General features: G+C 40.5%; 1 protein-coding gene and 2 long non-coding RNA genes across 9 annotated transcripts; 1 reads left to right on the forward strand and 2 right to left on the reverse strand.

The window, feature by feature from the left end:
* Positions 1–13,326: 13,326 nt before the first annotated feature.
* On the reverse strand, positions 13,327–84,208 carry LOC135263710 (uncharacterized). 7 transcript variants are annotated; one of them, XM_064352031.1, is made up of 10 exons: positions 83,661–84,208; positions 83,121–83,223; positions 82,581–82,689; positions 82,045–82,177; positions 73,314–73,422; positions 56,411–56,604; positions 30,675–30,757; positions 21,521–21,756; positions 14,969–14,996; positions 13,327–13,850 (listed from the first exon to the last, which is right to left on the reverse strand). In XM_064352031.1, exons 2-10 carry the CDS (start codon positions 83,138–83,140, stop codon positions 13,545–13,547), a joined length of 1,218 nt encoding a protein of 405 aa, XP_064208101.1. In that variant the 5' UTR covers positions 83,141–83,223; positions 83,661–84,208; the 3' UTR covers positions 13,327–13,544. The 7 variants fall into 7 exon arrangements, with proteins under 7 accessions (XP_064208101.1, XP_064208100.1, XP_064208104.1 ...); XM_064352030.1 differs by having other exon boundaries at positions 83,121–83,226; positions 83,661–84,207; XM_064352034.1 differs by having other exon boundaries at positions 14,907–14,996; positions 83,121–83,226; positions 83,661–84,202.
* Positions 44,283–45,928, forward strand: LOC135263711 (uncharacterized). The gene is made up of 3 exons (XR_010332525.1): positions 44,283–44,799; positions 44,879–44,971; positions 45,064–45,928. It is a non-coding gene; the product is annotated as an uncharacterized LOC135263711 (long non-coding RNA).
* Positions 84,209–94,877: 10,669 nt separating the features above from the next.
* Positions 94,878–98,393, reverse strand: LOC135262411 (uncharacterized). Its single transcript, XR_010332222.1, has 3 exons — positions 98,143–98,393; positions 97,234–97,347; positions 94,878–96,668 (listed from the first exon to the last, which is right to left on the reverse strand). It is a non-coding gene; the product is annotated as an uncharacterized LOC135262411 (long non-coding RNA).
* Positions 98,394–102,726: the final 4,333 nt, after the last annotated feature.

Raw genomic sequence — 102,726 nt, forward strand, 5'->3', positions numbered from 1 at the left:
TTTTGCATTATTTGTTAATCTGATAGCAATGTTCCATCTTAAAACTTCATTTATATGCTTTACAATGGACAAAAAGCATTTTGTTCATTTTTGGAGAGATTTTGGATATGTTTCTGGACCCCTAGATATTTTAGACCACTGTACTGACCGAAAGCTTGTAATTCCCACTTGAAAAAGATGCAACAGTGAGTTTCTTGAGTCAAAACAGTTGATTTGTAGTGAAATGCGTGAATATGTTGTGATTTACAAGCAATGCATAATTTAGACATTTTGGATAGATTTGGAGACCCTGGGTACACTGCTTAATTTTTGCTTCATAAATCTATAATAGTTCTACATATCTACCCTTAGATTTTATGAACTTGTGGTCAAGAAGTTTTTGATCCAGCACATGTATAGTTTAACCTGCTGTATATATGCAATCTCTCAGTATTTCATTGCAAACTAAAAAAGTGCAAATTCATTTTTGATTTTTTGACTAGACAATTGCATTTGTGGCACTTTATTTCTCCCAAAATTATAAATATAAACTAATCTGCATTAGTATTGTAAATTGTACAAATGTCTTGCTTCATTTAAGCCATTTTTCAAGTCGCTGTGGTGTTCACATTTGGAGTTATAAAGCTTTAAATAGGGTACCCCCTAAATGGGCAAGGATTGGCAAGATTTGGTATGTGCGCAAAGGGGTTAAAGATGGGAAGGGAAAAGAGAAATATGCTGTAATGTGTATTGTGATGAGCTATGAGGCTGTAATACAGCAGATCATGCAGCAGTGTCAGGAGAAGAAGGCAGTGCTGAATGTTTTTGGTTTTGGATGTGTCCAATGGTTTTTATCTGTTCTAGTCCACCTGGATAGCCAGTTTTGGTTTGCATCCACCATAGGTGACAAGCAATACACTTTTACAAAATGAAGTCAAGGATACCATAATTTACCCATGTTGTTTCATCGAGCAGTGGCTAATGTGTTGGCTTGATACCCAGGGCTAGAATCTGAAGTGATTCAATATGTTGATTATTTCCTTATCTCATCTCCTGACAATGAGACTCACATGCAGGACCTTGGGATACTCCTGCAGCATTTGGTTGGCAGTAGAGTATAATCCTCACAGAGCACAAATTGCACAGGAGGAAGTTGTATATTTGTATATTTGGGCTATGTTATTTCACAGGGGAATAAAAAACTGACTGCTGACTGTGCTAAGGTAATAAGCATGTGCACCTTTGTGTGAGCTCTGGTGACCTTTATATCACCTTTGGGGACATTTTTGTGTCCTCTGGTGATCTTTGGTGACCTCTGGTGACCTTTTAGCAACCTTTGGGGACCGCTGGTGACCTTTGTGTGACCTCTGGTGACCTTTATATCACCTTTGGGGACGTTTTTGTGTCCTCAGTAACCTCCGGTGACCTTTTGGTGACCTCTAGTGAACAACGGTGACCTTTTCCTAACCTTTGGTGACTATTTTGACCTCTGGTGACCGTTTAGTGACCTTTGGTAACCTCTGGTGACTTTTTTTTTTTTTTTACCTCTGGTGACCTCAGGGGAGCTCTGGTGACCTCCGCAGATCTTATTGTAACCTCTGGTGACTTTTTTGTCACCTCTGGTGACATCTGGTGACCTCTGCTGATTTTTTTTAGTGACCTTTGGTGACTCCTGGTGAGTTCTGGTGATCTTTTTGTGACCTCTGGTGACGTTTCTGTGACCTCTCATAATCTCTGGTAACCTGTGGTCAATTCTGGTGACCTTTGGTGACTTTTGGGGTCTTCAGATGACCTCTGGTGACTTTTGTTGACCTCTGTTTGATCTTTGAGAACCTTTGGTAACCTGTTTGTGACCTCTAGTTAGGCCTGGTGACCTTTCTGTGACCTCTGGTGACCTTTTTTAATTCTGGTGACCTCTGGTGACCTTTGGTGATCTCTGGTGATCTCTAGTGACTTTCTGCTGACCTCTGGTCACCTTTTTGTGACCTTCCCTGACCTTTTTGTGACCTCAAGTGACCTTTATATGTCCTCAATGGACTTCTGGTGACCTCTGGGGATGTTTTTTGACCTCTAGTGACCATTGTTGACACTTGCTGATCTATTGGTTACCTCTGGTGTCCAATGGTTATATTTTGGTAACCACTGGTGACAATTTCTGACCCCTGGAAACCTCTGGTGATCTTTTGGTGACCTCTGGTGACCTTTTGTTGACCTTTGGTAACCTATGGTGACCTTTTTGTGTCCCCTAGTGACCTTTTTGTGACTTTTGGTTACTTTTTTGTGACATCTGATGACCATTATTGACGTCTGGTGACCTCTGAACACCTTTTTGTGACCTTTGGTTACCTTTTTGTGGCCTCTATTGACCTCTGGTGACCTTTGGAGAGTTAAGGTGAGATCTGATGATTTCTGGTGACTTCAGGAGACCTTTTGGTGACCTTTTTGTGACATCTGTTGACCATTTTTGACCTCTGGTCACCTATGGTGATGACTGGTGCACCTTTGGGGAACTCTGAGAATATCTGGTGACCTTTTTTGTGACCTCTGGTCACCTTTTGGTGACCTCTGGTGACCGGTTTTCACTTCTGGTGACCGCTTTGACCATTTTGTGACTTTTGGTGACCTCTAGTGACTTTTCTGTTACCTCTGGTGACCATTTTGTGCCCTCAAGTGACTTCTGGGGACCTCTGGGGTCTTTTTTTGACCTCTAGTGACCACTGGTGACACTTTGTGACCTATTGGTGACCTCTGGTGTCCAATGGTGACATTTTGGAGACCTTTGGTTACGATTTGGTGACCACTGGTGACCATCTTTGACCTCTAGAAACCTCTGGTGATTTTTTGTTGACCTTTGGTGACAACTGGTGACTTTTATTGCACCTTTGGGGAACTCTGAGGATATCTGGTGACCTTTTTGCGAAATCTGGTGGCTTGTGGTGAATTTTTTGTGACCTCTGGAGACCATTTTGTGATCTCTGGTGACTTTTAGTGACCTTTTTGTGACCTCTGGTGACCTCTGTTGACCTTTTTATGACCTCTGGTGACTTTTTTGTTACATCTGATTACCTTTTTTGATATATGGTGACCTCTGGTGATCTTTTTGGGACATTTGGTTACCTTTTAGTTGCCTCTAATGGCCTCTGTTGAACACTGGTGACATTGTTGTGACTTCTGGTGACCTTTTGTGAGCTAAGGTGAGCTATTGTGATTTATGGTGACTTCTGGTGAACTCTGGTAACTTTCTGGAGACATCAGGAGAGCTTTTGTGACCTTTTGTTCCCTCTGCTGACCTCTGGTGATCTCTGGTGACCTATTTGTGGCCTCTAGGGAGCTCTGATGAACTTTGGTGACTTTTCTTTTACCTCTGGCAACGTTTGGTGACATCTGGTAACCTTCAGTGACTTCAGATGACTTCTGGTTACCTTTTGGTGAACTCTGGTAACCTTTTTGTGATGCTGAGTGACCTCAGTCGACCTTTGATGACCTTTTGGTAACCTCTGGTGACCATTTGGTGACCTTTTGTTAACCTATGGTGACCTTTTTGTGAGCACTGGTGCCCTTATTTCACCACCTCTGGTGACCTTTGTTGATCTCTGGTTACCTTTCTGTGGCCTCTAATAACCTGTGGGGACTTCTGGTGACCACTGGTGATCTTTTTGTGATCTCTGGGGACCAATGGCTACCTTTTGGTGACCTCTGGAGACTTCTTTTTACCTCTGGTGACCTCTAGTGAACAATTGTGACCTTTTTGTGACCTCTGGTGAACAATGGTGATCTTTTCCTGACCTTTGGTGACGTTTTTCACTTCTGGTGACCTCTGGTGACCGTTTGATGACCTCTAGTGACGTCTGGTGAACAATGGTGACCTTTTCCTGACTGTTGGTGACTTTTGCTGACTTTTTTGTATCCTCAGGTGACCTTTTTTGACCTCTGGCGACTTCTGGTGATTTCTGGTAACCTTTTTGTGATCTTTGGTGATCTCTGGTGACAAATGGCGACCTTTTTGTGATGCCCACTGCCCTACGGTGACTTTTTTTTGACTTCTGGTGATATTTTAGTGACCACTGGTGACCATTTGGTAACCTCCGGTGACCTATGGTGACCTTTTCTGACCTCTGGGGACCTCTGGAGACCAATGGTTCTATCTGGTGACCTTTTGGTGACTTTTGCTGACCTTTGATGTTGTCTGGTGACCTTTTTGGGACCTCCGTCAACCTCTGGTAATCAACGGATACTTTTTGGTGACCTTTGGTTACCTCTGCTGTCCTCTGGTAACCTTTTTGGGACTCCTGGTGACAAATTGTGACCTTTTGGTTACCTATGGTGACCTTTTTTGACCTCTGGCGACTTCTGGTAACTTTTTTGTGACCACTTTTTGATCTCTGGGAACTGCAGGTGACCTTTATTTTACTTCTGGGGACCTCTGGTGACCTCTTTACACTTCCGTTGACCTTTTGGTGACTTCTGGTGACCTTTTTTCTGACGTTGGGTGATCTCCTGTAAACATTTTGTGAACTCTGACGACCTTTGTTGACTACTGGTGACCTCTGGTGACCTTTTTGTGTCCTCTAGTGACCTGTGGTGACTAATGGTGACTGTTTTGGGATTCTAAGTGACCCCCGGTAAATTTTCTGTGACCTCTGGTGACCTTTGGTGACATTTTAGGTACCTCTGATTACCTTTTGTTGACCTCTGGTGCCCTATGGTGACCTTTTTGTGAACTCTTTGACCTCTGGTGACTTTTTGGTGACCTCTGGTGACTTATTTGTGATCTCTGGAGACCTTTGGTGACCATTTTTGACCTTGTAACCTTTGCTGACCATTAGGTGACCTCTCGTGACGTTTATGTGACCTCTGGTAAACTCTGGTGACTTTTTGGTGACCTCTGGTGACCTATAGCGACCTTTTGGTGACTTGTGGTGACCTTTTTTGAGCTTTGGGGACCTCTGGTGACCTTTCTGTGACCTCTGGTGACCAACCTCTGCTGTCCATTTGGTGACCTCTGGTGACGTTTATGTGACCTCTGGTGACCTTAGGTGAGCTTTATTTTACCTCTGGTGACCTATGGTGACATCTGGTGACATTCTTGTGACATCCTGACCTTCGGGACTTTTTTGACCTCTGGTGACCTTTTGGTGATCTCTGGTGACCTCTGGTGATCAATGGTTGCCTTCTGCTGATCTCTCCTTACCTTTTTTGATCTCTGGCTACCACTAGTGACGTTTTTTGACCTCTAGCAACTTCTGGTGATTTCTGGTAAACTTTTTGTAACCTTTGGTGATCATAGCGTGGCCTCTGGTGACCTTTTGATGACTTCTGGTAACCTCTGGTGACTATTGTTTTACCTCTGGTGACTTTTATTTGACTTTTGTGGCCTTCTGGTGACATCTGGTGACATTTTTTGACTTCTGTTGACCATTTGGTGATGGCTGGTGACCTCTGGTGACCTTTTTGTGACCTCTGGTGACTTTTGATAACCTTTTCTGTCCTCTGGTGACCTCTGGTGACAAATGGTGACTTTTTTGTGATGTTGGGTAAGGTTTGGTGACCTATTTGTGATCACTGGTGGTTTTTGGTGACCATTTATGATGTCAAGTGTCCTCTGGTGATATCTGATGACCTTTTGGTGACTTTTTCAGACCTTTCGTGTTGTCTGGTGACCTTTTTGGGACCTCTGGCGACATCTGGTAACTAATGGTTACCTTTTGGTGACCTCTGCTGGTGACCACTGGTGACCTTTGGTGATCTTCCTTCAATCAATCAACCAATTTTTATTTGTTTTGTGCTTTTAACAAAGGAGCTTTGTCCCAAAGCAGCTTTATGGAGAACCGGCCCCCACAGAGTAAGTCTAGGGCAACAGTGGCAAGGAAAAGCTCCCTGACTGATAGCAGGAAGAAACCTTGAGCAGAACCGGACTCAGAGGGGGAACCCATCTGCCGCGGGCAGGCACTGGTTTGTTATGGAAAGTCAATAAAAGTGACTTTCTTTGACCTCTGGTGACTAATGGGGATTTTTTGTTGACCTCTGGTCACATCTGGTGACCTCAGGTGGCCTTCTTGTGACCTCTGGTGACCAATAGTGACCTTTTCCTGACCAGTGGTGATTTTTTTTTTTTTTACCTTTGCAGACCTCTGGTGACCTTTTTTGTCCTCTGGTGACATTTGGTTAACTTTTCTTGTGTCCTCTGGTAACCTCTGCGGACCTTTTGTGAGCTCTGGTGACGTTTTAGTGACTTCTGATGACCTCAAGTGACTTTTCGTGACATCTGGGTGATTGTTGGTTACCTCTGGTTACCTTTAGTGACCTATTGGTGATCACTGTTGACCTCTGGTGATCTTTTTTATGACCCCTGCTTAGCTCTGGTAACCTTTTGTGACCACCTGTGAACCTTTTTGTGACCTCTGGTGACATTTTAAAAACTTTTTTTGTGACCTCTGGTAACCTCTGGTGAACTCTGGTGACATTTCTGTGACCTCTGGTAACCACTGGTGACCTCCAGTTACTTCTGGTAACTTCAGTTGACCTCTGCTGACCTTTTTGTGACTTCTGTTGACCTCAGGTGACTTCTGGTGACCGTTTGGTGAGCACTAGTTATTTCTGTTGACCTTTTTGTGGCATTGACCTACCTTTGGTGACCTTTTTTGTGACCTCTGATTAGCTCTGGTGAGCTATGGTGACTTTTTTGTGGACTCCGGCGAGGTCTGGTGATCTCAGGTGATCTCTGAATACCTGTTATGTGACCTCTGGTGTTCATTGGTGACCTCTGGTGATGTCTGGTGACCTCTGGTAACCTTTTTTATGTGACCGTTGGTTAGCTCTGGTGACCTCTGGTGACAATTACATGGACTCTTGTGACCTCTGGTGACCTTTTTGTGACCTCTGAACTTCTGGTGACCTCCGGTGACCTTTTTTTGACATTTGATGACCGCAGGAGACCTCCGATGATGTTTTTCTTATCTCTGCTGACCTCTGGTGACTTTTTTTTTTTTTTTTTTTACCTCTGGTGATATCTGGTGACATTTTGTGACTTTGTGGTCACCAGAGGTCCTCAGAGGTCACAAGAAGGTAACTGGAGGCCACCAGAGTTCACTAAAAGGTCACCAGAGGTCACCAAAGGTCATCAAAAGGGCACCAGAGGTCACTAGAAGTCTCCAGAGGTCACCAGAGATCACACAAATTCACCAGAGGTCACAGAATGATCACCAGAGGTCACTAGAGGTCACAAAAAGGTCACCAGATGTCACAAAACAGATAACCAGAGGTCATTAGAGGTAGCCAGAAGTCACCAGAGGTTACAAAAAGGTCACCAAAGGTTTCCAGAGGTCCCCAAATGGTCAGAAGTCACCAGAGGTCTCCAGAGGTTCCAATAAGGTCACCAGAAGTCAGCGGAGGTAACCAGAATCCACCAGATGTCAGCAGAGGTCACCAAAGGTCACATAAAAGGTCAGAGGTCAAAAGAAATCACCAGAAGCCACAAAAAGGTCACCTGAGCTGCTCACCAAAGGTAACCAGAGGTCACAAGAAGGTCACCAGAGGTCATCATTAGGTCACCAGAAGACACCAAAGGTCATTAGAGGTCACCAGAGGTCACAAAAAAGGTGACCAGAAACCATTAAAAGGTCACCAGAGGTCACCAGTTGTCTCAACAAAAGTCACCAGAGGGTCACCAGTGGTCACCAGAGGTCACATAAAGGTCACCAAAGGTCACCGTATGTCAACAGAAGTCAGCAGAGGTCACCAAAGGTCACAAGAAAGGTAGCTAGAGGTTAGCAAAAGTCACAAAAAGGTCACCAGAGGTCAAAAAAGGTCACCAGAGGTCACCAGTTGCCACAACAAAAGTCACCAGAGGGTCACCAGTGGTCACCAGAGGTCACATAAAGGTCACCAAAGGTCACCGTATGTCAACAGAGGTCAGCAGACATCACCAGTGGTCACAGGAAAGGTATCCAGAGGTCAGCAGAGCTCACAAAAAGGTCACCAGAGTCACCAAAGGTTAGCAAAGGTGACCTGAGGTCATCAAAGGTCACAAAAAGGTTACCAGATGTCACCAGAAGTCACAGAAAAGGTCACTATAGGTCACAAAAAAGATCACCAGAGGTCACCAGAAATCACCAGAGGTCCCAAAAAATGTCACCAGAGGTGACCAAATAGTCACCAGAGGTCCTCTTGTGTTTCCAATTCCACAACGTTTGTTTTAGAAGGACTGGTTAATTATTTCTGTCTGGCATTCTGAAATAAGCGATCGCTACACGTGTCACTAGAGGTAACTGGAAGTCACAAAAAAGGTCACCTGTGGTCAAAATAAGGTCACTAGAGGTCACCAGAACTCACAAAAAAGTCACCAGAGGTCACCAGATGTCTCCAGAGGTCCTCTGGTGTTTCCAATTCCACAAAGTTTGTTTTAGAAAGACTGGTTAATTATTTCCGTGTCGGGAATTCTCAAATCAGCGATCGCTACACGTGTAACAAACAGTTTTTCAAATGGATGACGCACCCACCTGCGGCCGACTGCAGGAGTGTCTTTGGTCACTGCCGGTCTTAATCGTCCCTGTTATTCGCCCCGGGCATTTGCAAAGTACAAAGCTGCGTGTCCACAATACACCTGCGAGACCGCCATAGCTCATAGAATGAATGCCGTTCTTTGGGGCGACATAGCTCAGGAGGTAAGAGCGGTTGTCTGGCAGTTGGAGAGTTGCCGGTTCGATCCCCCGCCCTGGGCGTGTCTAAGTGTCCCTGAGCAAGACACCGAGCCCCTAATTGCTCACAGCTAGATGATTGGTACCTTGCATGGCAGCCTTTCACCGTTGGTGTGTGAGTGTGTGTGTGTGAATGAGAGGCATCAATTGTAAAGCGCTTTGGATAAAAGCGCTATATAAATGCCGTATATAAACGCTATATAAATGTTCAAGCATGCAGCCCGCCTTTATAATATGTTTACCAGCGACTGTTTGCGGATGGGCAGGCCGGTTCCCATGCGATCTAATCGGAGGACGTGTCCCACGTGTAAATTGTTTACAATTCCGCAAAGTTTGTTTTAGAAGGATTGGTTAACTATTTTTGTGTCGAGAATTCTGAACTACGCGATTGCTAAGACTTTTTGTTACAACTTTGGAGGTTTGCTTAGGATCATTGTCCTGCTGGAAGACCCAGTTGCGACCAAGTTTTAACTTTATAGCTGATGTCTTCATATATATATGAAGCTGAGCAGCCTCCCTCTCCTCTGTCCTGATTCTTCTAGACCTCTCCGCTGCATTTGACACTGTGGAGCACTCTATCCTCCTGTCCTCCCTGGCAGCAACAGGGATCTGCGGCACAGTCCTTGACTGGATTGAGTCTTACCTCTCTGACCGTTCCTTCCAGGTTGCCTGGGCGGGTAAGGTATCACCACCCCGCCCCCTCGCCACCGGAGTTCCCCAGGGCTCAGTCCTCGGTCCCCTTCTCTTCTCCTTGTACACCAGATCCCTTGGCCCTGTAATATCTGCCCATGGCTTGTCCTATCACTCCTATGCCGACGACACGCAACTCTTTCTCTCCTTCTCCCTATTGGACACACAGGTCCCTGCCTGCATCTCCGCTTGCCTGAGGGACATACAGAGCTGGATGGACAATCACCACCTGAAGCTCAACCCGGGAAAGACGGAGCTAATCTTTATTCCTGCTCTATCCTCTCCCCTCCTCGACTTTTCCATCTCCCTAGGGGATACCTTAGTGACATCATCACCCTGTGCCAAGAATCTCGGAGTGGTGATGGACAACAGGCTGTCCCTCTCCAAGAACATTGCAGCAGTAAGCCGGGCATGCAGATTTTTCCTGTATAACATCCGCAGAATCCGCCCCTTTCTCACCACCTACTCAACCCAGCTCCTGGTCCAAGCAATGGTTCTATCCTGCCTGGACTACTGCAACTCTCTTCTGGCTGGACTACCGGCATCTGCCACCAGACCCCTGCAACTCATTCAGAATGCTGCGGCTCGTCTGGTCTTCAACATCCCCAGACACTCCCACGTCACTCCCCTGCTCACTACCCTCCACTGGCTGCCTGTTATAGCTCGCATCAAATTTAAAACATTGGTCCTAGCATACCAGGCAGTCAAGGGATCAGCCCCAGCATACCTCCACAAGATATTCAAACCCTACATGCCAGCCAGATCCCTCCGTTCTGCTACCTCAGGATGCCTAGCACCTCCCCCTCTTCGCACCTGCACTTCCAGAACACGTCTCCTGTCTGTTCTGGCCCCACGATGGTGGAATGACCTCCCTGTGGAGGTCAGAACAGCTGAGACACTGACCCATTTTCAAATGACTGTAAGCTTAGGGTTGTAACTAGGCAGCTGTTTCGTAGGTGACTTAGGTGCATTAACTGTCTTAACTACTACTTGTATTTTTTCCACAGACTGCGTTGTTGCCGTTCTCGTTGTTAGTGTTAATCAGTTTAACCTTCAGGGTCCAAGTTGAACTATGCGGTTGTTCCCTGCACTTGGACCGGTACTTCTCTCTAGGGGTTTTGTCATACTTGTTCCTGGTTATGGTTATACACTTTGTTGTACGTCGCTCTGGATAAGAGCGTCTGCCAAATGCCTGTAATGTAATGTCTTCAGGTGTTGTTTCAGTATTTCTAGATAATCCTCCTTCCTCGTGATGCCATTTTCTGAAGTGCGCCAGTCCCCTTTCCAGCAAAACACCCCCACAACATGATGCTGCCACCCACATGCTTCACAGCTGGGATGGTGTTCTTTGGATTGAAAGCCTCACCCTTTTCCCTCCATACATAGCGCAGATCATTATGGCCCATCATAGTTGTGGGGGTGTTTGCTGGAAAAGGGACTGGCGCACTTCAGAAAATAGATGGCATCATGTGGAAGGAGGATTATCTAGAAATACTGAAGCAACACCTCATGACATCAGCTAGAAAGTTAAAACTTGTTCGCAACTGGATCTTCCAGCAGGACTGGATCCTAAGCATACCGCCAAAGTTGTAACAAAAAGGCTTAAAGTGAAAGTATGGAAGTGGCCATCACAAAGCCCTGACCTGAATCCCATTTGTGGACTTAACTAAAAAAGCATGTCTGACAAGGAGGCCTACAAACCTGATTGAGTTACACCAGTTCTGTCAGGAGGAATGGGCAAAAATTCCGGTTAAGTATTGTGAGAAGCTTGTGGAAGGCTACCCCAAGCATTTGGAATCAAGTTAAGCAATTAAAAGGCAATGGCACCTAATACGAACAAAGTGTATGTAACCTTTTGACCCACTGAAAATCTGACATAAAAGCTGAAATAAAACTGTCTCTTCGTAATTATTTTTGAATGACCTTTTATGAAAATAAAGTAAATATCCTAATTGACTTAACACAGGAAAAGTATGGTAACATGAAATGTGTGGAGTTGTGAAAAATTGAGTTTGAATGTCTTTAGCCTAGGTGTATGTAAACGTTTGGCCTCAACGGTATCTATGTATTGTTGGGAATCTTCTCCCTTGTGGAACCAACTTGGGACCAGTGAAGTAACACACTGAGGACCACATTCCAATTGAAAAGGTTTTATTACGATAAGCAAAGGTAGACTCGCCACAGTGCCTCGACAATTGCTCCGTCCGAATCTCAGCGAGACAGCCACAAGTGAGGGTTTAAGTATTCTGTTGAGAGATATGATTGGCAAGTGTGAACGTTCCCAGGAAGGAATATACATTTTACCAGATTTCCTGGGGACACCAAAATGGTCTGCTGCCGCTGACACCCCTTTGATCTGTGGCTATTGTTTATCTTTACAAACAATGATTGAACTCGATATGTGACCATCTGTTTCTGACAATGGGAAGCTGTTACAGAGTTTGTGGGCATGTGTGTGGGAATGTGTATTGAGAACGAAGTTAAGACACAGAAAGCAACTTAAAGCTAACCTTAATTGTTCAAAAATATCAGTATGCATGTATGCACTGGCACCTGACTGTGAAAAAAATTCCTCAATAAGAGGACAATAAACAAACTATGAAGCTAACTATTGGGTATGGAATTAAACAACTTCTGTGCTCTGAAGTTTTTACTAATGAGACACGTTAACATTTACAGGTGATAGTGCCTATCCATTCTATCTTTGAATCCTGACACCTGTCCAAAATCTGACTTCACCAGATACTACAACGTTGTTTTTCTGCCATGGGCAAGGCACATCTTAAATACCAGATGTGCATTTAAATGAACTTACTGCAGCTGTGTCCATTTACATAACCAGTCTTAGTATATACCCCACAAAATTGAAAACATGCAGTGAATATTGTGCCACTGATGGTCATTTTCAGCATGCTTAATAAATATGGCCCCACGACACTCTTCCCAGGCTAAATAGAATACCTGCATATTAAATGTTGCAGTCACCACAAAGTCAATACTAATATACAGCCTTGTGTTTTGTAGTGGTATTTAAAGTTTTCACTGAATCACCTTTGGCAGGCATTAGTGTTCCTAGTTCTAAAATAATTGTATGCATCTTGATGTCAGATTGTGCACTGCATAGGAAAGTCCTGGGTTCGAATCTGGCCTGGGCCTTTCTGTGTGCATGTTCTCCCTGTGTCTGTGTGAGTTTACTCCCACAGTCCAAAGACATGCAGGTAGGCTAATTGGGGACTCTAAATTGCCCATTGGTATGAGTGTGTGAGTAAATGGCATGTGTGCCCTGCGATAGATTGGCGGCCTGTCCAGGGTGTATTCCTGCGTCTCGCCCAATGCACCCTGGGATAGGCTCCAGCACCCCCTGCAACCCTGCCCAGGATAAGCGGGTATAGATAATGGATGGATGGAATTGTTATCTGAACTGAACAGCTCTACAGCTATAAAAAACTCAATAACCCACTGCAGGACTAAAAGAAACACCATTTCAAAAATGTTTTTTTTATTATGGAAGAAGTGATAACAATAACTTCAAGAAACTGTGGAGACCTAACAACCTAGATCCAAATCTTAACCTTTCAAAAGAATCACAAAACTAAGAATACCCTACAAACTCCACATATCGCACATTGTATATTTAAACAAGAATGTTTTGTGGACAGATTTGAGATACTGTCATCATAAATAAGTCCAGTGTATAATATATAAAACAAAATCTATAATGAATCAGAACAGATGCATAAATATGGAAAGTACAAACTAAATTATTTGTAAAATGTCATCAGTGATGTTCAAAAATTACAGAAACCTTTAAAATATATATATTTAAAAAAAAGATTTCACACACTGTAAAAGTTTACAGTGTGTGACTAATACGAGAAACTGAGGTGACTATTTTGTGCTCAGGGTTGGTAATTTTGTGCTTCGGGTTAGACAAAATAATTATACAAAGAAAATCTCAAAATATTTTACACCATTAAAATTTATTTTGAAAGAAACAATTTTTCCAACAATCAAACTTTTTTCTTTCATTCATTGTACATGTTGAGTAGTTACTATTTTAAAACGGTTTCACTGAAAACTGCAAATTGTCTGCATATTTTACCTGCATCTAATAAGAACTTTTATATAATAATCTGTCATTGTAAATTAGTTAAATAGTATTTGAAATATGTATCTGACTCAAGTCTGACCAAGTGTCCAATAATTTAATGAACACAGGCACTTTTGCATTGTCCCCTGGATGTAGAAATATTGGTACATTTTGCAGAAAGCTCTGCGAGTTAGCATGTAGCATGTGTGCAGTGTGCATGTGATGTGCGTGTATTTTTGGGACAAGGGCGCCCCCTGGTGGCTGCAAACAGGTCCCTGTGCGCCAGCAGCATGTGCAGGGGGCTGGCCGCACCTTCCTCTCCCTCCCCTTCTCCCTCTGTCCCCAGGTTCCGCACATTCCTGTTCTGCTGCCGACTGAAACGCCGAGCCTTCACACTGAGACAGAGAGAGAGACCTTTCCACTGAGGTTTGTGCAGGTGATAGAAAAGCATAGTAAATCTTCATGATAAGAGACTGAGGATGTGTCAGAGATGGCAACAGAGAGAGTGCATGTGAAAAGAGGGAGTGGTAGAAAGAAAGAAAATGTGTGGCTGTGCTGGAATTATTGAAGATGTTTCCTTCCTTTCTTTGATTCCTTCTGAACATGTCACAAGGAAACATGAAAGGGAAGGAGGAGAGAGGACAAAGAAATAAGAACAGGAGTGATGCTGAACCAGTACTGTACATATGTTTTCTAATCCCCTCTGGACCTGACATAAATCATAAATAACATTTTGTAGCTATTTAATTATTTATATAACATAAATCTCCTGCCCATGCCTTGACGCAGCCTGGAGCTCCAGATCCATCACCCGGCTTCACTAAACTGCACTGTACTGAACTATACCGAACTTTGGTCTTCTATTATTCCTGTTAGTTATCACCTCAGCTGCAACCTGCTTAACCCATTTTATTTGCTATGAAAGATCCTTGTAGCATTTCTGCTACATTCCATTTTACTGCTACTTTACACCAAGCTGGCCAGTGGAGGATGTGCTCCCCTTCTATAGCCAGGTTCCTGTTGAGATTTCTTCCCATTGATGAGTTTTTATTGCCACCGTTTTAGGGTTTTCTCCTCAGTTTTTTTTAACCTCTTGTACTTGCTTTTTGGGGGTTCAGGCCTAGTGTTCTATGCTCTTCTGCTTTCTCCTGTTTCTTGCCTTGCTACTCTGTAAAGCGTTTTTGTGACAGTTCTCCATAAAAGCACTATACAAATAGAAATTTAATATATCAAAATTCTGATGAATTATGTTTTATTGTGATACTTTCCATTATCCTTTATCCTTCCATTATCCTTCCTCTGCTAATGCACATATTTTTTGTGACAAGTATTTGAATGCTGCCTGATTATGAGAAACAGCAAGGGGAAGGAAGAAATTGAAATAGAGAGCTTCACACTGATAAAGAGAAAGAGAGAGCTTCACACTGATAAAGAGAAAGAGAGAGACTGACCAGTACACACATCTGTCCTGTCTGGGCATAATGTGCCACAAATTGGCTAGCTCTTTAGTTACCAAAGTGGAGGGGGTTCCAGGGTGAGTCCTGCACAGAGAGAACCACACACAGTCATCCTGAAACCACAACCAGTATAACTGGTAAAATAGCCTATATAAATTCAATCCATCATCATTATCAGACTTGTGTCCCTCTGAAAAGGTATACAGTAGTTTCAAATGCAATTAAAAACATTCCTCAGGTAACAGAATATGAGGTAATAGTAGGTTTATGGTAACTTCTTTCCTTCAGATACACTGTTTCTTAACCCCTTCACACAGATACAAAATCTGGCCATTCCTACTTAACCTCTTAGTGCACAGCCCCTAGTGGTCGGCACGCCGGTGTGCTGAGATTGCTGGACTCAGACATTCAGTGCTACTGCAACCAAAGTATGAGTTAAAAACAGAAACGCTTTGTTTTAGTTTCATTAGTAGACAATATACGACAACTATGCCGAATACGGAGTTTCGCAGCGCCACCATTGTCACTCTGGTCGTTCATTTAACAAGCACCCCCTTCCCTGCAGTCTCATCTGCAACTACACCCCCCACCCATGACATAATGGACAATATTGTCTATCTGGGCATACATAAGAAAATTCTTTCACCACTCAAAGATTGTATTCTATCAAAGCAACAAGATAAACCCAACAATAGGCCTAAGATATGCCAATACAGCAGTGAAGACGCTGCTCGCTGAATGACAAAATAAGCAAGACAAAGTTTTCAAAAATTACACCATGTCATTCTACAGTCAATATCTGGGACTAAATATTGAATAAATATACAACCTTACCATTGGTCTTACACGTAGAGATGTCCCTTTTGAGACTGAGTGGTCATATATTGTCTTGGACAATCCGTTTGTGAAATATACGCACATTCGTGTTGCCTGGGTACCTTCCAAAATAGCTGTGTGTTATACGACATGTTGTTTACGGCATTGTCGCCCTTTTTAGTACAGTCTGGCTTGAATGACAATTCATTTATTCAGTAGGTGAGAGTATAAGCTAATTTTATGTCTAATTTTGTCTATGTCTAATTTTGCTTTTGGAATAGCATTTTGTATCTCAACGTAACCAAATGTTTTCTCATCATCGCACTCACTTACGCATTCACTCTGTGGTAGCAGTAAAAGACACTGCACCTGACATTGTGAACGATTTTTTGTAATTTCTTGGAAAGTACTATTATTATTGAGGAATTCTGAGCATAGCTAAGCCATATGTTTGCCGATAGACCTAGCTGACATCGTTTTCTGGAACAAGACAGAAGTGGATAGAACTGCATCATTTATTTACTCTCTCTGTCTCTATCTACTGAACACAGATAAGATTTCATCATTGCTATGTAAGTATTACTGCTCAAATTATCGGTTATATACGTTATTTCTGAAATTGTGTGTCTTTAAATTAGTTAGTGGTATTTTATAATGAGGATATTTCACACTGTAATGTAAGCGTTCATTGGTAATTTAGTAGTTTTTGTGATGCATGCAACAGTGATGACGTGAGAGTTCCAAAATGTGGTGGAAGGTCGAAAATAGTTTCCGTCGTCCCATCGCCATACAAGAAAACATAGGACAGTACAGAGTATAGAGGGTATGCACATGATGTCACAGTAAGTGGAAGTCAATGGGGCGACATAGCTCAGGAGGTAAGACCGATTGTCTGGCAGTCGGAGGGTTGCCGGTTCAAACCCCGCCCTGGGCGTGTCGAAGTGTCCTTGAGCAAGACACCTAACCCCTAACCTCTAACTGCTCTGGCGAATGAGAGGCATCAATTGTAAAGCGCTTTGGATAAAAGCGCTATATAAATGCAGTCCATTTACCAGTCCATTCAATGCGGTTACACCCAGTGAGTGGCAGAAAGACTACTGGCAGCGTTAGCGTTCAGCTTGAATTCCGCGAAAACACAAAAAACACATCTAAAATGGGAAAGTTGTTGTGCGATTGACTGTACAAATAGATTCATCAAGCAATCGGAGCTATCTTTTTATAGACTGCTGAAAGCTAAAGAAAAGAGAAGCAAATGGATCGCTGCAATTCGCAGAAACAACTGGAATCCAGGCACCGAAACATGGATTTGCGGTTGTCATTTTGTGTCAGGTATGTTGGATTTTTGGGTAAAATCATACCTTAAGTTATGTACTGTATTGACTACTCATCAATTAAATATTTAACATTTGTGTAACTGTAAAGTTTTTGTCAGCATTTATTAAAAAAACATCCATGATGATGAACCTTGTGTTCTACAAATGAAGGGGGGATGGTTAGATAGTGTTAGCTAGCCAAGCATATAAATGATGTGATTTTACCCAAAAATCCAACATACCTGACAAAATAACAACCGCAAATCCACGTTTCAGTGCCTGGATTCGAGTTGCTTCTGCGAATTTCAGCGACGCATTTGCTTCTCTTTTCTTTAGCTTTCGGCAGTCTGTAAAAAGGTAGCTCCGATTTCTTGTTGAATGTCCATGGACTGACCACTGGTTCTTGTTGTAAGGATCACTGTCAAGTCCAACTGCCTTTAATTTAAGCAGATAATCGTTTGTTATACTCCCGGTTTTGCAGTTTTCTCTACTAAAAGCAGCCATGTCGCAGCATGTTTTGCCACTCAGTCCGACTGAGGGGGCGTATTCCGGTGGGAAAGTGACGTCATTGCATACCCTCTATAGAAATACATACAAGAGTTAAGTATTACACATTTAGGTACTGTACTGCATTGTGTGACAATATTTTTGCATTTTTTAACCTGATATCAATGTTTCAGCTTAAACCTTCATAAGGGGCTCATTTATATTCTTTATAGTGGACAAAAAGGATTTTATTCATTTTTGGAGAGATTTTGGATATGTTTCTGGCCACTGTACCCACTTGAAAATGATGCAACAGTTAGTTTCTTGAGTCAAAACAGTTGATTTGTAGTGAAATACGTGAATATGTTGTGATTTAAAGCAATGCATAATTTAGACATTTTGGATAGATTTGGAGATGCTGGGTACACTGCTTAGTTTTTGCTTCGTAGATCTATAGTAGTTCCACATATCCTCCCTTATATATTATGAACTTGTGGTCAAGAAGTTTTTGATCCAGGACATGTATAGTTTAACCTGCTGTATATATGCAATCTCTCAGTATTTCATTGCAAACTAAAAAAGAGCAAATTCATTTTTGATTTTTTGCCTAGACAATTGCATTTGTGGCACTTTATTTCTTCCAAAGTTATGAATATAATCTAATCTAAGTAGTTAGTATTGTAAATGGTACAAATGTCTTGCTTCATTTAAGACATTTTTCAAGTCGCTGTGCTGTTCACATCTGGAGTTATAAAGCTTTAAATAGGGTACCCCCTAAATGGGCAAGGATCGGCCAGATTTGGCATGTGTGCTAAGGGGTTAAAGGTGTTCTACTGATAGGTGCAGTATGTAAGTTTGTTGTAAGAACACTTTTATTCAAATTTGGTTAAATTTCCTTCACATCCTGACAGATATCAATAAATTAAAAGGTAAATAAAGATCCCTGACTGCCCTAGGCTCTGAAATCAGCCACTCCAAATTACACTGCAGTTGAATCTTAACAACCAATCAGACAACTGCCTGCCCTGTCTCCGGTTGTGCATTCAAAGTGGGTAATGTCCCACTATTTTTCACTCCTCACTTCTTTGCCTTCACTTCCCCACTACCATTTGTATCCTACTCAGAAGCATGTAGAGGGGAGGAGACAAGTTTGAACCCACTTCAGCAGTACAGGTCTGTGCCATCCACTCGTGTCCTCCGATTTTGGGACGCTGGAGGGAGGGAGTGTTCGAAGATCGGTTTCCGGGGCACGGAGGAGGTGAGGTGGTAGTGGAAGAAAAGAGGACACATAGTAGAGTATTGGGACGCACCCAGAGCTGCCAGAGCACACAAGGCAGGTGAGGCTAGGGCTACACAGATAAGAGCAGAGTATAGGTCACGTTAGCTAGATGTCCAAATGATGTGTCATCTTACTTTTAAAACTTTTAAAACTATATTTTTACTCTGAATTTGGCATTAAGGCATGAAGATAATCAAAGCAAAAACACTTCAAGTAAAATAAGATGAAACCCAATACATCAGTTTGTAGCTGCGAAAAGGCAGCTGATGTGATGTGACTGGTGGCAAGCTGGCTAGCCTCAAAAAAACGTGAATCTCCAGTACTACCTTGTCATCTTATGTTTAAAAGCTTCAAAACTATATTTCACACTGAATTTGACATTGAGAGATACAGATCACGAAAACCTAGACATAAAGTAGTCACTACGTGTGACTGGTGACAAATGGCAGCTATGGTTGATGGATTGATTGATTGAAATTCTTTATTGATCATTAAAATACAAGAGGCCCCTCTAGCCAGAGATGCCCCAGATATAAAAATCATCAAAAGGATATAAACACAACAAAGCCCAAAGGCTTATTTCCATTGTGATCCTTATGGTCTCGGTAACGTTAATCTTAACATAACTCTGGTGCTAGCTTGTCATCTTACGTTTAAAACCTTTATAACTACATGTGACCCATTCTATAAAAATCAGTCCTAAGTCACTATTGGCTAATTTCAACTAAATCAATGTTTATGTCTTATTTTAGCAGGACAATATCTTGACGTTGTATAATTGCACAATAACTCCTCTTTCTTATTTAGCTATTCAGTGAGCTGCATTTTTCACCACTGTATTTGCATATCTTCAACTCTGTTGTGGGCTTCATCTTGTTGCTATGACGGAATACAAATTTTTGGTGCTGAAAGAATATTTTTCTCCCAGATAGATGCTATTGTCCAGTGTTCCATGCTTTGGGGTGTATTTGCAGTTGAGACTGCAGGGATAGGATGCTTGTTAAATGGATGACCTACGTGACAATGGTGGCACTTAAAAACATTAATTTGCATAACTTTTGTGTATTGTGTACTAATAAAGCTAAAACACAGAGCTTGTTGTTTGTTTGCAGGCATACTGAATGTCTGAGGGGTGCATCCCACTACTTGAAAAACGTATCACTCTTTTCTCCATTACCACCTCATCTCCTCTGTACCCTAGAAACCGATCTTTGTGTTCTCCCTCCTGTCAATATCCCAATATTGGAGATGAGCAAAGCACACTGAAGCAGCTTCAAAAGTCTCCTCTTCGCCTTTCTTCCACACACTTCCAGGTAGGAGATGAGTGGTATTGGGGGATGGGAGGAAAGGAGGTGAGGAATTAAAAGTATTGGGATGCACCCTGAGTTGAGCAATCTCAGGAGGCTGGCATCCTGGCCACTAGGGGGCTTGCCCAATAGGGTTAATAGAAGAGTGACCTTCACAAAAGCAGGCTAGGATCATATTTTCACGGGTAATCGTAGACTAAAGGCCTAAAATTGTCGTAAGTGAAGATTGCTATATGGATATATGAGTGACAGTTGTAAAACCACTCTACCAATTGATTTCTCATTGCTGTTCCTTGCTGTAGTGGAGCATATAACACATTAATAGTATTTTATTAACTACAATATACTGTAAATTACAGTAGTAACTAATCATAGATATCTTAGCTAGTGCTTCCCCCAGCAACTAATTCGGACTTTGGCAACAAGGTGTGTGGACTTTAAACAATCAATAAGGACAGTTAGCTCAGCCTCAAGTGTCAAACTGGCCTTTACAGAGCTGACACACTAGGTAGCTCAGCTTAAGTGTCAAGCTCTCATTACGGAGCAGACACGCAAGCTAGCTTAGCCTCAAGTGCCAAGTCAAGCTGGCCCTACAGAGCTGGCATACTAGGTAGCTTAGCATCAAGTGTCATGCTGGCCTTAATCTTATCTTCTCTGTTTCTCTTTCCATGGGACTCCCGCCCCTTATCTCGCCCTGAGGTCAAAGACCGCTCCAGCCTGTTTCCTTCACCTGAATCCACGGGATTGCTCCAGTCATGTCCTTTGCTCCATGGTCATGGGCTGCTTTGATTCTGTCTGGAGCTCCAGATCCATCATTCGGCTCCTCTAAACCGCACTATTCGGAACTGTGCCATTTGGTCTTCCATTATTCCTGCTGGCTTTCACCTCAGCTGTAACCTGCTTAACCCATTTTATTTGCTGTCTGCTACTTTACACCAAGCTGGCCAGTGGAGGATGGGCTCCCCATCTATAGCCGGGTTCCTCTCAAGATTTCTTCCCATAGATTTTTCTTGCAGCCGTTTGAAGGTTTTCTCCCCACTGGGAGTTTTTTCTGTTGTCTCTTGCCTTGCTACTCTGTAAAATGTCTTTGTGACTGTTCTCTGTAAAAGCGCTATGCAAATAAAATTGAATTGAACTGAATGACTTAAAGCAAGCACTTCAGTGCTAAAACACACCAAAAACCTGAAAACACTGTGGCCCACCAGGACTGGAGCTAAACCTGCAGAAACTGTGGTCCACCAGGACTGGGACTGAATCTGCAGACACTGAAGCCCACTAATCCCAACTGTATCCTTGCTGTATTTCTAAGCTCACAAAATGTCCCAGTGAACTGAATACATCTCACTGCATGTAGAATTGTATATGTGAACAACTGTGCATACACACTTGTGTGTGTATGCCTTTTACCTTAAGTACATCTTGCGGTTGATACGGCAGAACATGATGAAGCCATTCACACATTTCTTCTTCAGGTTGGAGCGAGACCGCAGGGCCTTTTTGCACTGGTGGATGTGGCTTCCCCTCCTGGGTGAGGCCCCCTGGGTGGGGGTCCAAGTGATGTCGCTCCCCTTGCAGTTCTCCCCCTCACTCAGGGAAGAGACTCGCCCGCCCCTGTTTCTCAGAGCATCGTCCAACTCTGACACCTGAGGATATGACAGGTACAACTACCAAATATATACTTAATGCAGTATTCTATTCAATTTAACATACATATTCACATACATACATATAAGCATACATATAGGCAAACACGAAAAAATATTTACATAGGACTTAGTTAGACATCTTCTCTGCTTAGATCCCTAATAACAATACTACTACTACTACTACTACTAATAATAATAATAATAATAATAATAATAATAATAATAATAAATAGAGGCTGACACGAACTTTACATGTGGGCCTGTTTCCGACAACAGTGATTTTTATGACAAAGTTTTTGTAACTTTATGCAAAATGGTTTTGGACTTATTAGCATTTTGTGAGAGGCCACACCCACTGAAAATTAATTAGCTTATCATTCCCCCACGTTTTGCTATAACCACTGAAAAAGTAATAGCAGCCTAAAGATTTGTGAGCTGAGGCAAAGCGCATTTCAGAAAATTGTAAATAGCTAAATATCTAGCCATACACAATCTAATGGTCCAAGAGACCTTTTTGTTCAGCAAAAGGAATCCAGTGACACTACCTTCAAAACTTATGACCATTTATATATAGAATATTATATTGATCACTATAGCGCCACAGATTGGGCAATGGGTGTCATTTTAATATCAATCATAGGGGACCTCAAGCATAACAGTCCTACCACTTTTCATTAAGCCTGGGAGAAAATAATAATAACAATAATAATCAGAACAAAACAGTAGGGTTCCAGCAGCTGCAAATAATGGGGTCCAAGCAGCATGCGGAAATTACAAATTATAAGCTGTTGGGACACATATTGGATTTATGGTAAAAACAACTTTTCAGTGTCTGTCCCAAATTTTGACAAAGTATTCCCAAGTTTGAGACCAACATACAAACAAGTTTCATGATGATCAGCCATTGCTAAGCCTATCACATGCCCACCGACATCTGATTGGCTGATGGCGACCATATTTTTTTCCAGATATGACTTTATTATTGTACATTCAATGGCAGACTGACACAAAGACATAGCAGGCAAAGATTCACCTTGACTGCTCAAACAATTGAGTTAAATTTTTATTTATTTTCTTACTGCCACCTATTGGCTAAGCACCACCAAAATTATCATGCTGCCTCTGAGTCAACCATTGTACATGTGTTCCAGGTTTAATGATGCATACACAAGTTGCAGTTTTTTTTAGTAAAAATGGCTATGTCCTCAACTATTTATTTGCATATGACAGCCATATTGTTTTTAAAGTTCAACATTCTTTTGATAATTATTCAATTTCAGACTCCACCGATTCTTTCCAGCCTAGTTTGCAAAAGTTAGTTTTGTTAAAAATTCTAAATGGCAGAAAAACTAAATGGTTGCCAATGTTGTTTCTTGAGGCAAAGTTGTTCACTGGTGGGGGCTTTGACAAAGATATCCTTTACAACATTGCTGCCTGATTTGTCAAACAGTTGAAGAGTTAAACTTATTTGGTTTTTGTAGTGCCATCTATTGGCAAACGTGTTGAAACTTGCGTGCTTCCTCAGACTTTACTTATATACAAAATGTTGTTGGGATCAAACATGGTGTTCATGAGTTACAGCTGTTTAAAGTTACAATCTCGAAGATCTCCGTTTTGTTCTCTTTGGCGGTACCAATGGCGAGAAGTGGCAATTGCAGGTGTGTTTTTGGACCTCACTTCCCAGAGATCCAACCGGATCCAACCAGTGTCGCCTGTGTAACGTCAGTCAGTTGGCACCTGGGCCAGGCCTCCATAACAATTCGAGGTCACCAGTATACATGAAAGCGAAAAAGGGAATGATGTCTTCTGAGACTGTAACTATAACACTTACTATTTACTGAGTGAAAAATGGTTGTTATAAAAGTAACGTTATGTACATACTCATTCATTGTCTAACATTAGGCTAACTTAAGCCGTCTTTACACAGCCGAGTCGGGTTAAAATGCTGTAGCAGACCTGGGGTAGAATTAGTGATGATCAATTTCCACAGACCTTCTTTATCCACCTTTTGCCCGGTATGAACATCTTTACACGGCAGAGAAGAATCCGTGGGATTCGCTGTGGCACATGCAATTATGTATCTCGTGCACAATAAACATTGTCTTTCTCGTGAATGATTGTTCTGTGATATTTTTGAAACAACTGCTTTGCAAAATATTACCCCTGGTGTTTCTGGTTTTGCTAGCTAAACTGTTGAAGAATAAAGCTGAGCTGGGTGTTAAATTAGCAGTCAGAACAAGAGGAATAAAACAAAGGAGATTTCATCAAAAAATGGCATCAAGGCTGAAGGAACATATGAGGAAGCGTAATAAAATAATAACAACGCTAATCCATACTGCCATATTTTTTTATTTAGTTTTCTCTGGCTTGACATCTTTACACAGAAATCAGACCTGGCTCTGCTCCACCTATACCCCGGGGTTAATGCTCTGTGTAAAGACGGCTTTATTCCGATCATTATAATATATTGATGAACTTGATGGCAATGTAACGGTAAAGTTAAGGCCAGTTCAGATCAATGATTCGCAATGAGACAAAGCGGTTTTAGAATGTTGCAGAGAAAATTGCAGCGGTGTGAACTGGTTAGTTGCAGAGCGTCTGAAGCCGTTGCCTGGGGTCTCAAAAGACCCACCTTGTCAAATTGCCAAGTGCAGTTTTAGAACGTTTACAATCAGACGTCTTGGAATTTAGCAAGTTGCATCCAATCTCATTGTGAATCATTGATCTGAACTGGCCTTTAGTTAGCTACACTGCAACGTTGCAACAAGGTAGCATGCATTTGAGAGGTTTGCGAGGTCGGTACCGGTCGGTAGCGTTAGCTAGCGTTTTTTCTAATTGTTAGCTGACATTAGATTATGTTCATTACATTAGCTAGCTAGCTAACGCAACGTTACCTGATATGAGAGATGGCTACAGTGCAATGTTGTCTAAACTAATGTTGCCTTTCTTGACATGGTGGGGCGACATAGCTCAGGAGGTAAGACCGATTGTCTGGCAGTCGGAGGGTTGCCAGTTCAAACCCCGCCCTGGGCGTGTCGAAGTGTCCTTGAGCAAGACACCTAACCCCTAACTGCTCTGGCGAATGAGAGGCATCAATTGTAAAGCGCTTTGGATAAAAGCGCTATATAAATGCAGTCCATTTACCATTTACCATTTACATGGTCCGGTAGCTAGCGTTAGCTGTGCAAATATCTATGTAATTTAGTAACGTTACATTGTCATCAAATGTAATACGAAATCTACATCAACAAATAATATGACCTCTCATGTTACACAAAAACTTTTTAGGGTTCCATATAGGGTTGCAAAAGGTCTGAATAATTCCGGTAAATTTCCGGAAATTTTGGAAGGGAAGTTAAGCTCGGGAATTTTGCACAATTTCAATATAAAAATCTTACCTTTTAATAGTGAACTTATTTGAGGGGAATATGCATAAAAAAGCAATACTAGGTCTTATGGCATGTTTTGGATTCCCATTTAATTGAATTGTAACCATGCACTGCATTCAGCAGCGCACTCTCCCATCACATGTGCTGATAATTTGCCAGCATCCCTTTAAAGGTGCAGTGTGTAGCATTTAGTGGCATCTAGCGGAACAGACTTGGCAGAAATGGAATATAATATTCATACGTATGTTTTAATTAGTGTATAATCCTATGAAAATAATAATCGTTGTGTTTTTGTTACCTTAGAATGAGCCCTTTATATCTACATAGGGAGTGGGTCCTCTTCCACGGAGGCTGCCATGTTGCACCGCCATGTTTCTACAGTAGCCCAGAATGGACTAACTCTAGAGGGAGCGCATTTGCCTGGGTACCTTCCAAAATAGCTGTGCGTAATACCACACGTGTTGTTTATGGCATTGTCGCCCTTTTTAGTACAGTCTGGCTTGATTGACAATCCATTTATTCAGTAGGTGAGAGTATAAGCTTTCTAACGATGTATAACATGTCTAATTTTGCTTTTGGAATAGCGTTTCATTGGTCAGCGTAGTCAAAGGTTTGTTATCATCGCATTCACTTACGAATTCACTCTGTGGTAGCAGTAAAATACGCTGCACCTAATGAAACATTGTTCACGATTTTTCGTAATTTCTTGAAAAATACTATTACTATTGAGGACTTCTGGGCATAGCTAAGGCATATGTTTGCTGATAGACCTAGCTGACATCGTTTTCTGGTGTAAGACCGAAGCGGATAGAAATATATCATTGATTTACTCTGTCTCTATTAAAAACAGATAAGATTTCATCATTGATATGTAAGTATTACTGCTCAAAATATTTCGGTTATATACGTTATTTTTGAAATTGAGTGTCTTTAAATAGGTTAGTGGTATTTTATAATGAGGATATTTCACACTGTAATGTAAGAATTAGAAGTGTAATAGTTTTTCTATGATTTACCATGCAAAGCAGCTAACGTTACCTAATGTTAGCAATGAAATGCTACCACAATGCGGAACAATTAACAATCATAATCGCTGCCTTACTGGTAAGCTATGACCTATAGTTTTACAGACTAAATAACTAAATACAATTTATAAATCTATCAAGGAACCTCATGACTTGACACTTGGCTACTCGATGCTGTCATAGACGATGACATCATTTTTGGAAATTACAGGCCACCGTAGCTTCTCCTATGTCGTTGGAAAGGGAGGGGTGAGGCGAGGTGAGGAAGGGGGGTATTCAGTTGGTTGCAATCTGCAACCTCACCGCTAGATGCCACTAAATTCTACATTAAACACTGCACCTTTAAATAGGAATTCAGTAAAATTACAACCCTCTGCATGCACAGTGCATTCTCCCATCACGTGTGCAGCCCACATTACTGCTAACACTACCACACTGTCTGAGCCAAAGGACTACATGCTTTCAGGTAAGGTTTGATTATATTACTGGAGTGAATATATTTTATATTTTTTATGATATTTCAGTTAACTGGCAGATAGTAGCCTAATGCAAAGTACACAGTTTACACCTTGTTAACACCTTCTGCTAGCTAGCTGTTACCATGTGATGTAGCTTGATTGAGCATGCTAATTGAGGAGATTTAATTAATCAATTTCCATTTATTCTTTATTGTAAAACATTTATTTTATAAATGAGTTGTTCACTTTAAACCCTAAGGCCTATTCTGAATTGTTATTTCGTTATGTTTTCAGACCTGCCAACCTTAGGAAAATATTTTGAGTACCACAATAGTTAGTTCACATGCTTTCGCACATACCACTTCGCTTTGCACGCACACACGCACACGCAAGCCTTTCTTCATAATTCAAGTTTTGACTGTTGAAGTGATCAGGCAAAATTGTATAATTTGACCTAATTCTAAAATATCACTTGCACTGCACTGGGCTATATTATGATATACTTGCAAGTAAAAAGTTTGAGTACACCTGCTTAAAACAATTTTTTTTCATGATTGATATTTCATTATGTGATATGTGTGCTTATACAAACAGATAACCATAAGTGAATTGCATTCAATTATTAAATAAAAATGGAAACAATTTATTTTGTATATTTTAACATATGTTTTCATTTTCAAGTATTTACAGAAACTTACGTTGTAATGTAAAAAAAAAAACAAAAAACTTATGTTGCGATGTAAAAAAGTCAATTATGAATAAAACAAAGTTTCTGTTCACGATTTCCATTTTTATTTAATAATTAAATAATTGAATCAGCTTATATAGGCACACATCATATAGGCCTAATGAAAAAAACAGTATTCAATTGAAAAATTATCTAGGAATGTAGGCCTTTGTAACTAGAGGTTTAGCTAAATTATTACCCGAAGCTCCTTGGTGGCTAATGTCAAAATCATAATTGGACAATGTGCAAAATGAATGGTGCGAAGTTTTGAGGGGCGGAGGCATGGCCATTGCTTCTGATATTTTGCGAGGAACTTCTGGGGGGATGGACTCGCTTCTTTTTAGTAGGTCTGCTGCTCTCTCTCTTATGCCATATTATGGAAGGCTCTCTTTGTTAGTATCCTTGTCATCTGACGTCATGATTATTTTCTAACTGCAAGGCTGGTCGGGTGACTGGCTGCAATAATAGGAATTATTTGCAACGTTAGCAGTCTGTAGTCAAACACCTTTGCAATGGTCACTTTGCTCCAACGGAGCGTGCGCGATTCAAAGTTTGAACAGGGAGTTTCCGTAGCGTTTGAGTTACTGCAGCTAAATTACTCCATCAGTTATTCACACGTCTCATAACGAGGCTAAATCGTATGCGAGCTACTACTACGGCTAACTATATACACAAATTTATCTCATTAGGATATACCCCTTGAAATGCATCATCTCGTAAAGTTACCGAACATGTTTTAATGTTTTATATGTTACATTACGGTCACATTTTTGTGCTTGATTAGTACTCCCCACTTCCCATTTTACCTCAGCAACGCTGCGTTACGCCTCGGTGGATAATAAAGTACCGCTGCGTATCAGTGGATGTTGAGTGGGTCGGGGAGGGGTTACAGAACCACAAGTACAAGGTTGTAGCATCTTGTTCAATCCGAGGGATGTAGTTTAAATACCGAATAAATGTACGGTATTGTTTTGTATTAATTGATTGTTTTCCGTAATTCAATTACAATAATATATATATTTTTTTGCGTAGTTTCAGCTGGCATTTCGTTACCTGCGTATTTTGACCAAGAATTGCGTGGTTGGTACACAAATTGCGTGCAGGTTGGCAGGTCTGTGTTTTGTTTTCGTCAGGGAAAAAGGGGTCGTAATGAATATTTTTCGTTGACGAAATTAACGCCGTCTGATAAGTAGGACATTTTTATCGCTGTGAAGTGGCATGGAGACGTTGTATAAATGTTGGTAATTTTGGACAAGAAGTTAGCTTCTCTTCAAAACTTTCTTTGGTCTTCTGGTCACGTAGTGTGCTGCCGACGTCACTTGGCACTACCCACAGTATACTGCTCATCACTAGAAACGCGGGGTCAGCTGACCCCTTGCGCAGTAAAATGGGATGTATTTTGTTAATGTTTATTTCACGTCTGTCATTCCTTGACTTTTTCTAAAAACTCACGCTTCAACTATCTATGTAAATAGAATTCTAAAACAACACCCGGAAGACTGTTTTTACGGTTTTTATTTTAGGTGTTAAGAGAAAAGTCTTTTTTTTTGGTCATAGAGAATTTTTGCAATTATGTCTGCTTATGATATGGTAAAAAGTTTGTTTCTCTCTGCATATGACATGGTAAATGCAGCCTGAGCAAATAGGGCTATATTACCATTTTATTCCTGTTATTTCCTGTTAATTCCCATAAATTCCTGTTAATTCCCATGGAAAGTTTCCATCCTTGAATATTCCCGGAATTTTGCAACCCTAGTCTTGACAGTATTCCCATTCATTTTTTGAAAGATGCAACTGCCTTGATAGCTCCCTCTGTCACCCATATTATATATCTATCTATTGATCTAGGAGTAGTGCCATCTGATCCGGGTTATGCCCGATATAAGAAGAAAAAAAGCTCAGTTGAACACAATAATTATAGGCTGATATCAATACTGTGTTGAAGGTGATGGACAGAATAATTTATAATCAAATTATGATTACATTTATTTATTTATATATTTATATATTTACATATTAACTTATCCACTCCATTTTATTGCTTTTTGTTTGAGAACCACAGTGGAATTCTTTGAATTTTCTGTGTTTTTATCTCCAAATGGAATTTGTCTTAAAATTTGTATTCAAATAAAATGAAGCAACAACACACAGTTGGCCAAGAAACAGCTGAGCAGCAATTTTCCAATTACTTTTGGTCCCCCAAGGGCTGCAATTCCAACATGGTTCAGCCGATATGGCTGAAATATGGATGTAAATATCTTAAAATTAAAGCAAACAGTCAGCACTTCAACCTCATATCCACTGTCTCATTTCAAATCCAATGTGCTGGAGTACAGAGCTAGGACAACAAAAAACGTGTCACTGTCCAAACACTTACGGACTGTACATCATAATCAGTAGACACACTAGCACGAACTACTAAAACTGGCTCCATGCCACCTGTCCTAATACCCAAGCTCCATCCAGCATGGTAATGGCAGCATCATGATATGACGAACTAGAAGCAGTCATATGGACTGGAAAGCTTTTTGCCTTTGAAGGTACAATGAACGGAGCTAAATACATGCAAATCCTTCAGAACATATTTTAGTCCACAACAGGCAACACAATATTTAGGGCAGAAATTCGTCTTCCAACAGGACAATAAGCCAAAACACATGGCAAAAACTTCTAAGGGAAGGCTTAAAACAAGACGGACAGTATTCTGTACTGGCCCAGCCAAAGCCAAGATTTAAATCCCACTGAAAATATGTGGTATAACCTGAAAATGACTGTCCACCAACATTATCCATCTTACTTGGCAGAGTTGGAGCAGATTTGCATGGGGGAACAGCCAAAAACATACAAAATCTTCATCCGAGAAGACTCAGAGCTGTAGGCCTAACTGCTGCAACAACAGTCATCAACAAAGCATTTACTTGGGGAAGGGAGTGAATAGTTTTGTAAATGAGAAATGTAAGTCTTTCATTTTTGAAAAAAGAAATGTTGAATAAAAATATTTCACCATTATATTAAAAAATGTTGAATAAAAATTCAGAAGGCTGAATGGCCTGTTCTCATAATCACTTATGTTCTTATAAATGTGTTGAATATATTGTGTTGAAGGGAAGGAATTGAAGGTACTGTAATAAAACGGGACAAAATGTGAAAAAGTTCAAGGAGGGTGAATACTTTTTGATGTGTATTAATTAACATGTATTAATTGTTTGTTTAAAATGTGTTTTTCAAAAATCAGGTTTGTATGTATCAGTACAAAGGTGTGTTTTTCAGAGACAGGTCTGTGTGTGTGTGTGTATGTGTCTGTGTGTTTTTTTACCTTTTCTGCTGAGGAAATGCACGGCAGGCTGGGAACTTTGGGGGAGCTGGATTTGGGGGTAACCCAAACATCTTCAAACAGTGCTGCAAAAAGGAAGAAACTCAGATGTGTTTGTATGTGTGTGAATGCTGCACATGTACATGTGGGTGTGTGTGTGTGTATTATTGTGCAGCTCCTGAGTGGTGTACTACATATGGAGGTATTTTTGTAGCAAAAGTCACAAATACGTAAATGGTACCACAAATCTGGTAACATAAAGACAAGAACAGGCAATTCAGCCCAACAGTGCTCACCAGTTTCCTGACTAAATTGTACCTAGTGCTCTGATTACCTACAGACTAGACAGTACCTAACACCATATCAAGCCTAGTCTTGAGAAATTTCTGCCTCTACTATGTGACCTGGCAGACTGTTCCACACATTGACTACCCTCTACATGAAAAACTTCTTGCCAATATCTATACGGAATTTACCTTTTGCTAATTTCCATTTATCCCCCTCGTTCTGCTAACATAACTCAACCTGTAGTGTAGGCTACACCTGCTCCTTAGCTAGAAAGAGCGCCATGGCTGAAGAGAAGTAAGCACAAGCCCCATCACGGGTAATCTTTAGTCACCATCACATTGAGTCATGCACATAAGATTGACAACAAATTAACAATGTTAGTTTATCATAATTTGCTTGCTAGCTAGCTGTCAGTAGCCTCCCAGTGAACAGTAGTCATCCATGGACAGCTAAATTGTGTAGGAATCGCGTCAGCAATGCCTTTATTTCAACTGATTTCAGCCTGTTGCTTTATCGCTTTCCCAGCACTAAAACTCAACAATGTTGTAACCCAAAAACATGAATCAATTTACCCAATTTAAACTTGTGAAATATAGATATCCAAAATATTCATATTTGTGAATTTTATCTAAATTAATAAGTACTTTAAAAACCCTTCTAAAACAGAAACGGTCAGACGAACTGCGCCATGGCTGCGAGCACTGTTGACAATTCACATTCAAATGGGAGTGGACTATGGTTCTTTTTTCCCCACCATCCTTCGCAAAGTCACTGCCGCAATTTTGTAGAAGACAAGATGAAGAATGATATGTGGTAATTACATTATCTAGCCTGTTCAGAGAAATAGCTAATGTTATATTCATTGTTGAATTAAGTTACTTAAGTGTATGTATATTATTTGCTCAATAAAGTTAAAACCCTTAGACCTACCAACATTATGCCAGCCAAGAACCAAGGTCGCTTGCTAAAATAGTAACTAGCTAGACTAGCTTAGCCAACAAGTCTAGCAAGCTAGTAGCAAACGTCTTCATTTTTTATTCTGAGATAAATTATGGGAATAACCAACGTTAGCTAGTTAATGTTCAAAGAACAGCAACAATGAATCCAGTGAGGGATATTTTACCAAACATAGTGAGCGCGAGAACCACAGGACCAGAGGTATCCATAGCTAACGTTACCTAGACTAACATTGACTCATGTTGGTTAACGTTAGCTGGCTAGGGAGAATTTGGTGACCTGCCTGGCTAGACCCCCACTAACGTTAGTCAGTCTATTACGTGTTATTGCAAACTTAGCTACATAGCTAGCTAGCCTTATCCGTGGCTTGAGACTAACGGTGCCCCCAACATCCTGGGAACAATGAAAAATGTGGTAAGTTAGGGCTGTGCCAGTAACAGATTTTGCATACTCACTTAACCATGCTTAAAGTTACCATGGGAGAACGTGCATTTTCCTTTGCCGTTTCACTGCTTCAAATTTCTTTGAAAAATGTATGTTTTACAATCAGTGTAAACAATGTTGTGTATACTTGCCATACAAGTCGATTACAGAAGAGCAGCAGAACAGCAGCCTCAAATAAATGGTTCTGAGCATCCAAAAAACTTGCCATACAGGGATTTAGACTCCTAAGAAGCACAAAGTTTTTTGGGGGACGGGAACCGCCAAAGACCACGCCAGTGCCCAGCCCTCAACAAACCATAGGTAGGCTAAAATGCTATAGATCAAACAAACTATATATTTTCAGAAAAATATTTCTGAAGTAAAGGTTTAACATTCCTGTTATTAGTAGTATATAATTTATAAGCCATTATCACAAGAGTGTATTATTTATTTGTATAAAATGTTTAAAATGAATAACAGATCCTGGGGAAGAAATTACCTAAAAGTAACGACTAAAGGCTGTGGTATACTTCTGCGTAGTCTGCATAGTTTGCGTTGTGTGCGGCACTCGCGAACGGGCAGATCATTTATACTTGTGCGGCATGTTGCACAGGTTGCGCAGGCCACGTAATTAGATTTTGTTACTGACCATCATAGTTCGAAAGAAAATACCTCCATTCATATTTCCAAACATACTAGATATTGCACCAATGACCACAAAAATGCTCAGCTAGATGTAACTTGTAGCAACGAAGACATTCCCCTGACAAAAGCGCTTTTATCCGCATATATAACTTTGCCTATCGGTTTTGTGAATCAACTGTTATAACCTGTTAGCCAGAGCCGTATGCCAGTGACCTCATGTCAGCAGTCAACCAATCATCTTCTTTACGGCGTATGCGGGCACTGGTTGCTAACTACGCGCTTTTAAATTCTTGAGGAGGTACGCGGCCTCAACGCGGCCGTGGTCTGCAACCGTCGCACATGCCACACATTCTGCACAACCCCTACGCAGACCCATTTTTACGTGTATTACGCAGAAGTATAAAACAGCCTTAAGTGCCATCACCATTGCAAGTTAATTGATGCTAATTCTGGGAGTGTGGGGCTACTCTGGCAAAATAATGTCCAGGTGCTTAGAGTTTCGGTTAGAGTTAGGATTAGGGTTTGGCACATGGCCATCGACTAATCAGAGCGCTAGACATCTGAATAGTGTTTCCTTTGCCAATGCTGTCTGAAGGTTGAGTAAACACTGCCTTAATAAAACTATATCTACACCAATTACCGAATTCCTTAAAACATCCTTAGATACATGAAGTAAAGTTTAAGTACTCTTAAATGTGTATGTAGATTGGAAAGTGCCTTCATCGAACATAATATCTGATCATTTCAATATTTGCAACAAGCTTTGAAATTTCCAATAATGTCCTGTGACAGCACATAATACTCGACTATTGTAGATCGTAAATTTGGCATTCTTGTTCCTTGTCTTGTCGCCATCTCTGCAACCACCATCCTCTCCATTGACTGCATGTCTGATTGGGGTATATAAAGTCAGCTGGCTTCATTGGCAAACTAACAACAGGTGTGAAGCAGGGTCATTATTTTTGTAATCTAAACATTTTACATGTTATAATCGCAAATCTTTCAGCTAAATATTTCTGACAGTATATTATTCTGCATAGGCTACTGACTGTATAGAATTCTGAGATAAATAAATCCTGGTTAGACAACGATAATAATAATTTCAATATTATTAGGGGTCCAAGCAGCGAAGCTGGTGGAACCCTATTGTATCTGTTAGGATTATTATTATTATTATTATTAGGGGTCCAAGCAGCGAAGCTGGTGGAACCCTATTGTATCTGTTAGGATTATTCTTATTATTATTTTTCTCCGCTAAAAGTGTCTGAGGCTCAGCAACCATAAGTCAGTCCTGGAGCAACCAAATTTGGCAGGTGGGTTCCTATGGCCCCCCACTACTCAGGCACTAAAAATCACCTATGTAGGCCAGATGGTGGCGCTATAACAAAGGGTAACGCATAAAAGGCCATAACTCCCACACCATAAGTCCGATCAACACAAAACTTCATCAACATATGCATGTGAACGTACCTTTGCCATTGGGACCACCTGTGTCCGCCATATTGTTTGCCCGCCGTTTTGACTTTTTAGTTGGGGCGTGGCAGTTTTCTCCGCTAAAATGTCTGAGGCTCAGCAACCATAAGTTGTAGACCAACCAAATTTGGTAGGTGCGTTCCTGTGGCCCCCCACTACTCAGGCACTAAAAATCACCTATGTCCGCCATATGGTTTGCCCGCCATTTGGACTTTTTCATTACGTGGGGTGCGGAAAAGCTGGAGCTCCAAATCTAAGTGCTACGACATCGAATAAACTTCTTTACGGCAAGCGACATCCATGGCGACGCGAGTAATCCGACACCGTAGGGTCTAGTTTTTATCAGTGAAAGGACGGTCTGACAGCGCCACCCAGAGTGCATGCTAGGATAGGCTACCAAAAGTTTTTCAGTAAAAGCTTTCTGAGAGCATGAATAATTACTTTTATTTGGCATGGATCCATTTGAAGACAGTATCGGGTGAGTTGGTTTCTCATTATGCTGAGAAACAGCTAAACCATTTTATTTATAGGTTCTGAGTTTCTGTGCAAACGCGCGAAAACACGCTGGTCTAATGAAACAATGACGGTAGCCTAATACATATATTGTCCGCTTCGTTCCGTTGCTACCATAACATAATGACCTACAGCTGCAGTTTCTCGCGGCATTTACTAATATTGAATATAAACAAAAGATGCAATTTATGCTGTAAATCGTACTCTCAATTTAATCTCTAAATCGACTGTAAGTTTAGGGTTGTAACTACGTAGTTGTTTCGTAGGTGACTTAACTTGTCTTAACTATTGCCGTAGGGTCTAGTTTTTATCAGTGAGGGGACGGTCTGACCGTCGGGAAGCATTGGAAGACAGTGTCGGGTGAGTTCGTTTAATTTATGCTGTAGTCTGCCAATGTCTAAATAAATAATACGGCCCATTTGAAGACAATATCGGGTGAGTTCGTTTAGTCTTTACATCCGTCATTATGCTGAGAGAAATCGTATTCTCAATTTAATCTCTACATTGACTGTAAGCTTAGGGTTGTAACTAGGTAGTTGTTTCGTACGTGACTTAGTCTTAACTCGTTCCTTAACTCGTTCCTCAAACTATTCCTTCTATTTCTGCATAGACTGCGTTGCTGCTGTTCTTGTTCGTGTTAGTGTTAATCAGTTTAACCTACAGGGTCCAAGTTGAACTATGCGGTTGTTCCCTGCACTTAGAACGGTAGGCTACTGCCCTCTAGGGTTTTCAACACACTTGTTCCTCGTTATGGTAATACATTTTGTTGTACGTCGTTCTGGATAAGAGCGTCTGCCAAATGCCTGTAATGTAATGTAATGCAATATTCCGTAGCAACAAGATAAACCCGACATTAGCCCTAAAATATGCCAATACAGCAGTGAAAACGCTGCTCACTGAATAACGAAATAAACGAGACAATTTTGTTTTTTTCCTTATACCATGTCATTCTACAGTCAATATCTGGAACTAAACATTTAATAAATATACAATCTCACCATCGGTTTTACGCGTAGAGATGTCCCTTTTGCGAATGAGTGGTCATATATTGTCTTGGACAATCCGTTGGCGAAATATACGCGCATTTTTGATCACTGGGTAGGCTACGTTCAAAAATAGCTGTGCGTAATACCACACCTGTTGCTTTGGCTTGATTGACAATTCATTTATTCAGTAGGTGAGAGTATAAGCTTTCTATCGATGTAAAACATGTCTGATTTTGCTTTTGGAATAGCGTTTTATAGGTCAGCGTAACCGAAAATGTTCTCATCTGCCAATGTCTAAATAAATAAAACGGTAGGCTGCTCTGCGCGTAGGTCGCGACTTGATATCTCGTCTTTTGTTTCGTTTTTTCTCAATGTCGTCTTTATTATTTGAAATGCGTATTTATGCGTTATTATTCTATCTGTCTCTGAGGCGTTCTGAAATGTGCATTCTCTGCTAAGCTGAGCTATGGATTGGAATATGTGCCTGACGTAGTGTTGCACCGTATACCGAAACTTCAGCACTTTCTCGGTACTTAAAAAAAAAAAACGGTTCCGTATTAGAATTTTCCGACGTTCGGTAGTTTTGCGTCAAATGTAAAAGCCAGGGAAATGTGTCTCCCGCATTACTGATTTAGAGGATGAAGAGTGTAGTTTGTCAGAATCTTCGCTAGACGGCAGTAGCAACTAAGGTTGCCAAGTGAGGTGACCTGCGGTTGTGCATTCACTTCCCTGATACAGCGCAAGCTTCCACTCAGTTGACTTCAGTAGCAATAGGTGTTCTAATTTGTAAATATTTTATTATAGGAAGATGCTGTATTGTTATTAGAATATGCTCTTTTTAGATCTATTTAAAAGTGAAAGACATGTTTAAAGATTATTTAGTTTACAATAGTTACATTTCTGAAATGTATTTAATATATTTTTCTATTGTTTAGTGTTGTAACACGATAGGCCTATGCTTATTAATATGTTGAACAGGCTTCAACTTAAAGGTTGTTCATAAACCAGGTTTTTAATAAACTGTGAATTCGAAAATGGACATTAGGTTTCTGATCTATGAAGGTATTTTCAGTATTGTTAGGTACCGAATATTGAATCAATATTGTTTCAGTATTGAGTATCGTAATACTAAACCTGGTATCGGTATGACAGTCAAAATTTTGGAATCGTGACAACGCTAGTGTAACGCCTTTTTTAGTTACAGCATGGAAGCGCTGCAGCTGTACATACACGCCGGGCCATATATGTGTTACGACATCCCATCTAAGTGTTACGACATCCCATCTAAGCCTTTACGGGAAGCAGCCAGGACACATCTATGGCGAAGCAACTAAGTCATCCGACAGCGTCGGATCAATATTTTATACGATCATCGTGATATTCAGTAGATATGTTGGGTGAAGGCATATGATCATGAGTACAAAGCCATTTTAAAATCGCTCCATAGGGGGTGCGATGGTGCCAATGCTTGGACCCCTCCCAACGCCGCTTGCGGCTTTAATTATACTTAATTTTTATAATGAATTATAATTAATTTTATCAAATGTTTTGGTACGTATTTGAAAAATTTCAAAAATTATATTTGTATTTTAATGTATTTTTAAAAGGCTCTAAATACTAAAAGTATTTGGTTTCCCAGATAAGTATTTATTTAAAGGAATGTATTTTTAAAATACTATTTGTGAAGGTATTTGGTTTCCCATTCATATAATTTAAATAAATCAAACACAAAGTATTTAATGTGTGAATGTATTTGAAAATACTTCAAATATGTATTTAAGTACATTTTCAAATACAAATACAAATACGTATTTGTATTTGACCCAGGTCTGTTGTCACCGAACGTTTGTTGCTGAATTTTGCTAGCTAAAATGGCCAAAAAAATAATGGATTTAATGATTTACTTTTATCCCTTCTTTAACTATAAGTTGAAGGTGTCATTACTGAAAGACACTTCTTTACAAGTGAATTTGACTCTGACCATGTGCAAGCGTATCATGGCTAATAAGGAACAGTACTGTCATTTCACAATGTTTTGGGTTTTTTGAAAATTGTGATTAAATGAAAAAACAAACTTTTAGGAATAAGAAGGCATATGTATTATGTACTGTGTATGTTCTAAACTGTGCCTCAGTGTATGTGATTGTCTGCTTGTATTTTGAATGTATAATCTGTTGCAGCCACTTTTTAATGTTTCTCTTGTAAGCCCCCGCCCGCTCCCCTTAGGGAGGAGGCAGTACATCCTGCTCCTCTTTATTGGCAAGGTCAAACTTCATGCCAGCAGACTAGAGTCTGTGTGACCCATGCAGCCTAGGCTAACAACATGTGAGTGGAAAATTACTGGTGTGAAGGAACAAAGGAGTGTTAGAAAGTGTATAAATCAAACAGACAGAAACTTTTTGAGATTCGCTTCCTGAGCTCCTGCGAGAGCTTTTGAACTGTGTCTCCTATTTGCAAATATAATAATAGGCTTGAAGCTTGAAGCAGTGTCCCAGTCTCTCTTCCTTAGATCAATAAACCGTGTTGATTTTCCACAACATTTTCTGACATCATAATTCTAGTGATGAGGACAACATTGGATCTGTACTACTACACAGTATGTGCAGCTCATAATGAGAAATGTTTGTACTGTGATGTAAAGTTTCACTTTAACATTATATTTGGAGACATTAGCTAGTAAAACTTCTGGAATAACTGGTCCAGAACGTGTGTGTTTAAGTAGATAAAAGTCAAAATTCAATTGTGAAAAGCCTAATTGTAATTAGGCTTACTATGCACTGGTTTAAGCACCCAATGTTGCCAATCTTGCATTGCAGAAAACCTGTGAGGGAAACCTCAAAGTGTTACTGTACGTCCTGTAGACAGAAGTCACGCGAACCAGTAATGCGCTGTTATAAGGTACATTCTGTGCATGTTGTGCATTCTCCTACGATAAACGCATATACTGCATCTTTGTTTTTGGAGAAATTAAAGAGAAACGTGGAACATCTTGTGTATGCTACTTATTCTAATCACTATAAATGTCCACATCTGGTGACGTGATAACAAAGTTGGTAACACTGCATAGTCCAGTTGCAGTTAAGAATAATGTCACAGGTATATTTTGAGACCAAGACTGCATGTAAGTAAAATATTGCAATGAATGAAGAATAAAAAGCATGTTTGCCGCTTGAATGCGATTCTTCCTCTACTCAGATTTATCCCTGTCAGGGGCTCCCTGGCCTTGACACTGTTTGTGCAATGGATAACTGGGACTGTGAGTTGATTTATATGGAGCCTGCACATATAACAACCCCTCCTCCGAAAGCCAAATATCCTAGTAAACCTAAAGCAGAAGAATCTGTAAAGAAAACGATTGATATTTTGGAGGAATGTGGCATAGTGAAATAAACTACTTCTCCCTGTTCGTCACTCTTACTCCCTGTATGTAAACCGGATTGTTCTTATAGATTGGTTATTGATTATTCAGAGGTTAAAAAGCATGCAAGAAAGTTAGCTCTCCGAGGATTTTTCAAATTTTCTTTAATTTTGATTTGTAGTTCTGTGCAATTTTTTTTTTTTTTTTCAGAAATGGTGTTGGACTTGAACTTGTTAGGCCCAGGGTTTTCATAATTCCCAAACACAGATTTATTTATCTTTAACTAAAATATATAGAGGATTGCCTCAGTTAAAGTCACACATAATACAATATGTTAAGATTGTAGATTCACAGAAGTGAGATCAAGTTAGTTCCACCTTCACAACCTGCGCTGATTGAACATTGGCCTCCATACGAACATAAAATTGACATCTTGTCTGGTCAGGGCACCAGGGAAGGAATTTTAGATGCCTTTTTGAATATTTTATTAAATATCTTTTTCGATTCCTTTTAAGGGGCCTTTTTCTGCAACTTTTTTATTTTCATTTAAGTGTAGACACAGCTTTTGTTTTAATTTTGCATGGTTATTTATTTATTTGTAATACTTTTACTATTTACGACTGCGGGCACAATTGGCCATGTGAGTGCTTACTGATGCCGTTATGCCCTTTTGGGAACATGGAGCATTCACAGTATCTGCTTCTCAGCAGGAAAGCATGGGCCCCACTATCTCTAACTGAAATGTTTATATGTACCACACAAATTGTGTGGAGGTACCTTGACTTTCTTTATTCGCAAAAGGAGGGAAACCTCAAGTTTGCGAAGTTCGAAAACCAAGAAAATGGAAATTGTTAAGAGGATTGGGAACTATCCTCTTGTTAGGGACGTTTAATCTAACACAAATTTACTAAACAAAGGGAGGCAAACCCAAAGTGGGAAACAATATTGTATCATATATATTATAGTTATTTACCAAGGAAATGTTATACGGAAGGACCTTCTGGGATAATATCTAAGGAAATTAATAACCATACTAGGGTTAATATGACTAATTCTGATTGGGTTGAGTTTTGTCCAGAAGTTAAGTCTATTGTAGCCACTGGTTTAGTCAAACACTCTAGATGGTATACAATAGGTAAAATTAGATATGGGCCTTTTGCTCAGGATAGAAATGTGTGAGGTATTTTGTTGTTTAGTTGATGAGATTAGTGACCTATTGTTACGTCCCCTGCCCTGCTGGTCTGCGTAGTGCAGGTGGAGGTAATTACCTAATTGCCTGATTGCCTCCACCCCACCTGCCTGTGGCCCAATATAAGCCCTCTAATATGAGGCTGAAGAGGGATCTTCTTTGGGGCTGTGTGTGGTTTGTGTTTTGTGGAGATCTTTTTGTTTTGTGTACTTGTGTATGGTTTTCATTTGTTGTAGTTTGCGTGTTAGTGTAAATTAATAAATGTTGGGGTTTTGTTTTTAAATCAGTTTCTGGTTTGTTTTTTGGTTAATCTGGACTTGTTTGTTGCGGCCCTTCGAGCCAGCCGTAACACCCATATAAAAAAAATGTTCGCCCATCTTCCTTCCTCCCGTCCAGGGAAGGAAAGGAGATCAGTTGAGGGTTGGTTACGTCTAGGTCTAGGAATACGTAACACGTTAACCCAAGCTATATTTCAATACAACCATAATTGAGTGCTAAACAAACTAGTAACTGCCGGTGAGTGGGTGAATCAAGCAGCCACTAATGCTAACGATGCCTCAAGTTTGGCTAATTGGACACAACACAGCCTAGGCATACTTTGTGAGAATGTAAAAACTACCAGCAGGAGTGTCAATGTTATAAAATTTGCATTTAGTAGGATGGTGGTGAGGGCGGAGCGAGAGCAGCAGTGTTGCAGAGCGTGACAAGCCACTGTGGCCAAGTGGAGCACTGATTACAGATCGTCGGAAATAGCAGGCCAGTTTCTCGCTGCAATAACACTTCTAGCTCCATGGCACATTGTAGGCAATGTTCTACCTGTATCGGTGGGGAAGGCGAGGGTGGGGGTCGATGTTGACTCAGCCTGCAGGCCTGAATGTTCTATAATTGAAGACTATTATCAACACTGATATAGATGGTTTATAGAGACTTATATATGAGAAGAATAAACAGTTGAGCCAACAATGTCAACAAGTAGGCCTAAATGTGTTTGTAATGTCGCTTATGTTTCTAAAATTAATATTTCAGATTTTTTCCACCAGTTTTGAAGTCACCAAAACACTCCCAAATGTCCAGCTGGTTAAATTATCACACACTCAGTGGCGCGGGACAGGTAAAGTGATTATTAGTAAAACTTATTGCTCTAGGGGACCCGTCTGTTTTACCCTAAACCTTTGCTCTTTGACCTATATGAGACAAGTCCTTTTACAGAACCTGCAAGAGAGAAATATGATGTACCTCCTGTCAAAATGATTGATTTATGCCCTGCCCCCTTGACCTTTTGACCTCTGATATGGTCCGGTTTTCTATGATGTACATATTTTCAAGTTTTGATTGATCGGTTTGACCTTTTGACCTCTGATATGGTTTGGTTGGTGAGGGATAAGGGGAGGGGAAAGGGGGGTTGTGGTTGCCAGATCGTGAGGACAAAAAATAGGGAAAAAAACTAAAATAAATAATAAAATAAAAAATAATTAAAATGTTAAGAATGCTAGGTGTAACTAAACTCCTTGTGGGGCAATTGCTTGTGCAACTTGAAACATTTATTTATTCTTTACCAGTAAATCAAGCAATATGTGAGAACATGTAAGTAACTAAGTTTCAAAGCAGTGGTTTGTACGTTAGAGCGATGAACATATGCCCAGGCAAGTATGCAGAGTCTTAACAAGCCGATAGGGTGCCGATATAAGTGTGTGAAAAAAGCAAGGAATGAAACAACGTAAGCGGAATAAATAGCAATATTGTTGAAAAGCATGGATTAGCAAAAGTGGGGAAAACAGGGTAAAAGTCATGTTAAGCTGCGAAGAGAAATGGATGAAAAAGCAAGCAAGTGTGCAAAAAGCGGTGTTATTGCGAAACTAATCTGGAGTGTTAAAGCGTTATAAGAGAGGTTTATAAGAGAGGATTTTGGGGTAGCTGAAGTGACACAAAGTGTAGATGGGTAGGATACATCTGGTAATTGCATTTACGTCAGGAGATGCGTGCAGAAGGCGGGGTTGAGGGAGGACACAGGCACCCCCGTGACATTTCGAGAGATATATTGGAACAGCTGGGGCCCCCTGGAGAATGCAATTTTTTTAAAATTTTTATTTTTTAAGTAAATACAGATACAAACCTAAACTAAGTTTTTCAGCACCCATGTTGGACAGAAAACATTTGTTTGTAAGCAACTTCATAATGTAAAAAAGTAAATAGAATATTACTTATAAAGCCTTAAAAGCCTTTAAAATAAAAATTTTTTAAAGAAAGAAGGTTTTCATATTACTCATATTTTTAAGCCTTTAAAAAGGGGGTTTAAGTGAACACGTTCAACGCAATATAGGCATGTTTGGTATCTATAGACAGCAAAATTTTTGAATGGTTTTTCAAACTTAATGGATAATTACACTGGTCTTAGTAAAATTGTGTATTTAAAAGGAATAGTTATGGCCCTGCAAAACTTGTGGATTTCACACATGTTGGTGATAGGGCTCCTGCGGTTAAAAGCAGGTGAACCCAGGGTTTTTGGGCCCCATGAAAAGATATCACACAGGGCCCCACCGCCACAGGCCACGTAATAATTTTTAGGGCCCCGGTCAGTCACAGGTCCTTAGAATCGTATGGCGCCCCTGGGTGAACCCCCTGTGAAGCAGGGACCATATAGTAAACATCAATTCAAATTTCCTGTGGGAAGAATGCATTGGAATGTTTTTTTTTTCTTTTCTTTTCTGAATACAGCTACAGACCTAACCTAAGTTTTTTCAACAACCATGTAATAAAGAAAACATTGGTTACAAGCAACTTCATTAGAGTCAAAAGAAAAATGGTTTTTATAATATTACATTTTTAAACCTTTAAAAAAGTATCTTTGTAAAATGTTGTATTAAAAATACTTTTAGCTAAAGACTACATTGACAACACCTGTTGGTACAAATGTATGTTTATGCTCTAGCCTCTGTGAATCCAAGCACATGGCAAAGGCCTTCCTGCTTTTCCATAGGGAAGAGTGCGTTGAGGGTTTTATAAATGAATACAGATGATAGGAAAGAACTAAGTTTTTAACAGCCCATGTAGGAAAGAAAACACGAGATACATGCAACTTCATTATTATGTCTTTAAAAAGGGTTTAATGTTAAAATTGTGCACGTTAGGAGCCACATAGATGTGTTTGTGTTGAATAATTATTTTAATTTAATTACATTACATTACAGGCATTTAGGAGCGACTTACACAACTTTTTTTTTTTTTTTTTTTTTTTTACATAGCATTTTACATTGTATCCATTTATACAGCTGGATATATACTGAAGCAATTTCGGTTAAGTACCTTGCTCAAGGGTACAACGGCAGTGTCCTACCCGGGAATCGAACCTGCGACCTTTCGGTTACAAGTCTAGTTCCTTACCCACTGTGCTACACTCCGTCCTTACCCTCTTCAAAAGTTTTTTCTGGTTCTTCTTGACCTGTATAATAAAGAGTATCTGTAAATAACTGTAAATCCTTCAAACAGCATACTAAACAGTTTAAAGAATGGATTCTTACAAATAAGTGTAGGTGTCAATAAGCTTGCGTTCTCCTTGGCAGGGTTGATCCGCCCTTGCTCCGATGTTTGCGGATTTGTTGGTAGACTTGGCCCCAGCTCTTCATTAGTTGTCAAGATCTCTAGAACTGGTAAAAAGTTATCCTGTTTTATAAGCAAACTCAAAAGGCGGTCCCATGAGCAATGTCGTTAATGCATATGCAAATTGCTAACCCACCTTCGTTCAGAACTTGAGTGCTGGGCATATCACCTTTTACGATGAATCCTGTAAGTATATACATTTATTTGAGTTTCTTTTTCTAATGCTCTGAAATAAATACACTTAAAGCAAAAGTCTGTTAAAGCTAAAGTGTTTTTATTTTTATTTTTTAACAGATATGCCCAGCACTCAAGTTCTGAACGAAGGTGGGTTAGCAATTTGCATATGCATTAACGACATTGCTCATGGGACCGCCTTTTGAGTTTGCTTATAAAACAGGATAACTTTTTACCAGTTCTAGAGATCTTGACAACTAATGAAGAGCTGGGGCCAAGTCTACCAACAAATCCACAAACATCGGAGCAAGGGCGGATCAACCCTGCCAAGGAGAACGCAAGCTTATTGACACCTACACTTATTTGTAAGAATCCATTCTTTAAACTGTTTAGTATGCTGTTTGAAGGATTTACAGTTATTTACAGATACTCTTTATTATACAGGTCAAGAAGAACCAGAAAAAACTTTTGAAGAGGGTAAAAAATCCCATCTAAAGCTCCGCAAAAAAAGGAAATGTTTTAGCGGTGAGAGTTATTTAAAGTATGTTTGTTACCAGACTGTTGTTTTGTATGCATTTTAGATAAAATGAAACTATTTCTACAGAATCAGGTCCTGAGAACCACGTGGCGGAGAGGGTCGTGGGAGAAATGGTGGTGAAACAGACCACAACACAAAAGCCTAAACTGCTTGAAGAGTGTGGTAAGTTTATTAACAACTTGTGATACTTGTAAGTTTTGATGAAAAGTATGGTTTGAAACTAGAACAGCTAAATATTGGTTTTTCTGCAGTAACAGCTGAGGAAGCCCCTGGACACCGAGAGGACTACAGTGCTGAGGAAAGCAACCAACAAGCTCGGATATCACACCTCCAGGAGCAACCAGCTGAGGAAGCCCCTGGACATCGAGAGGACTGCAGTGCTGAGGAAAGCAACCAACAAGCCCGGATATCACACCTCCAGGAGCAACCAGCTGCTGAAGCAATTATCCAGAAGCCAGAGGACGCAGAAAGGCGATCCTTTAAGGAACAAGTGCATTTGTAAGCTCTGAAAATCTTCAGTCGTGAGTTACGTCTGAACAACGTCTCACAGTTTTGAAGGAGTCTGAGTTTCGTTTGGCTGAACAACGTCTCGCAGTGTTTCAGAAATTCTTCGAAAAATATTAGAAATGGCACAGAGGCAACAACCAGATCAGTTACGCTGGGCACACAGCACAGAGAGTATTAACTCACAAATTTTACAAGCAATTAATGTTAGAAATCAAGGCAACTCCCACAAGCTGCTGAAAACATTCAACATGCTTTCATAAACCCAGATCTGCTACATCTTGTTAATAATATTAACCAGGATACTAACGTCATGCATGAAATGGCTGGAGACTACTTTGATCGGTTGAACGAGGCTTTGGCAAACCTTACCGCTGGTGATGGTGAACTAACCCCTGCAGCAGACTATATTGGTTTTCTGAATGAGGCTTTAAATCAACTAAACCAGGACGGGGGGCATCTTAATGAATTACCACTAACACCTACAGCTGCTAACAGCCCACAAGGTTCTGGTGATGTGCATGATGCTAACAGTAATGATGATGCTGGTGAGCCAACATGTCTGGGGTGAGGACCCAAACGAACATGATCCAATTGACCCCTACTATGGTGAACAATTACAATGCTAAGTTTACCCTGCCCGGAATAGGGTTACCGGGACCCATCCCTGGAGCCAGGCCTGGGGTGGTGTCTGCAGGCGAGCGCCTGGTGGCCGGGCAGCCCATGTCTCTCGGCCGGGCCTAGCCCGAAAAGACTACGTGGGAAAACCGTGTGGGCCCACCACCTGCAAGGTTCAGGGTAGGGGTCGGGTGCAATGTCCGACGAGCAGGGTGAAAGAACAGGGTAGATCCGTGCGTCATCTGCCCAGACAACGGAAACTGATTCTCGGCATGAGGAACGTTACCTCTCTGGTACCAACAAGATATAGTTGGACTCACATCTACACACAAACTCCTGGATAGGGGGTGGTGGGGATGCTTACAAGTCCCCGGCAGGTGGCCACTCAGTTGGAGTTTACTGCAGTGGACGAGATGGTCGCCTCGATGTGACTGGGTGTGGCGGAGAGGAAAACTTTGACTGTTATTTGCGCTTATGCGCCTAATAGCAGTTCAGAGAATTCGGCCTTCTTGGAGAAGGTGGGAAGGGTGCTGGAAAAGGCCCCACCTACTGACTCCACTGTCCTAATGGGAGACTTCAGTGCTCATGTTGGCAATGACTGGGAAACTTGGAGGGGCGTGATTGGGAGGAACGACCTCTCTGATCTGAACCCAAGCGGTGTTATGTTATTGGACTTCTGTGCTAGTCATGGTTTGTCCATAATGAACACCATGTTCAAACACAAGGATGTTCATAAGTGTACATGGTACCAGAACACTTTGGGCCAAAGGTCGATGATCGACTTTGTAGTTGTTTCATCAGACCTGCGGCCATTTGTTTTGGACACTCGGGTGAAGAGAAGAGCAGAGCTGTCAACTGATCACCAACTGATCTGGTGGTAAGTTGGATCTGATGGCAGGGGAAGCTGCCAGACAGACCAGGATCTGATGGCAGGGGAAGCTGCAGGGGAAGCTGCCAGACAGACCAGGTAGGCCTACACGTGTAGTGAGGGTCTGCTGGGAACGCCTAGCAGAAGACTCAGTCCTCTGATTCAGCAGATAGGTACCGGCAGGTGAATATTTGACAGTTTTTTTTTTTTTTACCTAATTGTTATAAAAGCCTGTTATGGTTTGTTAAACACAGCTTTAATAGCAGTGACAGTGATTAGAATGGTAAAAATATGGAATTGTTGGCATTTTATGCAGCTTTGTGTTAAACTCCACACGTGTCCGGTTTTAGCCACACCCACTTCGTTTTTATCCGAATACAAATACAAATGTTTTTTGTATTTACAAATAATTTACACTTACAAATAATTTTTTGGTTGAAAAAATACAGATACAAATTCAAAGAGTGGCATCTCCCTCCATCCCTAATACCTACGAAAATGCCGGAAACTGAGGGCTGATGTATACGCTCTTGCCCACTCTCACGATACTGACTGCGACATATTAAATAATAAATTTGAAGATGGACTTGGAAATGGGATTGCAAATAATGATCAGGTTAATAACGGACTTGAGCTTGAAAATGGGCTCTCGGATAAAGATCAGGAAAATTCACCCGACTATGGATACTCTGAACACGAACTCTCAACTCTGAGCCAGAAATCCTATATTCAGCCTCTGATTCAGATACTGGTATATCGGACTTGGTACTGGCTAATGACTTACAGTAAAAAGTTGAACAATAAAACACAATTCCACACAGAGGTCTTTGAATGAGATATTAGGAATTCTTTAAAAACAGGGGTACTAGCTGCCAAAGGATGCTCACACCCTCATGGAAACCCCTCAAACTGCGAAATGTAGAACTAAATGTAATAGGCAGTATCTTTATTATGGTTCAGAACCAGTCATCCAATGTAACATTGCACAGTGCAAATCATTTTCTCAAAATCATAACTCTGTTGACTTGTGTGTGAATGTCGTTTGAGTTCGACTTTTTAAATTGAACAATATTCAGTTTTGGCCTATATTGTCAAAGTTCCATAAGTTTGATCCTTTTGTTGTTGTGTTATTCTGTGGCAATGCAAAACCATATCCTTTAGAAGAATATGTAGAAGACTTTATGGAAGAGCTTCAGAATCTTAGAGCAAGAGGTATTGTGCATGTGATAAAATTTACAATCAAAGCCTTCATATGCAATGCATCAGCAAGAGCATTATAAAAGTGTATTAAAAACCATAATGCTTACTACAGCTATGAGAGGTGTGTGGTTAAACGCACCTGGAAGGAAAGGGTTGTATTTAACAGTCATTAAATATTTACTGCCCAAACAGATTACAAATTCAGTCAAGTAACATTTAAAAATCACCATATTACAGCAAGCCCACTAATCAATACAGGTATCCTTTGTGTAAGCTTGTTTATTTTGGATTACATGCATTTGTAGGGGAACTCATGAAACATTTTGTCACAAAGTGTGCTGATCTTTATGGAAAAACATTCAATGTGTACAATGTACACAGTCTGATACATTTGTAAGAAGATGTCTCAAGGTTTGACTGCTCATTAAATGAGTTTTTGAGGTTTCCCTTTGAATACTATTTGCAAGTCTTCAAAAACCGTGTCAAGAACAGCCATAATCCAATGGCACAGGTGAGCAAGCGAATTAGTGAAATGCAACATGCAAAAAGAGGTAGCGACAGGCACCCTGATACAAGGCCATTGTATATTTCCACAAAAAGCAAAGACTGTTGCTTCATGGGGAAAACTTTATATGTGTCAAGGAGAAAAGATTGGATGGAACATGAGCATGTAATATAATTAACCAAAGTCACTCATCAAACTTCTTTGACAAGCCCTGTCAGTCTAAGATATTGAACATAGCCTATGCCCAAAGTTTAAGTGACAGGACAAGAAGGCAATTGCTTGAACTCAAAGATCTTGTCAGAAAAGCTGTTTATCTACCCAGTGACAATGGATTTGTCTTCTTTCCCCTGGGATCGGACAGCAGTAATGGAGAAAATGGTACTTGGCATCCCTTAAAATTCCATTTATTAGCAGTTTTCCATAGAATGCTTAAACTTGAAGTTACCAACTCATCTCATGTGTCTCAATATCATTTAGTAGCAGTGACTTCATGAATTTCTTTGATGACAAAATTATAAAATTCAGGGACAAGATTCAAAGTTCTCCTTCCAATCCTCATATAGGGTCTGCCCTTCCATCCGCTCAACGCATGGATGCAGAATCTTCAGAAGAATCTTCATAAAGATGGGCGGCCTATCTAAACTCTTTTGCTCCAACAGACCTCGTGGAGTTTAATGCCATAGTTAATTCCTCGAAATCTTCTACTTGTCTTCTAGACCCTATCCCTACGAAACTTTTCAAGGAGCTACTACCAGTGATTAGAACACCAATGTTATATACTGTCAATGAGTCTTTAGCATCTGGACACATACCACAAATTCTTAAACTTGCAGTCATCAAACCCCTTCTTAAGAAGCCAAACTTGAATGTGAATGACCTGTCTAACTACAGGCCTATCTCGAACCTCCTGTTCCTTTCTAAAATACTAGAAAAGGCCATTTCAAAACAACTTGGTTCACTTTTGCACTCCAATCATAAATTGGAAGTTTTTCAATCTGGTTTTAGACCCTCTCACAGCACTGAAACAGCCCTGGTCAAAGTACTCAATGACCTACCCCTCGCTTCAGACAATGGCTGCATCTCTGTACTTGTGCTTTTAGACTTAAGTGCAGCATTTGACACAGTTGATCACCTCATCCTTCTGGATAGGCTTGAAAATCTTGTAGGCCTCTGTGGACAGACACTCTCTTGGTTCAGATCTTACCTATCAGACCAATATCAATTAGTGCATTTTAATAATGATCCTCTTATAAATCCAGCGTTAGATATGGAGTACCACAAGGATCTGTGCTTGGGCCTTTGCTCTTCTCTCTTTATATGCTCCCCCTGGGACAAGTTATTCGCAAACATGGCACTAATTTCCACTGCTATGCAGATGACACCCAGTTGTATCTATCAGTTAAACCTGATGAAGTTGTCTAGCTGTCAGAGATCAAAGCCTGTCTTACAGACATAAAGGAATGGATGACCCAAAATTTTCTCTTGCTTAACTGCGATAAGACCGAGATAATGGTAGTGGGGCCCAAGTCCCTCAGATGCAAACTATCTGACTATATGCTTAACATTGCTTCAAGTGCTGTAATCAAAGATCGTGGTGTTACCTTTGATCCAGATCTTGCATTTGATATACATATTAAAACCATCTCTAGGGTTGCTTTTTATCGCTTGAGAAATATCTCAAAAATGACATGATGCAGAAAAGCTAGGTCATGCTTTTGTTACTTCAAGATTAGATTACTGCAATGCTCTTTTGTCTGGATGTGCAAATTCCTCTCTGAAAGGGCTCCAGCTAATTCAAAATGCAGCAGCTCGTATTCTCACTAGAACAAGGAGATTCGAACACATCAGCCCAGTGCTAGCATCGCTTCACTAGCTGCCAATTAAATTCCGAATAGACTATAAGATACTACTTCTTACTTTTAAAGCCTTACATGGGCTTGCCCCTCTGTACTTAAATGATTTACTCATTCCTTATATTCCCTCACGAACGCTCCGTTCGCAGGGTGCAGGCCTCCTTGTTATTCCTAGAATAGCTAAAAGTACCATAGGTGGTAGAGCCTTCTCCTATCGTGCTCCCCTCCTGCGGAACAAGTTGCCTGCCCGTGTTCGGGGCGCAGACACTATAACCTTATTTAAAGCTAGGCTCAAAACATCTTTTTAGTCTCTCCTATATTTGAGGGGCAGGAGTGGGTGGCGGGCATAGCTATAGAGTCTCTGGTGGACTGAGCGGTTAGTGCTGTCACTGGATCATCATTGGTAGTGCTGTGTTAAGCTGAACCGGTCATGGTCTGGTGATGACTGTCTCAAGCCTGCCCACATGGCTGCGCTGGCCCCTGCCTCCGTTTCCCTTAGCTATGCTGCTATAGCCTTATTCTGCTGGGGTTTTCCGTATTGCACCCAGGCACCTCTGTCTCTTCTGCTCTGCTTGCTAATATACCTTTTGAACCCCCTAACACCTGCCCGGAGCTCTAGCCCAAACTTGCTGAGCACCCCCCCCTGGCCCGGAGCTCCAGCCCTAGACCAGCTAGACCAGCTGGGTACCCTTGCCTCCTGCCACTATTGACTTTCCATAACAAACCAGTGCCTGCCCGCGGTAGATGGGTTCCCCCTCTGAGTCCGGTTCAGCTCAAGGTTTCTTCCTGTTATCAGTCAGGGAGTTTTTCCTTGCCACTTTTGCCCTAGGCTTACTCTTTGGGGGCTGGTTCTCTGTAAAGCTGCTTTGTGACAAAGCGCTATACAAATAAAATTGATTGATTGATTGATTGATTGATTATTTGGCAGATGCTTTTATCCAAAGCGACATACAATAAGTGCATACCGAAGGTAACTGAAACGACTACAAACACAGGTCCGATAAGGTACAATACTAATTTTGTAACAGTTATTCATAGCCTTGAAAACAGTCCAGTTCACCCAGTAAACATTACTCTCTGTCCAAATCTATGCTAAGTCAAACTAGGAGGCATGACAAACTACAACATCAAGATAATGATACAAAGTACAATGCTGGATGGAGGTACATGTAACATGAAAGTGGACCAGGAGGTACATGTGTACCATGAAAGAGGGGATTTAAGTGATAAAAACTCCCAGATTGTGAGTGCCCTGCAAAGTGGTGATTTAGTCCAGGTATAGTCTGAAGAGATGAGTCTTCAGACCACGGCAGAAAATGGGCAATAACTGAGTAGTTCGTAGGGGAACAGGGAGTTTGTTCCACCACTGTGGAGCTAGGCTGGAGAAGCTCTGTGGTAGGGACAAGCTTTACACAAGGTGTTGGCGCATTGCTGAAGAGATTCGCTTCCATTCATCCAAAAGAGCATTAGTGAGGTTGGGCACTGATTTGGCGATTAGGCCCGGCTTGCAGTTGGCTCTCCAATTAATCCCAAAGGTGTTGGATGGGGTTGAGCTCAGGGCTCTGTGCAGGCCAGTCAAGTTCTTCGACAACGTTCTCGAAAAAACCATTTCTATATGGACCTTGCCGTATGCCCAGGGGCACTATCAAGCATGAAACAGGAAAGGGCCTTCACTAGAATGCTGGGGAAGCACAGAACAGTCTAGAATGTGATTGTATGCTGTAGCATTAAGATTTGCCTGCACTGGAACTAAGGGGCCTAGCCCAAATCAAGAAAAACAGCCTCAGACTAAGGGGTGTCCAGGAAAAGATGAACTCATCAGGAAACTGAGATAAACATTGTATATTAGGAGTTGTATCTCCTGGCTCAGTACATTCAGAGTGAGTCCAAAGTTCAAGAAGCAATCCACACTATTTGCTTTACAAATAGTCAAACTGATGTTGATGACAAATTAATAATTTCAAAATAAATTCATGTCCTATTTGAGTTATTTAATATTTTATATATTTCATTTTCCCAATCAGACCCATCATCCAGGGAAAACAAGGTGATATAGGCTAAACGGCAAAATTAATTGAGAAATTGAACTATATGTGTCACAAGTTGAAGTTTGGTGAACCCAAATGCAGACTCAGACAGCGGAGTGGCGAAACTCCCGTAGGAGATGTTTAATGCAACAGCACACAATACAGCAGGCAGTCTCATAGTCAGTTTGTGCAAAAGATCAAAACCAGAAAAATCCACCGGGGCAAAAGTACAAGACAGTAGGCAAAATCAAAGTCGAAAAACAGGCGAAAGTCAAAAACAGGAAATCAACAAAGCAAAGACGGCAGGCAGAAAACGGGGGTCGGGAAATATGCAAGATCAAGCACGAGACAAACTGACAGGAGTAAACGCTGGAAAGGCACTGTAAACAGAGGCACAATCTGACACTGAAGAGCAGGGGAACATAGAATATATACTATGTGAACCAGGTGAGTGAATTGAGAAATAACTGAACAGAGCGTGAGAATGCAAACAGGGAACAGGTTAATGAAATGTGAGTGATTGACCAGTGCGTGAGAATGCGACCAGAACAGGTGAGAATGGTCAGCTGAGGGGAGAGAGAGTTAGAGGAAACCACACCCATACTACGAACTGAAGCAAAGATCGCGCAGGAAAGAAACAGATAACCAACTAGAAAGTGAAGTGACAGTAGGAACATAACAGTATGGGTTTTTTTCCCCTCAGGTTCGGGATGTCCTCCATCACAGCGTCACAGCCAGTCAATGACAGAGTGTCCAAACAGAGAGTCTATTCACGCATTTTCAGCCAGTAAGTTCATAATCAGTCATACTGTTTGCATTTTTTAAAATTCTTATTCCACACTGCAGACTGTCTGACACCAAAAGTTCCACTTCAAATAGTGGAATCTGCACACTTTAAAAAAAAAAAAAACCTTTTCTATGGCTTCTTCAGATTACTTTGTGAAAACTTGAACTGTCCTTTTTTAAATCAAGTTCAGGATGTTCTCCAACAAAGAATCACAGTTGGTCCATGATGGAGTCTCCAGATAGTGTTTATTCACACGTCTTCAGCAAGTAAGTTCACCATTAGTCGCAGTGTTTGTTTACAGTTCCCTGGAAATACATGCAGTGCTTTGAGTTGATCTTTTCTTTTGTGATTTAGGTAATCTAGAATTAGTTTTACAACATAATTGATTGGATTATAGTTGTTTTACCCGTAAATGTCTTGTTGTGCAAACATCTTTTGAGAGGTTATATTTTGAAAGTGATTCATAATGCACAAGTGCATTTAGGCGACATAACTCCTGGGTAATTTGCCAATAATATTAAAAAATGTATGCAGTACTTGATGGTGTTGCTCGTAAAAATAAAAAAACATTAATTTAAAAAAACTGTTGTTACCTGGTCATCTTGAATCATTGGCAATTGCCATTGGCAACATGTCACATGATGTGATGTCATTTGATACATTGGGTGAGTTCTTTTAAGATGGAGAGCACCTGATGGTTCCACGATGTCACCAGCTCGCTAGCTCACTCTTTAAAACATCAGTGTTGCTGTCCCTCTCCAGTGTGCACTTATTAAAATTCTTTAGTCTGTACTTATTTTTTTATTTTTTTTGCCTTCAGGTTCTGAACGTTCTGGAAGACCAGATTGACATCAGTCCATGAGATCCCAGTCCCCAGAGAGAGAGTTTATGCCAACACTTTTAGTTAGTAAGTACTGTTTCAGTGGCTTCACCTGGGAAAGATTAGTAAAATACTGAGTGTTTTTTTTCAGGTTCTTGGCATTCTTGAACCCTGCATTACAGCCAGTCAATGACATCCCAGTCCCCAGACAGACAGCTGTTCCATATATCTACGGAGAGCAAGTTATTTATACCCAACTACCTGGCATGGGAAGGGTAGAGAAAGATGCACACTCTTTAAGACTTGTTTTATGAGTAAATTCCAATGTTTCTACACAGTGCATTTATGTCTTTTTTTAAAAGTGTGCAGATGCAGGGCCTTTGGGTGGTGCACTGTTCACTGCATTCATGCATCTCATGACTGGGAGGTTCAAATTCCAGTTGGGCTGTGTTCCCCAGCCACAGCAAGGTATGAATTAGCACTGGATGTGCATTGATACCATTTTTTTCCTGAGGCTGATGCCAACTATAGTCTAAGGCTTTGATGCTAGAGGCACTGTCATGTACACCAGTTGTGGATAGCATTCAGTCAACGGCATGTGCATTATGTACTGATACTCTATCCCCAATTCTGATACTCCAGTATTGGATAATTTATGCTGTAACTGGACCCATTTTCAGCATTGAATGTCCAAACAATGGCCAAATTTGACGTCTTTTCAATTTTCATTTTCAACCCTCCAAGTAAATCGTAAGCCAAAAAGGTCTGGACACCCCTGGTTTAGATATTTGTGAAACCCATTTACTGATTTGTGGAACCATATACATATTTTTGAAACCGTTTAGATATTTGTGAAACCACTTTCATATGTGTGACTTTTACTACAAAAATACCTCCATAAGTACAAAGTGAGATTATGAGGTTAGTGAGCTAATTTAAACTTTAACCCTGAGTTTTCATATCACAAAGCTGACTCACTATAAATTGGGGTAATATTTTCATGGTAACTTATGCTGCACTGCCAACCTGGCAGGTTATTTTCATATACACTCACCGGCCACTTCATTAGGTGAGTGGCACCCGGTGTGGTCTTCTGCTGCTGTAGCCCATCTGCTTCAAAGTTTAACGTGGTGTGCATTCAGAGATTCTCTTCTGCATACTTTGGTTGTAACAAGTGGTTATTTGAGTTACTGTTGACTTTATATCAGCTCGAACCAGTTTGGTCATTCTCCTATGACCTCTGCCATCAACAAGGCATTTTCACCCAGAGAACTGCCGCTCACTGGATATTTTTTATTTTTCGGACCATTCTCTGTAAACCCTAGAGATGGTTGTGCGTGAAAATTCCAGTAGATCAGCAGTTTCTGAAATACTCAAACCAGCCTGTCTGGCACCAACAACCATGCCATGTTCAAAGTCACTTAAATCACCTTTCTTCCCCATTCTGATGCTTGGTTTGAACTTCAGCAGATCGTCTTGACCATGTCTACATGCCTAAATGCATTGAGCTGCTGCCACGTGATTGGCTGATTAGCTATTTGCATTAACGGGTGCAGTTTGCAGTTGAACAGGTGTACCTAATGAAGTGGTTGGTGAGTGTATAAGCACCACCCTTTGACTAAATAACTCCTTAGAAAAGGTGTCCATTTCTCAAGGATCCCATAGATTTTGGGGGTGTTTTTGCAGGGTGAATATTATTTACAGACTGAATTAATCCGCCAGCTTTCTCCGAGGATACACTGTATGAAATATATAGATTCTCAACTGAGGGAATACAGTACATAGGGTTGAAGAAGCTTGCCTAGACTATGTGTCCATATTTACTTCCCTTAACTATGGGACAATGCTGGAGTCATATAATTGAGTTTATAAATAAACTTTGCTGTGATTGCTTCAGGGAATAGGCCATTTTAAATATCCTGTAGGCTATCAAGTTTAAGGTTTAGAAGCTGTAGAATGAGCAGTTGTCACATTAGAAATAGACCGCAGGACAATTAGTGAGTGTACATTTATTCGTTAGTAGTGGCCAGGCAAACAAGGCATAACAAACAAATTTATGCTGTTAGCATAATTTTTTTTCGTCAAGCTTGTCCTTGGCTTTGTTGGTGGCAACAACTTTGTTGGTGTTACATTTTGACATTGATTGTTTTATGTTCTTCGTATCTGTCCAAATCAGTCGTTTTTTCATGTTCTACTGCTATAGGCTCATTTTTTGACACACCACCACTTTTACTGTAATGCGCACAGAGCTTGAGTAATAAAGCCAATGTTCACTAAGCATGTTGATAACCACCTTTTTAAGGTTGTTAGGTTTTTGTGAAGCCAGTTAACGCAAAGAACCCTAGGGTAAGTTAAGCTTTCATCATAGTATACCCCCCTGGTCCTGGGACAGCAGGTGTGTGTGTGACTATATTACCCTGCAGCTCCTGGCCCTGGGGCAGAAGATGTGTGAGTCCATGGGCGGGGGAGGAGAGAAGGGAGGGGCTGAGGTTCAGGCCTTCTTCAGTATCACAAACAGCCTGAAGGGGCAGAGAGCCATATCTCGGTGGTGAGCCCAGGCCAACAGGTGAGTCCAGCAGGTGGTCTCTTAGCAACAGCGACCATGATGACCTGCAAGAACAAGGCAGGTGCAGTCAAGCTCCACATGCCCCCAAATGTGAGGAGCTATCACGTCAGAACTTTTGTGCAATTCTTTTAATTGATCCTCGACACCCATTAATCGGTTAATAATGATTAACCAAGAGACTTAAAATCTACAATATGGCCTATAAATATGACTCAAAGTAGGCCAACCAATTAATTAGTTGTATATATCAGAAAGATTTAAGATGTTTCAACAATCATTAGAACAGGATTTTGAATTGCGCATTAAAGCCACAATGGCAAAAAAAAAAACGAAATTATGAACACGGATTCATGGAATGAGAAATCTGCGCAGGAAAGGACCGCTGACATTTTTTTATAACAGGCTGGCAGAACTCCCACTGGGATGGAGACAAAAGGTATTGCTTATTAATCCTGCTTAGTTGTCAAAATGTCTAAACAATTGAGAAAAACAAGACCTGTAAAAAGGACTAATAATTTATTTTAAAAGCATCAGCAGTAGAAATGTTAGTAGTGGCTCACCTTCCCTCTCTCCTGTCCCTACTGACAGCCACTTAAATAAGCTGAGCCAATCAAATGCACCTTGGTTACAATTACAATTAAATACAATCAATGAAACAATTAAGCTAGTAAAGGGCCACTCCTTCACATTTCCTCCCCCCTCTCCAGTCTTGCATACCACGTTTGCAAGACAAGGGGCAGGTGCTTCCGAAGCAGTCAATTTAGAACATCGCATTCCATAAAGAAAATCACATTGGGTAGCTCCTCTCCCAGATTGTTGAGGCCAGCCCCCCGATTAGGGACACCAGGTAGTTCCTCCCTCTGGCCTCAACAACTCTACAGGGCCAGGACACCACCTCCCAATAGGCTCCTCCTACTGGCTTTCAGAGTTGCTGTCCCACAGCCTCTGGACCATTACCCCTTCAAACAGAGCTAGCTACAGCTCCCCAGCCAATCAAGGGGTATTCCAGCTGCTCCCACTTCTGGGCCCTGGTGCTCTGTCTGGTCCCAATGGTCCACCTTCAGCCCCACCTGGATCTTTCTTAGGACCTCTGACCAGAAATGCAACTCTTTGCCTCATTGGCTTGTCCAAAAACATCTTCCAAGTCCAATAAAAACTCAGTGTAAAATCCCTTTAAAAGCCTTTCAAAAGTGAGTCGCCCCACAGGGAAAGGGGCCACATTCCACTTGACTCCAAATGAAAAAAGGCTTAAAAACAACTGAGAAAAACAAGACTTGTAAAAAGGACTAATCGTTTATTTTAATAGCCCCAGTAGTACAAATGTTAGTAGTGGCTCACCTTCCCTCTCTCCCGTCCCTACTGACAGCCACTTAAATAGGCTTAGCCAATCAATTGCACCTGGGTTACAATCACAAATTAAATCAATGAAACAATTAAATTGAATCAATTAAAATTCAATACAATCAATTAAACAATTAAGCTAGTGAAGGGCCACTCCTTCACATTAGTTAAGCTTAACTTTTTAAAAAACAAATGAACCACTTTAGTCTTTATTTTTGTCTTTCTGAAAACACTTTGTAGCTGCTAAAGCAGTCTTATAAAAGGAACACATCGATCTCTTCAACAGTGCAATTCATATTCTATAGTGCAAGTGGTAGGCTATTCGTTCAGCAAAATAGTAGCAAGTTCACAACTCTGTAAAATAGGCCTCTTTATGTGCAGTAACAAAAAATACCTAAAATACAATTAAGTGCCATGAGACCCCCAACAAAAGAACGTTAATAGGCAATACTCCTGAAGGAGCATCAGCATGTCTGCTCTGTGACGTACAGGTAATCTGTGATGCAAATTACCTGGTGACACAGGAGGAAAGTATTGAGATAGTCAGATCCTGACCCTGTTATACCTGCAGCATCAGCTATGCACATATGTTCAATTATAGACCTATCAAAAGCTGATTTCAAAACATTTACTCACAAATCTGGCTGCAAACAAATGTTAAAACAAAAATCATTTACTAGTTTGAACTATTTGTAAATTATGCATGGAAAGTGAAGCGTTTTTCATCACATAAAAACATACAATCATTTACTAGTTTAAAGTATTTGCAACTTAAGAACAGAAAGTGAAGCTTGTTTCATTGCATGAAAAGAGCCTCACTGCAGGCTACATGGCTAAACAGTAGGCTAATCTATGCCTTCCATGGTACTAATTATGATTGTCAATATTCTGCAGTTCAACTGATTGTGTTGTACTGTTAGTGATCGATGATGTTTATGAATAAAGACAACCCCAGTAAATGGATAAAACTTGTATGACTGAATGTTTGATTAGTAAAAATGTTTGAGCACAATATCAATACATAATGTGGCAAGGTGAAATCAGTTTGTTTATTTGGTCATATACAAATAAGCTAGTTTCTGTATGGGCTTTTCATCAAATGGTGGACTTAGTTTCTTTATAATATCAGTCTGGGAAGTAGGGATGTATCCGAATCCGAATACCGTATTTGGGACATATAAAATATATTTATTTGATTTAATTTGATAATTGTCATCAAAGACATCAATTGTCAATTAAACCACTGAATTTGTTAATAGGCAGAACAACTAGTTTGATGAATATTTATCAAAATGCATGACTAACAACCAGATTAAAATGAAGAAATTTATTACGTCAAAAAAAATTATTCAAGGTCTAATCTAAAGATGAAAAATGTACAAATGTTACAGACATGGACAGGTTACAGTCGCAAAAGGAATGAAGGTCACAGGGCAGGGCACACACACCATTCACTCTCACACACATACCTATGGGCAATTTAGAGTCTCCAGTGAGCCTTCCTGCATGTCTTTGGAGTACCCAGAGGAAACCCACATGGACACGGGGAGAACATGCAAACTCCACACAGAAGATTCAAGATTCAAGATTCAAAAAACTTTATTGTCTATCACAGTGTTAGAAAATTGTCTTAGGTTAGGGGCTCACAAACAACATAAAAACATACACCCATGAAAGGCTCACATAAAATTACATTAAACCACAAACAATTCCATAAATAACAGGCAAAGCTGCATTATAAAGTAGTGACAGTCTATTTGTCCTTGTTTAAAATGTATATTGCAGTGGGAATGACAGAGTTTTTGTGAGGCCCAAAGCCGAGATTCGAACCCAGCTTCTTGCTGGGGGGCAACAGTGCTACCCACTGCACCACCGTATTGAATGTCTAATTTTACTTTTGGAATGGCATTCAACGTTTCCGCTGGTAAGGTTTTGCTGCCACACCATACATTAAAATTTAAAAATAAATAATAAAATAAAAAATTATATATATATATATATATATATATATATATATATATATATATAGCCTATATATTAAATTCTTAAATTAAAAATGTAAATATTTGTGCCTAAGTGTGCTTTCAAAACCATACTGTCACGTCCACATATTTATTTTCAATAAGAGCCAAGGCTGCGCGCTCCATGCTTGCTCCTTTCTCGCTATTTTCTGAGGTGGTCGGAAGACTTGCAGCGAGCACAGGTCGCACTGCCTGTTAAAGTGGCACTTTTTTTTCTTCAGCGAGACAACGGAAAGGTAGGTATTGACGCTTCAAATATTACAAAAATACCATAGTGTTAACCAGTGTCTGAATTGGACCAAAATAAGTGCCGGTAGCTATTCCTCAAAATACATACTGATTAAAATAAATTAATATTGGTAATCAAAAGAAGTGTCGGCACAAGTCCCGACAGCTCCTGCCCATCTCAAGCACTGGCATTAACTATCATTCAGTGACGACAACTGGCGGATCCAGTCAATTAAATTTTCCAGATGGACATCCGAAAATATTTGAAGAGGAAGAGAAAGGAGAATCAGAATGATGTTGAGTGCAGTCAGGTAGGCTAATGCCGGCTAGCCATGATTAACACAGGGGGGATTAGCATGCAGCAAGTAACAGTTTCTCCGGGCTCGACATTAACGCTTGCCGGCTTCCCCGGGACCAGTAAACTCTGTTCGGGCAAGTGGAATGCTCCATGCAGTTGTCTGATCGGACAAGTAAAAAATAAACGTGATAAATATGTAACGTTATCTGAAAATAAACAGTGTTTGATTGAGCCAAAGCGGAGCCTGTTCCAGTTGAGCTACGTAGGTGCCTACCCTTTTTATCTAGAGCTGCTGTTATAATGGTACAATACATCTGATTAAAATGGTGGCCTGGAGAAACCCGTCGGATGTCGCGGATGGAAATTGTTGGCAAATCGCCAAAACAGCGCAAATTTTTTTTAGGGCATTTAAAATGTTTGAGTGATTCAACTAATTTAATTTCCATTCTTACAACATGGTGATTTTTCCCCCATGAAAACGAAAGGGAAAGTGTTTATTTTTAAGGTTTTGTGAATGTAGTGACAAGGCTCCAGAGTGCGACCATTTTGGTTGCACATGCGACCAAAAATCTGTCAAGTGCGACTAAACATTTTCATTGGTCGCACCGGTGCACCTGACATTTAGCAGGTCTGTCTCTGTGTGTTACGACAGAGTATTAGGGCCACATCGAGGGGAAAAAAAATCGGAGATTTCGAGAATAAGGTCGTAATATTACGAGAATAAAGTCGTAATATTATGAGAATAAAGTCGTAATATTATGAGAATAAAGTCGTAATTTTACATGAAAAAAGTCATAATATTACGAGAATAAAGTCGTAATTTTAGACTATAGCCGCGTTTCCACCAAAATTACCCGGAACTTTCAGTCCCAGGAACTACTTTACCAGGAACTAAAAGGTTCCTTCAGCCAATGGTTGTCTGCGTTTCCACCAGGGTCTAAAGTACCGCGAAGATTAGGCAAATTAGCCCACTTACATATGAAAAAGCGACGTTGTCGTCGGTCCATCTGTCATATGATTTCTTCTGTAACCCCATACTACCACCGAAGTAGCCTACATTATTTTCTAATAACCGGGACAGCCCGGAGGGGTTTATTCCACGTATATACAACGGGTTACCAACAATGACTATATATGGTTACTTTTGTATTTATTGATTTTCATATATCCTCTCAAACACATTCATTATGTTTTTATGCGAACATTCGCTTTCATGTCTTGACATCCAAAGCGACAGAATGCATTCACATTTATATGTATAACTGGCAACAACAGCAGAAAACATGCACACGTTGTAAACAATTTGCTGTTTGATTACTTTCTCGTCGTCAATTCCATATAGGCTAATCGCAAAATGACAAGAATAGAACGAAAACTCGGACTTGCGTGAAAATGTAAATTAGTAGTGGTACAGCCACCGTTTGCTTTCCTTCGAAGTTACTGCTAGCCGAGCAGCGAAGTGTGCCCTCCAGATGCGAACCATGCACCATAAATTAGTCCATAGTCTTCCTGGTCTTTTCGTGGAATTGAAAAATGGCAGTAAAATTGAGTAAAATTACGGCAGTCTGAAAAAGCTAAAGGGACGATTACTAGAATTAACCTGTTATTTTACCCTGACAAAAAGTGCGGAAGGTGATTTCCAGTTTGCTTGTACTGTATCACCAATGTTAATTACGCAGAACTACCGCATACCTCACATAACTGTATCAAACGTTTTGAGTCAATTACAACGGGCTAACAAAGAAAATCCGGAAGAAAATATTCAGCAACCGAATTAATCCGTTTGAATGTTTTAGTACGTAATATGCTGTCCCAGCACGAATGCTTAGCATTTTATAAAACGAATACTAAAGCAAGAAAAGAGCAGAAGAGCACACGTTATAATTCCAAGACGTTGGCAGGCTATAACCAAAAGTAGGCTACTGCGCCGCATAACATACAAGTTTGATTTGAAGTTATTATGAAAATAAATCGGTTTGCGCCTGCATATTTTTAAACATGGCGCCTGAAAACAAAAAAACACAAAAAAATGCTGCGAGTACTCGACCAATCAGAAATGTTCAGCGCTGCAAGCGCCACCCAAAAGGTTCCTGTACTTTCGGAAAGTACTACCCCCCGAGCAGGAACCTTTTGGGGGGTAAAATAAAGCCCCAGGAACTAAATTTAGACCCTAGTTCCTGCGGTGGAAACGCACTGAGTTCCTCAAAAGGTTCCTAGTTCCGGGGGTATAGTTCCTGCGGTGGAAACGCGGCTTATGTGTTATTTTAGACGGGAAATATCAGAAGAGCAGCCTGCCGTCTGAGGAAGGTGGAGCATCTTGTATACTTTAGTATAGGTTTCACAAATAACTAAATACTTAATCTTTTGGCACATCAGCACCACAATATCATAAGTATCAGGACATTTAAAAGATTGTGCAAGAAACTGTGTCTATTCCGAAGAAAGAACCACACGGACTTGGAGGAAATTGCAGGCTCAGGCTGCCATTAGACTGTCCTCTTGGTTTCGTTGGCTGCTGATTTTCCTAAAAATTATTTTTTTCTCAAAATTTTATGATTTTATTCTCATAATATCATGATTTTTTTTCTCGTAAAATTACGACTTATATTATTCTTTATACTATTATGTGTATATGTGTAGCGTTATTTATTTTTTCCACCCGCATTCTGCGAAGACATGCCCCTACTCTGTCTCTGATTGGCTCTGACCCTGATATTCTTCTTTGCTGAATGTGGGTGGGAAAAAAAAAAAAAGGCATGTATGTGTGAAACCGTGCCCTGTCTCCTCCGGGAGCAGCGCACACTTTTGTCTGAGTTATTTGAGTTTGATTTATTTATTTGAGTTTGTCAATTGATGTTATTGCGATTTCTTGTTTGTGCTGTGTTTTAAATTTGAAAAAACATTTATCTGCACCTTTATTCCTGATTACAATCATTTACATAATGTGTTAAGAAATTACCAATGTGTATGGGAGCGCTTAAAATGTATTATTGTGGCGCCAAAAGGCGCAGTGAAAAAATTTGGGTGCCTAAATTATGTGCTGGTGCACCTAAATGAGAAAGTTAGGTGCACCAGTGCAACCAATGTAAAAAGTTAGTCTGGAGCCCTGAGTGAGCTAGCAAAACTGAGAGTTAGGCTACAGTTGCTACAGCTGACAAAGAGGGCTGCATTCTAATGACGATTATGATCATAACGAGAGGAGCAGTCTTTACAAGCTGCTGCAGTGTCCAGAAATTAATAGAGATAACACTAGCTAATAAAAAATAATCAAGCATCTAAGTTAGTTAGGAAAGTTTGTCTCATGCTCCTCAGTGGAATTATAATGTAACAGAACAGAATCTTTAAAGCCATTTTTATCACTTTTTACTTTTAGACACATGAAGAAGTAAAAAGCTCATAACTCTGGATCTGAGAGAGATATCGCCATCATTCAAAAATATATGAATAGGGGAGTGTTTCTAGTTTTCAGAAATATAAAAAAATGACCCAGTTCAAATTATATTATTGTTAAACAAAAAGATAAAACATTCTAACTAAGTAGGCCTACTATTTTGTCATGGTAATTAAGTTAATTTAGCAGAAGAATGTCCCTTTTAAAGGTGCAATATGTAACTTATCTTAAGAATGAATTTTGGTTATATAGTCCTATATTCTTGAAGAGTAGAACTTCTAGATGGACAGTGTGCTCTTTTAATTGTTCTCACCCCACCATAACTCAAAATACAGGCCTATTTTGCTTCAATGTTTACAAACAATACAAAGGTAAACAAACCTTTAAGAAGTCACTAGAGGTTATGTTTTCGTAGTCATAAACTTTTTTGCTTTTTCTAGACTGCAAACCCCCCCCCCCGAGCATAGCTACGCCATATGTTTGCTGATAGACCTAGCTGATATTGTTTTCTGGAGTAAGTCAGAAGAGGATAACGACATTGATTCTCTGCAGAAGGACAACGCTATTGTCCTTCTGAACACAGATAAGATTTAATCCTTGATATGTAAGCATTACTGCTCAAAATATTTAGGTTATATATGTTATTTTTTAAATTGAGTGACTTTAAATAGGTTGGTATTTTATAATGAGGATATTTCACACTGTAACGTAAGCGTTCATTGGTAGCTTCAGCAGGGTTTGTGGTTCAAGCACCAGATATGATGTGAGCTGGAACATTGCCAAAACGTGGTGGACGGTTGAATATTGCTTTAAAGTCATCCCATCCCCATACAAGAAAACATTACATACTGTAGAGTACAGAAAAATATGAAAGTTGATGATTATACAGTATGTGGGTCTCTGCAATAAAAGCAGTATGTCACAGGGTGGGAACATTAGTGACAACATATAGCTCACTGGGGACTGGCAATGTGATAACTCACTGACAAGAAGGCTCCATCATCCTCTTGCTGAGAGATGGCTGAATCCGAGATGTGAGAGTTTTTAAACAAGTGACTATAGTAAATTGTATTCCTGGTGCTAGAGCGACTCACATAAAGGACAATCTGACAGTGTTGGCTAAGGGAAAACATAAACATAAATTTCCCAAAACGCGAGTCATGCCGGTACTAACAACGTCCTTTTGAGGCAATCGGAGGTCAAAAAAAGTCGTTTCGAAATTGTGTGTTTGATGGCCGGTCAGTAACCTGCTCTGGTCCCTACCCTATTCGGTGCAGCGACAAAATATATAGCTGACTGTTGTCATTAAATCGCTAGTTAGCCAGGTGGTGTGCCACTCTTCTATCTAGACCTCTAATTTGAATTCTCAAAATGGACTATTCAGAGCCAAGGCCAGCTCTCGGACACTCTGCCCTACACAGATGTCTGCTAGCTCCCCAAAACTTCAGAGTAGACTTCACCCTATTGAGACTGTGTCTGTCCCCCATATTCTAAATAATTAATGTTTTTTAAATTTTGCCACAAAAATTTGATCAATACTGAGACAATCCATGCTGTCATTAATTGCAGAAATAATAATATTTTGAAACTTGGATTACTAAACATAAGATCCCTTAAAGGAGTAACATGGTGGTTGAATGTGACACTTGCCAGTTGTCTTTAGGTAAAAATAAAACAAATGTGCATAATTTTTTTATTATTCAGTCATTAAAATGTATTTTAAAATGCATTTTTCTAAGCCTAAATTTCCCACTATAAAAGTTAACCCGAACTGTTCGGGCGCGATAATGAGAACTGTCAGTTAGCTATGATTGATAGACACTGCCCCGTTACCATAGCTACCTCCATGATATGCGCTCATCTTGGGAGACTGAATTTTCACAAGCTAGCTAACTTAGTATATCAAGTATCGATAGCTAAGGACGTTGACTTATATCCAATAATAATTTTTGCTAGCTAGCTAGCCAACTTAAGATAAAACCACAACTATAATGTCCTTATGAAAGCAAACTAGCTAATGTTATCGATAACATTACATTATGAAAGCAAACTACATAGCTAGCTAACGTTAGCTAGCTAGCTATAAATGAATATAACCAACCAGAGATAGTCTAATAGTCCTTAAAAGGCACTCTAATAAGTGAACCTAACGTTAGTCAAATATTTGCATTGTCTTGCCTGTAAGCCAGCGGCACAAACTATGGGTCATGAATTATCTATGGGTTCCCAAATATGATTTAGAATGAGCTATCACAGCAATCTGACTGACAGTAGGGAGGGCAAAACGGAGCTTTAGAATGTCGCCAGCAGTGTATGCATGTGAGCTCGACAATACACTTCTCACAGAAAAAGGTAGTTTGTCGCCTTTTTTAGTTCATTACAGTGGTGATAGAAGTGACAATAATTAAGTGGTGCTGTGCTGTTAGCCTTTACTGATCGCTGTACAGGGTTAATGTGAAGTAGCTAGCACAATCGGACAGCACTAACCCATAAAAATGTACTTAAAATGAACGGTAAATCTGAAAAACATTTGATTATAGTCAGCGGCACCGAAATTTTCTGTCACACCCTCAATAAACGGCAAAATTCCCAGTAGAAGATTGAATTAAACCTTTTAAAGTTATATATTTTCTGAAACGTTATCGATTCTCCTTGGCGACAGTGAGTGAAACTAGGCGATCTGAGCGTATAGTTTCTATGTAAATTACATCAGAAGGATTCAGCCTTGTTGTTTGCTACCTAAACTTCACAGCACACTTGTAGCAGGACGGTGTGGCCAGTCAGATTTCTTTACGGGGTGTGGAAAGGGGAGTGGTTACTGTACTTGTGACGCACTAAGTCGATAACATTCTCAACCGGTTGAAAATAGGACGATAAATTTAAAATGCATATTTCTCCAAAAATAAAGAATGGACATATTTAATACTTTACTCATTGTGTTTCTTTAATGCCTCTTGTGCAAATAGCACATAAAACCAAGAAAGTGTGAAAACCACCATGTTACTCCTTTAATTCTAAGGCAAATAATCACTGATTATTGTCTTAATGTATTATGTCTCACTGAAACATGGCTGAAAGTGGATGAGAACTTCTCTTTAAATGAGTCATCTCTGCCTGGTTTCATATACGAGTGTCAAATCCCCCCGCGGTGTTGCTACTATTTACAATGACCTTACTCATGCAATTCCAAAACCAGATTATAAATTAGATTCCTCTGAAGTGTTATTAATGAACCTTTCTCAGCCCAATGACGGCAGGCACTACCTTTTTCAGACAATTGTCAGTGACTGTCTGCAGACCTCTTGGCCCATGCTCTAGCTTTGTTCATAACTTTACAGAATTCTTCTCTCACTTAGGTATAAACTATGTCAAAGTGGTAATGTTAGGTGACTTCAACCTGCACTATGAAAATTCAGATGATCCTCTTACATCTGCATTTGTTAATATCTTTGAATCCATCAACTTCACTCAAAATGTTGTCGGTCCCACACATTGTGGTCATACTTTAGATCTGGTCTTACGTTTTGGTGGTGATGTCAGTGATGTTGTAATCTATCCATATAACCTATTTTCTCATAACACTACACCTACAGTTAGCTCACCCCAGAACATCTGAACCTAAAATGTACTTAGGTCGCACTATTACAACACTGCTACAAACTTGATACAATTCTGGAATACTTTGATTTAGATGTTTCAGCTTACTCCTTGTCTATAGAGCTTGTAAGTGAAAACGTCACCAAGCCACTCCCCTCGTTTTCCCGCAAATTTGTCAATGAGAAAATGAATGGGGCAATTTTCAATAAGCGATATTTTTAGTTACAAGTCGGGAACCAGTTAGCCGTTGGTATGCAGTACTCATGACATATATGACTCATAAAATATAATATCAGCAGCACAACTGATCCATGACAAGTACCAGGTACAACGTTGTGTACGTTTAGTACGCTTAGGAACTACACATACCGGTACTGTGCTCATGACGCACGCTTATATTGTCACGGCTCAGCTGGAACACGCTTGCGCCCTTCTACTTCTAATGTCACTTTGATATCGTATTTCAATTTAAAATTACTGGAAATAACAGATTTATTACTATTAAGTTATATTGTTTATTTCACATCATAATTGTACGGTCGTGATGACAACAGGATTTCCTTTCAGGGATCTATAAAGTACAACCATAGACCGTATAAAAGAGTACAACCTAACCTAACTAACTTAAGACGTGATTTAAAATGGAGTCATATATATTTTTATCACAACACAACAACAATACAGCATGGTTTTCGATAAATTACCGACAATATGTCTACTACTTACTATGTTTTAATAAAACAGTTTATTAGAAATTGTCTATCTCTTGCCTACTGCAACTGCTGCACCTGTCTTGTCTAAGTGCAACTGCAGTCATTCTAATTTTCACAATGTGTGTATTCCTTCAGTGCTGTGAGCAGACTGAAAGTCTATGTTACACCCCTATACGGTCTACGGTTACACCGAAGCCTTGCGAAACAAAGTTTCGTTACATCGTGTACTGTACAGCATATGGTTTGTAATGACAAATAAACCTGACTTTGACAGCTAGCTAGCTACCTGCTGATCCAGCCCTTCCTAACGTTAACGTTAGCTAACCCAAACTTTATAAACCATATCTTTCCCCTACTAATGGTTAAAGTTAGGACCTGGGAAGGGAAATCTGATCCCAGACAAGCAGTTGGCAGGTAGACTTACAAGCACACGTGGTTGTGACGTATATCCATGCGACTTTGATTTAGTGTAGTTCAGGACCACCAACAGATCGTAAATCGACATAAATCCATTTTTTTCCCCTCCAGAGATTGAAATAAATATAAACAAGCACATGCTACGGCAGAGAATGACGGTCCCAAAAAAACGTGAGAAATCCTTTATTTTTAATCGCTATAAATATTTTACAATCAATGATTTTTAAAAAGTCAATAGGATTTTAACATTGGGCTGTGACATCACGAACCAGACGCCCCCTGGAGGCAATTTGACTTACAAGCTCAATTGATGATCTGGCAGAGGGATTGGCTATTGCCAATATGTAATAATATATGTGAAACACTTGATGTCGTTGCTCCATTGAAAAGTAAAAAAGTTATTGAGAAGAGACTTGGACCTTGGTATACTGACCATACACAGGCTCTTAAACAGAAGTCTCGCCAACTGGAATGCAAGTGGCATTCCACTAAACAGCAGGTATATCGCCTAGCATGGAAAGAGAGTCTTGGTGCCTATAAGCATTCTCTCTCCAATGCAAGGCTTACTTAGTTTTCAAAGCTTATACAAAAAAATAAGAATAATCCGCAGTTCCAATTCAAAACAGTTGCTGATCTAACTAATAATCATGCAGAAACTAAACCTCAAATTCCAGCTTCTGGTAGCAGTAACGATTTCTCGACTTTCTTTTGCAGTAAAATATTAGGAATTAAGAGAAAAAATATCTGTTTTCACACTAGTCAACAACAGCTTTATTGATATCACTATAAAACTGACTGACATGTTGGTCACCAGTCAGCACCCTGAGCCGACCAGAGGAGGATGGGTTGCCCCCTTGAGCCTTCCAATGTTTCTTCCCATCTGCCACAGGGAGTTTTTCCTTGCCTCTGTTGCCTTACGCTTGCTGCTGTGGGGGTTTAGGTCAGGGTTGTCTGTAAAGCGTATTGTGACAACTGCTGTAAAATACGCTACACAAATAAAATTTTATTGATTGATTAATCACAGACCTGCCTCCTAGAGACATAGAATGACTGGAATCGTTTACTCCCATATTTATGAGTGAACTAGTCAGTAGGGCAGCTGTAAGTTGTTTCTCTGCAGTCCTCTCTTTGAGGGCACAAAATGCTTTATTTCTGCATAAGCTCCCAAATGAGCCTGTGTCTGATACTCATAATTCTAAAATCAAAGCTATAGATGAAACTGGGGGGGGGATTAACAACCTGCTTGAATGTAGTGGAGGCATAGTAATGAATGTTAATTCGTTGTTAACCACACTCGTGGTATGAACCCCCCACGGTGTGGTAGCTTCGGACTGAAAAAACTCGGCACCTAGACAATTGGTGCATACCCCTATAGAGAACCACCGAGAGACTAGCGGGCACCCTCAGTATTTCAAGGCCGCTCCATTCACACCAGCGAATGGAGAAAATTCTAATTGTATTAAGCATAATTAGCAAATACCATTCCAATATCCAACAGGTCTGAAAAACTCAAAGTGAGAATCTTACAGCATCGCCTTTCTGAGTTCCCTAGCCTGCACAACTAAAGCGGACAGCATACTTCAAAAGAAGTCAAATTTTTTTCGGCTTGCCAAAACCAAAGAAGTTCTCTACGGACAAAATTGTTTTATACTCGATGCAGTTTCGCTGAACGTTCCATTAGTTAAGACTCCGCCCATTCAGTATTCTCACCAATCACATGTTACCCAAATGGAATCATTCTATCTGTAGCAACTGCACGTAGCAACAAAAGTATCAATAGGCTACGGCTACTCGCTGGGAAACAAAACAGCAATGGCAGCGAATGGATTGTAAATGTATTATTGGATTGAATTGCCAATGTATTATTATGTATTATGTTTATATGTTATTGTTGTAACGTTCCCGGCAGTGTGGTCTCCATGGAGATGGGGAATCAGCTTGCGAAAATAAAACAACATAAATCACGCCCACCTTGAATTTCTGACCAATCACACACGATGTTCACATTGGTGTCATCTGCGGTGATTTCGGCTAGTTAGAAAATCTTGAAGGTGCAAGAAGTGCTGAAAAGAACTTCGGCAAGGGAATGCGTTTGTTTGTTTTCTCTGCAATCACGTCATTTTGTTCTTACAACCTCGCCGAACTTCGTTTCCGCAAGAAGTATGCTGCCCGCTTAAGAAATAATTCTTTATCTTCCCGTAACCTGAACCGAAAGTAATCATGTTTGGTATGGTTATCTTTTAATACTCGCAACGAAAGTCGAGGTACAAAGTATATTCACCTTTCTTGCATTGCTAAATAATTATCCAACTACTTCAAAATTGAATAAATATTCACCAAAGTTATTGAAACCTGATGAAATATTCTTTTTAGTGGGAAATTTAGGCTTTCCCCCAATGGGAAAGGTGGATGTGATATAAAGGTTTGCCCTCCAAACAGCCAATGACAGCTCAGATCGCTCTTTCACCCGGCCAGGTTTTCAAGTCAATGACCACCGAGGCCACGTCGTCTTCTTTTTCCTTTTTCAAATTTTTCCTTTATCCTCCGTACCTGAGCCGTAGCTGACCTGTCCCAAGCTGCATTTTCCAGCTTTGAACCTAGCATGTGTTGCCTCAGCCGGGTCTCGGGGATCACTTTCTCCTCCATCTTTCCTCTCTTCCTCTTCTCTCCACACTCTGACTCGTAAGTAACGCCATAATTCGAAGTTTAACCTACCGTTAGCTATTTATGTGTGCATCTGTATAAGACCAGCAATAGCAAGATAGCTGCTGGACTATAAATCTAATTGTATTGTTAAAGACCTTTGTGTTATGAGTTGAGTGTAACTGATTGTTGTCTGTCTCATACTAATCATAGGCTATGTGCGTAGAATTGTACTAGTTCATAATAAGTTTCTGTGTAGCGGTACCCAGAAACCTTGTTGAGATAGCATATCACTTATGAACCACAATACTAATAATGTAATGTCTGACTCGTCACTACATGCTACATTATATGTACAGAGTTGTATTGTGCTATACTGTGCCAGTATCCTATCCCATATTACAACCAAACTGCTTAATTTTTGGAATTATTTGTCATTAAAGCTTATATTTTTGTATATGTGTGATTGTGTTTCCTTTCTCATGCCGATGGAATGATCCACCAACGAAGTCAAATAGAGACACCTGAATTTATAAGTGCCAAGGGTCAATTCCCTCTAAATAATTTTAAGTGTTGAGGTTGATAAAGGGTGATCTCCAGTTGTTCTGGGTTCAGTATTCAGAGTGCTGTGTCACTTACAGGGTAGCTGAGGGTGACTCCCTAAACAGTGATTCTTGAATACTGAGCTGCAATTAAATTTGAAATAAGCCAATAATTTAATTTAAATGTAATAACTGAACTATCAACCTTATGACAAGTCAAACTAGTTCTTTCTTCCAAATCAACCACCTGCACTCTTGACCCCAAACTCAAAGCTACTGGAGGTGTTATTGCCTGTTCTTAGCAAACCAATTCTTAATATAATTAACTCTTCACTGCTATCCGGCTATGTTCCCATATCTTTCAAGAAGGCACAAATCAGGCCACTGCTCAAGAGATCAAATTTGGACCAGACCTAGCTAACTATAGACCTTTTTAAATTTTCCATTTCTATCAAAGGTTCTTGAGAAATGTGTAGCACAACAACTCTCTTCTTCCCTATAGGATAAAAATGTGTATGAGAGGTTTCAGTCTGGTTTTAGGAAGCATCATAGTACTGAGACAGCCCTCGTCCGAGTATTGAACCTGAGTGCTGCCTTTGATACCACAGACCACCATATCCTCCTCCATAGGCTATAAAAATCAGTTGGTGTCACTGGGCAAGCCCTTATGTAGTTTAAATCCTAACTCACTGACAGACTTCAGGCTGTTAGGGTAAATAATTCCTCTGAGTATTCCAGGGTAAACTTTGGAGTTCCCCAAGGATCTGTGTTGGGTCCTTTGCTTTTTTCCTTGTACATGCTTCCTCTTCAGGGCATCATAAGCAGTGATGGTGTTAACTACTACTGCTATGCAGACGGGGCTCCCTCACCCTACCTCGCCATGAGTCCAAAGTCCACTGCAGCCTGTTTCCTCGGCCTGAATCCAATCCTGGAGTGTCAATAGCTCCAGTCCTGTCCTTCGCTCCATGGTCATGGACTGCTTCAGCTGTGTTCCTCCACTGCCTATGCCTTGATGCTGTCTGGAGCTCCAGATCCATCATCCGGCTCCTCTAAACTGCCCACTATATCATTTGGTCTATTACTATTCCTGTTAGCATTCACCTCAGCTGTAACCTCTTCAACCCATTTTATTTGCTGTCTACTACTTTACACTAGGCTGGCCAGTGGAGGATGGGCTCCCCCTCTATAGCCGGGTTCCTCTCAAGATTTTTTCCCATTGGGGAGTTTTTTCCCGCCACCGTTTGAGGGTTCTCTCCCCACAGGGAGAAGGCCTTATGCCTTATGTACCTGCTATTTGGGGGTTCATGTCTGGTGTTTGCTCCGTTTGCTCGTTTTGCTTTGTCTCTTGTTTTGCTACTCTGTAAAGTGTCTTTGTGACAGTTATCTGTAAAAAGCTTTATACAAATAAACTTGAATTGAACCTTATCTTCTCTGTTTCTCTTTCCATGGGGCTCCCGCCCCTTACCTCGCCCTGATTCCAAAGTATGGACTATTTTTATACCCAGGTCTGGGTTTCGAGGTGCTGTGGAGGCCCTGGCATTCTCGTGCAGTGGTGTACCCACCTTGGGGGGGAGTCCAGCATCCCACTGCCACTGTCATCACTGGCTGTCCAATCCCAAAAGTCAGAGCAGAGATCCCCTGGAGTACGTACACCCAGATACCCACCAGTCCCTAGGTAAGGAAGAGAACCGCATGTTTCATCACTTTAAAGGAATAGTTCAATTTGTTGACTTAGTGGATGTTTTCAATTAGTCCAGGCAGTTTTTGTGTGTCATTAAGGGTATTTTAGATACAGTACTTGGAAATGTTTCTCATGACCAGCCTTGGCTGCTGTAGTGGCATCAATGGGTTCGTCATTTAAAGCAACAAAATACATTTCAAGTAACTCTAAAGCAGCTTGTACAGTGACGTCATGTCTCCAGAGGTTGTATGTGTGTATACATTATATTGATATTTATTCTACTGTTATTATATATGTATATATATATATATGTGTGTGTGTGTGTGTATATATATATATATATACACATACATACTAGGGATGTATCCGAATCCGAATATTGTATTTGGGAAGGCACGAATAATGCGATGGAAACAGATATTTCTTCTACCCGAAGTTTCTCGTTATTATTCAGATTCGGGAAAAAAAAAAAAAAATTAGCTCCATGTCAAGTTCTCATAGCCTCTATCTAATGTTACACGGACGGGGGGGGCAGTTACACACACCACTGCGCTGCAAAACGTTTAATAAATACGTTCTATGCGTCAGCCATTATATTTCTTCAAATCGATTCATATCATTGTGGATGGCCACTAGATAAAAATGCCCATTCTGTTTGCAACATAGGACTTTGATTTCACTAACTAGTCATTTCATTTACTACACATTATTGAAAAGTGATCGCTATATTTTGTAGTCGGCCCCACCGAGTCAGCACACAGCATGCAGCGGGCTGAGAGCTGATCGTTCCCGTCTATCACTCAGGGAAACTCTCGCATCGAGGAGGAGGTGCGGGAGCTAGCGAGACACAAGCCTTGTGTGGCAGCTGGATTTCTTTCTAACGCCCGCAACCAATACATCAAAATCAAGCTTAGAACCTGTAGTTTTTAGCTGTATGTGCTAATTTGCGCCATAATCAGCCAATTGCAAGCCAGGCTTAATAGCCCAATCAGTGCCTGACCTCACAAATATTCTTCTGGCTGAATGGAAGCATATCCCTGCAGCAATGCTCCAACATCTAGTATAAAGCCTTCCCAAAAGAGTAGAGGTTTTTATAGCAGCAAATGGTGGACCAACTCCGTTTTAATTAGAGCCCGACCGATACCAGATTTTTGGGTCCGATGCCGATCCCGATTTTGGAGAGTCCTAGCCCACCGATTACCGATGTTTTGACCAATATTTTGTCAAAAAGTGCAACATTTTCAAATCAATTTGAAAAACTTATATTTTATTAAAGTTTCTATATTTAAGAACATTTAACTTATAAGCAAACAAATAAAAATAAAAATAAACACAAAGAACTTTTTAGATAAAAAAAGTAAAAGATATTAAATTAAATATATTAACATCATCTTTAAGTGTGTGAAATCAAAATAACTCCACACCTTGCTTTTACTCCTTTCTCTTCCAGCCATCTATAAAAAATTAATTTTAAAAAATCAGTTTTCCAGTTTCAAACATGTATTTTTATGAATATTATTATTATTGTTGTTGTTATTAATTTGTTATAATTATGTCTTAGTATCTATTCTCAGTACATTAATTATATTTTCTTATTTTATTCCTACTACACGATCTCAAAGAGTAAGACTTTATCTACCGAGCTTCCCTGCCCATAAGAATTAGGCGGTGAAAATAACTACAATGCGCTCTGAGGCGTGACTAGATGACACACTCGCTCACAATAACGCATTAGCTATTGACACAGTCTTATTATTTCTGATTATATATTCTCAGTAAGTTAAATGAATTATATTTTCTTATTTTATTTCTACTACATGATCTCAAAGAGTAAGACATTGTTTAGCGGAGCTAAAGAGTGAATCAAGTGTAACGTTAGATGAAATTAAATTGACTGGATGAAATACGTGAAAAAAACTACAATGCGCTTTCGTGCAGGTTACCCGCGCTAACTGTTGGTTGATTCACTTCTCCAGCAGCAATCCTTCTCTCATGTTATCACGACAAAGTTAGATAACATGGCTTAAAATGATTCATGTTAGAAGTGTTTTATCTGCGTCTGGTTAGCTTGCTACGATGACGCGTGACTAGATGACACACTCGCTTGCAATCACGTGTTGGCTATTTACACAGCATCATATAGTAGCTAATATCATTATCTCAGATTTAAAAAAAACAAATGTGTGATACATTCAATCACCATTTTATTTTACCTGGTTATTTATTTGAGAATACAGCGATGTCCTCTGGAAATGTAGATCCTACGCTGCTTATGTGCTCACTGCCACTTCATAAAGGCTTGCTAGCCAGCTAGCTTGCTAAAGTGAACCAAATATGTTAGCTAGCTCGCTCGCTTGATAATGAGGATTGATAAACATAGTGGTCGTATAAACGCATTTAATTAAAAACTTTCACTAAATATACATACCTTTATTGCGGCAATCGAATCTGTGCAGACAAGTCTTGCAGTGGAGAATATTGGATGAGGCACGAGTGACAAACGTCTTATTAGAGAAGTAGCGCGTCAGCTGCTGCAGTTCACACTTGTATTAGAGCTCCCTCTACTGGATAATTCTAGTAAATAGCAATTACAACGTTCGAACAGACAAGTACAGATAAATAATCATTGTTTTTTTATTATACTTATTAAAAAATCAGGGCACATCGGCGGCATAACTGCCGATCCCGATGTCGTCAAAAAAGTCAAATAATGACCGATATATCGGCCATACCGATATATCGGTCGGGCTCTAGTATTAATGCACAGAATTTTAGATGAGATGTTGGAGGTCAGGTGTCCACATACTTCTGTCCATGTAGTGTATTAAACCCTACTGGTGCCCATATAGTTCATCCAATTGAAACCATTCAAGTTTTGCCTTATTCTGAAGAATGTGCCCTTCGATTCAGAACACTTCTCAAGGCCATAGACCAAGCCTGAAATTGATCAATCCAAGAATTAATGTTGTCACTTAGCATCATATGCTATTTTCATATACTGAAATATGATTGGCTCTCTTTCCACCATCTTTGAACATCGAAACTTTTCCTTCGCAATTTATTTAGGCAGTTGAACAAAGTTTTCTGATTCAAAATGGCATCTTGATCAGACTTATGCTTCATGAGAAGAAGATTTTTTTAGGTACTATTTTTTCAGATGGAACAATGGCTATGAATGCTACTGTAGATATACTTTTATTTATAGTGGCCATATTTCTCAAGCTATGAACACCATTCAAGTTTTGTCTTGTTCAGAATGACCCGCCCTTCGTTTCTGACCAAGTTTAAAGGCCAAAGACCAAGTCTGGAATCAGATCAAGAATGAGTATGGTTACTTAGCATCATATGCTATTTTCATATACTGAAATATGATTGGCTCTCCTTTCACCAAAACTTCTCCTTCGCAATTTAGTTAGACAGCTGAACAAAGTGTACTTGTTCCAAATGGCATCTTCATGAGATGCATGGTTAATGAGTAGAAGATTTGTAGGTATTATGTTTCAGATGGCAAATAATGCTAAATAGCCTCTTAGTTTATAACAGTCATGTTTTTCAAGCTAGTGACACCATTCAAGTTTCATTTTGCACAGAAAGACTTGCACTTCAATTCAGAATGTTTCAAGGCCAATGACCATGCCTGGAATTAATTACAGTGATTTTAATAGACACGCCCAATATGGGGTAATTTGATTGGCTCACAATTAAGTCATATGTTGATGCATGGACTATTTAGCTAGGGACTGGTACAATGATGGATCACACCAAATCCAAAACATGGACCGGATGGATGGTTCATGAGAAGATTTTTTTTGTGTTTTTCAAAGAATTTGAAATAGCAGGAATGTAACCTGCACATTGTATTGGCCCAATAATATTATTTTTTTCCTTTTGAAAAGGGGCTTCTAATAGTTTTGCATGTATGTAGGTCAAACTGTTCAAAAGTTATGAATCTTCAAAGTTATGTTTGAACATGCTCTATAGTGCCACTATCAGGTCAATAGCTGCCATGTTGTAATATATCACAATTTCACACATCCCTAACATGCCTACCAAGTTTCAAGAGTTTTCACCACACTGTCTGAGAAATAAAAGCGTTTTCCCTGGAGAAAAAAAAAAATTTAAATTAAAACCGCAAGCGACGTTGGGATGGGTCCAAGCATTGGCACTATTACGCCCCCTACGGAGCGATTTTAAAATGGTTTTGTCCTCATGATCATATACCTTCACCCAACATATCTATTGAATATCATGATGATGGTATAAAATATTGATAACTTACGGCCAATTTTGTGCTAAGAGACGCTGTCGGATTACTTAGTTGCGTTGTGATGGATGTGTCCTAGCTGCTTGCCGTAAAGGCCTTTACTATGTCATAACACTTAGATGGCATGTCGTAACACTTAGATGGCTGGCCTGTATGCAGAGCTGCAGTGCTTCCGCTAGGGATGTATCTGAATCCAAATACCGTATTCGGGAAAGCATGAATAATGCGATGGAAACAGATATTTCTTCTACCCGAAGTTGCTCGTTATTATTCAAATTCGGGGGAAAAAGAAAAAAAAATTCAGCTCCATGACGAGTTCTCATAGCCTCTATCTAACGTTACACAGGCAGAGAGAGAGAGAGGCGGCACCAGTTATACACACCAACAAACTTTGAGCCACTGCGTTGCAAAACGTTTAATAAATAAGTTCTATGCGTCAGCCATTATGTTTCTTCTAATGGATTCATATCATTGTAGATGGCCACTAGATAAAAATGCCCATTCTGTTTGCAACAGGACTTTGCTTTCACTAAGTAGTCGTTTCATTTACTACACATTATTGAAAAGTAATCGCTATATTCTGTAGTCGCCCCCACCGAGTCAGCACACAGCAGGCAGCGGGCTGAGAGCTGACCGTTCCCGGCTATCACTCAGGGAAACTCTCACATCGAGGAGGAGGTGCGGGAGCTAGTGAGACACAAGCCTTGTGTGGCAGCTGGATTTTTTAAAAACCCCTGCAACCTATACATCAAAATCAAGCGTAGAACCTGCCGTTTTTATCTGTATGTGTGAATTTCCTCCATTAAAAAACCCCAGTCGAAATATTGAAAAAAACGACGTTTTACCTTGTTTTTCAGTCAATATTCATCCGTTTAAGATGTAGCATGCTGTATGTATCAGTCATAGGTCTTGGCTATAATGAATATGAAATCCATTCATGGTAACAGTTGCCACCAAGGGAAAATATGAGGACATCAGATGGTTTGCAGTCTATCCAAACTTAGTTCAGTAGGGGAAGACAAATAAATAAATAAAAATAAAACAGGCAAAAAAAGTTAATGTAGGCTACTACTGTTATGTAATTACTGTTGTAAAGTAGTAATTCGCGTTTCCCTAGCAAACTGCAGTAATGTTAACACATCAAGAAACGCGAACGCAGCATCATAGGAAATTTAAGATTATTCCCTTCAACTGAAGGATAGCCTATGTTTCTATATATCTTTACTGAAAATAGTTTCTAGTTTAGTTATAGTTTCCAAAATCAAAGTCAAAATGGCGGGCAAACAATATGGCGGACATAGGTGATGCCAATGGCAAAGTTGTAGAGCGCATTCAGATGCATCAGTCAATGAAGTTTTGTGTTGATCTGACTTATGGTGTGGGGGTTATGGCCTTTTACGCATGACCCTTTGTAATAGCGCCACCATCTGGCCGACATATGTGATTTTTAGTGCCTGAGTAGTGGGGGGCAATAGGAACCCACCTTCCAAATTTGGTTGCTCTAGGACTTATGGTTGCTGAGCCTCAGACACTTTTAGCAGAGAAAAATAATAAGAATAATCCTAACAAAAACAATAGGGTTCCAGCAGTTTTGCAGCTTGGACCTCTAATAATAATTTTTAAAAACTGCACAAAAACAATAGGGTTCCAGTAGCTTCTGCCTGACCTTGGCTGGTGTTATCCATCACTTGGGCGTTGGGATGTACCTAATCAATCGCGCCTATGGTTGCAGGTTGTCTTCGATAGGCTACTGATAACAGAATTTCTGTCAAAGGAAGTTTATTTGGGAAATTGTGAGTGCCTTATGGTTAAATGATGTTTTTAAATCGAGCGAGTTGGGACGACAGATCACTACACACACTCCTGCGAGTGGCATTACAGCGGGCCAATTGAGACAATTTAGTCAATATGAAAATGAAAGCATTATGGAAGACAGAGGTTTAGACTATTTTGGCAAATTAAAAACACAAAACAGGGCGTTCTAATCATTGAAATTACCTTGTATTTGACATATAGTACTATATTTAATCCCTGAAACACATACTTTGAACCCATACTTTTAAGCTACGTAGTTTGCTTATATTTAGCTTTTAGGCTACTATTCAATTTATATACAGGAAGTATCTTTCCAAAAACTCCCACTTCACCTCCTAAATCTAATAACTTTATAAGATAACTGGCAAGGGGATACAGTTGTATAGTGACAGTTATTTAAATGACTATCTTTTTTGTTTTTAAATCATGTTTTTATTGGATTGCCTTGCTAGACTGGACTACTTTTTACTGATTATTAATTATAATGCTAATGATAATTTCACTTTTTAAAAAATAGAATTACTGACAGAAACATAGAAAATCATACAGAAATTAAATATTGATTGTTCATTAATTCTATTGTTAGTCACTGATTACTTGGAATATTCATATTCATACTGCATATTGATTATTTTCCCTTAGTATTATCTATGTAAACTGAATACAGACACCCCATAATTTAGGGGAAGATTGTTATTTACTTGAGAAAATTGATATTGAAAAGAGATTTAATTAAAGAACTGGTTATGCGAGAGGATTGAATTGAGAGAACTGACAGAATTTGACTATACTGATACTAAAAGATTTAATGGGAAACAAACTAATTTCTGTCAAAAGTGCCATGAAATTGAGTTTATCATTTGCTTACAATTCACAAAAATAAGCTGCTCATTGTCGGGCGCAATATGCACGTGACGCTCCCTCCAAACTGGCCTACCCGTTATTTTCCACAAGCGGGCAGTAGAATAGAGGACATCGGTGAACTTTCATACTAGGTTACTACATCTGGGGGCCTCATTTATAGAACGTATTTTAGATCAACTACGTAGCGCGTAGCCTACGTAGAAAATCACGTCAAAGTAGTGATTTATAAAATTTCAACATGACTTGAGGTAGAGACAAGTGTTGACGTGCACGCAGTTCATTTTATAAATGAGCCCCCTGCAGTTTCTATAGCCTAATGCGCAAATGAATAAAGAACTTTCTCGTGGATGTAATTTGCCACAACTCAGCATTTATTAATCACAATAATAGGGAAATGATTGTTTATAGGAAATCCCTGTTTATTTCTTAACACAAAAACTATTCAAACGGCTAATACCTGTACTAAAACAACATAAATTACTTACTCTGTTTAGTTTGTTTAACTTCTTTCATCATCCAATTTTATCAAAATCTTCAGAACAGAAAGGAAACACAGCCTGCCATATGGGAACATTATTTAGCCTAAATTGTTAGCTGACCAGTAACGTTAGGTGTCCATGGAGCTGAAAGTATCACCGGAGGTTATTGGCACTAATTTCTGAAAGCGAGGATCAAGATAGCTTGCTACATTTAAAAGCAGGATGGTTGTGGCGAATCATGTTCATGCACGCAAAGTTCATTTCCTGTGTTAACGTTACTTCCCAAACAGGGCTTCTACTACCAGCTAGTGGGACCAACTCCTCCGATGCTGCTGCCATTTTCACCGTTAGTTTTCAATATTTTTGATGTGACAGACGAAGTAACGTTAGCACAGGAAATGAACTTTGAGTGCATGAACATGATTCGCCGCAATAAATTAAAGCCTGTATATTTATGTTAATTACAAAACGCGGAATCAAAAACTTTTTGACAGCCCTAAAACAAACTACACAAATGTATCCAGCCAAATGTCTGAACCAATTGGAAGAAGCAGGGTGTCATGCTAATAGGTTTTCTATGTGCTCCCAATTTAGCAATACACTAATGCATCCCAATTAGATGTGTTCCAAAATTATTTTTCCAGTTAGCACACATTACAGGCATTTAGCAGACGCTCTTATCCAGAGTGACTTATGCTGTATCCAATTATACAGCTGGATATATACTGGAGCAATGCAAATTAAGTACCTTGCTCAAGGGTACAACGGCAGTGTTCTACCGGGAATCGAACCTGTGACCTTTAGGTTACAAGATCAAATCCTTAGCCATTTTACTACACTGCCACCCCCATCAGTTTCAAATGGGAGCACTGTCGAGCCGTGAGAAGGGATTACTGCCAGCCCTGATGTGAATAGTAATTAAACTGTCAAAATGTTAAAAGCGGGTCAGCTCATATTTTCACTACAGCATAAACCAGCTGCACAAAGGTGGGCCCAGCTAGTCATGTGCCAGGGTTGAAAATGGGCTGGCCCCTTTTTACCCACTTTTTTTTTTTTTTTTAACCACTACAGCACTGGCCATGATATAACTATAGTAATTTAAGAGAGATACATTGTGGTAAGTTATTTCTCTTCATCAAAAATTTACACATCACTAGAATCACATGATTGCTGATGTTGCTCAGTGGTACCTGTGCAAAGGGACAGTCTCTTCTGTGGACAGCTGCAGAGACGTTTGTGATTGGCCTTGAGAAAGCATACTGGAGTTTCTAGTTCCAGCAGGGGCTCTGGCTGGCTGTTCTCCTTTCTCGTAGACCAACCCCACTGCAATGACAGCAGCAGTGAAATATGCAGTGCAATGCTATCCACAGAAAACACCTTAGACTACCATAAAAATAGAATCCATGATGATGAGAACACGCAGTTCAGCTCCTCTAGGCTTGTCGCCTTGTCCACTGTCTAAAGCAGCAATATTTCATCTTTCCCCTGGAAAGCCGTTGGATCTACTGGGCTTTGTAGCTACTTGCCACTTAATTGATCAGTTACCAGCAGTTACTCACCTGGTTTCTCATGTCTGAGAAATGTGCTTCCAATTCTAAGGTGAAAACAAAAAACAGGCCACACCTTGTGTCTCTCTAGTTAGAGACTCCTCGTTTAGTGGATGGTTGAATTTTTGGTGTGAAACAGCTGAATGTAAATGTAACATACTGCAAGCAACTTGTCCCACCTCTCTCTTGAATCTGTGGGAGGCAGTGAGGAGGCAGCCTTCTATGCAGGCTCTGGATGTGGCTCTGGAGGAAGTCCAGATACTGCAGCATGTGGACCAGGGTCTCCTTCTGCAGGGCATTACAGGAAATGTGTTACACAAACCAGAAGCACACATGAGACCTGGGCAAGAAAAGCCACCGCAGCAGGATCCCCGAGAATTTACACAGAAAAACATATGAGTACTAACAAATCAATAAAGGTACAATCATAGAAATTCAGTTTAATTTAATGTTAATTGTATAGTCCGTTTCACAAAGGGCATTGTCACAAATCACTTTTAGACGTTTCTTTTCTAAATTAGCAGGGATATGTTTTACTTTTGTCTGCAGGCCTGCTGTATATCAAATGACTGTATATCACTTGACTCGGTTCTGATATGATATACCCACATACTGTGCTCTGCCAGTACAGGGATGTGGTATGAGGGCAGAGAGTGCAAGGAACACCAAGAAAGGAGAAAGTGAGAGAGCAGAGCAGAGGGAGAAATTAAGAGAGGAACCTTAGTGAGCACATGTCCATTGGCTGGCAGAGAGATAGGCAGGAAGCCAACAATCTCTTTCAGTCTGGTATTCCAGCTGGAGTTCCATTCTCGCTTTACCTTCCTACTAAAAACACACACACATTCATAGCAGCTACTTAATCTACAACATCATTGTCATTGTTATATGCATAGAATTACTTTCAGCATTTAGCAGATACCCCTCTCCAGGGCCACTGAAGGTTATATATATATATATATAGGTTATATATTAACATACAATCCATTTATCACTTACAGCTGGACATTTGATACAGGTTAAGTACCTTACTCAAGGATACAACAGCAAAGCTACAGCTGAGAATTGAACCTGCCATCTCAAGTTACAAGAACAGTCTATCGTCATTTAGTTCAAGATCACTGACCGATAACTACGAGTCTGTTTTGAAAACTGCAATTATATTCAGCAGCTATTGCCAGATATGCGCAATGTGTAAATTCCATGTATTGTTTTCTCCAGGGAAAGTTTGAATTGACGTTTTAGAGGTAACAGTGCTTTACCTTTTCCTGCATAAAACGTCTCTCCCCGTTGGCTGCGGTGCCATTTCTTCCTTAATATCGCTATGGAGGTATCATCTGTTGCAACACGCCTGTTCAGTAACGGAAATCTCTCAGGAAATTCCAGGGATTAATCAGGTTCGCGAGGTATCTAAACTCTAGTTAAAATAAATCTACGATAGCTAAATTCTGTCCCGAATTGAAAACTACAATTTAGCTAATACAGCTAGTAGCTAGCAATATGGAGGCAGACAGGTAATTTTCCACAATCAGTTATCTAATGTTTTGACCATAGCAGTTTCTTTGTTGATATTATTATTTTACTTATTACGTTTTTATTAATTTTGTCCGACCTGTATCCTATTTTCAGGATTTACCAGTACACCAGAGAAATTAGTTACAAATGTCGACTGCAAAGTGATCGGTTGGTTGGTAGAATGTTCGTATTGGCTCAAGTCTTGAAAATGAGTACCCAAAGAATTTGATTTGCCCATCATTGATGACGTATTTATCGGGAAATTTTCTGTGCTGTCTAGAGGGGAAGTACTAGCAGCGATTGGTTCTGAACGTTGCTGTACGGTTGCTGTGCGTAGCGAGCGACTGAACATCTACATTAGTCTGACGTAACGCAAGCAAACACCTTGCCCATATATGGAATTCCGGTTCAAAGGGAAATTTCTCTATGGAAAAAATGAATGGATTTTCACATAACCGTCCCTGTCACCGTCTGTGATTTAAGATGGCGTTTAAAACTTGGACGTTTTTATCCGGTCACATTTCTCTCTTAAATGGCACGGGATCCGCTGAATTCCGATGTCGTTTTTCAACCGAAACAATTATTTTGCTAACAAAAAACTAACACTGCTGCTCATGTTATTTACGTCACAGCTCTTGAGGTTCCCTGGCAACGCTTGTGAAGCGCAAGTAGCCTATTTATATTAAGATGTTTTCAACGATATATACAACTGTAAAAAACAGAAGAATGTATAATTTATTACACTAACGGAAACAACAAGAAGAAAACGGTTTTCGCGTGTGTATCGAAACAGCTCTATGTGTGATGATGTAATTGTGCGACGGGTCATCTCAGGTGGCTAACCACTTAGCCGTTAGCAATTGACTTTTTAAAATGACACAGAATTTTTTTATATACAAAAAAAAACGTCCAAATGTCATGTCAATTTATTTTAAAGGAATTCGGAAATCGCCATTCATTTGTCCCATAGGGGCGTTGTCGCAACAATTTCATCCCCCTACAAAGTTTATCCCCCCATTCACTTCCGGGGTTACGTTTCCGGTTACGTCAATCTCTGCAACAACGTCAATGATATTTATTTATTCCTGTATGTGTCAGCTAGCTAGCGATGCTTTTGTGAATATATCATATCTTGATTTGTATATATACATTGAACCATGATATAGCCTACATATAGCTAGCGAGACAGCTAGATAGAAAATCCCTAGCTAGCTAGGAAGATAAAAATATGGTTTATCTTCCTAGTTAGCGCGCGATCGATCTAGCTGTCTCGCTAGCTAATAATGTTATCTAACTTTATTTGTCTTGCTAGCTAGCGACCTGTAGTTATGTCTGTCTAGCTAGCTAACATTATCTAGATTTCTTGCTTGCTAACTAGCTATTAGCTATCTATTTCTCTAGATTTCTTGCTGGATATTTAGCTATCTGCTTTGCTAACTCTCTAGCTAGCGATCTATCAGTCTACCTAGCTCTGACGCGAGCTTAGACTGTAGGAAAAATATCAAGCTAAGCTATTGTGGCGACCCTGGGGTAGCTAGCTAGGCAATTAGCTACGATTGGCAGCTAGCTACAATTGCCATTGCTGGCACCATGTAAATACTTGCTTGTATATAGCTGTGTGTAGCTAGGTGTAGTTAGCGTACTTTTGTGTGTTAAAAGTGTAGATATTCGTGTTACGTGTGCTTGTACAGTTTTGTTGTGTATCGCGTCTCTTGTAGTAGTTATTGAGTTCCCCCCCTATTCCCTGCCGACTTGTGTATGTGTGGCAGCTTGGAGCTGGGTAGAGGCAGGAGTGTCGGCGATTGGCTGAACAGTTAGAGATAGGCAGCCAATCAGCGGCTGCTCCGGCAAGTAAAGTTATTTGCATAGCCCAGGCAATATAAGGGGAGACTCCGAGCAGGGCGGGTCAGTGTGTGTTATGCTTATGAGCTGTAACTTTCTGAGAAGCAAACCCATAATCCTTGTTAGGACTGCTGGTGTAGGACGTGTGCTCGGGTTTCTCTTCATCGCGCACAAATCTTTAACCTCACGCTTAACAGGTGTGAGACGGGGGGTTTGTGGGTGTGTGGAGTGTAATTGGAGCAGGTGTCTCTCCTTTCTTTTCTCCTTTTCTCTCTCTGTCTCTCTCTCCTCTGAAGGTCTGGCGGACCTTTGGGCTACGCTAGCCTTGCTGGGCCTTCGCCCTTGCTCCTTTCTCCCCTCTCTTGCTCTCCAGGCCGAGGAGCAGGTAGATAGAGGGACCAGTGGACCTCCTCAGACTCAACAGGGGAACAACGTCCAGCGCCCCCGCTGGAAAGGAGGTCCCCAGGCATAGAGGGTGCCGTGTCTGGGCCCTAAAGCCTACCTATCTCTGGTTCCTCTGGGACAGACCATCAATTCCTGAGCGTGGTCCTCTTTTCTCTTCTTCAACTGCTACAGCCCGGGTCCTAGCCTGAGGGAGAGGGAGGATGACCACTGCAGTGTCAGGGATGCGCCGCCACAACGCCGTCCGGCTGTGCTACAAGGCGAACAGAGAAGATGGGAGCAGCAGCATCAGTCAGAGCCCCCCGGTGGTACAAGGGGCGAATGGCGCAGCCGAGAGGGGCGCCGTGGAGGCAGCAACCACCGGGGGGAGAGTCAACGCTGCTGAATTTTCTAGGGTGGTGCTTCAGAGGGCAATGGGCTTCTCACAGAGTGACCTGAATTGCTTGGTGAAGGTTCCAGGCCCCTCAGACATTTTTGAGGTGAGCTTTAAGAATTCCAATGTTCTGGAGAGGTTCTGGAACCTCTTTAGAGGTTCCAGGGTACCCCTTAGTAATTTTTCCATCAAGCCGCTGTCCGACACAAAAAACAAAGTGGTCACTGTGCAGTTTTATAATGAAGCTGTGCAGGACCACGATGTGAGTACGTGGTTGGGCAGATATGGTGAAGTAAAATCTGAAGCCAGGAAAGTGCTTGATGAGGATGGAGTCTGGACAGGGGCCAGGAAATGGCTGGTCCAACTCAAGCCTGACCCCTCTGCAGTTGGGGGGGTGTGTCACATCCCCAGCACAATTACACTGGGGAGGAATCAGGGTGTGGTGTTTTACAACGGCATGCCCAAACTGTGCAGGAACTGCGGCGAGTTAGGCCACTTAGCCACAGCCTGCACAGTGGTCAAGTGCAAGACCTGTGGAGGTGAGCACTAGACCAGGGCGTGCCGTGACCTGAAGCCCTGCAATCTCTGCGGAGCGAGGGGGCATCTTTTCCGGGATTGCCCCCTCTCGTACGCGAACAGGGCTCGAAACACCACGCCCCCTCAACCATCTGCCATCACCCCCACCACCCCCCATTCCCAAACCCAGGAATAGGTCAGATCCCACGACATGTCCCCAGGCTGAGTCACTCACAGTCACACAGAGCACCTCATCGGCGTCACCCAGTAACACCGTTTTCAGTCTCCCCCAAAGCATAGTACCCTCTGTTTCCCATGTACCCACCACAATCGGCACAAAACCAGTTAAAGAGGAGCGTGACTCCGACACCCCCATCATGGTGGAGGAGTCGGACTCCTCCAACACAGACATGGACTTCTCTCACAATTGGCAGTTGGCAAGGAAAAAGAGGAGGGCAAAAAGAACCATTACCAAAACAACAGAACAGAATAGAGAACCCCGCAAATCCAGCAATAACTTGCCATATTCTACCAAAACCACAACTAAAACAAAAACCCACATACAGACAGGACATTAATATCCACCCCCAAAATAGGCCTCAGCTTCCCCCTCGAAAATCACCACCGCAATAATTGGTTAATAAAACTTTGTCACAGCCCTGCACCACACCACTCATTGGGCCTCATTCACCAACCGTTCTTAAGAAGAATTTTCTTCTTAAAACCCACTTACGCAGTTTTCACGAAGATTCTGACATTCACTAATGTTTTCTTATTTGGGATTTGTTCTTAGGTAAGAACAGAAGCTACGCACACTCAAGAGCACACTTATGCACACATGTTTGTGCAAAATAATTGGTTATTGTGTTTTCTTCAATTCTACAGTTGTATAATATTATAGGTTTAAATTACAATAATATTTTTATCATTTATTATATTTTTAAATAATTATTTCCATTATTTTACAAAGCATTAAGGTGCCAGGTTCCACCTCAGATGGTGGTTGCCTCAGTGGGAGTTCATCTGTAAATAAAAGATAAAAATCAAACCATTGTAGTGACCTTTTATTTTTGGGGGTTTCAATTATGCAATGTTTAGTCTATACTGCAAAAGCAAATGTTTAAATTTTGAATACAAACTAAGCACTTAGGACATGTTGGAGAAGAGAACACTTATTTGTCACTAGGCGTCACTAAGGGGGTGCAGACCACACCGGGTGACACTATCGGGGGGGTGACTCAACTTTTCTTTTCAATTTCTGTGTGCACACGGCCCTGCGGTCTCATGCCCTTTTATGGGGATTGGCGGGGCATTTACCTATGCTAATTAGGAACAACTGGCATGCACTTTCAGTTTACGAGGACAATGGGATTCATCATTATAAGAACACGGTTGTGAACAATTCTGCGGTTTAAGAACACGTCATGAATCTGACGTAGACTTTTCTTAGGACCTTTCTCAAAAACAAATGTAAGAAAAAATTTAGGAAGATATTGGTGAATGAGGCCCATTGTCATCAGGGACCAGCCGGCTCCTGTTCCAGACCCAGTTGCAGCAGGGAGTACTCAGCTGCACCCCTCTCGAGCACCTCCTGAGGCTGAAGGGAACCTGGGGACAATTCCACACTGTCCCACCTCTCCAGGGCGGAGCCTGCCAGGCAATCAGGAAGGGGGACCTATGTGCGGACAAGGATCGGGGGTGAGTAGGCGCCTAAATAACTCGATCACTGTTATGGACACAATTAATAAAATCTACCTTGAAATGTCAAAACAGTAATACTGGTACACACGACACCTTAAAACAATATAATTCATCATGACACATAAGCTTACCATTTCTACAATCAACACCCGATCAATCAAAAGCCCAGACAAATGGCACTCAGTTTTCTCCATTCTACAGCAGGCCCCCTCGGACATCGTCCTACTACAGGAATGTGGTATCCCTTTTCGGGAGATGGACGGTGTCCTGAGTGGGGAATGGAAAATGGGAGACTCTCTCTGGTCCAGCTTGAATGTCGCTCGGGCCGACGGGGTCAGCACATTGATCAAAAACCTGTATTAAAATAGTCACATCTGAAGATGTAGAGTGTGGGCAAATCCTCATCACTGACATCGAGGTCGGGGGTTCCCCACTCAGGGTGATCAATGTGTACGGCCCCACAGGCGTGGCAGAGAGGGTCTCCCTCTTTCAACAACTAATACCATTCTTATACTGCACAATGGCGGTGGTCATGGGGGAAGATTTTAATTGTACCCTCAGAGATGAAGACCGCAGTAAACCTCGGAAAGATAGATCTAGCGACGAGCTGCGGTCCATCCTGGGGGATTTTTTCCTCCACGATGCCGGGGGCGCCTCTCCCCCCCCAACATACATGGATGAGTTCCTCTGGTGCTTCCTCTTCAAGAATTGATATGTTCCTGCTCACCCCAGGCCTGGGGGTGCATGCTTATTCCATCCAGGCAGTGCACTTCTCAGACCACCACATGGTGACCGTGTCCCTGGTGTGGGAGAAGCCAATAACAGCTGGCAGGGGTCTCTGGAAAATGAACACCAGTCATCTCCAGGACCCTCAGCTCCTTCTCGAGGCGATACCTGGAGTGGGTGAGTCTAAAACATCTCTTTGACTCCCCGGTTGAGTAGTGGGCGATGATTATAGAGGGTATAGGGGGCTACTTCCGGGCAGTCGGGCGAGGAAGGCGAAGGAACGGAGGGCAGTTTTTGAGGGTCTCGATGCTGACCTCCGGAGAGTGAGCCTCCTCCAGTCCCGAGGCCTGGAAGTAAGCAGCGAAATTGCTCAAACAAAGCAGAGCCTCTCCGCCCTCTACCGGGAAGAGCAGAAGAAACACTCCTTCCGCTCCAAGCTCCAGGTCCTCGTGGAGGATGAGAATTGCACCAGGTTCTTGCAGGGCGTGGTCCAAAGTTATTTGGTATACGTTGATTAATATGTATTCATGTTAATACATGTATAGATCACATTTGACAAACTTTCCCTAAGATCTGTTGTCAGATTCCGTCCGGTCAGACAGCAAAACGCTATCCTATGACCTCAGCGATCATCAAAATGATGACTGTCGGCTGGAGGGAGACCTAATAGCAGAGCAGAGCATCGCATGGAAAACATCCCCTCTTTTGCGGTAAAAGCCACACAATGCTCATTTCCCTCACAGTTCTTGCCATTTCACCATTCACACAGACCAAAGAGATCCAAAGCAGTATAACAAGTATAGTCTGCGTAACAATCAGTATAACATATTCTCTTTACTACTAAATATTTTCAGCCCACATTGACTCGTTGAGAAGTAAACAATTCAACAGACTCCCTACACAGCCTTTTTGTTGCTTAATTTTGCCACTAGCAAACCAGTTTGCCCAGCAGTTGTCGTCCAGTACTCACCCACACAACTGTAGCTGAACATGAGCAGTAAGGCAGAGTGCTGCTCAGGCATGCCCCCGAACATGCATCACGTGGCCCCCCTTTCGCACGTGAATGTTGCCCTCTGAGTGCGATGGATTGGATTATATCTTCATCGCCTGAATTTTCCTGAATAACACCAACAGGGCAAACTGTGGCTTTTGTTTCACAACGAGGTTCAGTGTAGTCTGAGTTCCTTCTAACGAATACAATTTCATGTATACATATCGCGTGCTTAAGCCTGAGTACATTAATAATTTGACCAGCCACGGGTTACAGGTGCACAAGATTATACAGTTACATAAGATGGTTAAAATGGAGTTCTAACATCATAATTCTGGTTAGTTATCTATTTAATCAATCAGTTAATTATTAATTGGTTATGTTGGTTTCTTGATTATAACTTTTACTTTTGCTTCACTCATTTTCATTTCCGGCGCCGTCATCTACTTCCGTCCAGTTTGGCTCTTTGCGAGTCGTAGCTTGGCTCTTTGTATGCTGAGGAGAGGTTGCTAGCACATCACTCAGATACTCTTGCTGTTATCGATCCTCTTTATCATTACGCGAGTTGTGTAGTCGATGTGTGCTTCTTCCACCCAGGTACTTTACGCACTGTAGAGGGTTATCACTCTGGAGAGGTTACTAGCACATTCGATGCACAGTGATTCGGGTCGCTCTTTTCCTCGCAGCGCTGGTAGTCTTTGCCACACGCAGGAGTTTCTCCATAGATGCATCTAGCGTAAGCATCCCAGAACCGAGGATCTTTCACCAGGCAGGCGGCTTGTGGATGGAGGTTCCAGCATTCCCAGCCAGCACCTCCTCTCACACCCCATTCGCAAAGAGGGTTTCCATATGGACAATCAAGCGGGCCGCCTTTAGCATTCACCAGGTTTCCATATTGATTGCGATACTCGTTAGGTCCTGTTTGAATGACAGTCACAGCAAAACACCCCACCCTCCTTGCACCATTGTGCGTCTTGTGTAATGGTTCATTTCCTTTTCCTGGCGTCAGTTTACCACACTCAATGATGGAGGGGTCATTATTGATTAGCCACACTGGTTCTTCTACAATCATTTTCTCACACTTATCTGCATTGGTAATGTCCCTTTCCAGGTTAGTTGTAACTAGAAATTGCCCAGTGACTGAAGTTACCATACCTTTGACCAGGGACTGAATCAATGGAACTGCACAACATGAGGCAAATAACAACACCAACAATACTATCCCTATGATCACCCCTATCTTTACCAGAGCCATTTTCCATGTTGACATGTTAAAGCTTCTAAAAATTATTTTTAAAAAGTCTTTTCAAAATGGATGTAATGCATATTTTTGAGTCTGGAACAATGTGTTTAAACATTTGTTAAATAACATTTCGAAGTGTTTAAATTCATTTTTTGACTGTATTTTTAACTTCACCACTCAAAAAATGTCAGGTGGCGCAACCAAATATTTGTAAAAAATATATATATTTTCCTACTATTTATTCTAAGTGAAATATTTGGCAAGTACCCCTTAGAATGTCTACAGTGCCTAACACATTACTATTTTGTGGTTGTGTTTTGTATTTACAATAATTTAAGATTATTGCATTCTAGTGGCCAGGTATTTAGTATCTTTAGCATCCGATTTTACATTTAAAGACAGAAAAATAATTATACAAATATACAAATGAATGCATTCAATACAATAGCTATTCACATCATAGTTATCAACCATTTGTTCACTTTAACCTATTATTTATTGGTTTAAATGAATATTTTACCTGGTTGCATCACCTGATGATTATCAGTTGTGCCACCTGACAGCATTAGTAATGACAGGAAATATGCTGAATAATTGCATTTTTATTTCAAATACAAAAAGTGTTTTAGTCAATAGTCTCTATTGAAGTAAAAGTAGTAAATTGATCAAAAACAGGATACATCATGAGATCACATTCGGTATAACAACTGGAATAGGCTACAGTGCAGTAGATTGATTAGATACACTGTAATGGATTGTGATTGAACAACAACAAAGTCATGTTTTAGTTTGATACACTTAAAGAAACATCAGCTTAAGTCCACTGAAAAAATTAATTTCAAATATCGAAATGCAATTCATCAAAAGTATTTCAAGATTTTAAAACATTAAATGCATAGTAGTGCTGCCAGCGAGTTTAAGGGACAAGGCATTGGAGGGAGTTCATGATTTGGCAGGACACCAAGGTCAAGTCTGAACTCTCCACCTAACGAGACAACAGTTCTTCTGTACTAACATGGAGAGAGATGTGAAGGAGTACGTTCGGTGCTGTGACAGGTGTGTACTTGCCAAGACTCCAGAGCCTTCAGCACGAGCCCCATTGGAAAGCATAAAGACCTCAGCTGCTATGGAGCTCGTCTGCATCGACTTCTGGTCAGCGGAGGACAAGAACAAGAGCTCTGTTGATGTGCTTGTGGCAACTGACCACTTCACGAAGATGGCCCATGACTTCCCGTGGAGGAACCAGACTGCTAAGCAGATTTCCAGAAAGCTGTGGGACTGTTTTCTGCATCTACGGTTTCCCTGAGTGTATTCACTCAGGCCAGGGTGCCAGCTTTGAGAATGAACTAGTGTCAGAGCTGCTGCAGCCGCTGGTGTCATCAAGTCTCATACCACCGCCTACCACTCCATGGGCAATGACCCAGTGACCCGGATCAACTGCTTGGAAGGCAGCTATGCTCACCACTATACCACCAATGTAGGTGGCATCTAAAATTATTAAAAATTATAATCATGAAAAAAGGTCTGAAAGTGTATCTTTAACCTCTTAAGGCACAAGCCAAATCTTGCCAATCCTTGCCCATTTAGGGGGTACCCTATTTAAAGCTTTATAACTCCAGACGTGAACACCACAGAGACTTGAAAAATGGCTTAAATGAAGCAAGACATTTGTACAATTTACAATACTAACGCAGATTAGTTTATATTCATAATTGTGGAAGAAATAAAGTGCCACAAATGCAATTGTTTTGACAAAAAATCCAAAATAAATTTGCACTTTTTTTTTTTTGCAATGAAATACTGAGAGATTGCATATATACAGGAGGTTAAACTATACATGTGCTAGGTCAAAAACGTCTTGACCACAAGTTCATAAAATCTAAGGGTGGATATGTAGAACTACTATAGATGTATGAAGCAAAAACTAAGCAGTGTACCCAGCGTCTCCAAATCTATCCAAAATGTCTAAATTATGCATTGCTGTAAATCACAACATATTCACGTATTTCACTACAAATCAACTGTTTTGACTCAAGAAAATCACTGTTGCATAATTTTCAAATGGGAATTACAAGCTTTCAGTCAGTACAGTGGTCTAAAATATCTAGGTGTCCAGAAACATATCCAAAATCTCTCCAAAATTAAATAAAATGCTTTTTGTCCATTATAAAGCATATAAATGAGCCCCTTATGAGGGTTTAAGATGAAACATTGTTATCAGATTAAAAAAATAATGCAAAAATATTGTCACACAATGCGGTACAGTACTAAATGTGTAATAATTAACTCGTGTGTATTTCTATACTCTGTACTCTCGTATGTTTTCTTGTATGGGGATGAGACAACATGAAAACAATTTTCAACCGTCCACCACGTTTTGGCAATGTTCCAACTCTGACGTCATCACTGTTGCATGGGTCACAAAAACTATTACACTTCCATCTAACGCTTACATTACAGTGTGAAATATTCACATTATATAACACCACTAACCTATTTAAAGATACTCAATTTCAAAAATAACGTATATAACCGAAATATTTTGAGCGGTAATACTTACATAGCAATGATGAAATCTCCTCTATGTTCAGTAGATGGAGACAGAGACAGTATCAATGATACTGTACTATTCGCTTCTGTTTTGCTCCAGAAAACGATGTCAGCTAGGTCTATCAGCAAACATATGGCTTAGCTATGTTCAGAAGTCCTCAATAATAATAGTATTTTCCAAGAAATTACGAAATATCCTTGAACACGTTTCGTTAGGTGCAGCGTATTTGTCTGCTAGCAGAGTGAATGCGTAAGTGAATGCGATGCTAAGAATATTTTCTGTTACGCTGACCTATAAAACGCTATTCCAAAAGCAGAATTAGACATGTTATACATCGTTAGAAAGCTTATACTCTCGCCTACTGAATAAATGAATTGTCAATCAAGTCAGACTGTACTAAAAAGGGCGACAACGCCTTAAACAACAGGTGTGGTATTATGCGCAGCTATTTTGGAAGATACCCAGGCGTCACAGATACGCGTATATTTCCCAAACGGATTGTCCAAGACAATATATGACCACGCAGTATCAAAAGGGACATCTCTACACGTAAAACCAACAGTAAGGATTTATATTTATTCAAAACTTAGTCCGAGATATTGACTGTAGAATGACATGGTATCATTTTTAAAAACTTTTTCTCGTTTATTTCGTTATTCAGTGAGCAGCGTTTTCACTGCTGTATAGGCATATCTTAGGGATATTGACGGCAAACGATTTTTTAGTGGTGAAAGAATATTTTTATGAATGCCAAGATAGACAATATTGTCCATTATGTCAAGGGTGGGGGGTGTTTTTTAGATGAGACTGCAGGGAGGGGGTGCGTGTTAAATGAACGACCGGAGCGACAATGGTTGGGCTGCGAAACTCCGTTTTCGGCATAGTTGTCGTGTATCGTCTACTAATGAAACTGAAACAACGCGTTTCTGTTTTCATCTCACACTTTGGTTGCAGTAGCACCAATTGTTTGAGTTTAGTAATCTAGGCACGCCGGCGTGCCCACCACTAGGGGTTGTGCGCTAAGAGGTTAAATTAAAACGAATAAACATTTTATAAATGTAATAGATAATTTTAGAGCTTTAAATAACATTATTTATTTCATATAGTGACATTCCTTGCAGTTGCGCCACCTGAATTATTGGTTGCGCCACCTGACTTTTGCAACTAATTTCAAATTAAACTGGCTTCTACTTGGACGCCTGTCTTAGCTTTTGCCTTTGCTATCAATTGCATATATATAATTTTTGGATAGAATAAAGAGTTTTATGATAAAATAACATTTTCCTAGTTTTACATTGGTTGTACCAACTGATATGGAAAGTGTACCAGCCTACCTACGAGTTGAAAGTAGCTATTTTTATCAATATTTGAGAGAGATCTACAAACCTTTTCACTCAGCCATAAAGGTCACTTGGGGTCCTCTTGATGATGCAATATACTGTTTACTGTTATTACCTCTTCACTTCACAATAAAAGCCCCATGTTTACGGTTGTGCCACCCTGACATTTGAGAGCATACAAATTGCTGAACAAAAGTTTTTCAATTATATCAACAGCTTTAAAACTATTGGTATTTGTAAAATGTGGTTTATTTGAAAGGTTTCAAACATAAAATCATGCCATAGTATTTTATTTTGAATTTATTATCATTAAAATACCATTTTTAATAGTTTTCTTAATCTGTTCATTTGCACGGACGGTTGCGCCGCCTGACATTTTGGGGGTTTGAGATGCCAAAACATAAAAGAATATATATTATTTGAATGTACTGAAAATGTATTCAAACTAAATAGGTTTTATAGAATAAAGTGATACATGTCATGAATTGATTAAATTATTTTAAAAGGAAATAATGCACTCGGACACAAAAATATGCATAAACCAGTCCCACCATGACCACCCCTTAAGGCCATGATACACGGGCAACTTTTTTGGGCAATATTGCCAGCAATATTACCAGCAACTCAAGTTGCCCTGATACACTGGTGGCAATGGGCAATGGGCAACGTAACTGAAAAAGAATGTTTGGTAACCAATATATATCCTCTTCTCGTTGGCTTTGATATAATGCCTTGCAGGTATCTATGACAATACGCCCAATGCTGTGACGGCTGATCCTGAACAGGTACTCCATACTCTGCTTTGCTGATGTCCCGTTTTTTGTTTTGTTACATTTTTGGAAGCCATCTTGTCTGGAGTTGTGGTTTCAATTTGGATGGGTTGGGATGGGATATTATCTTCAGTCTTGTTGGGTTCTCCTCCTTCTTTCAAGAAAAGCAGGTCTTTATAGTATTTCCATCTTGGAATGTAAACGTCATCTGCTCCATCGCCTGACCGCTTACTGGATGCTGCTTTATTTTCCCGCTGAAAGGTTGTCCGCATGTTTTTGAATTTTTTTTAATGATGTCGACTGCAAAGGATAAGGAGAGAATTTTCGTAAAGCTTTTAAAGTGAATTTTGTTAAGTTAACAGTTAACAGTTAATACGGCCTACTCCCCTCCACTCTCATTCCCCTGGAGCCCTGGGCCTAGTGCCAAGCTACTGGCCAACAGTGTTGGGGAACATTACTTTTAAAAGTAACTTGTTACTTTACAACGTTACTTCCATTAAAAGTAACTTGTTATGTTACAATGTTACTGAGAAAAGTAACATGTTACATTTACTTAGTCTGTTTGTCTGTCTGCGTCTATGACATAATGTGACACACCCATTATGTCTGTTTGTGTATGTTCAGTAATGTACTGTAGTTGGGGTGGTGAGCATACTGTGACCCAACTGCTCATTTTGGTTGGTTGTATTATTCTTAATGGAAATTAGGCAAGATACTCTATTCACAGAGAAATAGCTAGGTGGGCATATTGCCTAGGCTGCATGTGGACTCCACATCACCACCGAGCGTGTTGCTAAAACTTACAGGAGCACCCATTTAAAAAGACCCATAAGTTATCATTAACTGCCCCTTTTCAATTTCCTACCTGTGACAACAACTTCTGTCTGTGCAGAATTTAGTTGGTTGCGCAAGGCCTCCATACATCTGTCCCTCCTGTCTTTGTAGACCTCAAGCTTCACTTTCCAAAGGCACGGGTGTTCTGTTATAAATGAAATGGAGAGAGAGGGATGAGATGTGGGGGGGGGGGGAGAAATTGGGACCTCAACACAGACTCTGACTGGCACACACACACACACACCTAGCTTGCTTCATCAGTCACACACACACACCTAGCTTGCTTCATCAGTCACACACACACACACACCTAGCTTGCTTCATCAGTCACACACACACACACCTAGCTTGCTTCATCAGTCACACACACACACACACACACACACACACCTAGCTTGCGTCATCAGTCACACACACACACACATCTAGCTTGCTTCATCAGTCTCACACACACACACACACCTAGCTTGCTTCATCAGTCACACACACACACACACACACCTAGCTAGCTTCATCATAGTCACACACACGCACACGCACACAGCCAGCAAGCAAGTTAATTTAGCTAGCTAAGTTAGGTACTTGCTAGCTAACGTTAGATAGCTAGCTTGCTACTAGCTACCATCGATTTTTTTTAGTATTTTTGGTAAATACTACGCTTATTCAATGTGCTAGCTATGAATATTGGGTCATATTAATTACCCAGGTTCTGTTACTTTGACAGATTTCCGTCAAATAATTAATTTAATCCAAATTATGCATACATTTATGACTGACGGAGCCCATGGAACCATGGAAACGTACGAAAACTTTAGTAGTAACTTATGCTAATAAATAAAGATAGCTGAGAATACAGTTGATGACAGTTGTTGAAAAACAATTAACAATACATGTATATTCATAATATATGAGAACAACACGTTTTAATGATTCAATTTACCTGAGAAGAATGAAATCAGTTGCCTCTCCATTTCTTCGCTCCAGGCAAGATTGGCCGCCATCTTCGTCGATTTTCTTCAGCCGAGAGAAGTAGTCACATGACTAAAATCTGTATTCTGATTGGAGGATCCCAAAAAGTTGCCTACTGTGTTGCCCCATCGATCTAATTTCCCAGATAATGAAAAGTTGCCGCTTTTCAATAGAAAATATTGCCGGCAATCGTCAGCAATATTGCTGGCAATATTGCCCAAAAAAGTTGCCTGTGTATCATGGCCTTTAGATTCTCCCTTCGTGTTTCTAACATGTTCATCTCTCAGGTTTTCCAATGCCTCTAATGCTGTTGTTATGTTACCCCCCTCTTCTGTGTGCATTGGAATGACTGTACAACATTCTTCCCCAATATCCCCCTGCTCCTCTGCTAGCATCGTGTCAAGAATTAGCCTATTCTGTACTGTCATAAGCGAAGTGGCATGCAATTGTTCTTTCACCCTGGCTGGGGCCTGAATGGTGTAACTGATAAACCTCTGTTGGTTATAATATATCCAATGACTTTTCTTGTGTGTTTGTCCCCAGGGAAGTAATGCTGCACCGTAATCTACGGCCGCTTCACTCATTATCTTATGTTCCTCCGATACTCTCTTCGGCCATCCTGTGTAGGTTACCCACACTCTCTTATCCTCCTCCCACTATATTTCAAACTTGTTGTTGTCCTTGGGAGGTTCGGTGCCTGGAGACAGACGGTCTCTGCTGCAAGGCCTAGGAATTTAGTGTTGCACAGAATTCTAGTTATGCTAGAGAAAACTCTTCTCCCTTCAGTACTTATTCCAGCAATAAGACACAAATGTTACTCGGTGACCTGAGGGGTTGACTTGCCTGCCTTAGGTTGTCTCTTTGCGGAGATCTTTCCCGTCATTGGAGCGAGTCACCACACACTCAGTTGTCAACCTCCTTCTGCGATCTGTGGTTCAGATCACAATATCATCATCAGCTATAAGCCCTTGCGTTGCTTCTGGCCATTCCTGTATAATGTTGGGCTCCAATCTGACGGTCATAATTGGGGTAGCCTTATGAACACACCGGGTGAAAAGGTTAAAAGCACAACTTATTAGCATCTGGGCGAAACAGACCATCAAAAGTCCTTGCATGATAACAGTACCCATCTCCCCCAGGCCATTTTTCAACCACCTGAACACACCCCAATTCCAAGAAGGAGTTTGATGAATTTCCAGTACTTCTAATGGTTCAGCCTTGTCTTTTTATAAAACAGCTACAGATAACACTTAAGTCACTCAGATACACTGACTCTGACCTTGGTCCAATCAGTAGAAACATGGCAGAACATTACACAAAATAATGAGGCAGTATTTCAGTTGCTGAGACACTATGAACTACTGTTATGGCTGAAATGTCAAATACATCTTTGCTGTAGTTCAAAAGAAAAAGTACAAACTATTTCAAACACCTGTCTGGAATTCCTGCACCTTCATAACAAGCATATGCAGAACCAAGACCTGCTGCCATGTGTGGCTGATGAATTCACACCCAGCAATCAGAAATGTTTGAATCCTCTGCGTATTTTCATTTATTTTTTTTATTTGGTGATAGTGATTCAATCGGTAGCTTCATTTATGTCTTTGATTATTGTCGTTCAATCCACCTCTGCCTTGTTTTCCATTAATGCCATGAAGGGGGTCTACAGTCAAGGCTAGTCAGCCAAGACCTCCTACAAAGGAAAGTATGACAATCCCCCATGTCAGTAGCAGAACTGGATGAAATTGAGCCAATTTATTTGAACCTGCAGGCATCATTTAAACTGGAAATTGTAAACTATTTGCTCTTAATATAAGTTTATCAGATTGTCTTCCTGCTCTTAAATGTAACCACTCGTGTTTTGATAATCCGAGCGCATCAAATCCGTTTACTCTTTCTTTGTGAGCAATCCACAAATGACCGTTTTGTCCACTCAAATTGTTACTCTCGTCACCGTCACACTCATTGTCACCATCAGTGTCATCCCTAAAAACGTGTTCAACACAGTCTGTATAAAAATAAAGAGTCGGAAAAGGATTTTGAAAAAGTCAGTAACTTATTTCAAAGGGGCTCTTGGTTTAATTCTTAATGCAGGCCACCCCAGCTGGCCTTGGCTGGTGGTGCTGCACTGTATAATCTGTTTATAGTTGCTCGAGGTCGTCTGCTTCTCCGACTTCTTGGGCCTGTATCTGCAGAGAAACCTAATAGTTTTAGTTAGATTCACACAATAATTTTGTTAAAGTATCTTCAATTCAGTTCTTCACCACACATCGCCACTTCATAGGGACACCTACAAATTAGAAGGGGAAGTTAGTGGGTTATGGCTCAGCTCGTATTAGCTCCAAGTCAACACCCAGTTCCTGTTAAAACAGAGGAAAGATGTTAATTTCTAGTCAACCACTGTAACAGAGAAAAGTTGTGCGCATTCATTTTGTTATATAGCAGCACCTTTTCTTTCCATGATCTGTGCAGTCATTTTACTCCATTTACAAAGTATCCCTCAAATCATGTTTACATATTCGTGACCTTCTCAGACACCTGTGGCAAACTTCTTATCTCCCTCTTTGTACCAAAAATTGTTGCAGTTGAAACTTGGCGGGCCGCCCAGAACTTTATCTGACTCCCTTAGCTCATCCACATATCTTCTTCCTCGAAAGTCGCTCATTCCCAGTATCTTTCAATTTTGCACAATTAGTTACATACATAGTTTTGTTATAAACACATAAAAATACATTTCATGTAGTAAAACACAATGAGCAGGTTTGTTTTCTATCACACTTCACCCTTATGTTTCTAACAAAACTACTTTCATAGCATGACTTTTATTTTATTTATTTATTTATTTTTTTAATGTGGGGTTTTAATTTCATTCTCATCATTCCTCTACCTCCTTCCTGTTTTTTCATCGTGCTTCCAGAGCTATCCTGGAAGCTGTGATTCATTGTTCCTGCACATAATCTGGTGTAATGCCAAATGAATATCTGCTGCTTTCTATATCGATCTAACATAGGATAAAAGTCATTTTGCTTGAGAAAATTTGTTTTAGATGCATGTTTAACAGAGGGAAATGTATCAGACAACTGCAATCATTTTGTATTCTGGTTCTTATTGGGTTCCACACATTTTTTAAATAAAGAAATTTTCCGCTTATGACAGAACTCCTCCAAAGTGCGCTCAATTTCTACGGATTCTGTACTTAATTTAGTCATTTCCCCTGACCACATGAATTACAGAAGATTTTTTCTGACAAAATATCAAGGATAGCGTGAGGCATGACAATTTCCACATCTTGTGTTCCTATCAGTGGCAGCGCTTGCCTTAGAGCATCCGTAGCCCCGTCTACTGCCTGTAAGCATCCAGCCTGGATGAAAAATAGGCAACCAGCCACTGCCGGTCCCCGTGCTTCTGTGTGAGCACCGCAGACATATGCCCCCCCAAAACATGAGTGAACAAAGTGAACGGCAGTCCCAGTCCTGGGGCCACACACACAGTTTTTGCTTTAAAGTGGTGAACGCCACCTCACAGTTTGACATCCACTCAATTACACCATGGGGCCCTCCTGCCCCTTGCAACAAATCATTCAGTGGTTATACAATTTTAAAGTAATTTGAAATATGCAACCAACAAAGTGAAATAATCCCATAATCTTGTGCACCCCCAAATGGTGTTTGGGCGATTGCACATGCTTATTGCCTCAGTGTGGTCAGCAGCCAGTTTTTTATATCCCAAATATACAACTTCCTCTGTGCAATTTGTGCTTTGTGAGGATTACACTTAACCCCTCTGTTAGCCAAATGCTGCAGGAGTATCCCAAGGTCCTGCATGTGAGTCTCCTTGTCAGGAGATGAGATAAGCAAATCATCAACATATGAATCCCCTCAGATTCTAGCCCTGGGCATCGAGCCAACACATCAGCCATTGCTCGATTGAACAACATGTGTAAGTTATGGAATCCTTGACTAAGTTCTGTATTAAAGCCACCAATAGTGTAGGTAAACCAAAACTGGCTGTCCAGGTGCACTGGAACAGAGAAAAAACCACACATCGAACATCGAAAACCAAACAATTCAGCTCTGCCTTCTCCTGACACTGCTGCATAGCCTGCTGTAATGCAGCCTCATAGCTCATCACAATACACATTACTGCATATTTCTCTTTTAACATAACTGTGCAATGTTTAAACTGCATTAATGTGGACACAACGTAAACTAATCTGTAGATTGACTGATCACTGCACAGTCACCCTACATTCCTTTTACATATACAGAGGTAATTGGACATGTATAATTTGCACATGTATACTTAGAGATTCAGCTTCAATCAGGCTAAAACAGTTTACAGACGCAGGCGCGTGTGTTCGAACCAAGCGGCCAAAACCAGACTTCGTTTTTGAAGCTCATTTCCTGGTGTTGTAGTTCCTGGTTGCTCACTAGCGCCACTACGGATGGCTCCAGTATAGGTGTTTTCATATCCGGTTTCCATGTAAGTCTACGGTACAAATGCGATCAAAATACAAAGTCAATAATTTTTTCTCACAAGAACAAATAGTCATAAT

This window comes from Anguilla rostrata, chromosome 9 (assembly GCF_018555375.3).
Source record: "Anguilla rostrata isolate EN2019 chromosome 9, ASM1855537v3, whole genome shotgun sequence".
Classification (NCBI taxonomy): domain Eukaryota; kingdom Metazoa; phylum Chordata; class Actinopteri; order Anguilliformes; family Anguillidae; genus Anguilla; species Anguilla rostrata.

What these genes read in the sequence shown, in the direction of transcription:
- LOC135263710 (XM_064352031.1), bottom strand. Translation starts at nt 83,140, where the DNA reads ATGGACATGTGCTCACTAAG. An exon ending in ATGCTGGACTCCCCCCCAAG is followed by an intron (nt 56,605 to 73,313) that starts GTGGGTACACCA and finishes TTGTTCTTGCAG; the next exon opens with GTCATCATGGTCGCTGTTGC. An exon ending in GCATTTCCTCAGCAGAAAAG is followed by an intron (nt 21,757 to 30,674) that starts GTAAAAAAACAC and finishes TCATATCCTCAG; the next exon opens with GTGTCAGAGTTGGACGATGC.